The sequence below is a fragment of the Lampetra planeri genome, chromosome 37 (genome assembly GCF_965212315.1).
Source record: "Lampetra planeri chromosome 37, kcLamPlan1.2.h2, whole genome shotgun sequence".
NCBI classification, from domain to species: Eukaryota; Metazoa; Chordata; class Hyperoartia; order Petromyzontiformes; family Petromyzontidae; genus Lampetra; species Lampetra planeri.
This window is the reverse complement of record NC_136143.1, coordinates 5,129,840-5,274,018: the sequence shown is the minus strand read 5'-3', so window position 1 is coordinate 5,274,018 and position 144,179 is coordinate 5,129,840. Positions and strand designations below refer to the sequence as shown.

The following is a 144,179-nucleotide window of genomic DNA, read 5'->3' as shown; positions in this document are numbered from 1 at the left end:
CTTGTACGTTTACAATGAGAGAGGTACTCTTTGGTTCTCTCGGTAAAGTCACGTCGTTAGAAAGAACCAAAGAGTATGGATTCCTGCAGTCACGAAAGCTTCAAATCAAGAATGAGCGAGGTGTGTGTGTGTTTTTTTGTGAAGCTACGTGTGGATATCGAGGCTCTATTAGCCAGCCGATAGGCTCCGCGGAGGCTTGGTGGGTCACGGTGATGTTGCTCCCCCCCCCCACCTCGCCCACTGCGAATCGGCGGTGCCGTCTTGCGATTCACCGCGTGGCTACTGGGTGCCGCAGCAATGAGAGGTGCATTGAATGTCGGATCGGGAGAGGTGGCTCAGCGCTCAGAGCACTAAAAGCAGCTGGCACGTCCGAGCTGCTTTGTTTGAATTTAGGCAGCCGCCTGTGTAAAAGCCGTGGTCTCGAGTGCAGTGCGTTTCATGGTTTTAACCCAGCCTCTAACAACTGCACTGCACACACAAATAAACCCAATCGCATTCAAACATTTTCTCACACTTTATTTTTGGCTAACAGCTTTGAAAATTCAAATATCGCTCTTCCATGCTGGGCAGAGAGGGCAAAAACATTCTGCCCCTCGACTGCGTGTGTGGACTGGAGGTCACTCGAAAGCCATCTCAGAGGTCGCTCTGAGATGTCCGGACCACTGGACCAGCGAGCCGTTCCCAACCTTTTGGAGTGTGCGGAGCCCTAGAGGTCTCAAACGGGTTTTGATTCCTTACCCGTACCCGTACCCGGTCGCACCAGCGTCGCGAATGGGTACCCGTACCCATACCCGGCCGGGTACGGGTAGCCGTTCCCTACCCGTACCCTACCCGAAATGAGTGACAAACGGTTACTCACCAGTGACTCACGGCCTACCCGTACCCGGCCGCATCAGGGTCGCAAACGGCTACCCGTACCCAGCCGGGTACGGGTAGCCGGGTATCGGGTAGGGTACGGGTATCGGGTACCCGGTTGCGACCTCTGGCGGATCCCTTTGCAAACCTCCAAATATTTTTGCGGGCCACCACATGTCTACTCCTAGTTATTTGATATCGTTCTTCTTCAACTCAGAAGGTTGAAGGTACACGGCCATCCAGACACTTGTTTCCAGCCCCCGCTGTACGCATTCCTGCGGCTGCGATTGGTTTTCCAATTGCACACAGAACCTGTCGGATTTGAAGTTGTATCGACTGAGCTCACATGACGCAATGCAATTATCTAATAAGAGGGCGATACCATCGTAGACAGCATGTTGATGTATACTTTTTTTTATGACTGCAGCCACGCCGAGAGACGCACCTTTTCCACGGTATATAAAAAAAAATGATTCATTTTTCCACGTAAATTGACCCCCAAAAATTGCACCCAGTATCCGAGCAACGCAAAGGATGCGCTTAATCGCCAGTGCAAGTTTGACAGCATTTCCTGTCGGTGGGATTTTTCACAACGTCGATCTTCCTGCGTAACCTCCCCGCCCCCCCCGACGCCACAAAATCGGGAAGACGGAACTCACCGCAGGCATTAGCAAGAGCGTCGTAATCTGCGGCAGGAAAATCATGTTTGTGTTTTAAATGAGGTCAACTGAATTTTTTTTTTATGATTGGGGTCCGTGGCAGCCAAAGCCTGTGTGTGATCCCTTGTCATTTGCGGTCAGTTGCGTGCGATATTTGCAACTGATACGTTTGCAATGAGTCAGTTATAGCCGGGTGGAATTTTTTTTTACCGAAGCCATTCCTACGTGTCTTGCCACTGGCGCTGCCGATGAGTCGACGACGGATGTGGTGCGCATGAGGACGTTGCCCACGTGTGTTTATCCGCCCCAAGCTGTCTTGCTCCAAAGAAGTAACTTCCACAATAGATGAAATTGAGCCGAAGGGAAAGCTGCAGCCCCATTATTTACTAAATTGGGAAAAAACCAAGAGCAACATCGCCCTCCTACTTGTCTCTCTGTGTGACATCCAGCGGGCCAAGGCAGCAGAACGGAGATGTCTCATCCGCAGATCTTGGTGGTCTAGAAGTCAGCCAAACGAAATCCGTTCAGCCGTGACAATCGGCGATTTTAAGCCCGGGCCGTTTAGTTGAATTTCGTTGAATATCCTCAGTGCTATCTGTCCACGCGTCCGTCTCAGCTTTGTGCCGAGTGCGGTGCGCCATAAATGTCGTATTGATTGAGTTAGTGGCAGACTAATCCCCACTTTAAGGCCGGTGTAGTGTTCACCGTGCGCCACACAGGGACAGCTGTCACTAGAGGGTCCCCTAGGCTAAAAGAGAAAAAAACCCTCTCGGAGATGTTTAATTATGTCATGGGCACGATATGAGTGCAATCGTTGCTGTACTCTTGTCCAGCTGATAGCTTGGACAAGGCAAAGAGCATCATACATGCAACTTGGTGGTCACGTGCCATGCACGCAAGGCGCGGTGGGAGTTTTGCCTTCCTACTGTTTGTGAGTGGCACGCCTTTTTCCGTGCAGTGATTGCCGCTGGTGTCTGGCTTGCATTCATTCTCTGGCTGTGATGGTGTTTTCCACCCACCACGAATGGAAAAGTGTTTGATTGGAATTATACTTGGCGCGTGGATTGCCATGTAAAAAAATACATGTCCTTGGAAATGAACGCAAGAATCGCATTCGATCTTTTTTTTTTATATAATAAACATTTCAAATGCAACGTGGACGATGATGGGGTTTGTGTCTTCACAATACCCCGTACATATAAATACCACTCAGAGGCACGATGCATGGATCGGGTGTATGGAGTTGAACGTTAAAGCAGCGCTTATACTGGTAGGAACCCACTGGTTCCACCAGCCCACAGCGGATTATTGTGTCCGTCCGTCGTGCAGGGAGGGGCTGGGTGGGAAGGGTGGGGCTGGGTGGGCAGGGGAGGGTGGGGAGGGGCTGGGTGGGGAGGGTAGGGCTGCGTGGGGAGGGGAGGGTGGGGAGGGGCTGGGTGGGGAGGGTGGGGAGGGGCTGGGTGGGGATGGTAGCGCTGGGTGGGGGGTGGGAGGGGTGGGGCTGGGTGGGGAGGGGCTGGTCATCCCGTGGTGCCCTTATAAAACTCAACGTTTAACCTACTCAAGCCGGCTTGTGCCCGCCCTCACAGTCGGCCATATTTGCGGAATACACCACGCCGCCGTTGACCCTGGCCACTGACCGAGCAACCCAAGGTTCCTACCAGCTCCCTCCGCAGGAATGTGTTTGCACTGCGTTACGAAACCTGCAGCCCAAGTTTGATTTCACCAGCGACGGCTAAGATCAGTGGCGAGTGATATCAAACATTATTTTTCATCAGCCTGGTCAGCATGAGGAATTATGGTCATTAAACCCCCGTGGCCAACACAGCCTGGCCATAGCTTCCATACAGCAGTGGATTGACAAATTGTCGTAAATTATGATATTTAAGATGTTTTTTTTATCTTAAACAACGTTTTATTCATTAATTACAATCTGCAACGGTATGCACTGCAAAGAAAGAGCGCTACATTCACATGGACTGTAGTTGAAATGTTTTCTTTATTCAAACTTAATTTGAAATTATTAACAATTCACAAGGACTGTAGTTGAAATGTTTTCTTTATTCAAACTTAATTTGAAATTCTTTACAAAGTCTACCTACTTATTTAGATATTCGCAAAATGCCCAGTAAATAAATGTTAATTCATGACGAAGGCTGCACCAAACAGTACACGTGACTCAACAAATCTGTGGTGTCAAAGTGACAAAGGTGACATCGTGTGTCAACATTTCCAGAGGTTCCATCCCTGACGCATTTGAGTAAAAACAAAAATCTGCGTCACTCCCCCCCCCCACCTCTGCAGCTCGCTTGTTTTTTTCTTGAAACCGACACATCTCGGTTTATAAAAGGGCGGCCAGATTACGGAACCCCCAGAAGTCACAACCGACGAGACGGCGAAAACTCCGGAGGACACATGGCGAACTCGATGGCGTTGTTGGCTCTGCTCGTAGCAGCCGTGGCCGTGTGCAGATCGGCGCCCGCAGATACCGACGAGGAATTGGCAGAGGTGAGTAGTCAGCGGCGGTTGTAACGCACACGCGGATTTCATTTGAATTAAACCCCCACCCCCCCTAAATTTGCCTTTAACATGTTACGAATTATGCGCTGTTGTGTGACGTTCGTAAATGATTTCGATTTAAAGCTTTCGTGACTGCAGGGATTCATTTTCTTGGTTCTTTCGGTTATAAACATAATATTATGTTTTATAAAATGTTAAATTTTTATTTTTTTTATTATTTCCCTTTTACGTGACTTTACCGAAAGAACCAAGAAGAGAGGTTCATAAATTATGATTATCATCATGATTACAATAATGCTTACATCATCATCATTATTACAATGTTACGAATGATGCGGCGCTGTTGTGTGGCATTCCTAAATGTTGATCATCATAATTATTACATAACACCCCGATATACGTCTCCCCATGTTTACGTTGTTTCGCTCATGCGCCGTCACTTTATTATCACGGCGACCCGAGTTGCGTCGTCTCGAACCCCGCAACAGCAGCATCGTCTGGTCCTTCCTCGTTATACGTCGCCTCTCAACCTTCGCCTCCACCACCTACCACCCTGTGAATCGCTCTTTGAGATTGACGTCCTTTCGATATTCGTCGTCGCACCTTTCAGGAACGCATCCCCGACGTACACCCGGGGTACGACTGTGTCATCAGCCAGGGTCAAACCACCGTTGCTTGAAAGGTCTCCCCATGTGGTCACCACATCTCGCACGGTTCCGCGATTTAGGGATCCACCTGCGCACGAGTGGATTCCGTCGTTCCATCTCCATGGTGGTGACGTCTCCACGGATTTCTGGGTGTCTGTGAAAAATAAATTTCGGAGCTAAATCGGATTTCTCCGGGTGAAAAAAAGATTCTGATTCTGTCTCCAAATTAATTTAAATACGTATTTAGTCACCCTGTCGACGAGACCCAGAACTTCGAAATCCGGTCCAGAGTTTGCCTGCTTAAATAGATGCTGCTGGTTAAAATTGGTATGGAAAGTCGTAGCCCGGCCGATGGGCAAAAACAGATTCAAACTTTGATTTGCATAGGCGAACATGTAATCATTTTTTTGATGCCCTCTGGAAATTATTTTCAGAAAATGAGAAATATTTTGAAAATCAATGTGTTTGCCAATGGAGATTGAACTGGACAACCGGACAAGCCGTCCGGTTCAATCTAGGGGGGGGGGGGGGACATAAGAATACAAGAATACAATATTTTCCATCAATGTTCACAGCCAATGGTTTTAAGATTTATCACGTGGTGCAGTGTTTGCGTTTTTGTTTTTGGGCCGATTGCTTTTTTCTTTATTGCTGCTCTGCATAATTATTCAACTTGTTTTTTTTCCATCACGTTGATAACCCACGTCACGCTGCTAGCGAACGAAACTCATATCCCTCCCTGGGTCAGATCGAGTTGTTGCCCTGGTCGAACAAAATAACCTTGAAACTGGAACTGTTATCACAACATTATTAATTCTATACGAATATGAATTTTGTTCTCATAGCTTTTTTCCTTTTTGGAAATAAAACGGGTGTTAAGATATTTAAACACCAAACAGATACCGTTTTACAAGGAATCAAGTCTGCATTGACCACACACAGTACTTGCGGTGAACATGCAAACAAACATGATATGACACTATACGATGCATTTTCTCAGGTTTTTTCGGTAAAGTCTACCTACGTGACTTTACCGAAAAAACCTGAGAATATGAATCATTGCAGTCACGAAAGCTTCAAATCTAGAAATATACGATGCATTGTGTTTAAAACGGATTGGCCCACACCACAGCCAGCCTCCTTAAAGCAATCGTCTCACCAGTGTCAGACCCGAGAACAACGCACAGACACAATGCACGCATCAGAGCATTGATAGCTCTGGGTGAGCAACCATATCATGGGGTCCCGTGATAGATACGAAGCCACTTCAATCTGGACACATCTTGACTCCCCCGTCCCCCTAGTGGGCAATCGGGATTGGAGCTTTCAATCAACTTCGCAAACACCAGGTCACGTGATTGTCCGAGGTCGCGCGCTCTGCAGACCAAAATAATTGTTGAACTAATGTACATACTTGAGAACAAACTGTTGTCATTTGCTAGACAACTACTCCATCAATCTCCGTTGCCGCTCGACTGACTTGCTACGGTTGATCGCAGTGACACGTAGCCGGAGACAAATTGCCAGTCGACAATCGCCTTGGTGGCATCACCTTAAATCAGCAGCGGCCGCGGGTCAATCCACTGCTGGATAAAGGCCTCCCCAAAATCGCCACTGCGTCTCACGGTTCCTGCGATGCAACCAGCCCCTGTGCGTATCACGCCCGTAATGGATGAACGATGGTGACGAGGCATTTTCATTAATGTAATCTGCAAATTATTTTTTAACACTTCTGAGAATTTGCAACAATATCACGATAAATGTGCCTCCGGGCTCTGGAGACCACCTGGAGAAGATTCCAGGCCACGTGTTGACAACGATGGCGAACAAGTGGAGACTCTTTGACTTTTTTAAGCTATTAACAAACATTTGTTTTCATATTCTTGGTTCTTTCGGTAAAGTCACGTAGAAGGGAAATAATAAAATAATAAAAATGTAAACCAATAAAATTTATCACGACGTTTCGACTGCAACACAAGCAATCATCATCAGGTGTGAAATCCACAGCAAGAAAATTTGACGTCAGGAAAAACCGCCACTTTTTTCAAATTTTCTTGCCGTGGATTTCACACCTGATGATGATTGCTTGTGTTGCAGTCGAAACGTCGTGAGAATTTTTGTTTTATATTTGTATTATTTTACTATTTCCCTTCTACGTGACTTTACCGAAAGAACCAAGCATATGAATCCCTGCAGTCACGAAAGCTTTAAATCAAAATTAGTTTTCACGTTACATTGTATCATCGGCTCTCTTTGCATTAAAAATATAGTTCCATGTAAGTGTTAAAACATTTTTGAAGCACCCTGTATTTTGTTTTTTTTAGGTTTTTTTCGGTAAAGTCACGTAGGTAAAAAATTTAAATTAATAAAAGTAAAATAAAAATAAAAATCAAGACGTTTCGGAGGCAACGAAACGTCGTGATTTTTATTTTATTTTTTATTTTACTTTTATTATTTTTTTATTTTTTACCTACGTGACTTTACCGAAAAAACCTAAGAATCTGAATCCTTGCAGTCACGAAAGCTTCAAATCTAGAACTGTATTTTGTTGTTGTTTAAGTTTTAACGGCACCTCTCCGTTGCCAACGTGTGTTTCTCTCCTGCCCCGCAGACGTACCTCAATCATTTCTACCACTTCAAGTTGAACTCTCGGACCAACATGGCGGACACGCTGAAGGTCATGCAGGAGTTCCTGGGTCTCCAAGTGACGGGAAAACTGGACATGGAGACGATCGAGGTGATGAAGAAGCCGCGATGCGGAGTCCCCGACGTCGCTGAGTACAACCTCTTCCCCCAGCGCTACAAGTGGCCCAAGAACGACGTCACCTACAGGTCGGGCAATTCACCAAAACAAGAGTCGAGACTGGCTTCCAGAGCAGAAACGGGGGTACCGCTTTTGTGGGTCAAAAACTTTGCAATGAGAGTTAAATGGGTTGATAACTCACCGATGTCAAGTGGTTATCACATAACTCACTGTTATTGGTCGCAAAATCAAATTGCAGCTGGTCACAGATTAAAATGAGCATTGAGCCAATGGTGGAAAATTCACAGTTCTATGGCGGGACAACCACCGTTGTCTCCACTGCAAAGTGGAATGTATTTTATCGACCCGGGAGGGATGATGGGCTGCGTCAACTCGCAACCAGGACTTTAAATCGCATCTTTCCCCTCGCCTTCTGATTATAAGCGTGGGTGATACGGTATATAATGCTCATACGAAATATAAATCACAAAAAACCCCACAAAGACTTAAAAGTGAATTGACATGTATTTATGCAGTTGGGTATGTGCTTTTAAATTATTAATTAAAGAGAAAGTACATCAAGCTGTCGTTAATATTAGGCTTTTGATGAGACAGACGTAACTTCTGGCTCAAAGCAGCAATGCACAATTTATAGCGATCCTGGATGTTTTGAACAAAGTGTATCTCGAATTGTATTTTCGCCTTTCACGTTCATTGTACGTATGTAGAACTTCTTTCGCGCCGTATGAAACAAGTCCGACATGCATGATCACATGATGCTGATGATGGTGCACATCATCAGAAATAGCCACCATCTCTCGTGTTCTTGAGATGGAACGATCCATCGTATCCATCTAGCTCGTGCACACAACCCGATGGAGTGATTCCATCGCTCCATCTCCCACGATTGACGTTGCCGACTCTTTCAAACGCATCCACCCGCTAATCAGACTTTCAAAGTTGCGGCTTCAATCGAACTATCAAAGAAAAGGAAAAAAAATGCAACAGACAGAATTTTACGTCGCAGAAACTCCCTGCACCCCCCCGCCCGCCCACCCTTCATGCGATCGCCTGCACGTTTGTCTTTCCCCTGGCAGGATAAACAACTACACGCCGGACATGCCGGAGCACGAGGTGGACAGGGCGATCATCGGGGCCTTGAAAGTGTGGAGCGATGTGACGCCGCTCGTCTTCACCAGGCTCTACCACGGAGAAGCCGACATCATGATCAAGTTCGGCTCTCGGAGTAAGCCGTCGCTCCCCCCTACCCCCCCCCCTCATGTCGGTTCTGGCCCTAGTGGCTGGCCCCTGCCACTCACCAGGGCCCCTGCCACTTACCAGGGTCCGGGCCTCGCAGCTGGCAAGAGGTCACGGGACAGACCCAGGTGGCATGGGTGGACTGGCTGAGATGACCGGCAAGATGCACTAGCTGTGCCCCCCCCCCCCCTCTGCTGTGTTCAACTTGCTGCGTTTGAGCCGCCCGCAGGGAGAGAGCCATGCGCGGTCTGGCCACAGGGCAGCAGTCCGGGAAAGTGCTCCATGGGCCGGCCCATTCTGAGGGCCGGTGGGCCGGTCTGCGTGGGGAAATTGCAAATATGATCAAAGTAAATGTAAAAAAAAATCTAAATATGTTATTCCCTCTAATGTGTACGTTTTATTGTTTATTTACGCTCTCGGTTGGCATCAAGTCCCCGTATTCAGCAGCCCCAAAGATGATAATTGTTGTTTTACCCTTCTATCTGGCAACAAAACTGACACCTTTTTTACAAGGAGTCATGTTTGCATAGACCACAATACCTGCAGTCATAATGCAAACAAAAAACAAAACTCTGATAATGTGCACTGTCCTTGAAGTTGATTGGTCCACACCCGAGACAGCTTTCCTTAGAGCCTAGTCTCACATGGGTTGGACCAGATGACGCCAAAAGGCGCACAACTCAAAGACAATGCACCATCAGAGTATGAGAGCTATTGTGGTCTATGCAAACATGACTCCTTGTAAAAAAGGTGTCAGTTTTGTTGCCAGATAGAAGGGTAAAAAAACAATTATCATATTTTTTACTGGCAAATGAGGTTCCAATGGTGAAAAAGCCCCAAAGATGTTTCCTCACGGGCCCATTCCTCTTTTTTGGTCCCCAGCCTCAATGGGCCAATGACTTCGCACGGCAAGTTGCCCCCCCCCCTCTGTCCCCCGTGTGTTGACAAATGCCGCCCGCGGGGGTTGAGGGGGTGGCCGATGTTTTTTTTTAGTCCCAGTACGTCACTGGAGAGAAGAGAGAGGAGAGAGCTGCGACTAAGCAAAACGCGTTTCCCTTCCTCCGTCATCCCCGCAGCCCACGGTGACCTGTCGCCATTCGATGGCCCCGATGGGATCTTGGCCCACGCGTACGCGCCTCCCACCGCCGGCATCGGAGGCGACGCGCATTTCGACGAGGACGAGTTCTGGACGTCGAGCTCCAAAGGTAATTCTCTCTCTCTCTCTCTCTGTGTCTCTGTCTCGCCAACTGGCATCGCGAGCGATTGTCAGCAAAGCGAGCACAGGCACCGCGAAATGTGTGTTTGGGTTTTTGGTTTTGTTTTGCTCAGCCACGAAGTGCAGCTCAGGGAGCATGCGGGTTTCATGGGGAGGAATACATACAGATTCTGATTGGCTCACCTGCGAATTGTTGATCGGGTTGTGCAATGCGTACGCATGTGCGTTGTGGAACTTCTTTCGCACCGTACGTAGCCAACCGTGCTCATCGGGGAATGCGCGGAAGGACAACAGACGAAACGCACACAAGGGTGTCGCCACATATCATCTTGAATTGAGATACTCGTCAAACAATGTCACGTGTACAATTACCATTCTTGAAACACTCACTGAAATCTTCGCGTCTTTCGTGTCGTTTCTCAATCCGCTTGACCTGGTTGGGGGTCGTGGCTGCAGCGTGTTGAGTAGGGCGGTCCAGACCTCCCTTTCCCTGGCGACAGACTCTAGCTGTACATTACTATACACTACACTATACACTACACTATGGCACTATATACTACAGTATACATTACTACACACACTACACTATACACTACTATACACTACACTATACACTATTATACACTACTATACACTACACTATACACTACTATACACTACACTATACACTACACTATGGCACTATACACTACACTATACACTATACTATATACTACTATACACTACTATACACTAGACACTACTATACACTACACTATACACTACTATACACTACTTTACACTACACTATACACTACTATACACTACACTATACACTACTATACACTACTATACACTACACTATATACTACACTATACACTACTATACACTACACTACACACTACACTATGGCACTATACACTACAGTGTACATTACTACACACACTACACTATACACTACTATACACTACACGATAAACTACTGTACACTACACTATATACTACATTATACACTACATTATACACTACTATACAATACACTATATACTACACTATACACTACATTATACACTACATTATACACTACTATACAATACACTATATATTACACTATACACTACACTATACACTACTATATACTGCACGATACACTACACTATAGACTACTATACACTACTATATACCAATATACACTACACTATATACTACACTATACACTACTATACACTACACTATACACTACTATATACTGCACGATACACTACACTATAGACTACTATACACTACTATATACCAATATACACTACACTATATACTACTATACAGATTCTAGCTCTTCCCGGGGAACTCCCAGGCGTTCCCAGGCCAGCCGCAGCGTGTCCTGGGCCTGCCAGCCCGGGGTCCTCGAACACTCAAATGTCATCATTATTATCAGTCATTGTCAATCCACTGCTGCATTGACAATCAAGGCGAACCCCAGGCCGCCTCTCACGATGCCGCGATGTTAATAGTAACCTACCGAGCAAGCGGAGCGCTAACTGATTTCATCGCTCCATCTCCCCCACCGCCCTCCTCCCCATGGATATTATCTGGGACGCGTTCCACTACTTGGCTGCTACTCTATTACCATTTATTCTAGATTTGAAGCTTTCGTGACTGCAAGGATTCATACTCGTAAATTTTTTCGGTAAAGTCACGTAGGTAAAAACATAATAAAAATAAGAAAAATATTAATTAATAAAATAATAAGAAATGCAAATAAATCTATTAAATCACGACGTTTCGGATATTATAAATTTAGCTGTGATGGTCCCACCTGAAGACGGAGACTTGTGTTGCCTCCGAAACGTCGTGATTTAATTGATTTATTTTCATGACCATTCTTGAGCATCGGCGGTCGTCGCTTCTATTGACGTAATCGTTTCACGCTGCTGCGGTGACATTGAAGTGACGTGGCTTGTCTCTCGCACGATGTTTTAAAATTCACGCAACGCACCGAAACTTTTGATTATTTTGGTTAAGGCCCCCCGCCCCCCCCCCCCATTTGACCAGCACCACCACTTCCCCCTTCTCCCTTCCCTTCTGGTGAACACTCTTTGGTTCTTTTGGTAAAGTCACGTAGGTATCAAATAAAATAAACCACGACGTGTCGGACGCTTGTGTTGCGCCCGAAACGTCGCAATTTATTTTATTTTCTACCCACGTGACTTTACCGAAAGAACCAAAGAGTATGGATTCCTGCAGTCACGAAAGCTTCAAATCAAGATTGTAGATCTCTTACAGCGTCGAAGGACGAGGCATTCATCGTGGGTAGGCATCACGATCCCGAAACGCAAACGCGCCACCCTCGCTCGAGAGGGGGCAGCCCTCGCCGTTGGACGCATTCCCTTTGAAGGCGGCGTTTTGGATGTGACGAGCTAACGATTCTAGATTTGAAGCTTTCGTGACTGCAAGGATTCATACTCTTAGGTTTTTTCGGTAAAGTCACGTAGGTAAAAATAAAAAGAATAAAAATAAAAATATTAATAATTATAGAAATAAATATTTCTATTATTTTTATTTTGTTTATTTAGAAAATATAATAAAAAAGATATTTATATTATTATTTCCATTATTGTAATTTTATTATTTATTTTTACCTACGTGACTTTACCGAAAAAACCTACGAGTACGAGCTAACGAGCCCACGAGCCCATTGCACGGCCGCAGCATCAACGCGGCCACCCAATTGATGTGCGCGCAGCCCCCAAAGAGCCGCGCAATTCAACGTCCGCCCGAAACGTCCGTGTTCTCCTTCTGTTTGAAAGCCAAAGCCGAGCGAGCGAGCGCGCGCGCGCGCGATGCTTTGTAGTGCAGAGCGCACGGCTCAACTGAACTCGTATCGGCACAGGTTGTGTTTATCTGCGTACCTTCTTTCGCACCGTACGTAGCCAACCGCGCTAACGGAAGGACAATCAACCAAAGACGAAAAGCAGTTCTAAAGAAATACGTTTTCAATCTCGATTTAAAAGCGCATAGCTCCAGTGGCTTGCTAAAATCGGGAGTGCGTTTCAGAAGCGCATCTGAAAGAGCGCGATGCAGTGACCGTCTTTGTTCGATGGGCAGCTAAAAGCCGCTGCTGCTGCTGCGACGAGGTTCGCGTGATGGTTTATGCTCCTTGACTAAGTCAGCAAAGTATCGTGGTTCATTTGTGGCCCTGGCCTAAAAGCATTGCCACTTTTTCGATACCACTCGTTTTTTTTTCTCACACTCGCACGCATCAGCCTCTCGACTTTTGACGATTTCGGGGATGTTTATTGCACCGCCCTTAATGGTCGTGAAACTGTGTTTATTTATAGCCAGGTGGGATCCCATTGGAGACCAGAGGAGTCTCCAATTTAAAGAAATATTCTCAGAGTAGGAACGCAATCACGGTTTCAAGTGTGTACACAAAGAGCAAGACCCGTAAAAAAAAAACACAAAAATATCGATTGAATTATTTTCCCAGGCAATTGAAAAAAAACCGATCACAGTGGCATTAACAGAGAGAAAAGCACAAGCGAGTGTGCGTTCAAATATAAAAAAATTAACTTTTCTCCAACGTATGCAAATTCTAATTGCCAAAACAACGACTCTAATCGTACAAGTAAAAGAAAATGAGATTTTAATGGATGTCAATAGTGCTGTATACGCAACATTGTTAATTAATTAATTCCACTCGGGGCTGATTTTGAGCCTGGGTCTATCCAGGATTTGACGACTCGGAAGATATCTCTGCACCCGGCACACCACATCCAGTATGGCTCTCGCTACGGACGTGCCTCTTTTACTGGTCACGTGCCACCTACTCCAGTCTACCGGTGACCTAGAAAAAATTCACGGGGAAATTAATCCCTCGGTGTACTGAATTCAATTGTACCGTTGCCACTATGAAGCTGCAACACAAATAATTCATGGCGGTGACCCCAATCTCATCATCTTGCTTGGGTATATTAATAAACTGCACAAGTATATTTCTGGCGCATTCCTCCATTACCTCTGAGAATCACCTGCCTCGGAGTCCAATGAAATCAGCCAGCATTGCTTCACGGCATATAACGGAGTCCGCGAAATATTCATAAAACGTGCACAGCTAAAGGTGCTACCACATTCTGATGAGCCCCCCCCCCTCTCCTCCCCCCTCAACTTGCATTTAAGGGATTACATCCTGAATCCTTGCCTCACTTGATGCAGCAAATCTGGCTGTGACGGTCCCACCTGATGACGGAGACTTGTGTTGCCTCCGAAACGTCGTGATTTTTATTGTTTTTATTTTTATTAATTTCATTTTTTTACCTACGTGACTTTACCGAAAGAACTAAGAGTATGTGCAGCGCTGTGTTTACTTGCTGCTGCCACTTGCTGGCGGAAGATGGCCCACACGAGAGCATCTCTAGAGAGCATTTGGCCAACTCTTCCAAGCTGGATAGACGGACCCTCCCCTACTGGACAACTGTGAAAAAGAGCTTCATAGCTCATCGGATTTCTCTGGGATAAATACACATTCTGATCTTGATTCTGACACTTTGGTCGAGGTGGGAGTAACCACGCTTTAACTGATGACACGCGCCCTGCTAATCGACTAACTGTGGTGTATCTATCGATCTATCTACAGCGCTGTATCGATATATCTACAGCGCTGTGTGGACAGAGGCGGTGTGGGCTGTTTGAGAAACCTGCCACGTTGTTTAAACTGTTGTAGCAGGAGATCAAACTGGCGACGTCTGGATTGCAAGCCCAGAGTGCCGACCATTTACCCCACGGCAGCACCTCCACGTCCGCTGTAAACCTCGAGCAAATAGATTTGATCCTTTAAGCGCCGTAGTGTGGTTGGCATGGGCGCTGATTGTAGTCCCCTCGTCCAATCATTTGTAGTCCGGTGCCTGCCCATTGTGCAGTTGCACCGCCTGCACACTCGAAAAGCCACATTGACCGTCCGCTGCCCCCGTCGCAGGCTACAACCTCTTCATCGTCGCCGCTCACGAGTTTGGCCACGCGCTGGGGCTGGAGCACTCGGAGGACCCTGGCGCGCTCATGTTCCCCACCTACGCCTACGTGGACAAGTTCTGTCTCCCCAAGGACGACATCGACGGAATCCAGGCCCTCTACGGTACGGAAAACGTCCACACCAAAGTCTTAAACGTGGAAAAATTTACGGCCGTGAAATATCCTACACGCCGGCGGTTTTACAAACCTGGTGGTCCCTGGAACAGAAGGCAAATAATACAAACAGTAACAATACCCTCACCGAGGAAATGTACGATTTCAAGTAACTGCTAGTAGCGTGTGGTGGTCCGAGAAATGTTTGGAGGTTCAAAGGCGAAAAGGTTGGGAACCGCTGCTCTGGGACTTTTCCAGTGCTCTGCTCTGGAGGACCAGCGCATCACGATACAATTTGCATTTATATAGCGTCTCAATGCAACCACGTGGCCAGGTGCTTCGCAGGAGGTGTTGGCGCATTAAGGGAGTTGGGTTTAAATAGGGCAGATAGCCGCATTCATTTATGGATGACGCTGTAAATGACCGAGTTGATCATTTCGGAAACGTGTTGTGGGCTATTCACGTTGCGATGGCGGCGACGCGATTACCGCGGTACGCTGCATCGAGCGAAATATCGTCGCTGTCCAAAACCATTTCGGTTTGTGTGACCGCTGCGGTGAGCGTTCTCGTGCAACGTTTCGCAGGCTCACGGCAGGCCTTTGTTGAGAGAGACCCGCAGTTGATACGGCAAAATGAAATACAATTTCGACGTTAAAACGGGGAAATAATATCGCGATAATCGTCTCAGCTTCATATCATATCTAAGGTCCTGGTTTTCCCAGAGGCCATCCTCAATTTGAGGCGGCGGCTGCTGTCACTGTAATCGTCATTTCCACGCAGGCCCGAACCCCAATGGGAACGCCATGGACTGCAAGCCCCCAGAAAAGGCCCCGAAGCGCTGCAACTCGGAGACCACGTTCGACGGCGTCACGGAGTTCCGCACCGAGCTCATCATGTTCAGCGGCAGGCAAGAGACGCGGCGACCATCAACGAGAATGCCGGCGAGCCGATCATCCTGACGTCACCGGCATGCCACGTGGCGCCACGCGCCGGTGCCGTCAGGATGATCGACGCATCGCAGCACATCGAGGATGAGAGGAAGACGCTCCTTCTTCTTTGTTGCGTGTGTCTAGTTTGTTGTCCTTACCACCCGCCCCCGCCCGCCGCACCTCCGATTAGAACGGTTGGCTACGTACGGTGCGAAGCAGGTTCAACAACGCACATGCAACCCGATCATCAATTTGCCGAGGAGCCAATCAGAATCGTTCAGAATCTGTATTTTATTCAGCCTGGAGGAATCCGATGGTGGAAGGGCCTCCACTGGAGGGAGGTCTAGAAAGCCCCTCCAAAGAGTGGTATTTGGCCTACTCTTCGACGCCGGCCAGACGTCCTGGTAGAAGAGATGGGAGTACCCACACTTTTTACCGCCACCACGCCCAACCTGCCGATTGGCTGTGATCGATGCGTTCATATTCGTCGGGTGGACAGACAGGAGGCGGAGTTGGGGGCCGTCCATATATGACGTCACGCACATAGGGGAGGGGCGGGGTCAGACATTTGTGACGATGTGTGACGAGGGGGGGGGGGGTGTTTGAGAAATGTGACGTCACATCAAAATGCGCAACTTTAAATAAATATAGACAACACGTTCTACTTAATTAAATAGACTTTTTAATAAATGTTGTCTCCTACAACATCAGAGTGCAGCGCCACATAAAAAAACGCACTACAATGACAATAGTTTAAAGCGATTTGAAGCATGTTTTATTTTTTGGGGGGTGGAAGGGCAGAGCTTTGTGACGTCATATTTGAGGGGGGGGGGGTCTGACTTTTTGTGACACCGTGTGACGAGGGAAAGGGGTCAAAAATCGTCTAAAATCGCGTGACGTCATTTATGGACGGCCCCTTGGGGGATTTAAGAAACTTTGCACCGTCGTTTGAACAACCGCGCCGGGAGCTCGAATCGAACCGGCCCGACCTTTGCATCGCAACGACTTGTGCGGAGTAACTTTTGTTTTTACGTGGAGTTTCAAAGCGCATCGCCAACAACATTCCCCTCTATTTTGCGTTTGTTGAAATACACTCACAGATACCTGTGGCGCATCAACAACCAAAACACGCGGAACCTGGAAGCGGAAATGATCAGCACCTACTGGCCCTTCCTGCCGGACAGGGTCGACGCGGCCTACGAAGACTACGAGCGCGATGTCATCTTGGTTTTCAAAGGTAAAACGCCGGTCACCGCAATTCGCCGGCAGCAAGAGATCATCCGTGAGCATTCAAAGTTCCTTTTCGTTGTTGTGATTTTTAGATTTGAGAGAACGCCGCCGCCGCCGCCACCGTAGCGTGACGCAACGATTAGCGTCGGAATGGATTCTGAAATCCTGCAGGTCGCCGCGTCGATTTGATCTCCCGGTGTGGCAGTTAAAACTACGCAAAGCTTTCTTAAACCCCCCCCCCCCACCTTTGTTGAGCCTGCAGCATAGATGGGCTACACTGCAGTGAGTCCATTGGCAGGTCGCGTGCGGTGGCGGTGCAGTGTGGGTACACCTTGCGGTGTGAAAAAGTGGGTCAGCATCCTCTCTGAAGGAGCTCCCTTCCAGAGCGTCCGTCTCACGAACGGAGGGCCCCCATTCCGACAGCGATTGCGTTGGCTGCGTCCGCGTTGCCCGTCGTTGCTTGCGGGCGATAATTCACGGTGTGTTTACGCTTTACGACCCGGACGCAGGAAATCAATACTGGGCGATCAATGGATTCGACATGATGCCGGGGTATCCCAAAAAGCTGACCCAGCTCGGCTTCCCGTCGGACGTCAATCTGATCGATGCGGCCCTGCACATCAAGGATGAGAGGAAGACCTTCTTCTTCGTGAAAGGCAGATACTGGAGGTGGGTTTCCGCCCTTACGGACGAATCGCGAAGGGTCGTGCCCGATCTCCTCAATGTCTCAGGAGGTCAAGCGGGGGTCAGTGCTTCGATGGGGAGACTGCCGGGAGGTTGCCGGTGTGCTGTTGGCTTGGGCTGTGAGGTGGCTGGCAGATGGCAATACAGGGCAGTCCCCGACTTACATTTCTTCTCAGTCATGAGTTTAACAATGCTTCCCTTTTTTGTTGAACGGTAACACATTTCACTGACCGGATGAATATAAAAGTGTTCCGGCTTACGAACCGTCCCATGAACGCAATCCGTTCGCAAGTCGGGGACTGCCCGTGCAGCAAATTGGTTCTTGGTTTTGGTCTGTATTGGGGTCTTCGGCATCACCTACTCGTATGCGTGGTGGGGTGTCTCTGGGTACTCCGGCTTCTTCCCACACAAAGACATCTGGGAAAAGAGAGCTTCATAGCTCATCGGATTCGTCCAGTCGAAACAAACATTCTGATTATGATTATGACGACAAACACCCACGAACTCATGGAATTGGCCCCAACAACCCAACGTTTGCAGGACTGTCCTGAAAAGTCTTGAGGCTTTGTGAGTTTTTTTTCTTTCTGAATAAAGAAATGGCATCATTACTATTATGATGATGATTGATATATAGTTTTAATTATGGGATACAGGTTGGGTACACCAGATGGCAATGTAATTATCACCATTTTTGTAAGCGCTTCCAATTAGCACCGTTTGCTGCCTCGTTAAACATAGCAGCATCATAATAATTAGTTTTTGATAGAGTGCCTATTTGACTGGGGCGTCTCGATAGAGCATTTTGCACGCGATAAGCGACTTGCATCACATCTCAAAACATTTCAAAGGGCACCCCCATCGGCAGCTGTCACCTGCGGCTACGCGGTAACTCAACACCTGGCCCCCAAAGGGGAAAATGTCGACAAGTGGGGGGGGGGGGGGGGATGTAGGGGGTGATGATTGCTTTGTGTAGTCCCAATTGAGTAATAGTTCGTAGGTATTTTCTATTTATTTGGCAAATATGGCTCATGACGACAGGCAGACGATGGCCTACTCGTTGGGAATCACACCATGGGACCTTTAACGTGCACAAGTGAAGTAGATGGCGCGTAGTATTAACCAGGGTGGCTGTTGGGTTCGAACCGCGAACCTTTGCAATGAATGAAGAGTGCACTACTGCTGGGCCATGTCACTTACATACATGCAAAGACAAATATCCCCCGGATAGCCTTAACAAACTGTTGGGGCAAGTGTTGAACACACACATACACACACGCACACATGCGTTCTTACGCGACACATGCACATGCACACATATGCACAAAGACACAGATCCCCCGTATGCTGGAAACATCCACCACCACCACGCCCAGGCCACCTTCGTCTCCCGAGTGGCGATGTTTACACATCGCACCAGGTATTCATTTTAGGCTGAGTCGACCTAGCAGAGGCCCAGGACCAGTTCATTTCACCGTCGCTAACCACTGCGCCACCACTCTCCATATACTGCACACACACACACACAGACGCACACAAATGTACGTGGATCCTCACCGACGTAGACACGCACAGTCGCTGTGCCTCAAAGTAACGTTGTCCTGCTTCTAAAGAAAAGGGCATGAACCAAGTGAATGCAGCGAACATTGGCGGCAATTACAAATCTACACGTGCACATCAACGAGTCCATCGGGTCCGCGAGCAGATACCAAAAGACCTGCAGTGCTCCTCCTGGAGAGGAATGAAGCCCACGATGGCAAGCAGGGACCGGGCCGCAGACTTCTGGGAAATTTACGAAACGTCACCATGAAACTCGCTTTTATTTCGCGCGCGCGCACGCGTACGTGTATACATATCGATATATTTTTTTACAGCTACGATGAAAGCACGAGGAGGATGGACTTGGGATACCCGCGGAATGTGCGTTCAGACTGGCCGGGGATTCCTAGACGTCCCAGTGCTGCGTTCACCCACACCAGTAAGTGGGGGTTACCATCCCCCTCCCCTCCCCTCTGGCCACTACGACTGCTGCAAAAGCCAGAGCTAAAAGAAATACATTTCACGTTCACGTGCAACCTGGTTGGGGACGGTTTTAACAAGGGATTCCTTTTTTTTCTTCTTCTTCTAAATCTGCGTCTGTCGTGGATGTTGCATTGATAACACTGGTCAACACACTTTTTCTGGCATAAGGTATTCCAACGGTTTTAATGTAATTTTGGGGTGCTGATTCCAAAACTAGCATCAGTTTTTGTCTATAACATCAGGTTTTTGAGATATCCAAGATTGCATTTTCAATAAAAACTGCAGAAGAAAATATTAAATAAATGTGGATATCTCCATAAAATGATATTATAAACACACTGTCCTAGAAATACAGCACCATATTTTAACACTAACGCAGTCACTGACTCGCAACAACTTGCAATCATAAGTGACAGAGTTAATTTCGGGTAAAATCAATGAAAATGGGGTATGCCGATAGCATAAAAATGATGTGATAGAGCAAATCTGAGATCAGATTTGGAATCAGCACCCTGAAATTAGTCTAAAACAGCTGCAAAAGTCCAGGCCAGAAATTGTTGTTGTTGTTGACCAGTGTTATAATGTGAGATGGTGGCGAGATGTTCTACCTCCCTCGTCTGGTATACAGGCGGGTATGTGGTTTCGATCCCGGACCCTAACGATGCCTGCTGTATATTTGGAGTCTGCGTGATGTCTCTCTCTCTCTCTGTCTCCCCATGGTGGTCACGTGCATTGTTCTCCGGGTTCCTCCAGTTCCCCTCCTCCCCCGCCTCCTCATCCACATTCACGGTCAACACGCGTTTTGAGATGAGTTGGTCGCCAGTGTAAATGTCTAAATAACACGATGACAGCGCCGATTCGACAAGCTATCACGAGTGGCCCTCCAGGTCACTTCTGAAGAAGGATCTCGTAGCTCGGTGGGGGCTTAAACTTGGTTAAACCAAAAACAATTCAAGCAGTAAGCACTCCCTGTGCACGCGGCTGGTTCAACAACATGAAGCCCTCGCTGAGTGCTCCGTGGCACTCACATGTACTCTGTGCATCGTGTTGTCCTCGTGCCCGTAGCGCCGTGAACTCGCACATTTTTGCATCGTAAGAAAGAACCCCGATAGAAGGCACAGGCCGCAACAAGGGGCAAGGGGGGGGGTACATAAACTCAGTGGAACCTCAGTCCCGAACTCGGTACTGCTGAGTCGAGAGGTAAGGCGAGAGCCTAGATGCGCCAAGTGAAACTTACCATCAGCAAAAGTCCCACGGGGCGGTGATTACATAGCAGGGACGTGCGGTTAGGGGAGGCAGGGGACGCAGAGCCTCACCCGTCATACTCCAATGAAAATAGCTGTTACGAAAAGTAAACAAAAAAGAATAATCAAATGAAATAAATATTTAAATTGTTCCACTGATCTGTATTATAAATGTCATTTCTGTACGATTCCAATAATTTCTATAGTAAAAATCGCCAAATTTGCGGAGCTCCGCTGCAAATACAGGAAGAGACGAGAGGTGAGGCAGCGACGAGCTCAGCCTCCCCTCTGATTGCGCAACCACCTCAGTAACTGGATGGAGCGCGGGCAATAAGCGCGTGCCTGTTACTCTCTCAGTATGTCACCAATGTAATGTTTTGTAGAGTATATACAGATTTCTATTTGTTACCGGGTAAGTCCCACTGAGCTGTATAGCTCTTTTTCATAAGCGAGCTGGCCACAAAAAAACCCACGCGTTACTTTATACCACGTTGTCACCGGCGAGAGTTCACGACAGGGCCCGGTGGTTCCGTGTTGATGCGTCCTGAACCTACAGGTGTTGTCGCTGGTGTTGTGCTGACGACGCCGCCGTGTGTTTCGTCCGCAGGATACGTTTACTTCATCGACGGGAGACGCCAGATAAAGTTCGACTACGAGCGTAAGCGGACGATAGCGGTCAACTGGTCCAACGTCTGGCTGGGCTGTTAGACGACGGTCAACTCGATAGCACTGTCACCATCATCACCACCACCACCACCACCAAACACCCAGCAACCAGGGCCTGGAGTAACCCAGGAGGCTTGAATGGCTGCAGCCCAAGACCTCGGATTTGAACCCCCTCCCCTCCCCCACCGCACCCTACCCCGCCAATATATATATCGTATTCTTTGGATTATAAGATACAAACTTACGTCCCACAGTAATTTTAAGCAAACCGTTGGGAGCGCGTCTTACGATCCAGAAAATGCATTGGTCTTGGGAAGAAGACGTGTTTGTTTGATGGACAGTCGTCCGGAAGGAATCTTCCGGAAGACGGTTCTCCGGAGGGATAAATGACCGCCCAGAGGACGGGAGGCACCGCCAGCCGTTGAGAACAAGTCTTCCGGGAGACTTCTCTACCCCATTTTAAAGCAGCGTAATAACCATGATATTTTGCAAAGACGGCTCTCCACACGACTGTATCATCCCAATTGTAAACACGCCTTCATTTCCCTCCTCAATTTTGACCCCCCCCCCATGTTTCGTGGCGCGTTTTACTTTGTGCGGGCTATCTTATAATCTGGAGAACACGGTCTACATCATGTAGGATACAACGTATGAGATGGATAAGTAGCGTGTGATTATGTGTAGGGAACAACGGGGCTGTTTTACTGAGATATATTCAGCCGGAGCAGACTGCCTGGTCACATCGCGAGTTGAGGGACCCCCCCAAAATCAAAGCACCACCGCCAACCCACAAAAAACTCTAACAACAGACCCTCAGCCCCCCCAGATACAATCGTAATCCAGCCCTGCCTTCAACAAATGTGATTGTGTGCAAAATTGTGCACTTGATTTATGGGTTTTGGTGGAAAGATGATTTCACCGCCCCCCCCCCCCCCAAAAAAAATGTCAATGTTGAACATTTGCAAAATCTGGCTGTTTTCAACAGAACATATTTTGTGCTTTTGGCCAATTTTTGGAAGCAATCACCACTCTGCTGCCAATACATGGATCAGGCCCCATGTGCTCACTGCTTGACGCATGCAGCTTAATTTAGATATATATTTTTAAGGTGCATATATATTTTGTAAACCGTGCAGAATATATAATTTTTTACCAGAAAAAAAGAATAAAAAACAAAAAAAACCACCCCAAACAACCCACTGCCACCGATTTATTGTCATTAACTATAATTTAATTAAGCCGATTCGTAATACAGTTCTTTTTAACATGGTTTTCTATGGATGCTTTGTTTATACTTTGATTATCTTAAATAAAAAGCATGGCTTTGCTACATTGTCTGACTGTTTAATTGCATGACATTTATTATACAATTCCGTAAGATGACGAAATAAAAGAAATGACAGGCCTTTGTCAATCTCGTGCTGGAAGAAGACCTCCCCACGCCACGTTGGGGCATTGTGGTTGTCTGACCATACTTCACCACGCCGGTCAGTGCAAGGTGGTGAAGGAGGAGGATCTCAGGATTGGTTTCGGATATTACTCACCACTGATGTTAGCCCGAGCCAGGAATCGAACTCGGGTTGCCAAGCTCACGGTCGGATAAATATGGTGCGAAAAATGTTCAAAATACACACACACATACATACTTACCACTGTGCCACCGCTCTCCCTCTGGGTGAAAGTTTTTATATTTTCGACAATAACTCGTAGTGTTTGAAATAGTATTTAAAAAAAAAACATTTTTTAAAAGGGGGAGCGAGCGCATTTCATGTGAATTCACGCCCCAAATGTGATGTATGACGATAGTGTTTTACTGCATGAGCAGAACCCCGTTCTGGTATCTGTATATTAAAATAAATTAATCATATATTTTTAGTCCATGAGCCTTTTTGCTTTTCTCGACCAATGTTATCAAGCGGCATTTGTTGAAGCAAGCAAGCAAGCAAACTCTGTGGACCTGATTTAGACATTTTGTGTCCCATCACCATCGCCAGGATTGTTAAACAAACGCTGCTTGATTGCAAGATGTTATTGGTAAGAGCGCTACGTCTAAACTATGGGGTCCCGTTCAACGCAAAACAAATATTAAAACCGTACATGAAAGGAGAAGCAACAATAACGCAAAAGAAGGGGAAAAAACCCCTATTAGAACGCTAAAAGGTGTTCACCACCAAAGGACGCATTTATTGTTGTAATTCCCTGCACGCTGTCTACCGGCCAGCAGACGGCGCTGTGGTCGTACGCTCCAGCACGTTCCTTCGGAGTGGGCAGGTCGGAACTTGGTTGGACAGCGCATTCGTGCGATCCGTGTTGGATACCGTAGTCGCTGTCTTTCCGACAGACATGTTCTTCACCTGAGGACGGCTGCTTGCGTTGTGGCCGAAATGTCGTGAGAATTGTATTTTATTATGTTTGATTTTTATTATTTTATTATTTCCCTTCTACGTGACTTTACCGAATGAACCAAGAAGATACCGTAGTCGTGTTGGAGGTTCTGGCCAGACGTCGCCGATGGTTGCGAACATCCCCACTATCTCCACACCGCCGATGGTTGCACGACATACTGCTATAGAAATAAAGAGTTGATTGATTGACAACAATAATATGAATCGCGTCGTTGAGCGATCATTTGTGATAGCCAAGTCGTTTCTGAAAACGAGCTATACAGCTCAGTAAAATAAGTTTAGTAGCAGTTTAGAAAGAGGAGGCCAAGACTGTACCCTCTAGCTCTCTGGAGTTTCTACGAGTGGAGGTCCTTCCACCAGCATTCACGTGAGCATGCAATTGCAGAGTTGCACCTTTGCCTTTGAAGATAAAGTAGTATAATACGAAATCAGTAGCGTATCTTTGCATGGATTACGCTGTATATCTTTATCTGGCAGGCATGAGTGTTACACTGTTGAAAACAAGTAACGATTTATTATTTACGATACATTTTTTATTTTACCATGTACGGCCCACTGAGCTATGTATTTATTTTCAGAAGTGACCTGGCTATCACAAATGACAGCCCAACAAAGTAGCTTACCACGTAGAAATTTACATCAACCAAATACTCGAAACGCATGTTTCTAAAGTGGGGGGGGGGGGGGGGGAACCAGAGGACCTGGAGAAAAATCCACGCGACCACGGGGAGAGACACGCAAACTCCAAATATACAGGAATTAAGGGTTGGGATCGAACTCACGAACCTCCTGTTTACCAAGACGAGATAACTACCATCTCGCTACCGTGGCACCCACACCTAACAGTCAATGCAGCGCTGCACCTTTGCCACTATCTCTCCGTCTACCCATTTAAAAACGAAAAGCTTCACTGGACTGTATTAATCCCGCTGGAATAATACTCCTGTCCATCAGATTGCAAATGATTTGCAGCGATGCAGACACATCAACACCGGAAGGTGTAGCGGTAAACATTGAGTTATTCTGAGGGAGAAAAAAAAATATTGACCACCCGCTGCGCTTAAGCATCTGACGAGACCAAAAACTTTGAGGAGGGTGTAAATGAATTATTAATGAAACGCCACGATATCTGCTATGTTGCTGTGAAAATTTCACAAGTGTGTTAGTCACAGCGAAGCCTCTGGGTGATAATACCACCCCACTTATCCACAACGGCTCATCTTAAATCTGTACGTTGTTGCTGAAAGACATTTTACTCGAAGTTTATCTCGGGAAACAATGGGTTAAGGCATACGGTAGAAAATCCTAACTCCATTCTATCTCCACAGACAAATAAAAAAAAAAGTTTTTTCTTTAGTCCGTCAGCCTACTGGCTTTCCAGACTAATACGCAAAAGTCCATCAGTCAGACCAATACGATCAAGCAGTAAGCTGTGGACCGGTATTCATCAGCAGAGTCAGGCCTGTTAGACACATACCACTGGATTACCAAACGTTACTGGCAAGCGCACTCCATTAAAACTATTGCGGCCCATACTTCACCACGATGGGGCAGTGATGGGTACGGTGAAGGAAGGAGGCCCAGGGCCGATTGATGTATCACTTGCCACTTGCGTTAGCCGTGGCCGAGAATGGTGCCCGGGTCGCTGGATTCATTGGGCACTGTGTGCCGATTTTCCAGAATTCTTAATGGCCAGAATTCTTACTTCTGGCAAATCGCCTGATGAAGCTGGTTGTAATCACCAGCGAAACGTCGCAATCAAATTGTAAATGTTGTGGGTGTGCTCTCTAACATACCGGTGAGCTGCAGAATCCACTAATTGGCACCATTTGTTTACGGACAAACCTTACTAATTGGCCGTGGCAGGTGGTGGTGGTGGGTTAACAACACATTTATATTTAAGTGATTTAAACCCCGTAAAATCTTTACTGTGACTCATATTGGTCGCGAAAGCCTACGACGTGTTAACATGTTGGCCAAATTACAAACTATTTTGCACAAATTCTTGTCACGCTTTGACCGAGCGGGCGCGCACCAGCGTGTCTCGAAGACAGCGTGACATCTCCTGGCACCTCCAGCCCCCCCCACCCCCAACTGCATGGGAATTATCTCCCGTGAGACATCAGCAAGGGGGTACGTCACAGTCATGAAAAGGGTTCAAAAACCTAAAGTTGCAATCACACCCTGACTCCAGAATGATCGATGTTGAATTTTTTGACACTGGCCAATAAGCCTCGTGAACAATAAGCTCACAAGACGTGGGGCGGGCAGAGTGGGGGGGGGGGGGGCATTCATCCAGCAGTGGATTTCTAAAGGCGTGTACATCAACACTGACTGTAAAGTCAGGTCCACGGCATTTAATCCATGAGACGAGGCCAAATATATCACTTGTCGGCACCACCCCAAGGATGGTTACCTGCAGTTGTTTCACGTTTGCGTGGGTGACAAAAGTGGCATTGTGCGATCACCATGTGGAACGAGCGGGCTACCAATCAAGATTTCGCTCACATGAGCCAGACACGTGTACCGTTCTGCTACATTAGGGGCTGTCAATAAATGACGTCAAGCGATTTTGGACGATTTTTGACTCCCCCTCCCCTCGTCACACGGCGTCACAAAAAGTCAGACCCCCCCCTCAAATATGATGTCACAAAGCTCTGCCCCATCCCCCCCCCCAAAAAAAATAGAACATGCTTCAAATCGCTTTAAACTATTGTCATTGTAGTGCGTATTTAATGTGGCGCTGCACTCTGTGTTGTAGGAGAAAACATTTATCAAAAAGTCTATTTAATTAAGTAGAACGTGTTGTCTATATTTATTTAAAGTTGCGCATTTTGATGTGACGTCACATTTCTGAAACCGCCACCCCACCCCCACCCCCCCATCGCCCCCACCCCACCATCACCCCCACCCCACCATGCCCCCACCATCGCCCCCACCCCACCATCGCTCCCACCCCATCATCGCCCCCACCCCACCATCACCCCCACCCCACCATCGCCCCCACCCCACCATCGCCCACACCCCACCATCACCCCCACCCCACCATCGCCCCCACCCCACCATCACCCCCACCCCACCATCACCCCCACCCCACCATCGCCCCCACCCCACCATCACCCCCACCCCACCATCGCCCCCACCCCACCATCACCTCCACCCCACCATCGCCCCCACCCCACCATCGCCCCCACCCCACCATCACCCCCACCCCACCATCACCCCCACCCCACCATCACCCCCACCCCACCATCGCCCCCACCCCACCATCGCCCCCACCCCACCATCACCCCCACCCCACCATCACCCCCACCCCACCATCGCCCCCACCCCACCATCGCCCCCACCCCACCATCACCCCCACCCCACCATGCCCCCCCATCGCCCCCACCCCACCATCGCCCCCACCCCACCATCGCCCCCACCCCACCATCACCCCCACCCCACCATCACCCCCACCCCACCATCACCCCCACCCCACCATCGCCCCCACCCCACCATCGCCCCCACCCCACCATCACCCCCACCCCACCATGCCCCCCCCATCGCCCCCACCCCACCATCACCCCCACCCCATCCCCACCTACACCATCACCCCCACCCCACCATCACCCCCACCCCACCATCACCCCCACCCCCACCATCACCCCCACCCCACCATGCCCCCCTCCTCTCACCAACTGGCTGCTCTATATTTCCGCGTGACAAGAAGCCGCTTTGTTTGAGCGATCATGTGTGAGAGTCAGGTCGCGTCTGAAGAAGAAGAAGCTAATAGCCCAGTGGGCTTTACCCTTCAAGAGCAACAATGTTAAGTTAAATTTGTAGATATTTTCAAAATAATTTGTTTAGCTTTCTTCTACTTTGCACTCCTATCGTCTCATTGTATTGTCCATTGTTGTTGTTGTTGTTAGAACGTTCTGACTCGCGCCCTCGCGTGTGACAAAGAGCTTTACAGCTCATCGGATTCCTCCAGTAACAAAAAACAGATCAATATTCTCATTCTGCTCCCTGTCTTCGCTGGAGCTATCGGCGCGCGCGAGACGTGGCAATGTGACAGCACCACGACAACCACCACCACCACCACCCACAACAACATCCCTCCGTCTCTCTTCTCCTGTGGCCACACTGCTCTGTGTTTGTGTATTTTTACACGCTTTCATTTAACTCACTGTCTGTTGTTGTTGTATCCTCAAATCTCGTAACTCAATTTTAACCCACTTCCCAATGTGATATCGACTGCAAACTTGGTATACTTATGTCATACTGATGACAATACTATATTCTATCATAAAAAATATATTTTTTAAACATTCTTAAAAATGTTATATGTTATGTTTCGGCTTGGGTCTAATTGTCCACGGTCAACTGACGTTGGCTGTAATTGACCACGGTCCCCTGACGTTATGGCAAGCCTCGGGGCCACTTCATGGAGTCGTGGAGTTCTTCCATTACTAGTACATTTCATTAAAGCGTGTTTGAAAAAAAAGTTTTTTAATATTGCTTTATTTTTACGACGGCTACACTCCGGGACGGTGACGCGATAGGGAGCCGAGAGTGACCGGTGGCTCCCCACAACCCCGTGGGGCAACACGAGCTGGTGGTGGTGGGTCACTCCACTCACACCGCTGGCGAGGCACAACTTGAAGAAACGAAAACTCTTTGTCGTTTTTCCTTCGTCCAAAAGTATTTATTTTATTTTATTAACAAAACTATATCAGGCGCACAGCACAGAGGATTTGAAAGGGGGTTGACACGAGCACACACATTGCTGATTCCAGTGCATTGGAAACCTGTCTAAATCGCACGTTTTAATAAACAGTTAAACTATACAACCCTGGAGTCTTCCTAAGCGATTAGGATACTCCTGTAGGATCAGAAGAAAACAGGGGGAAAGGGGGGGGGCTAAATGTTCTAATGAATGCTCTTAAGAATCAATGCCCACTGGAGGAGAGGTATTAAAACTATTTTTGAAACACATTTTTGTATTTTACCAAGTAAGGCACACTGAGCCATCTAAATAAAAAAAAATTCAGAAGTGACCTGGCTGTCACAAATGGCAGCTCAACGAAGTTGGCTTATCATCACGTGGACATTTACAATCGGCCAAATTATCCAAGCGCGTGACGTTGATTCTGAACTTGGAGGGAAATACCGGAGGACCCGGAGAGAAATCCACGCGACCACGGGGAGAGTGAGAGAGAACGAGAGAGACACGTACACCACAAATATGCAGCAGGCGTCAGAGCTTTGGTTCAGGATCGAACCCACGACCTCCCGTGTCCCAGGCGAGGTAATTAACATCTCGCCACAGTGGCACGGGGACTGCGTGGGATCCGCCTAAGTAGAAAGTGTCAGAACTAAAGGGGTAATCAACGAGGGATTGATTAGCAGAAACAAAAGTTGCATTGGTAGGGGGAAGCTAAAAAAAACGAACTCGAGGTAGCATCGGAGCATTTGTTGTGTGCAGTCGTGAGAACAAGACGTGGCAGACTTTAAATACAAACTCTAAAAACAACCACAAACACGCACGCCGGCCAAGTGATTGACTTATCGATCAAAGGTAAGCCACGGGGGGAGGGGGAGGGGGGGGGTGTCTGACGGTGTTTTATTTAAAAAGGCATACATCTATCCGAGTGTTTGATTGTCCAATTAACTTTGCCAGAGCGATCGCGGCATCAGAAGCATAAATATTTGGCCGAAATCCATTCGCGCGAGTTACGTGCGCGCGCGGGGGAGAACGTGCGAGAGTGAAGATTAAACCAATCGTCTCTTCGATGGCAAAGGTGCTAGGCCTGATCGCAACAACGCAGGATTCGGGGGGGGGGGCCTTCATCCAGCAGCGCATTGAGCATGGCCGATGATGCTAATGATGATGATGATGAAACATTAAACCGGCTGCTTTGCGAGCGATAGTTTAACGGCGAATGAAGCTCAGCCGCGCAGTATACAGGCGTGTTCGTGGTGAAATGGGCAGGTGTGGGATGCGACTTTTCGACGTTGTGTGCTTATAGACCCTGACAGATTACGGGCTCCGTGTCCATTGTGGCAATGGGGACGATGCATCCAATAGGAGAGCCTCAGCGGGTCTCAAGACTCCCGTCCAGGAGAGCCCTGCTACATTTTTATTTTTTACCTACGTGACTTTACCGAAAAAACCTAAGAATATGAATCCTTGCAGTCACGAAAGCTTCAAATCTAGAATTAAAACCCTCTACGGGGAGGAATTCCGCCTATCTGTTAGAGTTTTTAACAGACAACGAGACAAGAAGTCACAGCTTCTCGAGACGCTGGCCTTTCTAAAGAGATGCCGAGATAACAAGCTATCGTGCTGTGACGGTTTCACCTGAAGACGGAAGCTTGTGTTGCCTCGGAAACGTCGTGATTTTTATTTTATTTTTTATTTTACTTTTATTAATTTTAATTTTTTACCTACGTGACTTTACCGAAAAAAACCTAAGAATAAGCATGGCCATGCCATGGATTCCCGTGACGAGAGTGTTGCTTTGTGTGGGAGGAAACCTGGTGGAGAGTGTCTGGAGAAACCAAGCATCGCGCTGTATCAGAAGCGGTGACACTCAAACACGCCGCGCAGTGTCCCACGCCTGCAACACCTGGCAAGCCGTGGTGGTTGTGGTGCTGTTGGTTGATGGTCACCCACTCAAAGTGATAACCAACCTTGCTTAGTGTCCGAAAGAGCCGCCGATATCGGGAACATTCCGCAACTCCGATTAGCACGGTTCGCTACGTACGGTGCGAACTCAGTTCAACACGTACAGGGTGATTCACGCAGAGGCATGTTTATGGGGTTACCATGCAAATGCCCCTCAATGTAAAAAAAAACATCCCGTAATTACCAACGAGAACCACAGTGAACCCACAATTGTTTGACGAAAAAACGTAAAAATAAGTAATGTTTAAAAAAACAAAAAAAAACACGCTTTTATGAAATGCACCGTACGAGTAATGGAAGAACTCCACGACTCCAGGAAGTGGCCCCGAAGCTTGCCGTAACGTAAGGGACCCTGGCCAATTACAGCCAACGTCAGTTGACCGTAGGCAATTAGACCCAAAGCGAAACATAACATATAAAAAAGAATGTTTACAAATATATATATTTTATTTCTTATGATAGAATATAGTATTGTCATCGGTATGACATAAGTATACCAAGTTTGCAGTCGATACCACATTGGGAAGTGGGTTAAAATTGAGTTACAAGATTTGAGGATACAACAACAACGACAACAACAACAGACAGAAGTGATCTTCTTGGTTCTTTCGGTAAAGTCACATAGAAGGGAAATAATAAAATAATACAACTAAAACATAATAAAATACAATTCTCACGACGTTTCGGCCACAACGCAAGCAGCCGTCCTCAGGTGAAGAACAGGTCTGTCGGAAAGACAGCGTGAGTTAAATGAAAGCGTGTAATGATAAAAAGCAATTAACCCGTAAAAACAAAGTTTTTCACTATAAATCCTTTATATGCGTGGCATCGGTTTTATTTTATTATTCATTTCTGTTTTTCTTGAGTAAGAGTTTCATTTTTATCACATTGGTATTTAAAATTAAATATAAGGAAAGTCGTATATAAGGATTATAAGGTTTTCAGTTTTTGTATGATTGTTTATATTGTAAATTTTTGTTGTTTTCTTGAATAATTTTCTCTGTGTTTAGGAAAAATATATGATTGCGTTAGTGAAATTATTTTTTCCTAAAAGTGGAAAATTTTGGAAACATTTTTTCACGAAAATAAATTGTCACGCACAACGAGTCTGTGTGCAAAATATCAGCTCGATTGGATCACGGGAAGTGGCTTAAAAAACGACCGACATATTTGCGCGGTCGTAAGCGTGCAAGCAAGCACGCAAGCAAGCAAGTGAACTTAATAAAAAGGATTAAAAATAACACGCCGCGAATGGATTTCAGTGCGCATGGTCACGCTCGCACGCTCAATTTACGCGGTGCTTTCGGCACGCAGCGGAGCGTTCTCTCCTGGGCACTCAGGGCACGAGCATAGGCGGAGGACGGCGATGGAAAGGAACCTGAGCCAGATTACAGGCAGGATCTGCGAATACACCATTGGAACCTCATTTGCCAATAAAAAATATGATAATTGGTTTTTTACCCTTCTATCTGGCAACAAAACTGACACCTTTTTTTTTACAAGGAGTCATGTTTGCATAGACCACAATACATGCGGTCATAATGCAAACAAAAAACATAACTCTGATAATGTGCACTGTCCTTGAAGTTGATTGGTCCACATCCGAGACAGCTTTCCTTAGAGCCTTTTGGCGTCATCTGGTCCAACACCATGTGAGACTAGGCTCTAAGGAAAACTGTCTCGGGTGTGGACCAATCAACATCAAGGACAGTGCACATTATCAGAGTTATGTTTTTTGTTTGCATTATGACCGCAGGTATTGTGGTCTATGTAAACATGACTCCTTGTAAAAAAGGTGTCAGTTTTGTTGCCAGATAGAAGGGTAAAAAACCAATTATCAGGATCTGCGAATGTTCGCCCCCCAACTTTGTCACACGTAGGGAGGAGTTCCACTGCACTCCGATTGTTTTAAAGCCACGCGAATGCTGGCTACTGACTCCGGACTAGGCCAAGGGTTCGTTGCGCTACTGAGTATGTGAATGTTCTGTCCTCAGCACAATCAGAATGTATGGTATCTTCTTGAATGGAGAACAACGCTGACTGAAAAACACGACTTTTTTTTGTCATAAATGTTGTGGGTATTTCTTGGCAATGTCGAAATACGTGGGTGCCTTCTTAGCCATATCTAAACATGTTCTGGGTATCTCTTAGCCAAGTCTAAACATTCGTTTTAGAATATCTGAGCCAAGTCTAAACATTTAGTGTGTGTCTCTTATCCATATCTAAACCTATTGTGTGGGTATCTGGACACGCCCAGCACCAACAATGGCTGCACCTCTTTTGGCTACTGAATATTAGCCGTGGCCAGGAATCGAACCGAGGTTAACTGAGTCCATAGCGCAATGCATTGCGCGAACCACCACCCCGATGAGACGAAACGGCACAGACACCGTCCACATTTATTCCGATCCTGCCACTTGCAACAGAGAAGTGGACACCTGTAAAAAAAAAAACCGAGAGCGCTTTATAGCTTATCGGATTACTCCCCGTATTGAATAAGTATTCGCATCGTTCTGATTCTGAAGTGACCGTCCGGGTCGCGAAACCCGCGCAGCACTTTGGGTTCCAAGAAGACGACCGCTGCCTTGCAGAATGAAAGGTTCAGCACTCGCCGTGAACTTACGCGCTCGTACATTTTTCATTTAGACGGAACAAACTTCCCCGCCCACGCCCCCCCTCCATCAGTTGAGTGGAACATTTCACAGACCCCCACCCCCACCCCCAAAACCACTCCTGCACCGACAGCCACACACGGCCCCGGCCATAACCCCCAGCAGAGGCGTTACTCGGCTCGGGCCGGGTGATTGAAGGCGAATCATTTCCCTTACATCGGCCGTGCAGGTGGTCTGCTCTCCCGCGGGACTCTCTCCCTACTCTCTCTTATTTGGATGGTAACACCCTGCCAGCCGGCCAGCCGGCACAGTAGGGGGTGGAGGGAGTGGAAAGTGGGGGGGGAGGGAGGGGCACGAGGAAGGTGGGGGTGGGGAGTTGTGATATTAATGGCTCAGCGCAGATGATTTCCTTTGGAGAGATGGAATATGGAATTCGGCCAATGCATCTCATTTTAGGGTCCGTCCGGCCGCACGAGCGAAACGTCGTCTTCAAATTGTAAACGTTGTGGGTTTACTCTCCAACACACCGGTGGGCTGAAGTAGTAACTAACTGGCGCGTTGTTTACGTGACAAACCTTACTGGCCGTGTCGGGTGGTGGATTGTTACGACGCATTTTATACTTACGCGATCTAACCCAAAAACCTTTATTGTGATGAGGATCGTATTTTTTTAATGCTGAGCACTAAATGGAAATACGATACTTGTAGAACTTCAGGCTGACCCCTGCCCTGCAAGTTACACCAATCAACGTGGTTAATTTTGAGGACTTTCATGAATAGCTTTTGGTTAAGCATAACCCTTACTTATACTTGTGTTCAAATTGCAGCTTTCTCGCCCTTGTAGAATGTACATCAGTTACGGCCATCCATATGTATTGGATGCATCCACATATTTTAAAATCAAGATGCCAAGCAGTTGGAAAAGGGTAACGATTCATGAATAATTAGCACCAGTTAATTACGTCATGAAATACATAACATTAATATATTAATACGAGAATGTGAGCTATGAATGGAAGACATAGAATCACATGTTACGTTTGTGGCACTTAATATCGTATCCTTTACGGTATTTTATTTAACAATACTAAAACAAATGTACAGCCCTCTGTCAAATCCACTGATGCCTTCTCCTCACTGCGGTGTCAGTCCTGTGGGTTGTTTTACCATACTTCACCATACTTCACCGTGCCGGTAATTGTGGTTGGAGAATGAAGTGGTTGAGGACCGGCTCCAGATATCACTCGCCACTGATGTATGCTGTGACCGGTAAGTGAACTTAGGTCGTCGCTGCATTCGTATGCATTAGTGTGCTAACCACTGCACCGCTAACCACCCCCCCCCCCCCCCATTGAATCAGACAATTTAAAACACGTACGTATGTTGAACTTCTTTCGTACCGTACGTAGCCAACCGTGCTAATTGGATGTGCGGGGGAAGGACAACAGACTAAACACAAAACGCTGTTCCAAAACAATGAGTTTTCCATCGAGATTTAAAATTGGCTTCCTTATATCGGAAGGAAGAGCGTTCCAGACGGCCGCAAAAGCGCACCTGAAAGCGCGCGAGGCAGTGACCTCTTTTTTCGATGGCTGGCAATCGAATAAAGACGCTGCGAAATACAGTAATGCAGTACAAGTAATGATGTGCATCAAACGCTCAACTAAATAACAAATACTTATCACCAACTGAGGTCGCTGTTTTCACAGCGCATTGCGCTAACGGCTGTACCACCGCTCCTCCGCGCCACACAAGTCGTCTTACCTCTTGGTCAATATTACGGAGTTTCCAATGTGTTGACATTGGTATTTTTGCTGCAATTTTAAGTGCCGTGTAATTGCGAACAGAAGCGGCAATGCCAAGCATGAACACTTAATAACAGGATACGCCTAGTAAAGTCTGAGAACATTTTTCTTCAATACGCAGTTTATTTGCAACATAAATCTGCGAAATATGCACTGTTGAGTGAAGTCAATTTACAGGATGTATACCAGGTTAAGGTGACCTCATAGCTGAGGGATGGGGAAGGTAACACACTGTGTGAAGCCATCAAGCGCGCAGTTCGCAATGTATACGTACATATATTACTGGTAGGAACCACCTGGTTCCACCAGCCCACAGGGGATTATTGTGTCCGTCCGTCCGTCGTGCATCCAGAAATGGGCGAGGTGGGGCTGGGTGGAGAGGGGACGGTGGGGAGGGGCTGGGTGGGGAGGGTGGGGAGGGTCTGGGTCGGGAGGGTGGGGAGGGGTTGGGTGGGGAGGGTGGGGCTGGGTGGGGGGTGGGAGGGGTGGGGCTGGGTGGGGAGGGGCTGGTCACCCCGTGGTGCCCTTATAAAACTCAACGTTTAACCTACTCACGCCGGCTTGTGCCTGCCCTCACAGTCGGGCATATTTGCGGAATACACCACGCCGCCGTTGACCCTGGCCATTGACCGAGCAACCCAACGTTCCTACCAGCTCCCTTCGCAGGAATATGTTCTCAGATACCGTTTCACGCGGGGGATGCGGTGGTTGCAGTACCCAAGTTGGGCTATGAACTCGGCGTACCTGAGTTCGAGTCCCGGCCTTGACTGACCTCACTGGCGAGGTGATACCAAGAACCGACGCCCCGGGTCCTCGCCCTTCACTAATCCGCACTGACGAGGGTGGTGAAGTATGGTCACACAACCGCGCGGGCGGAGGGAAGGCCCTTCGTCATCCAGCAGTGGATTGACAAACGGCTCTGTCGAGAGGCAGGAGGAATGCGGCAGCGGAGACGGGAAGGAGGCGGATATTTTTTGGCGGTGTGCAAGGAGATTTTGGACCTTGCATGAAGTGGCTAAGGGAGGGGGGGAAAGAGATGTTTCATGTGGTTGCTGCTCACTAAATATGACAGATGAAGTTATGGTGAGAGCGATGGCCTTGGTGACGGAGATGGTGGGGTTGAGTGGGAGATGAGATCAGTTGGAAGAGATGCATGGATAACGAGAGTATGATGTATGTACGTACTGTATGTTGAACTTATTTCGCACCGTACGTAGCCAACCGCGCTAATCGGAGGTTCTGGGGAAGGACAACAAACTAAAAGCAGTTCTTTAAAAAAATGAGTTGACAATCTAGATGATTTCAAAGTGCATAGCTCCAGTGGCTTCCTAACATCGGGAAGGAAGATGCGTTCCAAACGGCCGCAGACGCGCATTTGAAAGCGCTGCGGTGACCGCCGTCTGTGTTCGATGGCTCAGCCAAAAGCCGCTGCTGCTGCTGCGAGGTTGACTGGAAAAATGATTCTAAAATAACGACTCCAGATGATTTCTCGAACCCCCCAGTAAATGGTGAGCGCAGATCAGGAGAGATTCTGGTGCCGAGATGAGATGAGAAACGTTGGGCGTGAAATTTGAGTTCGGCTTTGGCAGAGATTCGATGATCGAAAATTTGAAATGGGAAGGGGTTGTGGGAAGTGACCAGAGGGATGTTAACTGACGGTCGATGCATAAACATGACGAGTTCCACTCTTGAATGCACGCGAGTGGAGGATGTCGCCCTTCGCGCGGCCCCACTCTGTTGAGTGAGAAATCGAGACGATTGCCATCGACCATCGATCATCGATCCCCCGGTCTCCGTGAGCAACAAATCAATGAACAGGACCGTGCCATTAATCATCTTCCAAGACGTCTGACCGGCGAAGAAGAGCAGGCCAATGTCGTGGAGGCTGTTCACGGCAGGCGTGGCATGAGCAAGTAATTGCAGGGCTGTGCCTTTGCCTTCTTAAGTTAATAATATCACCATTATCTCAACCATACCATGCACTCCACGCACACACCAAAAAAAAAATAGAAACGAATTGGAAAAAATAAAGATGTTTAATGTTTCACACAAGTTTTCTGTGTAATATATCCCATTACCTGCATATCGTTACCGAAGCAGAACCAATTTATCACGCTGCTAGACTTACCGTGACGTTTAAGGTATATTTTCGACGCTACTTACGCGGAAATTCGGTTAAGTTCGTTGGGAAAATGTTTAAGTGCCGCATATATTTTTTTTAACGAGAGGAAAAGCGTCCCCCCACCTCCCCCTCGGGACGCGTCGCGGTGGTTTGCGCTTTGCGCCGAGTTTGACGACGTTCTCCAGTTCGACGGCTGCATTATTCACTCGGAGCTGCAGTCGCAGCGACGGCGAGAGGCCGCGCGCGTGATCGTGAAATTCTTAAATTGTCCCGCGCGTACCCAAAAATATGCCTTGCGCGCGCTTCATCGCACGCACGCGCGCGCACGCGCACACGCGCAAAGAGCTGTTCGCACACATTACGAACGCCGTTTCGAAATTGCAATACCCTACGATGCGACGTGCTTACATTTTAACTCGAAACATATTGGCTCGGGGTACATCATCCCATAAACACTCCGGAGCATTTATGAGCGCCGTTCCACAATTACGCGTACACGCACCGCTGTCCGAGAGAGAGAGAGGGAGAGAGAAACAAACCAACCACCCCAAAACAAAACCAGCTTTTTGCTGGATGTAATTACGTTTGCACTGCTCGCACACGCGCGCGCGTAAATACAAGCACGCTCGACTCTCGGAGCATGACCGGACGTTATTTTTCTTAAAGTTGCCAATGGTCCGTTACAGTGCATCGGTTCAGACACCGCCTTGGGACCGAAGGTCAAGCGTTCTGTGACACCGGGCATGCAAGCCGTGCACGTAATACGAGGCGGGCGATGTGGATTTATTGCGAACGTCGAAATGCTCTGCGCAAGGAGGTTTTGGAAAACACGCGCGTCACGAGATGCCACCAGATCACCGCGACGATATATGCAGAACATCGAGTAGACACGTTACAACTATCTCGGTCAGTCAGGGGTAGAAGAGCAGAGACGGTTACCGTTATTGTGACACTTGTTTTCACTCAGGAGAAGCCTCGCTGGGTCTCAAGGCTATCTTTCAGAAGAGGGTGCTTTGCCAAGCTAGGGGGGGGCACACATTGTGCTGCGTCTAATCCCAATTGGTTTGCAGGTTTAAAAAAAGTGTCAGCGTCGGGACGGTTGGCCCACACCAGTCACTCGTTTTTGTTGAGCGAGAGTTGTTTTTTGTTCGCTGTGAGATAAACGTCTCCTAGCATGGCGCAGGGAGGTCAGGGTTTTCCCAGGACAGTCCTTCTCCTCCTCGTCGTCGTTGTTGTTGTCATTGCTGCGGTAACCGTCCTCTGAAATCTTCAAGCCTTCCCGGGGACATTGAACGTTCCGTTTCGGTTTTGTTCTTTGCCAATTTCGTAATAAAAAAAAATTGAGTATGTTTTTTTTTGTTTGCATTTTGACCACAAGTGTTGTGGTTAATGCAGACATGATTCCTTGTACAATGTTTCAGTTTGGTGTTTTAACATCTCAACACCTGTTTTGTTGCCAGAAAAAAGGGGAAAACATATTATTAAAAAAACCCAATATTTAACACGTCGTAGGCTTTCGTAACCAATATTATCCAAAATAGAATTTTTTTTTGCGGGTTAGATCGCGTAAATATAAATAAACGTGTCGTTAAATCCGCCACCACCTTACACATCCAATTAGCAAGGGGTTTGTCGCGTAAACAAAAGGTGCCAATTAGTTTCCAGTTCAGCACACCGGTGTGTTGGATAGTAAAGCCACAACATTTACATTTCGATTTGAAGCTTTCGTGACTGCAGGGATTCATCTTCTTGGTTCTTTCGGTAAAGTCACGTAGAATGGAAATAATAAAATAATAATAATAAAACATAATTAAATAATTCGCACGACGTTTCGGCCACAACGCAAGCAGCCGTCCTCAGGTGAAGAACAGACTCTGTCTTATCGACGGACCTGTTCTTCACCTGAGGACGGCTGCTTGCGTTGTGGCCGAAACGTTGTGAGAATTATTTTATTATGTTTTATTTTTATTATTTTATTATTTCCATTCTACGTGACTTTACCGAAATAACCAAGAAGACCACAACATTTACATTTACAATTCGACCCGCGTGCTGAATTCGTAACTAATTGGCATGTTTTGTTCACGTGACAAACCTTACTAATTGGTTGTGCCGGGTGGTGGCGGGTTTAACGACACATTTACATTCACGCGAAGTAACCCAACAAAACCCTCCATTATGGAAAAAAACACTAATATTATTGCAACACTCCAGACAAAGTAGTCAAATGCAGTTCGCCCTTTCGTCCGGACATAATGTAATACATTATCCTTGTAATCCATCATATACAGCACGTACGTCGCTGGTTTATTATTATTAGGAAAGCTGAGTGGAGGTTGCAACCCCGCTCTTTAACGCGAGGAAATGTAGCTGTCCTCAGGCAAGCCGGGTCACGGAGAAAGACGGCAACTCTGGAGCTGGTTATGAACACAAACAAAGGCGCTGTTGCTGCTGCTGCTTCCACGGTTGGTCCCCGTTGGCTCGCGGAGCGGGGCGTTTGCGGGGCTCGGAGTGGATAAACGCAGCGATTTGGCTGGCGGAGTGTCGGCAGTTGCCGCGATTATTAAAAACACACACGCACGCACACAGAGACGTGCATATACACACACACACACGCGCGCGCGCGCACACACACACACAGACGCGCACACGCACATATACACACAGACGCACACACACACACAGAGACGCGCACACAGACACGTACACACACACAGAGACGCGCACACGCACACAGACACGTACACACACACAGACGCGCACACGCACATATACACACAGACGCGCACACGCACACAGAGACGCGCACACGCACACACACACAGACACACATACACACAGACGCGCACACGCACATACACACGCACACACACAGGGCCCCTTCCACCGCAAAGCAAATAGTGACGTCATTTATAGCTTTCAGAATCTTCGACCAGCGTCTTAACCTCGTCGATGTCTCACGCGTGCGGCTCTCTGGTGAAGATATTTGCCAACGAGCGTTGTGGGTTGTGGATTATTTTTGGGGGTTGTTGTTGTTGGTGTTGATGCACGCGTTAGCCGAGAGCAGGGTTCGGAGTTGTGGTGGTGTACGAAACCAAAAAAATCGGAAATATGAAAAAGCGAGCACTGCAGCACTTGGCCGCGCGTGTCGGAGTTCGCACGCTCCAAGTGCGAACTCACCGCTGATGTCGGTGTCATTTGGCCACGATCAACGATATCCGATATGATGGCATTGATATGTGACGGATCACGTGACATTTTCTTGCCAGTATCAAAGTATGCAAAAATAAGGAGAGGTTTGACTCTTTCTGGCAATAAAACAGGTGTTAAGATATTATTGGGTCTTTCGGTAAAGTCGCGTGGAAGGGAAATAATAAAATAGAGAATTTGATTGTTTTATTTGTATTATTTTATTATTTCCCTTCTACGTGACTTTACCGAAAGAACCAAGAATATGAATCCCTGCAGTCACGAAAGTTTTAAATCGAAAGGTGTTAAGATGTTCAGATGGCGAATCAAGTTTGAAATAGCCACACGTGCTTACGGTACAACGTGGAAACGAACGTGCGCTGATGATAATAATAAATTGCATTGTATTCGAAACTGATTGTCCCATACCAGAGACAGCCTTCTTTAGGGCCTTGTCTCACAAGTGTCAGAAACATAGAATAACGCCAAAAGGCAGGTCAATGTCAACTTGATTCCTTCCATAATGTATCTGTTTGGTGTTCTTTCGGTAAAGTCACGTAGAAATAAAATAAAATAATAGAATACGACGTTTCGATTGCAACACAAGCAACCGTCATCAGGTAGAACTAAATTTGAGAGAGAGACATGTTAACACCTGTTTTGTTTCTAGAAAGGGTAAAACCTATTCTTATTTTTCGTACTTTGATACTGGCAAAAAAGGGTCCCGTGATATAACTGATCACCCCTCGCTAACACATTCCTGCGGAGGGAGCTGGTAGGAACGTTGGGTTGCTCGGTCAATGGCCATGGTCAACGGCGGCGTGGTGTATTCCGCAAATATGCCCGACTGTGAGGGCGGGCACAAGCCGGCGTGAGTCGGTTAAACGTTGAGTTTTATAAAGGCATCACGGGGTGACCAGCCCCTCCCCTCCCCACCCAGCCCCACCCCTCCCACTCCCCACCCAGACCCACCCTCCCCACCCAGCCCCTCCCCACCCAGCCCCTTCCCATCCTCCCCACTCAGCCCCTCCCCACCCTCCCCTCCCCACCCAGCCCCACCCTCCCCACCCAGCCCCTCCCCACCCAGCCCCTCCCTCCCCACCCAGCCCTTCCCTGCACGACGGACACAATAATCCCCTGGGGGCTGGTGTAACCAGGAGGTTCCTACCAGTAATAATGCTCTGATACATGAATTGGCTTTTTACTGTTCGCCTTTTGGCGCTCTCTGGTCTAACACTCGTGAGACTAGGCCATGAAGAAGGTTGTCTCTGGTGTAAGTCAATCAGTTTCAAACACAATGCGTATATGCTTGCTAAATGTACGTGTGGTTAATGCCGACTTGATTCCTTGCAAAAGGAATCTATTTGGTGTTTGGAAATCTTAACACCTGTTTTATTGCCAGAATGGATAAAACCTATTCTTATTTTTAAAATATATATAATGTATTGATATACGTGGGGTACAGCGGTGACACCGATGGCTAACGCGCTGCGCTGCTGTGCGATGGATCTAAAAAACACCTGAGTTCCATTCCTGGTCATATCTGAGCAGATCCTGGACACTACCCTTCATCAAACCCTTACTGACCAGCCTGGTGAAGTATGGTCAAACAGCTCCAGTGACTGGCATTGCGTGAGGAGGCCTTCATCTTGCAGTCGATTGACAAAGGATTGTGCGTTCATACTGTACATGCGCATTTACAGAATGTTGAATTCTAATGGGATCGGTTCTGCCCTCTGCTCTCCCACCACCATTTACCAATCCACACTGGCCATCTGGGTGAAGTATGGTCAATAAAGCCCCATTACCAACACGGCATGAGGAGGACTGAATATAGCTGTGGATAGTCCAAGGCTATTGATGCTATGTATGTTGAACTTCTTTCGCACCCTACGTATAGGCCAACCGTGCTAATGGGGGGTGCAGGGATGGACAACAAACTAACACACACACAAAACTGTTCTTGAAAAATTAGTTTTAAATCCAGATGATTTAAAAGTACATAGCTCCAGTGGCTTCCTAAGATCTGTGCGTTTTGACTTGAGTCACTGGACCCTATCACAGGCAGCACAACCATATCACAAGTTGGGAGCTAACTCCACGACAGCGGTGGGGGGCATGTGGGGGGCGCGGGGGGTGTGGGGGGGGGTCGGACAGTGGGAAAGATGCTGCCGCTGATAGTTAGAGAGCGGTGGCAGTGTGGTAAGCACGCTGCCCACACACACAGCACACGATGGTCGGAGCCAATTCACTGGGACTCTTCAATAAAAGGGCTTCACGGTGGTGAGATGTATTGACCTCGCCTGGTATACAGGGTGACCCAAAAAAAACGGGCCCCGTGTACACTTTATGTGATATCTCCTTTATTTATTCACCAATTGCCCTTATTTTACAGGACATGGCAGAATCAACGACCGTGAGTACACCAAGACCCCAGTGGGAGCTGGGACAAAGAATACACTGTGTTAAATTTTACTACAAGACAGGCTCGTTTAAGAAAACCCAGGACAGTTTCATGCGTCAGTTCGAATGTGAAAAGGCTCCATCCAAAAGCAGAATTCAGAACTGGGTGGCCCACTTCGAGAAGTATGGGACCGTGGAGAACCTCAACGCTGCCAGTGAGAACCGTCCAAGCCACTCGGGACGTCCCAAGAAGCGAACAGCCGAGCTGGTCGAAAGTGTGAGAGAGTCTCTCCAGCAGAGTCCGAAACGCTCTGTGCGTAAGCGAAGTCAGTCCCTCGGTATGTCCCGTGAGACTTGCAGGAGAGTGCTGGTGAACGATATCAGGGCTTACCCATACAAAATACAGACGCTGCAGACCCTTACAGCCTCAGACAAGAAGCAGAGGAGCGCTATGGCAGTCAAGATGCTCGAGAAGATCGAGGAGACACCAAGTTTCCTTAACCTCCTTTGGACCTCAGATGAAGCCCACTTCCATCTTGACGGAAAGGCGAACTCCAAGACAAATGTCTTCTGGGGGTCCTCCAGACCCAATGAAGTAGCCACCAAGCCCTTGCACTCTCCTAAGTGCACGGTGTGGGCTGCAATCTCGGCCAGAGGCATCATCGGACCAATCTTCATCGAAGAATCTGGCGCAGCAGTGACAGTCACCAAGGAGCGGTATGTGGAGGTCCTCAAAACCTTCAAGAGTGAGCTCCAGACCCTCTACCCGTCGCTCATGAGCAAGTTCTGGTTCCAGCAAGACGGAGCAAGTTCTCACACCTCAAACCTGTCCCGAGATTGGCTGAAAGAGAACTTCGGAGGCCGAGTGATCAGTCTCAAGACTGATTTTGAGTGGGCACCCCATAGCCCGGACCTAAGCCCCCCAGATTTTTTTCTTTGGGGCTATCTTAAGGACAGAGTCTACGCAGGGAAACCCAGAACCATCACGGAACTCAAGGAAACCATCAGGGAGGAGATGAGAGCCATTACCAATTCAGTCTGTAAGAACGTCATGGACAACTTCGTGCTGCGCCTCAAGAAATGCACGGAGCTAAATGGAGGCCATCTAGAGCACATGCTGTAGAACGGAGAAAAAAAGGCCAAAGACCCTAGTGTTTTGATTTGATGTTTTGAATATAATAAACTAGTTATGACCAAAGTTTCATTTCATTCGGACAAAACACTAAGAAACGGGGCCTAATTAGAGTTGGGGCCCGTTTTTTTTGGGTCACCCTGTACAATGAGGTCGTGGGTTCGATACCGACCCTGACGTCTGCTGTATATGTGGAGTTTGTATGTTCTCCCTGTGGTCGCATGGATGTTTCTCTTGGTCCTCTGGTTTTCCCCCCTCTACATTTAGAGTCAACAGAGAATCAACAGGCGTCGAAATATAGGCGTCTGTAGTGTTTGTCTGCTCTGAATGTACACGCGATAAGCCACTTCATTGGGATATCATTTGTGGCTATGTCGCATCTGAAAAAGAACCACATAGCCAAGTGGGCCTTACCTGGTAAAATAAAAAATAGTTTTAGTTTCCAAACACCTTTTTGAGATTCTAGAATCGATCTGCTCCTCACAACCCAACGAGGCAGATGGACTAATTGCCCCCCTCTTGCCAGCACCACACTCTATGCCATTCGATGCCAATGGAATATTAATATTGTTTCCACCAAGGGAAATTAATGCGTTCCATACCTCTACTAATTTGGACCCCCTGGGTTACATTTAGGGGGTTAGTGGATCGGGTTAAGAGCCACATTGGCGAGAACAAAGTTAGGGCTTAACAGATGGTAATGACAAAGTGAAACTACGCTTACAAACGAACTCGCGGTTTGTTTCGCAAATAGGTTTGGAGAGCCATGTAAAAATTAATGGCTTTTTTTTGTAATCCCTGTTATATATATAGACTTGCGTGCAAATACTAACAAACTATTCTTCGAGGGTACAAATATTCAGAAAGGCGTATAAATAATTGCGAATAATGGTTCTTAGAGAGTGCACGCATATTTTGTCCTGAAGGAGAAAACATTCCTGACAGGGAGTCAGGACACATTGGGTTATTATATTATTTTTTTACAAATCACACACAATGGTGGTTAAATTCATTTTAACAAACGCTCACATTGACTTTCCATTAACATGAATGCATGATGCATGAATTATCTTTTCAGATGAATTGAGCACTTTAAAAATAAATGTTGCAGCTGCCTTCCTGAGCGTACATAAAACACGAAGTCGTTCGCCTTGAGAACAAATTTCTGAACATTTTAAAAGGAGGAAAACACACGGACATTAATAATGACAATAGATGCCATATTAACTTAACTAATATTTTCTAATGGCAGTGTTACAATAAATTAAATAACCCAATGTGTCCTAACTTTTGTGCCACCACGCATATAACTATATATTCTCTCTGACAGCGGCTTGCCCGTGAATGACAAGTGCAGCTCTTGTGGCTCTCCGGGAGGTGCAGGGCAGAGTGTGTAGCAGGTGTCCACTGCGGGGGGACTTCAGAGGGCCGCGGGAGGTGGTGGGGCGGGCTGGGGGAGGGGGGAGAGGTTGAAATGGAAGAAAAAGAAGCATCAGGTGTCTGTTTCTCGAGACTCCTCCAGCCCGCGTTCATTTGTCACGAGTGGCTGGGTGGTCGCCGGGTCGAGTGTTGTCGTCCGGGAGTTCAAGGCTCGCCTGTGTGAAGGGGTCCCCCCCCCCCGCCCACTAACCCCCTTCACCCCGCCACACCACCCCGGCTCCCATCTTGATGTGTTGCCGCCCGCAGAATTGTAAAGTGCCCCACGTGCCTCGCTCGAAGGCATTAAATCTCGCCGCGGTCGCGTTCCGCAACACTCGGCCGACTGTGCGCCGGGGTTCCTGGCCGCGGAATCCATCACGCGGATTTACGAAAGGGGGCGACGACGTTTTCCCTGCAATAAACACGGGACGACCCTCCCGTGAACCATGTGCGGCGAGTAGCTCAACACAGAGCTTCCTCCGACGTGACGATATTAGTGGTCAGTAAATCATCTTCGTCGTCGTCGTCGTCATTATCATCACCGTCATCGTCATCATCGTCAGCCATGATCAGCGGTCGGGCAACCGGCGGCTCCGGATCCGCATCCGGCTCTTTACGGACTCCTTCGTGACGTGACGTGTTCCTTTGTGACGTAATGTGTTTCTTTGTGACGTAATAAGTTCCTTTGTGACGTCATGTGTTTTTTCGTTCGTTCATATCTCAATGCGCTTGTCCTCGTGAGGGTCCCGGCGGCAGCAACACTATACACTACACTATACACTACTACACTTTACACTACTATACATTACACTATACACTACACTTTACACTACACTATACACTACACTATACACTACTATACACTACACTATACACTACTACACTTTACACTACCATACACTACACTACCATACACTACACTATACACTACTATACACTACACAATACACTCCTATACACTACACTATACACTACTATACACTACATTATACACTACTACACTTTACACTACTATACACTACACTACTATACACCACTACACTACTACACTACACTATACATTACTATACACTATTTTACAGAGACTCTATACTCTATACTACACTGTACACTACTATATGCTACACAAAACACTACTATATACTTCTATACACTATTATACACTAAACTATACACTACTGTACACTACACTATACACTACATTATACACTACTATACAATACACTATGCACGACACTATACACTACACGAGTGACATCGTCTCGCCGTGGATGTGTGTGTGTATGTATGCACATGCATTGCGGCTCTCGAAATATTGAGTCTTGTACCGAATTCGCAATTCGAAAAAAAAAGTCTCTTCTTGTTATTTTTAGTGGCCGACCGGCCATCATCCCTTGTCTGCCCAGGCCCCGTTACTTAGCCTCACATTTTGAATTATAGCTGTAAGCAATACTTATATATATTTTTTTATGCACAAATAAACCACTCTCTGACCTTTCGGGCCACGTTGGGTGTGTATTTTAAAGCCGTTGCTCGATAACGATGCATGCCTTTGGTTGGCATTTCAAGTGACAGAGGTGAATATCAACCGGAATATGAAATTGGCAGAACATTTTTTGGGAATAAGAACAGCATTACAACTAAGAAAAAGGAAACCAAAAAATAAAAAAAATAAAACTATTAAACTTTTTTTTTTACCACGTAAGGCCCACTGAGCTCTATAACCATTTTTCAGAAGCGACTTGGCCACACAGGACAGCTCAACGAAGTGGCTTCTCGTGTGGAAATGTATAGCAGCCAAATGCTCTAAACGCGTGACGTTGATTCTAAACGTGATGGGAAAAACCCGGAGGACCCGGAGAAAACTCCACGCAACCACGGGGAGAGTGAACATGCAAATTATACAACAGGCGTCAGGGACCGGTTCGAACCCACGACCTCCTGTATACCAGGCGAGGTCGTTAACATCTCACCACCTTGGACTCGGAGTGGTTAGCACATCGCATTTCCCACCCAGTGGCCTGGGTCTGGTTCCCAGTCACAGCCAACATCAGTGGCAAGCAGTGCCGGATTATCCTAGTCGCAAAAGTAGCATATGCTCCAGTTCAGTTATTCTGCACTTGCTCTATTACTATAGTACTATACTGCCTTCAACTTTTATGAATGACTGGGTGTTTAAGGTTAGCGATTTGTCGTATTATCTGGCTGTATAGCAAATGTAAAAATAGAATTACTTTACTATGCAAGTTAAAAATGTGTGTTTTAATATTTACGTGTTTTTAAAAAATGTAGGGCCCCTTTATACAATATGCTACAGGCCCCGCACTAGCTTAATCCGGCACAGGTGGCAAGTGCTATGCGAATTGGTTCTCTGACCAACCCGCCCCCCACCCACCCTTAATACCTACCAACACACAATGATCAGAATGGTCAAGTATGGCCAAACAAACCCCATGACCGACATGGCACGGGGAAACTTTCATCGAGCAGTGGATTGAGGATGAGATTAAACTAAAAGGTAAACGATGTGCGTAACATGGGGTCGCCTGCTTGAACCTCATTTCTACGTTTTCCCAGAAAGGGCCCATGCCAGGAATTCATATTCCCCATATATTTCAGACATAAACTAGCAAAAAAAAAATGCTTATTCATTTCAAAGTGCCCATTCGTCTTCACAGCGGGGGACTTGTGTTTTTGTTCCTTCACTTTTTCTAAATTATTTTTATGGCTATAATTTTTTTTACGTGGCTAGGCATGCGTGAGTGAGCGCAGGACATTTTGCCAAATGTCTTGCCTCTTCAAAAGCATTAATCCTGACTTGCACAGCACCCATCATAGCCCCAGGCATTAATTCCTTAACTGCCTTAACGGGGCTCCTGGGTATAACACGGGGAGCTTAGATGATGTGTGTGTCTTTGTCGTGGTTAGGTCCGAGCTAACCGCACTTGCCCCAAAATCATGTTAAGGCTATAAGGGGGATCTTTGTCTGTGTAGTGGTTAGCGCGCTGTATGTTGATCCCGGAAGCCCGAGCTTGATTCCCGCTCACGGCCAACACCAGTGACGATTATCTGAACCGGTCATGGGCCTCCCCTAGGGCGACTCAGCCTCAAATGAGTACCTGGTGCGGTGTTTAAACATAGCCGCCGGGGAGATCAAGGCGGTCGGGCGTGGCGATGGCCACCCACCCCCTCGTGTACCGTGTCGGCCTTCATATGTGCTCTTTAACAGCACTTGCTTCCAAATATCTGTTAGAGGCTATATGGGAGAGGGGCTTTGTTTTTGTACAAAGTGTGTGTACGAGTATCTGGACTTCTTTGTTGAACAAAGACAAAGATCCCCCGTATAGCCTGAACAGACTGTCGGGGCAAGTGCTGCTAGCGAGCACCTATGAAGGCCAGCACGGCACACGAGGGGGTGGGTGGCCAGCAACACGCCCGGCCACTTTTGTCTCCCCAGTGGCGATGTTTACACACCGCCACCAGGTACTCATTTGAGGCTGAGTCGACCTAGGAAAAGCCCAATACCGGTTCAGGCAATCGCCACCGGTGTTGGCCGCGAGCGGGAATCGAACTCTGGTCGCCGGGTTCAGTAGCGCGGCGCGCTAACCGCTACACCACCGCCCCCTTGAACTCAAGCACACACAGACACGCACACACGGACAGAGGCTTTTTTTTACACTCAACGCATTCCTAAGAAATGCGCAAAGTTCTTCCTCCTGGCTTGACGATTAAGAGAGGAACTGACAGATGTACAAAAAAGAGGAACGGGTGTAGGAATGAGAGAAGGAACCAAAGGCACAGAGAGCTAGTTTGTTTTCAAGGCACGGCTCTGTATGAAAGCGTTTTCTGTCTCACGCCTCTGTATTATATAAAAAAAAAATCTGAGAGCTCATCGCACAGGAATCCCACTCAGCTTCGTGGCTGATGCCTTGTGTTGATGACAAGCAGAATTATAGAATTTTGTGTTCTCCCCCCTTCCCCATCCTCTCATCCTCAAGCAAAAGAATTCTTCAATGTCGTCTCGTTCGACATGTTTGAGCGCGTGCGGTGAAACAAGCAGCGTTTCTATCAATTTACGATAAAATAACAATCGACCAACGATGTAGCCATGCCGTGTCGGTCATGGGGGTTTATTTGGTTGGGACTGCGTTGTCAGTGATGCACAACCAGGAAATAAAAATAAAACTCAACACATTCGTCAATAACACTGTGGCCTTGAAAAAGGAAAAATATATAGTAGGCGACGTTTTGGGAAATGACCCTTCTTCCTAGTGCATAAAATGGGTAGATCATGTTATGTTTATTCTATTATATATCTTTGTTTGTTCACGGCCACATTATTTTTGACGGATGTGCTTTTTTACGACAAAATGTAATCAAAACATACTTAAAGAAAAAAAAGAAAAAAGATCAACTTTGTGAATTCTAGGGATGCAACAATGCACCAATTACCAAGTAATAATGCTCATTAAAGCCCACGATATATACTGAAACACGTGTGTAGGACCAAATGTGATTCAGTTTATGCATATTATTTAAACACATGAAGTTCATGTTACATTTCGGCTCATGCAGTGGACCAAATGTGACTAAACGATACGGAACAATGCAAATGAGACGGTGAATATTGGACAAAAAATTTTCGATTATTGAAACGACTCTTTAATATCCTGACCGTGAAATCGCGGACAAATAATGATTATTTATAATTCGAATTATTTATAATGGCCTTTTATTTAATTCAACTCCACTGCACAATGCAAGTGCCTTTGTATTTTAATTACACATTTGTAATAGTTGTTATGGAAATATAAACACGTATAATATATAATACCTCCGAAGAAAGGCCACGTTTGTGTTTTTTTTAAAATTTACATCATGATAAGAAGCACTGATAGTGAATGGAGCGGTGGTGTACCGGTAAGCGTGTCGCGCTTATTAACACGTCACCCTGAGCTTAATTCTCGGCCACGGCAAATATGAGTGTCGGGTGACATCCCAGCTGATCCCTGCCTTCACCCCAGCAGCCGACTGATAATGTGTTTCTAAATTCAGCATAACTTTGGACTGTTCGGGATTTATAGCTCATCCAGTTATACAGGACTCTCGTTAACTTAACTAACCCGCACTGACCGTCGTGTCGAAGTATGGTTAAGCAACCCTCCCAAGAGTGAAAGGCTTCGAGAAACCGTCATTCAGCAATGGATTGACGAACGGCTGCAATTTATTCAGACTATTAATGTATCATTTGATACTTACAGTATAGTACTTAGACGCAATCCTCCACGGACAATTGGACCTAATCGTCAAGACGCACTGCCCTTCACATCCTCTCTGCTCCTCGGCCACAGATAACCGCCCTATCGTAACAACACGACGTGAAAGAGATGCTATTGTCTTTTATTAAATCATTCAACTCGCAAGTGAGCCACGCGGGCAGTCACGGCAAACAACTCCCCAAAAATAAACGTCGAGCAATCTTTGTCACGATACATGTTTCTTATTCGTCTTCCTCCTCGTTAGCGCCTAATCAAGGAAGCACGTGGCTTTCCGGCCAAACCCCTTGAGTGGATTAGCAGGTCTTTGTGATGGAGGTCAGCATCAAGGTCACGAGACTGACCGGTGATAAGGACACGAGAGCCGTGCCGTCACCGGCTTCACACGCGGCTGCTGCCGCAAATGAAAACGCAGAAAAAAACTTCCCCGGCAATCGAGCAAAACACACACACACATCTACACACACACACATCTACACAACACTCATCTACACCACACACACACATATACACACCACACACACACACATCTACACACACCACACACACACATCTACACACACACACAGCTACACACACACATCTACACACCCACACCTACACACAACACACACCTACACCACACACACACATCTACACACACACACATCTCCACACCACACACACATCTACACACCACACACACACATATACACACCACACACACCTACACACCACACACACACACACATCTACACACACACACACACACATCTCCACACCACACACACACACATCTCCACACCACAAACACACACATCTACACACACACACATCTACACACCACACACACATCTATACACACCACACACACACACATCTACACACCACACACGCATCTCCACACCACGCACACTTCTACACACCACACACGCATCTCCACACGACACACACTTCTACACACCACACACGCATCTCCACACCACACACACTTCTACACACCACACACACATCTACACACCACACACACTTCTACACACACACATATACACCCCATACACACACATCTCCACACACACACACATCTACACACTACCTGCCGTATTATAAGACTCACCCCCCAATTTTTTTACTTACAGAGGGGAGGGGGGTCGGGGAGAAACTCCATGCCCCCGCCCCCACCTCCACCACCCATGCGGTGTTGGCAACGGGAAATGTCTCCATCATCATCATTAATCGTCTTGACCGCGCTTGGCCATGGCGGGGTTGGTGATGTGAGGCCGCTAACACCCGGCTCAGATTTCGCTCGTCACTGACCAGCGGCCCTGGCCGGGAATCGAACTGAAAACGGAGCGATGATGATGATGACGACGACGACGACGATGATTATCAGTTGGCGCGCAGGAGTGAGATGATGGATGAAACTCCCTCGTGGGGGATACGGATGAATAGAAGCAAGACAATAAACACAAACTTTAGCCGAGAAGCGTGAAGAACAGCGAGACTCGCATATTTGTAGTTCTCTATACCGGGAGATCGGTGATCGATGATCGATGTTCGGTCGCCGCGTTGCTGGAATTGGTCGTGCATTCTCACTTCACCGAGTGGGCCGGTTAAGGCTCCAATCTTCCACTCCAGTCATATATATACACGAACCCGGCGACCCGAGTTGGATTCCCGCTCATGGCTAACACCAGTGACGATTGTCTCAACCGGTCCTGTGCATCCACTAGGTCGACTCAGCCCAAAGTGAGTACCTGGTGCGGTGGGGTAAACGTCGTCACTGGGGTGACGAAACCCGCCCGGCGTGGAGCTGGCCACCCCACCCCCGGTCTTCATAGGTGTTCGCTAACAGCACTTGCCCCAAAATGTCTGCAATGTCTATACGTGGGATCTTTGTCTTTACATATATTTATATAAGTAAAAAGATGACGTCAAAAATTATTATATAAACGAAATACAAAAACAACATATGTTTCTGCTAAATTCCGCTGGAGAGCGGCCCGCGCGAATGTAAGGCATTAAGCTCCGGCGCGTTGTGGTGACGAGATGCTAAGTGAACCTCGAGGTACGCCAGGGCACTAAGACCATGTCGCCGTTTCAGACAACGGTGGCGAGCTGCTCGCCTGGTATACGGGAAATCGTGGGTTCGATCCCAACCCAGGCGCGTGTGTATGTGGAGTTTGCGTGTCTCTCTCTTCCCGTGGTCGCGTGGATTTTTTGTTGTTGTCCGGGTCTTCCGATTTTTCCCCCCCTCCACTTTTACAGACACGCGTTTTAGAGTATTTGGCTACTGCTATATAAATGTCCACGTGATAAGCCACTTCGTTGAGCTATCATTAGTGGCCAGGTCGCTTCTGAAAAAGAGCTCTATAGATAGCTCGGTGGGCCTTTCCTGGTAAAATAAATAGCATAAATTTCGATCTAAAGCTTTCGTGACTGCAGGGATTCATCTTCATGGTTCTTTCGGTAAAGTCACGTAGAAGGGAAGTAATAAAATAATAAAAATAGAACATAATAAAATAATTCTCACGACGTTTCGGCCACAACGCAAGCAGCCGTCCTCAGGTGAAGACCAGGTCTGTCGGGGAGACAGCGTCTGAATGAAACACCACCACGCTTGGAGCGTATATTTAACCTTCCAACCCAGCTTAAATATACGCTCCATGCATGGTGGTGTTTCATTCAGACGCTGTCTCCCCGACAGACCTGGTCTTCACCTGAGGACGGCTGCTTGCGTTGTGGCCGAAACGTCGTGAGAATTATTTATTATTATTTTTATTATTTTATTATTTTATTACTTCCCTTCTACGTGACTTTACCGAAAGAACCAAGAAGATAAATATCATAGTTTCATTAAACACCTTGACACGACGCACAATTGCGACTGCCACCTCGAGTGTGGGGTAGGAATGGAGGAGGGGTCGGCTCACCTGACGCGCATGTCGCCTCTTTAAGGAGCGTGCTTCGTGACGGTTATTTATTCAGGACTCACCGGTCTCGTATTTGTCACGTGCATTGGGCGAACAAAAATGCATCTTCTCGTTACTTTTGGTTGCCGACCCTCGGGAGTAGACGAACGCGGTTCAAATTGGTGTCATGCCCGCGCTGTTCAACGTGTTTCGTGTCGTTCTAAAATGTTTCGTGTCGTTTTAAAATGTTTCGAGTTTTTTTTAATGTTTCGTGTCGTTCTAAAATGTCTTGTGTCATTTTCAAATGTCTCGTGTCGTTTTAAAATGTCTCATGTCGTTTTAAAATGTCTCGTGCCGTTTTAAAATGTCTAGTGTCGCTTTAAAATGTTTCATTCGTTTTAAAATGTCTCGTGCCGTTTTAAAATGTCTAGTGTCGCTTTAAAATGTTTCGTGTCGTTCTAAAATGTTTCGTGTCGTTTTAAAATGTCTTGTGTCGTTTTTAAATGTTTGGTGTCGTTTTAAAATGTTTCATTTCGTTTTAAACTGTTTCGTGTCGTTTTAAAATGTCTCGTGTCTTTTTAAAATGTTTCGTGTCGTTTAAAAATGTTTCGTGTCGTTTAAAAATGTTTCCTCGCGATTGCGCTATCGGCACCGCATTTGTCAGGTGACGGAAGTATCTGCTCGGAAACTCTCGCGGAGCAAGCGCGGAGAACTTCGTGTGAGCGAGCGACACGCGGAAGTGGATGCCACAGAGCCACCTCTGAAAATCCTTCAAGTCATCTCTAGATCCACGCAGTGCAAGAGCAGAACCTTCCATCTCGGAGATGGAAGTTAGCCAAACTACGCAACAGAACCACATTTAACGTGATGTTATTTTTTTGTGGGGAGCTGCAGTGCAGTGGTAATGCAGCAGTTAGCACGCTGGGCATCAAGCCCGGCCACCCGAGTTCGAATCCCGCTCACGGTGAACACCAGTGACGATTATCATGAACCAGTCATGGGCCTCCCCTAGGTCGACTCAGCCTCAAATGAGTACCTGATGCAGGGTGTGTTAACATCGCCACGAGGGAGACAAAGGCGGCCGGGCGTGGTGTTGGCCAGCCACCCCCCTCGTGTGCCGTTCCGGCCTTCATAGGTGCTACTAGCTAACACCACTTGCCCCAATGGTCTGTGAAGGCTACACGGGGGATCTTTGCATTTTGTGTGCGGTCATTGGCAACCAGGCTGAAACCATCAATCAGCACGCCTGCGCGCGATTCGAACCCAAGGATCTCAGCGGCGTCGGCTCAGCGCTCTGACCCTCCGAGCCATCCATGCGGTTACCTCCCAACGGACGACGATGCCAACATTTTTTGTTCGTATTTTTTTTGTTGCTAACCCAGAGCCGTAAACTTCAACCGTCACCTGGGTACTTTGCGAGCGTTGCAAGAGACGCCCCCCCACCCCCCCCCCCCGTTGTGTTGTACGCGGAGTTTCGTTGGGGGGGGGTGGGGGGTTGGGAGCTGGGTGGAACTCTGTTGTGCTTGGCGGGCTATATCTGCGCTAAGTCGGGCCGTGTTCTAGGAGGGGAGCATGATGTCATTGCTTGTTTAAGAAAGCACAACTTCGAACTCGATATTTTCACAGCGGCGGGCCCCTGTTAAGGCTCATTTAGGTCATTCGAGCCTGGAGGAGAGATTCCCCCTACCCCCGTAGCATGGAATATGTTAGAGGTGGCGAGATGTTAACTATCTCGCCTGGTATACAGGAGGTCGTGGGTCCGATCGCGACACTGACGTCTGCTGTATGTTTGGAGTCTGCGTGTCTGCATCTCCCCGTGGTCGCGTGGATTTTTCTCCGGGTACCTGGTGTCATACATTTCCACGTGATAAGCCACTTCGTTGGGCTATCATTTGTGATAGCCAGATCGTTTCTAAACAAATAGCTACATTTAACACGTAGGCTTTCGCGACCAATATTATTCATAATCAACGTTTTTGGGTTTAATTGTAAATGTTGTGGTTTCACGCTTCAACACACCGGTGGGCTAAAGCAGTGAACTATTTGTCTTTTGTCAACGTAACACTTTTTTACTGATTGGCCGTGTCGGGTGGTGGAGGGTTACGACACATTTATAAATAACGCGATCTAAACCCAAAAACGTTTATTATGATTATAAATAGCTACATGGCTCAGTGGGCCTTACCTGGTAAAATAAAAAAAACGTTTAGTTTCACGCTCGAGGTGGCTATTGTTGTTGCGTCCTGCCTCTATCCGACCAGAGTCCTGAACGTTCGGACTGACTTGCATGGTTCCACGTGCACATGGCCAGCAGAGAGACGGGCTAACAATCAACGAATGTGTTGAGTATTGTGTCGACGATAAACTCTCCTACGTACAAACTAGCCCGTTTTCTATCAGATACTCTGCTCCCTTTCACAGGCAAGACCTCTTCGGCAGTACTCAACTCAACCCAATTAGTCTCTATGGTTAAGGACATGGTACTATCTCCTGATGACATCCTCGTCAGCTTTGATGTAGTATCTTTGTTTACCAAAGTCCCAGTACCGGACACCCTAACAATAATTGAGGACTTAGTCCAACATGGATTGAATTCTGATGCACCTGCGCTGGTTAGGCATTGCCTCACCAACACCTATTTTACCTGGAATGGCACCTTCTACAAACAGAATGAGGGTACCCCTATGGGCTCCCCTTTGTCACCAGTTATAGCCAACATGTTCATGGAAAAGTTTGAATCAGACGCCATCCAGACATCTACCCTGCGTCCTTCCCTGTGGAAGAGGTATGTGGATGACACTTTCGTCATCTGGCCACATGGCCTCCCAGCATTGAACCACTTCTTGGACCACATCAATTCTAGACACCCATCCATCAGATTCACCATGGAAGTGGAGAAAGACGGTAAACTACCATTCTTGGATATTCTGTTTGAGAGGAGGCCTGACGGATCCTTGGGACATTCTGTCTACAGGAAAGCCACCCACACAGATTCCTACTTGAAACCAGATTCCCACCACCACCCATCTCAAAAGAATTCTCTCATCAAAACGCTATACCACAGAGCCCATGGCATTTCTGACAAACACCACCTGACCGGTGAATTAAGACATGTACATCGGGCCCTCAGGATGAACGGATACTCTGACCGTACTATCCGCCAAGCTGTCTCTCCCACCACACAGAAACAGCCACTTGAAACTCCGACCAAAACCATCACGTTACCATACATAGCAGGCGTGACTAAAAAGATCTCCAAAATTCTAAACAAACATAAGATCCAAGTCCGATTCAGTACAGTACATAAAATCCGTGATCTGATTCCATCTGTGAAGGATGTCGTTCCTGACTTACAGTATCCTGGAGTCTACAAATTGAGTTGCATTTGTGGTGATTGCTACATTGGAGAAACGAAACGTCATGTTTCTGATCGTGTCCGCGAACACAAGTCAGATCTGAAACACGGCAGAACTGATTCTTCTGCCGTTGCCGATCATTGCTACAACTCGGTGGGCTCTCATGAAATTGTCTTTTCCGAGACCAAGGTTCTCTGCAAACCTCCCGGCTACCATCAAAGGTTTGTACACGAAGCCATACAAATATACAAACACAGACATAATTTCAATCGTGATGATGGGTACAAACTTAGTAATCATTGGAAAGATGTTATCAACCACGCAAAAAAGACTTAATTACACCTTTTTGGACCATCTTATCTGACAGGTACTATTTTACTTTACGTTACCGAGTGTTAACATCCCCAGTTATTTTTTGGCAGTGCTCTCTTCATTGTTCAGCCAGCATTGGTATAAACATGGGCATTTCCGTTCTTTTGTCTATCATGTGTATCAGACCTCCCCTCCCCCCTCTCTGTCCATTGTGTTGGCGTGTGCAGCGGCAGCCGCGTCCAAGCCGCCGCCCATTGTTTTTGGCCCCGCTCCCCCTCCCCCTCCCGATGCGTTGTGCTTAGCGCTCCGTGCTGTCTTTGAGCCCCGCCCCCCTCCCTCCCGATGCGTTCCATTCATTGGCTACCACATTCTGATGAGCTCCCCCCCCTCTCCTCCCCCCTTCAACTTGCTTATAAGGGATTACTTCTTGAATCATTGCCTCACTTGATGCAGCTAATTCGGCTGTGACGGTCCCACCTGATGACGGAGACTTGTGTTGCCTCCGAAACGTCGTGATTTTTGTTTTTTATTTTATTTTATTTTCATTAATTTTGATGTTTTACCTACGTGACTTTACCGAAAAAACCTAAGAATTTGAGTATTGTTTGTTGTTGTTGTTATGTTCCTCGTCAAGGGAGAATAGATTATGAACAGGAACAAAAAAACTGTTACACGGTGTTAACACGCAAACACCAGTCATCATCGTCGCAGCAACAGCGGCTTGTGGCTGGCAATTGAACACACAAGGCGATCACCGCATCACGCGGCGCTTTCAGGTGCGTTTCTGCGGCCGTCTGGAACGCTCTTCCTTCCGATATTAGGAAGCCACTGGAGCTATGCACTTTTAAATCATCTAGTTTGAAAAATCGAAAAATAGATTGAAAAAACTTTTTCTTCGGAACTGTTTTGTGTGTTTAGTTTGATGTCCATTCCCCGCACCTCCCATTAGCACGGTTGGCTACGTACGGTGCGAAAGAAGTTCAACAACATATATACGTACACGTGTGTACTTGTTCACCGCTGGCAATGCAGCAGCGTCACCACATACGCCACTGACATTCGTGAGTAATAAATATATAAAACATTTCTATTTTAACATTTCACCGAGATAACTAATCCCTTCAGATTGAAAATCTCGTTTGTCACGAGTGTTCAGGGCATCAAGTGACACATACTCACCTGACGTAATGACACGGATATATAAGCATTTTATAATCTATAACTTACACGGAATGCAATGAACATCGCACCACAGTCAAACGCATAAAGGATGCATTAATTAATGAGTCAATTACATGACTAATGTATCAATTAGTGTACACCGCCAGTTCACAAAGGATATTTCATCTAACATATGTCGTCATCGTCATCATCATACGCCTTGCTCTATCCACTGCGGGTCACGTGATGTAACAACGATCCATCTGTCTCCTCCTGCACGTGCGCCGATCTCATCGCTCCACTCCTTGAGTAGGAAGCCGTTTGCCGTGTGGCTGCAGAATGTGGCATTAAAAATAAATGTCGCGTAAAGTTGACACTGAGAAGCAGAGACCCACGCTTCCCTGCATCTTCCCGAAGCACTGAGTCACCTTTACGCATGCGCGTATGTTGAACTTCTTTCGCGCCGTACGTAGGCAACCGTGCTAATCCGTGGTGCTCATGAGATTGCCCTTTACTTTATAAATATAGATATATTTACACCCCTTTGTCCATCCACTCCTGGATGAAAACCTCCCCACGCCGTGTCGGTTTTGTTGGGGGTTGTTCGACCATACTTCACCACGCCGGTCAGTGCGTATCGGCGAAGGAGGGAAGCCCAAGAACCTGCTTCGGCTATCGCTTCGCAAAACATTCGCCGTGATCAGGAATCGAACGGGCGCTAACCACAGCGCCACCGCTCCCCACCCCCCACACACCTCCCCGCCCGCAACCATCCAAAACCACATACTCAAAAAATAACCAATAAACAACATCTGAACCGGTGCTGCACAAGTGGATTTCGATTGCCCAATTGGACACGACCGAGAAGAGAGAGAGGCGACGGGGCCACGCATTGGCCACGTCCCCCCGGCTCGGCCCCTCCTCCTCCTCCCCAACTCGTCGAGCTAGAGAGTTTGCTCTTTACCCAGCCCGTGCTCAAAAAGCGAACGGGGCTGCCCGCCCTTCTCCTCTGGCTCGCCCTTTGCATTTTCCGGAGCATGCTTCTTGACGATTGCCTCTGCAGCAGCAGCAGCAGCGGCGGCGGTGGTGGTGGTGGTGGCGGCAGCAGAGGCAGCGTCGTGGCTCGGAGGTTCCAAGGGGGGACATTTGAGCCCTCGGCATCCCGTCCACAGGTGGCTGGGCCGGAGCACCTGAGGCCGGCCCGTGGACATCCCGTTCCCGTGTGCCGTCACCTTCCGCGGCTGAGCTGAGTGGCCCACGGAGTTCTTCCCATCGCGTGGACTTCCAGAAGGGGGAGAAAAAAACCCCCCAATATCAACGGTACTCTTGGAATTTCTGTTGTTGTTGTTGTTTTTATTGTCGTGATGATGCCGTTGTTCTTATCTTCTTTCTGTAGAAGAGCAAAGGGCCACGGGTGCTGTGGTGTGAATTTTGTTTGTGTGGGTTTCCGCCATGTGTTACGTGCCACGTGCCAAAAAGCGAATCAAATTGTGACCCTGAATTTGTCACAATCGCGGGGTCGTGGGAGCGGAGATTGATTGCCCCGTGTGTACCACAGGGCGCCCTCCACGTGCACGCACATCCACACTCTGCTATTTGTCAATCCACTGCTGGATGAAGGCCCCCCCCCCCCACGATGAACTCCTCCCTCCCTCTCTCTCACCCCCCCCCACACACACACACACGTGTGGTTTTGTCGGCGTGTTCTGTATAACACGTTCAAAACAAAAGTGGGCTAATAACTGTAAAAAAGCCTCGGATTTCCTAACTTTCCACTTACACAATCGTTGATTGTAGCGCATTGAAAAGTACATTTTCTGGGAGGTTATTCCGCGCTTACATCGTTTCCGCACATGCTGTTATTGTTGTTCGCAACGGGAAACGTCTTTTTCACCAAGGCAACGTTGCCGTTTCTGATTGTTATTGTTTCGAGTTTTTTTGCTGTTGTAAAATATTAATTTAATTATCTTGTATTGACATTTCGGCGACCTTTGCGTCGATGTGTACACCGTGACCTTTTTTTTCTTCCCGGAGGGAAAGGCGAATGGGAAGGAGCGCGCTCCCCTTTTGGCTCGAGTCCCACCATTCGGGGGGGGGGGGGGTGCAGGGCCCTTTCCCAGTTTCTATTGTGCACAGCGACAGATGTCTTGGAGCGCACGGACGGGAATCTTGACTCATTTCCTGAAACCTCAACCTTCTCCCACCACGCTCTGCAGCTCCCCCCCCCCACAGCCCCTCCCCCACGCCCCCCCCCCCCGTTCTCCAACTCTTAGCTCAGACGTCTCCCCAGGAACGTGTACCATGATGTTGCTGTCAAAGTTTAACAACGACGACGACGACAAAAAACGCGCAAATGCAAAAGCAGAATTTGTATTTTATTTTTCAACCCCATGATTAATGTTAAAGATGTGGCACGCCGTGCATTAGTAACGCACATTGCAGAGACGATGTCTGCGGGTTTGACTGCCGTCCAGGCTGAGAGTTTGAGGCTTTTCGCGATCGTGCCCGAAAGCCCTTGCGACGTTTGTTTGTTTTTTGTCGGTGCTCTAGCGGCGTGTTGGTTCGGCTTCGTGTCCGACGTTTCGCTCCAGCAAACTGAATCTCGAAGAAGCTCCGAGCACGGCACGTGGAGTAGAGGGCGGGACATGGGCGCGGTGGCGAGATGTTAACTACCTCGCCTGGTATACAGGAGGTCGTTGAGTTTGATTCCGACCCTAACGCCTGCTGTATATTTGGAGTTTGCATGTCTCTCTCCCCGTGCTCGCGTGAAATATATGTTCCGGGTCCTCTGGTTTTTCCTCTCCACATTAAGAATCAATATGCGTTCAGAGTATTCGCGGTTATTGACTTAAAGCTTTCGTGACTGCAGCAATCCATACTCTTCGGATTGTTCGGTAAAGTCACGTAGATAGGTTCAAATTAATAAAAACTTAATAAACAAAAAACTACGACGTTTCGATCACAATACAAGCGATCGTCACCTCCTGATGACGACCGCTTGTGTTGTAATCTAAACGTCGTAGTTTTTTGTTTATTTTATTTTGTATAAATTTTAACCTATCTACGTGACGACCGAAAGACCCAAGGCATATTGGTTGTTCTCAATTCCCACGTGATCGTGATGAGCCGCCTTCGTTGAACTATTATTTGTGGCCAGGTCGCTTCTGAAAAAGAGCTACGTAGCTCAGGGGGCCTTAGCTGGTAAAATAAAAAAAAGTTAAGTTGTTGACGTCTCTTCCTAATCACTTAGAGATCTTATACAGATAAATGCATTTCTTATATGTATTCCACACTGCTAATACACTGCTCCTATTCAAGTCCATGGTGTTCACTTTTCCCCATCGCTTACGACGGAATGCCTCGTCTCTATGAACGACTTTCATAGTTCATTCTCATTGTTCAATCGTTTAGCGAACGATGCGTAGTCGTTATGGGACAGCATGGCGGGGAGTTTGTAACGGAGGCGAGTGACCGGGCAAACGGGGGGGGGGGGGGGGATGGGGAGGCTGGATATTGATACGGGCAGGCCGAACTCGGGGCACGGTTTCGTCTCCGGGCCAACGAAAGTTTTCGTTTCGTTTTGCCAGGTCCAATTATCCAGCAATTGCTGGATGCTGCCTGGCACCGCCGCTCGCCACTTTACTGGTTGACGTCCTCCGTCCGATGCGCCGGCAATGGCAGTCTCCCAAGAACGACGGCGGCGTCGTAAACGAAACGGGAATCCGATTACAAAATCTCAAAAAGTTAACCCGTAAAAACAAAGTTTTTCACTATGAATCCTTTATATGCGTGGCATCGGTTTTATTTTATTATTCATTTTTGTTTTTCTTGAGTAAGAGTTTCATTTTTATCACATTGGTATTTTAAATTAAATATGAATATTTTTTTTTCCTAAAAAGTGGAACATTTTGGAAAAAAAATTTCACGAAAATAAATTGTCACGCACAACGAGTCTGTGTGCAAAATGTCAGCTCGATTGGATCACGGGAAGTGGGTTAAAAAACGACCGAAAGATTTGCACGGTCGTAAGCGCGCAAGCAAGCAAGCAAGTGAACTTAATATAAAGGATTTAAAAAGTGCGTCGACCGAGCAGCCGTGACGCTCCGTGACGCTCAATTCACGAAGAGGGCTCATCTGCGGACCACGCAACTTTGAGTTTAGTCGACTTGAGTTAACCAGACGAAAACGGTAGGACGGTTGCGAGTTCAAATCCTGGTTGGGGGTTGATTCAGCCAATCATCACCCCCCCCATCCGTGGTCGATAAAATAACATTGCTTTGTGAAGAAGTCTACAGTGGTTGCTTCTATGAATGGACTCGCGACCCCCGTCATAGGAATGTGGAATTTCCACCACTGGCTCAGTGTTGTTAACAGACGGGTAGCGCCTCAATGCTCATTTTTGCAGGACATCACTTTGACCTTTTCTTTTACAACCCAAAATTTACCGCAGGATGAGTCTCACTTGCAACAATGATCTGGGTCACCAAAGATACAACCCTCCCCCCCCCCAAATATAGCAAGGAAACTATGGAAAACAAAAACTCGGAGGAGAACGACCACATTACAGGAGACATGACAACGGCAGCACAAATATAAAATATATCTCAAATATAAAAAAAAAATGCCGCTACTCAAGTTGGCTTCGTCAAGTAACTTTTCAAACATTCATAGACTTCTTCTTCGTACGGCTGACGATGATGTCGAACACCAGCTATAAATGCACAGCCACAGTAAATCTAAGTTATTGAGAACACACGATACGGAACGAAGGCAGTCATCGTACACATCGCTGGCTGCTTTTAAACTCGCACTTGTGTTATACATCCCGGATCGATTTCAAGCTCACACTCACGGTCTGTAAGATCCGCCATGGACTCACTCCTGCCTGTCTACCTCTCCCCTCCCCTCTCATCTCGCTCTACTCCCCTCCACGCAACTCTCCTACCTTCCCCTCTCATCTCACTCTACTCCCCTCCACGCAACTCTCCTACCCCTCCCCTCTCATCTCACTCTACTCCCCTCCACGCAACTCTCCTACCTTCCCCTCTCATCTCACTCTACTCCCCTCCACGCACTCTCCTACCTCTCCCCTCTCAACTCACTCTACCCCCTTCCACGCTCTCTCCTGCCTCTCCCCTCTCATCTCACTCTACTCCCTTCCACGCACTCCCCTGCATCTCCCCTCTCATCTCACTCTACTCCCCTCCACGCACACTCCTACCTCTCCCCTCTCATCTCACTCTACTCCCCTCCACGCACTCTCCTAGCTTTCCCCTCTCATCTCACTCTACTCTCCTCCACGCACTCTCCTGCCTCTCCCATCTCACTCTACTCCCCTCCACGCGCTCTCCTACCCCTCTCATCTCACTCTACTCCCTTCCACGCACTATCCTACCTCTCCCCTCTCATCTCACTCTACTCCGCTCCACGCACTCTTCTAACTATCCACTCTCATCTCACTCTACTCCCCTCCACGCACTCTCCTACCTCTCGTCTCACTCTATTCCCCTCCACGCGCTCTCCTGCCTCTCCCCTATCATCTCACTCTACTCCCTCCACACACTCTCCTACCTCTCCCCTCTCGTCTCACTCTACTCCCCTCCACGCACTATCCTACCTCTCCCATTTCATCTCACTCTACTCCCCTCCACGCGCTCTCCTACCCCTCTCATCTCACTCTACTCCCTTCCACGCACTATCCTACCTCTCCCCTCTCATCTCACTCTACTCCCCTCCACGCACTCTCCTGCCTCTCCCCTCTCTCTACCCCCCGCCACACGCTCTCTGCCCCATGCAACCGATGCTTTCTTGCGCAGCCTCTGCTCAACCTTTGCCCAGTGGAAGGTCGCTCACTCTCCCCGGCTTCGTCTGGAAGTCCCCGTCGCCCAGCCATCGGTGCTGTCGACTCCCTGCCCAAGTGCCGGCTCGACAACTTCCGTTGTCCTCTCCGCCTCTGAGCCGACCAGCGCAAATCTCTCCGCACGTCTTAGGATGCGGTCGCGTTTCCACATTATATAAATCCAAAAATCGTAGTGGATTATTGTCGGCTCGCAAGCGAAAGCATAACAATTTACAAAAAAGTTGGTTCTGGTAAGCATCAGAGCGTAGTTTAACCATCGCAGCAAGGGGGTGTCTTCAGGGTGGAATGCAACAGACCTGTTGACAATCTGTCCGTGGCAATGACATTTTTACGTGGTCAGGCTCTGAACCTGGTGTACATCACAGCCGTGACGGGATAAATGTATAAAGAGTTGCGTTCGACGTCTGAAATCTCACTCCGGACAGATTCTTTTCACGAGTCCATTTATGCAGGGTTCGTTGATAGCATTCATGATGGCAGAGTGGCCATTATTCTTATCTCCGCAATAACACAAGAAAAAAAACCTAAAGGAATGTTAAAAAAAAAGTGGTTACAATTATTATTTTGGCATATTTGTTTGAAAATGTATCTATGTATGGTCGCGAAAGAAGTTCAACATACGTACGTACGTACTTGAGAGTTCTCCGATGCGCTTCGTGGTCGTCGTCCGACGTTTCGCTCCACGTGCTGGGAGCTTCTCCTGAAGCTGTGAGACCATTCGGTAGAAGCCCTTGGCACGTGGAGCGAAACGTCAGACGTCGTGCCGCAGAACACGCCGTACGACCCGATAAACGCATCGGAGGACCGTGCAGCACAACCGTGGAAAACCTGTGCAGGGATTTCTATAAATATGCAAAATGTAATACAAAGTTAATGATGTAAAATATAATTATGTTATAGAAGGATTAGAAATCGTGTTTATCTGGTGCTCAAGTACTGGTTAAAAAAGATACCGAAAGAACCAAAGAGTAATACTGGTAGGAACCTCCTAGTTACACCAGCCCACAGGGGATTATTGTGTCCGTCCGTCGTGCAGGGAGGGGCTGGGTGGGGAGGGGAGGGTGGGGAGGGGCTGGGTGGGGAGGGTGGGGCTGGGTAGGGAGGGAACAGTGGGGAGGGGCTGGGTGGGGAGGGTGGGGAGGGGCTGGGTGGGGAGGGTGGGGCTGGGTGGGGGGTGGGAGTTGTGGGGCTGGGTGGGGAGAGGCTGGTCACCCCGTGGTGCCCTTATAAAACTCAACGTTTAACCTACTCACGCCGGCTTGTGCACGCCCTCACAGTCGGACATATTTGCGGAATACACCACGCTCCTACCAGCTCCCTCCGCAGGAATGTGTTTCCTGCAGTCACGAAAGCTCCAAATCAAGTTAAAAAAAATATCTCCCTTAACAATTATATGGATACCAATAATATTCCCTTCATCGGCAGAGTCATAGGGCAGGGTCAGCCTGAAGTACAACATTTATTTAAGTCTCATGCTCAATACTTACAAATGTACATGATCCCAATCATCAGTAGACTAAGTAATGTTTCTTAAAGTGATGTGTAACATTAAAGTTGATAGAACGTGGCTATATATGTGTACACACCCACACAAAGTATTACAGATGTTCTAGATTTGAAGTTTTCGTGACTGCAAGAATCCATACTCTTTGGTTATTTCGGTAAAGTCACGTAGGTGAAATAAAAAATAAATAAAATAAAAATTAAAATAACTAAATTTAATCACGACGTTTCGGAAGCAACACAAGCCTCCGTCATCAGGTAGGACAGCCACAGCAAGAAATAATGTATTTGCTTGTGTTGCCTCCTAAACGTCGTGATTTAATTTAGTTATTTTCATTTTATTTTTATTTTTCTTATTATTTTTATTTTCACCTACGTCACTTTACCGAAAGAACCGAAGAGTACGTATTACATGGATGATTAAAATTCCATGCAAGAATGAACGTTTTGGGAAAACTCGGGAGAGTTCAACACGATTCCCGAAAATAAACGTTGCTGTGATAAAAATGGAAAGGGATTCATTAAAAGAAAAATTCATTCAGCGATAATATACAACTAACGATAATATAATATAACTAACGTTAATATAATATAACTAAACGTAATATAATATACAACTAACGTTCCAATTATAGATGCGACATCTCTTTTTTTGCAGCGATAAGCTGCTTCATACTTTTAATCGCACAACGTTACACTGAAGTTAGAAACACGTGAACATTTACAGTCCTTTGGCAATCTACTGCTGGATGAAAGGCTCCAAACGCCGTGTCGGTCATGGGGGGGGGGGTGGTTGGTTGACCATACTTCACCACACTGGTTAGTGCGTGTTGGTAAAGTTGCAGCGATGATACCCGGGGTAACTTCACACACCACTCGCCCTTGAAGTTAGCAGCCCTGGCAGGGAATCAAACTCAGGTTTGCTAGATCGATCGCGCTGTGTGCGAACCACCGCACAGCCATTTCAATGTCGCTGGATTTATTTTATTATGATTACACGCTTTTTATGAACTCACTCTGTCTGTTGTTGTTGTCGTTGTTGTATCCTCACATCTTGTAACTCAATTGTAACCCACTTCCCAATGTGGTATCGACTGAAAACTTGGTATACTTATGTCATACTGATGACAATACTATATTCTATCATAAAAATATCTATTTTTAAACATTATTTTTTATATGTTATGTTTCGGCTTGGGTCTAATTGTTCACGCTCAACTGACGTTGGCTGTAATTGACCACGGTTCCTTACGTTATGGCAAGCCTCGGGGCCACTTCCTGGAGTCGTGGAGTTCTGCCATTACTAGTACATTTCATTAAAGCGTGTTAAAAAAAAGTTTTTTTTAATATAACTTATTTACGTACAGATTGCGAAAGTATATTTTGTTATAACTATTGCAGTGAAACATCCGGCTTCGTTCGCTTGAAAAAAAAAAGCAAAAAGTATGGAAAAACTTGTGACCTTTGCTTTTGTTAGAACCGTTTATATAAATATTAAAAAAAATCGCGGATGTTGAGCAAAGTGCTGACAGAATCCTGGAGGATTTTTTTTGTCTAAATTTATTTTAGGATTTTTCTGGCAATGAGCAGCAAGCGAACAAAAAAAAGTCCGTGCAAGTCAAAACAGCAATAGCGCAGCAACGCCAATGGGCCACAAGAGCCCCTCCCTTCCTCCTGCCTGCCCCCCCCACTTCATTGCACGAATTAAGTAAATAACCGAAACCAACAACTTGCCAAACATCCAAGTCGTCTTGCTCGAGTTTACAAACGTCAGGAAGTCTCGAGAAATGACGATTTGCCAAGACGCAGAGTTTCTTTAATCATAATCTGACAACTACCACATAATCTGAATGATGATGCCACCCGCGTCCCCCCACCCCCCAAACTGCCCCCCCCCTGCCCCCTGCCGTTCCCGTATTTTAATTCAATAGTTGGGGCTGCTTCTTGTAATAATAATACTACGGTAAGCATGTATGAATGTATGTGTGTGAATAGATTTGTATAATACTCTTAGGTTTGTTCGGTAAAGTCACGTAGGGAAAAATAAAAATAAAAAATAAAATAATAATAAATGAAAATAAATCAATTAAATCACTGTGATTTCATTGATTTATTTTCATTTATTATAATTCTTTTATTTTTATTTTTACATACGTGACTTTACCGAAAACAACCTAAGAGTATGAATCTTTGCAGTTACGAAAGCTTCAAATCTAGATTTGTATAACTTTATTGGCACCCGGGCACAACGTTTAAGGTGCGTCTTATTTTCCGAAGCGTCTTATCATTGAGAAAATGTGGTTATTATTATTATTATTGCACATTATTTTTTTTATCGAAATGAATGGGCTGTTTGAGCTTGAGTCGGAATAACCGTCCTAATCGAATTTCCAGAAAACCCAAGCCGAGGCGATTTTGCATGAGGATATGTACACAAAGACAAAAAGATCCCCCGTATAGCATCAACAGGCTTTTGGGGCAAGTGCTGCTAGCAAGCAGCACCTATGAGGGCCGGCACGGCACGGCACACGAGGGGGTGGGTGGCCAACACCACGCCCGGCCGCCTTTGTCTCCCTCGTGGCGATGTTTTACACATCGCACCAGGTACTCGTTTGAGGCTGAGTCGACCTAGAGGAGGCCCAGGACGGGTTCAGATGTAATCGTCACTGGCGTTGGCCGCGACGAAGTTGCAGCCGGGGAGATCGAATCGAACGGGCGACCTCTGGGTCGCAGGTCACGTGCGCTGCCGACCATTGACAAGCAGCGGTGGCAGCGACCTCGTTTCGCCGTCAAGATGTTGTTTTTCCTTTCTTCCTCCTTTGCAAATAAATACATGAAAGGTGCCCATCCTCGGGGGGTTCGATAGCTTGCAGCGGCTGAGACTTCACAGTGCCGGCCGGGGTGGGGGGTGGGGGGGCACCACGGCAGTCGGCATTAGCCTCCAGAAGGTCGCCGCTGCGCTTTAAGTGCTGCCCCCCCCCCCCCCACTGCTAAGACATTGCCAAATGCCTTTAAAAAAATAAAATAGAAGCGGACCCCGAGCTCTGCAGAGATTCCGAGTGAAACGTTTGGCGAGATTCCGCAAATACCCGGCTTCGGGATAACCTCAAGATGCCGTGAGGCCTCTTGCCCGCCTGCAAGCGAGCCCTGTTGCTCGCTACCGCTAGCCGCCGTCGCCGCGATCTTGACCACTTGTCCGTCGCTCGGCACGCAGTCAGCCGCCTCCTCGTCAACCTTCTATCGCTACTACCACCACGGCAACTGTTCCAGTGAACTTCCACTCGCCGATTCGCTCGCTCGTTGGTGGACAATCGCCTCATTATCACTCTTCCATTGTTGCTACCACCGCTACGGCGCTCAACGATTCGACAATGTCAAAAATGTGATATCGTATCGTGAAAGAACAACACAAAATAAACCACAGCATGAACACGATCGTCAAATTTTCAAAATTACAAACGCATGGGAGACCGATATCGCGATAATCGCCAAATTAATATCTCATCGCGAAGAATGGTATCGCGCGAAGTCCACTTCCCAAGCGTCTGCCTTGCCTTGCCGACAATGCAATCACAGGTTCCTGCGGCCCGTATGGAGGGACCCGCGGCTCTCAGGGGCCGCGCGCGTGCCTTTTGTCAGAGCCCCAACAGCAACGCGCTAGCAGGAAATTGGCCCGGGCAGATCAGCTGCGACCTCAGCGGTTAAATCATCCCGGGGATGGAGGCACATCTGGCGCGCATTCTTGCGCCGAAATGACTTTATAGTGACGCAGTCGGGCGACAGGGGAGCGAAAAGGAAGGTGAGCGGGGGAGAGATTCCAGATCGTTCTGCGTTCTTGAAGTAATTTATCGTAGCACAATCACAACGTATAGCCCGCTGGTCATTCCACTGCTGGATGAAGGCCTCCCCATGCTGCGTTTGGTCCGTGAGTGGGCTATTCGACCGTACTTCGCAGCACTGGTCAGTGCATGTTGGTGAAGTTGGCAGGAGTCCTAGTATTGGATGCGCTATCACTTCTTAACAGTACAAAGTTATACACTTATCAACCCACTTTTCGATGAAGGCCACCCTATATTGTAGTGGTCACGTGAGTTACTTGACAATAGCGCACCATACTAGTCAATGCGAATTGGTGAACTTGAACCAGCTCAGATACAACGTGCAACTGATGTTTGCCGTGACGGGGGATCAGACTCAGCTCACGGGATTCGCAGCATTGTGAGCTGACCACTGCACCGCCGTTCTACCCACTCAGTCTTCTGAAAGATAATTGGATATATTTTTTTAATATATTAAGTGACAGGCTATTGATTCAGCTGACAAAAAAAACCACACACACACACACCAGTAAATGTTATAGGGAGAGACGTGGCAAAGTTTGTCCATGATAGCACTTAAAAAAATTATCTCTATAACAATGTAGAAAAACAGATAATGCCTTTTTCTGCCCGTCTCTCCACGTACAATTTTTTTTTTAAAATCCACAACTCTTCAGCCCCACTGCCTTCTGGGAGTGCAGGATTCCAGCGGTACTGATGTCAGACAATCACAACTGCTGGGCCGGATTCCACATTTGGTGTCTCATCGTTATGAATCTGAACGTGGGCCATCTGTGCAGCACACGGGAAGTATTTATTCCATTAACAGCAACAACAACAACAAAACATCAGCAGCCAATATGTAGCTATGTATGGGACGCCGTGATAGTTTCTCTTTGATAAGTTGCACATGTTAAGCGACGTTGGAAATGGTGCCGTTTGCAAAAATTTATTTAAGTAATGCTTTTCAATTATTTTAATTCGTTGCAGAACCCACGATTTATAGCGACGTGGAAATAGAACATAACATTTTTGTTTTAATATCATCAGCGAAAGAGCAAGCGGCTCGCAGTCGGAAAGGTTGCAAGTTGAATTCCTGGTTGGGGATTGTTTCAGAACCATAATCCTTCTTGGGTCGATAAAATATGTACCATGTTGTGGGGAAGTCAACAGTGGTTGTCCTATGGAAAGACTTCCCCCCCTCCCCCCCACTAGAGGAATGCGGAATTTCCACCCCTGGCTCAGGGAAGTAAATAGTAAGATGAGATCGGCTCAATGCTCGGGTGAGCAGGACATCACTCTGGATTTGAGCTAAAGAAGAACACGAACACCTAAATGATGAGTCCGAGGAGTGCGAGCACCAGGGAGATGGAGCGATGAAATCAGTTCTTGTGCGCGCGCGTGATGGATGGTAGCTGCACTGGACCGTGAGGAATGGCAACTGCATGGAGAAGCCGTCATCCAGTAGTGGATAAACAATAGCCGCTGCTGCTGCTGCTGATGATGATGATGAAGAATCCATTGTAAATTTGAGAAATACGCTATGTCTGCGACTTGCTGTGACCATTCGTATTGATTTATTTCACTGCTCCATCAGCTTCATCATCAGTCATGATCAATCCACCGCTGGATGAAGGCCCTCCCCGACTTATCGCCATCTCTCACGTTTTGTGCAATGCAAACAAAGGGAGGGGAAAAAAAAGAATTACACCCAGCACCTAAACAGCAATGGAATTATCATCGCTCCATCTCCACGGGTCGAGCCTCCTCTCGGACGCGTTGCGTTCATGGGTTGCTTCTCCATTCCCTCTTCTTGACAATCGGTCATCGTCCCTTCTGGCGAGGTCTTCCTGGCCAGCAAGCCCCCACTGACTTGCATTCGCAGTTCAAGTTACGCGTTTACTCCCTCCACGTTGGTATGTATCGACACGATTACTGTACCGCTCTTTCCTCTCTCACCCCCCCCCCCCCGTGCGTTTCATTTGCATCGTGCGCTGTTCGGCGAAAAAAATGCCCAATGCCTTAGAACGACGAAGAAGCTCCCAGAATGTGGCGCAAAAAGAGTCGGTCGACAATCGTTGCCGAAGGAAATAACGCGGCAAAGACAAAGATCCCCCCTGACTGTTGGGGCAAGTGCTGTTAGCGAGTAGCATCCTAGAACGCCGGCACGGTGCGCACGAGGGTGGGTGGCCAGCACCACGCCCGACCGCCCATTGTCTCCCTCGCGGCGATGTTTACAGACCACACCAGGTACTCATCTGAGGCTGAGTCCACCTAGGAGAATCCCGGGACCGGTTCAGATCATCTTCACTGTATGCACGTATGTTGAACCGCCGTCGCACCGTACGTAGCCAACAATGCTAACACTGGTCAAAAACAAAAATTAGAAAATTTCTGGCCTGGACTTTTCCAGCTGTTTTAGACTAATTTCAGGGTGCTGATTCCAAATCTGATCCCATATTTTCTCTATCACATCTCATTTATATGCTATCGGCATACCCCATTTTCATCGATTTTTCCCGAAATTAACTCTGTCACTTATGATTGCAAGTTGTTGCGAGTCAGTGACTGCTTTAGTGTTAAAATATGGTGCTGTATTTTTAGGATAGTGTGTTTTATAATATAATTTTATGTAGATATCCACATTTATTTACTATTTTTCTTCTGCAATTTTTATTGAAAATGCAATATTTTATATCTCAAAAACCTGATGTGATAGGCAGAAACTGATGCCAGATTTGGAATCAGCACCCCAAAATTACATTAATACCGTTGGAATACCTTATGCCAGAAAAAGTGTGTTGACCAGTGTAATCGGAGGTGTTGGTCCTGAGCGGGAATCGAACTCGGGTGGACCAGGTTTGGTGTCAGCACTAACACTCGCACCTGGGCCAGCCGCAGCATTTGGGCGTCATACTTTCGCGAAAAAACAAGACAACAACAACAACAACAGCAACAAAAATCAATATTACGCGGGACTTGCACGGCGGCACGGGGTTACGGACGAGCTAGGTTCGCGTGTCTTGGCAAGATGCCCCTGACGACGAAAACACATCAATGGGTCCTCCTATACCTGGCCGCCGATGGAGCGAGAAATGTTGACAGAGCAAGAGGAAGGGGGGGGGGCTGTACGCCAGGCGTAGGGAGCCAGCGGTTATCTTTAACCGAGTGACAAGCGGCTGCAGATAGCGATCTGCGGTCGTAAACAAGCAGCTGATTGAGATGAACAAAACCTCCACACGTACACACAAAGACCCCCCGTGTAGCCTTAACAGGTTGTAGAGGCAAGTGCTGTTAGCGAGCACCTATAAAGGCCGGCACGGCACACGAGGGGGTTGTGTGGCCAACACCACGCCCGGCCGCCTTTGTCTCCCCAGTGGCGATGTTTACACGTCGCACCAGGTACTCATTTGAGGCTGAGTCGATCTAGGGGAGGCCCATGACCGGTTCAGATAATCGTCACCGGTGTTGGCCGTGAGCGGGGATCGAACCCGGGTAGCCAGGTTCGAAGCGCAGTTGCGCTAACCGCTACACCACCGCCCGCACTTACACGCCACCACCACCACCACCTAAGCTCACTCCACCTCGCTTTGTCCCCCCCCTCCACCCCCCCGAGTTGGGATTTTTTTTTTGCTTTTGGCCACGCAGCCGCTCGTAATCTGCTCGCAAATCAGTTGCCCACATTCAGGCTCTCAGTGCCGGCACCGCGATGCTTCAGATAATCCCCCTCTATGACTTCATCAGTTTGGCAGTCGCAGTATATCCAATAGCATCCAAAAAGCACTGCGTTTGTTATCGTTACTTGCACTGTAAAACGGTGTTGTGCAGCTGGCAAGCGACCGAGGAGGGGTTTTTTGGGCGGTGAGAGAATGAGTTTGCAAGTGAGATCGGACTCGCACTGTGGCTAAGGCGGAATGCGACGTTCTCGATCGTCCCCCCAAATCCCCACCCTCACTATTTTATCGACCAGCCCCCCCCCCGAGTGATGATTAGTCGATTCAACCACGAACCAGGTTTTTAAACTTGCAACCTTTTGCGAGCCGCTTGCTCTTCGTCATTTATTTTTTATTAACCAAGGAATTGGAAACGACAAAACGAGATGAATGTTAAAGCAAAAAAAAATAACCCCACTTTTTTTCCACGTTTAGCCATAGATCGTGGAGTTCTGCACAGAATTAAAAGGCACAAGAAAGCGTCCGACATTCCAACTCATGGATCTTTGTGCCACCAACTGCCCGCTTGAAGAAAGTGCTCCCCGGACGGCAGTTACATCTCCATCCCATTCTAAAGGGAGAAATTTAAATCGCTTCATAGTTCACTCAAAATTCTACACGTTCGCCAAAAAAAAAACCCACCGTCCCTCTCACCCAAAGGAAGCATACACGTATGTACGTTGAACTTCTTTCGCACCGTACGTCGCCAACCGTGCTAATCGAAGGTGCGGGGTAAGGACAGCAAATAACACTCTAAAAGCAGTTTCAAATAAGATTCCAGAGTCATGTAATAGGCGATGTTTTTGGCGATGATTCCTTTCCTTTTTAATGCGTTCTATGAAGAATGGATATTGCCCGAACAGTTGCCTATTGTATATTAATTCCTTTGAGGTCAAGTGGTATTCATTCATGTGTTGAGTTTGTTGTTGCTGTTGGACCACTCTTGACGCAGCAGCAGCACCACTTTATTTGTATGGACAAGGTGCCATGCTGCTGTATTGGTGGAGTCTGTGTAGGTAACGCTATGAACCATGTGCCATGCTGTATGGTGGAGCCTGTGCAGGTAACGCTATGAACCATGTGCCATGCTGTATGGTGGAGCCTGTGCAGGTAACTCTATGGACCAGGTGTCATGCTGTAGGGTGAAGCCTTTGCAGGTAACGCAATGGACCATGTGCCATGCTGTATGGTGGAGCCTGTGCAGGTAACGCTATGGACCAGGTGTCATGCTGTAGGGTGAAGCCTTTGCAGGTAACGCAATGGACCAGGTGTCATGCTGTAGGGTGAAGCCTGTGCAGGTAACGCTATGAACCAGGTGTCATGCTGTAGGGTGAAGCCTGTGCAGGTAACGCTATGAACCAGGTGTCATGCTGTAGGGTAAAGCCTGTGCAGGTAGCGCAATGGACCAGGTGTGCAAAACGCTGCTGAAAACCACCCGCATGAGGGCCCACGTCGTCGCGCGCCTGTAATCGCCGTCGCTTATTGCGTTCCCGGAATGTTAATCCCTGCCAATCTCTCACGCCGTGACAAGTGGCTGAAACCACCACACGCGCTGCTGGGAGCGGTGGGAGGAGGGGGGGGGGGAATCGAGGGGGGTAAACACATGTACGGAATATTTCACGTTCGCTCCTAAACTTTTAATTAAGAAAAATGATCCGTAGGATTACCCCGTCGTCGTCAGCTCTGACGTTGCTGCTTGCGCGATGCTTGTATTGTTGTTAATTAAATGGTTAACTCGACAGTTTGTGTAATTTTGGCAGTGTAAATTGTTTCACACTGTGACATGTATATGGGTCTTCACACCTTCGAGTGCGTTGATGATTCATCGTGTACTTAATAACACTTTCGGACAATTTGTCACTCAAAAACATTCACCTACAACCCTGCTCCCGGAGTGTTGGATTTGCTGGCGCAGTGGGTAGTGCACTGCGCGATGAACCTCGCGACCTGAGTTTGATCCCCAGCCATGGAAGTAACGAACATTAACGGGTTCCTGCCCGCACCCAGCCAGTTCTTTTGCTAACCCGCACTGACCAGGGTGGTGAAGTATGGTCAAACAACCGCCTTAACTGGAAGGCACCAGTGGGCCTTCAACCAGCAACGGGTTGACAACAAAAGCTTGCACATTATTATTATTATTATTATTTTGTACTTGTATTTGTTCCTACAGGGACGCCGCGGTGGCTAGGAGATGTTAACTACCTCGCCTGTTATACAGGAAGGTCGTTGGTTCGATCCCGACCCTGATGCCTGCTGCTGTATATTTGGAGTTTGCGTGTATCTCTCTCTCTCTCATCATCATCATCACGGTGGCTAGATGTTAACTACCTCGCCTTGGTATACAGGAGGTCGTGGGTTCGATCCCGACCCTGACGCCTGCTGCTGTATATTTGGAGTTTGCGTGTTCTCTCCCCGTGTTCGCGTGGATTTTTCTCCATGTCCTTCGGGTATTACCTCGACATTTAGCAACATGCGTTTAGAGTATTTGGATGCCATGCATTTCCACGTGATAAGCCACTTCGTTGAGCTATTATTTGTGGCCAGGTCGCTTCTGAAAAAGAGCTACATAGCTCAGGGGGCCTTAGCTGGTATAATAAAAAGTTTCGTTTTTGACGTACCTTACTAATCATTTAGAGATCTTATTCAGATAAATGTATTTCTTATCTGTATTCCACACTGCTCAGACACTGCCCCTATTCAAGTCCATGGTGTTCACTTTTCTCCATCGCTTACGACGGAATGCCTCGTCTCTATGAACGACTTTCATTGTTCATTCTCAGAGTCAGACTTATTTTAAAAAAAAATGTAAACGTTATGTAAAAAAAATCGTTCCCCTCTCCAATAGCCAATTGGTGGCCGGCTGCATCCATCAAGTGGCTACGCTTGAGAACTCTGTTCACACAATGCGCAGCTGATCGCCAGGATTACAAGCCAGGACACAAAGCGAGTACACCACCAGAGCGCTGACGGCTCAACGCACTGCTTCTCAATCCGCCACGGCGGCTTCCAAGATTCATGTTCACACGAATTTCGGTGGCGTGCGACTGCCTTTACTCCGTGACTCCTGTTGAGGGCTTCTCGGCGCTTCGTGCCTCGCCCCCACTGATGTCCCCCCCCCCCTCCCAATATGTGCAGATAATACTATATACTCTATCGTATGTAGGGTGTGGAGGCATATATACCTGCAACATAATAAAGTAAAGACAAGTTGGGGGAGGGGGAGGGAAATAATAAAATAATGATAAAACATATTGAGAATTTTATTATGTTTTATTTTTATTATTTTGTTATTTCCCTTCTACGTGAGTTTACCGAAAGAACCAAGAATATGAATCCCTGCAATCATGAAAGATTTAAATCGAAATTTAGAGGGGGAGGGAGTTATATTTTTTTGGTGGAGGGGGGAGGGTCGACAATCGTAGTAAACTCGTTGGATCAACTTTTTACCTCCAAATCTGGGGAGGGGGGGGGGGTGTCCACTTTCTATAACTTTTGATTCAGGCCTTCGGAAAGGCTCTCATAACTTAGCATACAGACAAACGTAACGCCGCGCTTTTATAACACTGGTCAGCACACTTTTTCTGGCATAAGGTATTCCAACGGTCTTAAGGTAATTTTGGGGTGATGTGATAGACAAAAGCTGATTCCAAATCTGGAATCAGTTTTTGTCTATCACATCAGGTTTTTGAGATATCAAATATTGCATTTTCAATAAATGTGGATATCTACATAAAATGATATTATAAACACACTATCCTAAAAATACAGCACCATATTTTAACACTAAAGCAGTCACTGACTCGCAACAACTTGCAATCATAAGTGACAGAGTTAATTTCGGGTAAAATCAATGAAAATGGGGTATGCCGATAGCATAAAATGATGTGATAGAGCAAATCTGAGATCAGATTTGGAATCAGCACCCTGAAATTAGTCTAAAACAGCTGCAAAAGTCCAGGCCAGAAAAAAACGTTTTTTGTTGTTGACCATAGTAATAGATAGATACATCGACGCAGATTTACGTAGGATCTGAACGCAGCCACATCTCCGTCGTGTGGATGAATGGGTATCTTTCGTAAGGTCGATCTCTCCGATGCGTGCGCATGCACTCTATGTAAGTTGAACTTCCTTCGCACCCTACGTAGCCAACTGTGCTCATCGGAGGTGCGGGGGAATGACAACAAACTAAACACAAAAAGTAGTTCGACAAAAATAAGGTTTCAATCTGGATTCAAGAGTGCACAGCTCCAGGTGGCTTCCTAATATCTGAAGGAAGAGCGTTCCAGACGGCCGCAGAGGCGCATTTGCTCAGCACGATGCCCGACGTTTCAGCCGAACTTCAGAACCCCTAAAAAAATACGTCAAGAGAGTTTTACTCTTACAACAGCGGAAACATATACGCGGTAGCCTTTGTCAAGGGGATTTTCAAAAGTCCCCGAAAGGTGTAACAAAATATCGCGCTGTCAAAACAACTCGGCGGGTCGCCGACGAGCGAGTGTACGTGTCCCGATGTCGCTCGCAGCGATGGGCCCTCACTTTCCACCAAAGGCGACGCACGGACAGCCTCTCACATCGGGGGGTGCGTGAGCGGGCAAGGCAACACCTCCCCCATACACCCACCCACCCACCCCTCCGCCGCCAGTTGTTTTTTTGCCAAGGGTAACAACAGAAGGACTGGCGAATGCTCATCGCCAGGTATATTTTGCACCCCGCTAGACGCCGGAGCCCACAGATGAAGCCCTGTGGGGGTGTATTCACACTCGCAAAGAGACGTTTAAGTGGGTTCTTGTTTTCCACACTTAACACCCGTCTTCTGCATGTCAGCATGGCGCATCGGTGCGGTCCTGCTGAGAGAGAGAGAGAGAGGGCGGGATTTGATTGTCCGTGATATGTGTGTACAGAGCTTTGTCGATCTGCTCAGTGGGTGAAGGGAGTTGTTTGACCACACTTCGCCACGCCGGGCAATGCGGGTTGGTGATGAGACGTGGACGCCCGGAATGTCACTCGCCACCAATGGGACACGGGGTCCAGGAATCAAACGCAGGCTGTTCCGGCGGTCATAGTGCGGTGCGCTAAGGGGCCGTCCATAAATGACGTCACGCGATTTTTGACGATTTTTGACCCCCCCCCCTCGTCACACGGCGTCACAAAAAGTCAGACCCCCCCCTCAAATTTGACGTCACAAAGCTCTGCCCCTCCCATCCCCCCAAAACCATATTTCCATTTTGAAAATAAAACATGCTTCAAATCGCTTTAGACTATTGTTATTGTAGTGCGTATTTAATGTGGCGCTGAACTCTGATGTTGTAGGAGTGTTGTTATAACAATTAGTGTTGTTATAACAATTCTACATTTATTTAAATTTGCGCATTTTGACGTGACGTCACATTTCTCAAACACCCCCCCCCCCCTCGTCACACATCGTCAAAAATGTCTGTGCAGTGGTTGGAGCAGTGGTTCAGGGATGCAGTGGTTAGAGCAGTGGTGCAGTGGTTAGAGCAGTGGTGCAGTGGTGCAGTGGTTAGAGCAGTGGTGCAGTGGTGCAGTGGTTAGAGCAGTGGTGCAGTGGTTAGAGCAGTGGTGCAGTGGTTCAGGGATGCAGTGGTTAGAGCAGTGGTGCAGTGGTTAGAGCAGTGGTGCAGTGGTGCAGTGGTTAGAGCAGTGGTGCAGTGGTGCAGTGGTTAGAGCAGTGGTGCAGTGGTTAGCGCAGTGGTTAGCGCAGTGGTGCAGTGGTGCAGAGGTTAGAGCAGGGGAGCAGTGGTGCAGTGGTTAGAGCAGTGGTGCAGTGGTCCAGTGGTTAGAGCAGTGGTGCAGTGGTTGGTGCAGTGGTGCAGTGGTGCAGTGGTGCAGTGGTGCAGAGGTTAGAGCAGGGGAGCAGTGGTGCAGAGGTTAGAGCAGTGGTGCAGTGATGCAGTGGTTAGAGCAGTGGTGCAGTGATGCAGTGGTTAGAGCAGTGGTGCAGTGGTTTGGGCAGTGGTGCAGTGGTGCAGTGGTTGGAGCAGTGGTGCAGTGGTGCAGTGGTTAGAGCAGTGGTGCAGTGGTGCAGTGGTTGGAGCAGTGGTGCAGTGGTGCAGTGGTTAGAGCAGTGGTGCAGTTGTGCAGTGGTTAGAGCAGGGGAGCAGTGGTGCAGTGGTTAGAGCAGTGGTGCAGTGGTTTGGGCAGTGGTGCAGTGGTGCAGTGGTTGGAGCAGTGGTGCAGTGGTGCAGTGGTTAGAGCAGTGGTGCAGTGGTGCAGTGGTTAGAGCAGTGGTGCAGTGGTTAGAGCAGTGGTGCAGTGGTGCAGTGGTTAGCGCAACCACGCCGAGAAGCTCCACGGCCAGAATTTAATTCCGGGGCCACGGCAAACTGTTGGTGATATCTGGACTGGATCGGCCCATCACGGCATCACCAGAGCGAGTTGTGATGCATAAACACTACACTGGGTATTTATTTAAGGCTGAGTCGCCCTTGCAGAGGCCCAGGGCCAGTTCAGACATCACTCGCCGCTGATGTTAGGGGCTGTCCATAAATGATGTCACGCACCTGGGGGGGGGGGGGGGGGGTCAGACATTTGTGACGATGCGTGACGAGGGGGGGGGGGGTTGGAAAAATGTGACGTCACATCAAAATGCGCAACTTTAAATAAATATGGACAACGCGTTCTACTTAATTAAATATACTTTTAATAAATGTTTTCTCCTACAACATCAGAGTGCAGCGCCACATTAAATACGCACTACAATGACAATAGTTGAAAGCGATTTGAAGCATGTTTTATTTTGGGGGCAGGGGGGGAAGAGCTTTGTGACGTCATATTTGAGGGGGGGGGTCTGACTTTTTGTGACGCCGTGTGACGAGGGGGGGGGGGGGTCAAAAATCGTCCAAAATCGCGTGACGTCATTTATGGACGGCCCCTTAACCATAGCCGAGACACAAACTAAGGTGAATATGTTCATACTGCAGTGCGCTCACCACAGCTATCACCATGTATTCCTGATATTGCAGAATTAGCAATATAAGATGCGAACGGTGCAAAAGAAGTTCAACCTACATACAGAAGCGTAGAGCAAGTCCCAAAGCGCCAATATAATTAAGAAGCACAGCTGAGCCGAAAGGCAGCAGTTGCACACGTGAAGTTAGCATCACGACAAGTTAAATGTGAGCATCCGGTGTTTGTCAAGTCTATGGGTCTCTCTGAGAGTATATGGGTCTCTGTGTGAGCCTATGGGTCTCTCTGTGAGTCATAGGTAGCAGCTTACGTAAACTTACAATCACAAAACAGTTTCCAAGACAACCAATAACATTGTATACGCTGGAATGTATAATAAACTAACACCTAAAACAAATAATGTAAAGCCACACCATTCTAGGCTCAAGATAAGCTATGCATTGTACAAGGTATGTTTAAAAAATAACGTAACCCACTGCTCTTCACAAACACACACAAGACAAAGATCCGCTTATAGCCATCAAGACTTTCGGGGGAAATGTTGTTAGCGAGCACCTATTAAGGCCGGGGATGGCTGCAACAACTAATTTAAGACTGAATCGACCTGTCGGCCAGGGCCGATTCAGATAATTGTCACTGGTATTGGCAGTGAGCGGGAATCGAACTCGGGTCGCCGGGTTCGTAACCGATGCACTACGGCTCCCCAACGCTCACAAACGCACAGACAAAAACGAAGACAAAATCCCCCCGTATAGCCTTACCAGACTGTTGGGGCAAGTGCTGTTAGCGAGCACCTATGACGGTCGGAACGGCACCCGAGGTGTTGAGTGGCCAGCACCACGCCCGGTCGTCTTTGTCTCCCCAGTGACGATGTTTACACATCGCCCCAGGTACTCATTTGAGGCTGAGCCGACCTAGGGGAAGGAGGTTCAGCACCGGCTCAGATAATCGTCACTGGTGTTGGCCGTGATGGGGAATCGAACTCGGGTCGCCGGGTTCCTAGCGCAGCGTGCTAAACGTTGTACTACCGCTCCGCCAACACTCACAAACGCACAGACACACACACAGACACACACACACACAAGGGACACACACACAGACACACACACAGACACACAAGGGACACACACAGATACACACAAGGGACACACACAGACACACAAGCACGTGCACACAGACACACAAACGCACAGACACACACACAAGAGACACACACAGACACACAAGGGACACACACAGACACACACACACAAGGGACACACACAGACACACAAGGGACACACACAGACACACACACACAAGGGACAGACACACAAGGGACACACACAGATACACACAAGGGACACACACAGACACACAAGCACGTGTACACAGACACACAAATGCACACACATACACAAGAGACACACACAGACACACACACACAAGGGACACACACAGATACACACAAGGGACACACACAGACACACAAGCACGTGTACACAGACACACAAACGCACAGACACACACACAAGGGACACACAAGGGACACATACAGACACACACACACACAAGGGACACACACAGACACACACGCACGTGCACACAGACACACAATGGACACACACACACAAGGGACACACACAGACACACAAGCACGTGCACACAGGCCCAGCACAATGTACACTCACACTTTCAGCAGTTACCGATCAACCTTGACAGGGAGGTTGGGGAGGGAGGGGGGGAGGGCTGTTATCAATGGTGACAGACGGTTTCATTAAACGCATTTGACGCAACACGTAACATCGAGAGAGAGAGGCGAGAGGGAGATCGAGAGAGAGAGAGAGGAACGGGCGAGAGATGTCTCTTTGTGCCACGTGTGTTGAACACGAGGCATTAGCGGCCAGAGGTCAAGAACGTGGTCACTGACCGGGGGTGGGAGGAGGAGGGGGCGGGGGGGGTGCATTTTTGTCAGCTGTGGTCACAAAGTGTTGTTCACGAGGCAGATAGGCGACGAGACTGACAACAACTTCTGCCTTGAGAAGCGCGCAACGAACGCTACTTACTGGGGGGGTGGGTGTTGGTGAGCCGGCTTTTAAAAAAAAACCCACACACACACGAACAAAAATAAATAACTAAAGTAAAAGCTTTTCGGTGCCTGTATGACGGCATGACATCACATCGCACGCACGCACGCGCAGCGTAATCTCTCGTCTGTCACGGAGAGGAGGCCTTCCGTGAAAACGCCGCCCCCCCCCCGCCCCACGGTACGGCCGATGTACACATTCCACGAGGGCGCCAGGCGAGTCGCCCTCGCGTCACCAAAAGGGGGGCGGGGGAGGGTGGGTGAGACAACCAAAACTTGACATTCTATATACACCGGCTGAAAGGCACCGCGCAAGAGACTCTTATGCAACTCGGATTCGCACGCGGTTGACTGCGTGCGGTGCGAAAGAAGTTCATGACACATACAGAAAGGGTAAATAATTTTTTTACATTTTACAATTTTTTTTTTACTTTGGTACTGGTAAAATAAAAAGGTATCCCATGATATTGCTGCTCAACACGAGCTATGAATGATCTGATACGTTCATTGATTTTGTACTGTTTCACATTTTGCCGCTATTCTCTGGTCTGACAGGCCATGGAGCACAAGGATATGGTGTAGGCCAATGAGTTTCAAAGACAATGCCATCCATACATTATAATCACAGAGTGTTTTGTTTGCACGTTCACCACAAGCACTGTGTGTGTGGTCAATGCAGACTTGATTCCGTGCAAAACGGTATCTGTTTGGCGTTTGAACATCTTAACAATCGTTTTGTTGCCAGAAAGAGCAACACCTTATTCTGGTTTTTCATACGTATGTATAATAGCGTTGATTCACATCAGTATTAGATTTTTTTGCCCAACGCTACCACCACCATCATCACCGCCACCGCATGCTGCTATAACTAATGATGAACCTGTACCGAAATACATCGTGTCGAAAACTCCTGATGAACAATTTATGGCACTGTCAAACGCGATTGTGCAAATGCTGTTATGATTTTCTCCCCTGGAAAGCAATATTGCAACTTTAATGTTGCGCGCAACTTTGACGTAAATCACTTGGTTCACTGATGACGTGGATCGCATATTTTAATTGTTTATTTTTACCCGCTTTTATTTAACTCACTCTGTTGTTGTTGTCGTTGTTGTTGTATCCTCAAATCTTGTAACTCAATTTTAACACACTTTCCAATGTGGTATCGACTGCAAACTTGGTATACTTATGTCATACTGATGACAATACTATATTCTGTCATCAAAATATACATTTTTAAACATTCTTCTTTATATGTTATGTTTCGGCTTGGGTCTAATTTTCCACGGTCAACGGACGTTGGCTGTAATTGGCCACGGTCCCTTACGTTATGGTAAGCTTCAGGGCCACTTCCTGGAGTCGTACATTTAATAAAAGCGTGTTTAAAAAAAGTTAAAAAAATATATATATATTATTTAAGCGTTTAACAGGAGACTTAACGGAGTTTATTATCACTTTCGCCTCAGCCTGTCCAATAACCATGCCCTTTGAGAGCAGCAAATTATTTCTGAGGGATAAGAAAAAAGCAAATCTGCAGGAAAATATATCTCTAGCCCTTCTCGAACACCACCGCGATTCACATAATTCAATCAGTGTAAAACATAAAATACATTTATATTATTGAGTCGATTTTTGTTTTAGGTTGCGCTGTGCACGGCTCTCCGAAGCGTCTTTAGGGTCGTGCCACGCGGTCGATTTTTGTTCACACGACGTCCGACGTTTCGCTCCGGAAGCTTCTTCGGGAACCTGAGCAGGGTCATGCAGTAAAAACAAAACGTCACGGCAGAACGCGACGGCAATGCTTGCAACTCAACGCAGTAATACAAATATATACCCCCCCCCCCCGTGAAGAGTTGAATTAAATAAAATGACGCGACAAAGTTGCACTGTATTACAAACGGTGAGGTTAAAAACACGCGTTTGTCGGCAATTACACTCGTCGTAAGCATCCATCACGTGGTCGGCATACACACTCAATTCTTGCCCGACAGGATGCTAACAGCAGACGAACGATTGCTCAGGACTCCCGCATTAACTCACATGCGCTAGAGGCCAGAATTCGCTCGTAATCCGAGGAGAAGGAGCCACCCCACACACGGCGAGAAGAATAGGAGAATGGCCTTGAGCCTGGACTTGAACAAGTAGGATTGCCACCTGTCCAAGTTTGATCAGGTTCGTCTTCTTTCTGTATGTGTATACATATGCATGTATACCTTCTTTCGCACCGTACGTCGCCAACCGTGTTAATCGGAGGTGCGGGGGAAGGACAACAAACTAAACACAAAAAGCAGTTGTAAAAAAAAGTTTTCAATGTAGATGTGTTAAAGGTGCACAGCGCCAGTGACACCCTAATATCGGAAGAGCGTTCCAGACGGCCACAGAGGTCGTGTCCGTCCTGGAAAATCTGTAAAATTGTTCCAGGGAAATAAAATAAAAGTTCCACGTTTTTTCAGTTGCTGCGTAACACACAACTCAAGTCGTGTTGTATTCAGGCCCCTAACTTGTCACATTTTAAAACAAATACTTACAAATTACTCAATTGGGATGACAATCATCGATCCCCCCTCCCATGCTGTCAGACTAATGCTCACTTGCAGGCCGGAACTGAGTCACCGTATGCCGCACAGGGACAGCTGCCATCCGGGGGTCCCCTAGGTGCAAACAAACAAAAACTCCCTGTACTGTGAGATGTGCCGTTATTCTACGGGGACAATATGAATGCGAGCATTATCACTCAAATTCCTCCCCTCCTACGTGATTTTTGTCCCCGCAAGTTGCAACCCTATTGAACAGGGAGTTGATGGCACATATTGTACGGGAGAGGAGGAGGAGGAGGAAGTGGTGGAGGAGGTTCTTGATCACGTGGGGTAGCGAAGCAGGAGTGAGGAGGAGGAGGGTGGAGGAGGGGATGCGACCTTCTATCGAGCAACGTTGACTTGTGGCTTCTACAGAACAGGAATGGGCGTGGAGCGAGTCGAGGCGTAACGGGCAGCACTTTGGACTTGCAACGGCGGCTCGCCGGATCGATCCGATTTTCTTAGATGGCAGTTCAAGCAATGGGGCGAGTTTCTTAAGCCCCCTATCCACCACCAACCCCCCCCGCCCCCATCCTTGACCCTCTGCCTCCGTCTACCCCGGCAGCATGAATGGGTTACATCGCATTTAGTTGCTCGGTGGGGTAAAGTGTGGGTGATTACTCCCATCTCTTCAACGACGCCTGGCCACAGTGGGAAATTCGGCAAAGTATCCCCTTCAGCCAGGGAGGTGGGACGGGTCCTTCGTGGTGGGAATCCTTTCCGTCAGAAGTGTCGTGAGCGAGCAATTTCAGGGCTGCGCTTTCATCCTTTTGCCCGTGTGAGTGTGTTTGTTTTAGCAACAGCAACAAAAACAGCCCCACCAACCCCACCAGCCCCACCACCACCAACCCCACCAGCCCCACCAGCCCCACCACCCACACCAGCCCCACCACCCCCACCAACCCCACTAGCCCCACCAATCCCACCACCCCCACCAACCCCACCACCACCAACCCCACCAACCCCACCAGCCCCACCAGCCCCACCACCCCCACCAACCCCACTAGCCCCACCACCACCAACCCCACCACCACCAACCCCACCAACCCCACCAGCCCCACCAGCCCCACCACCCCCACCAACCCCACTAGCCCCACCACCACCAACGCCACCAGCCCCACCAGCCCCACCACCCCCACCAGCCCCACCACCCCCACCAACCCCACTAGCCCCACCAGCCCCACCAGCCCCACCAGCCCCACCAACCCCACTAGCCCCACCAATCCCACCAGCCCCACCAGCCCCACCACCCCCACCAGCCCCACCACCCCCACCAGCCCCACCACCCCCACCAACCCCACTAGCCCCACCAATCCCACCAGCCCCACCAACCCCACTAGCCCCACCAATCCCACCACCACTACCCTCTGCCGTGCCCGCAGGATTTAGTGCGTTCTGGCAAATGCGGCGATGCGTTCTGACCTCGGTTGGTCGCGGTTACATTACACAACATCCAGACTCGGGAACTGCATGCTCGGAATGTTTTTGTTGTTGTTTGCTACGAGTTACAGTGTTAGGTGATGTATGCGGCGTACACGCGGTAAACAAATACAACATCTCGACTTAGTGGAGATGTTTTTTTTTCCTTTGCATTGTGGGTCAAATGCCCTCCAAGCATTTAATTTCCTCTTTTGCTCTCAGCAGACAAATGTTCTATATTTATTTCACGGTGTCCATTTATTGCATTCCCACAGCAGAGGCTTGTACCGTTGCGTCTGCATTATTAATGAGCCGTCTACATATTTACACGTGCTGATACAAACACACGCAACAAATTGACCGTAATGTATCTTTTCCAAGCTCCCCTTGGATCGCAGTGATAAACTGCGCGCTATGGAAAGATAGCCAGTGTCAAGCAAATTGCCTAATTTGCCACGCCTGCACTTAACCAGTATTAATGAGTACTAAAGCCTGCACTGCATTCAAACTCCCTCCACAGTCCTCGGCTATGGATAAAGGCGCCGCCCTGCAATTACTTGCTCGAGCCACTGCTGCTGTTGCAATGGTAGCAGTGGCTCTGGGGATCGCCCTCTGGAGGGTACATTGGCCTACTCTTCCACGCTCGACGGACATCTTGTAAGAAGTGGAGTGGGGGGGGGGTCACACATTATCCCGCCACACGTAACCTGTCCATGGACCAATTGTGGTGTTTACGCATTTACTGTACAACCTAAACGATCTATTTTACTGGTAGGAACCACCTGGTTCACCATATTTGCGGAATACACCACGCCGCCGTTGACCCTGGCCATTGACCGAGCAACCCAACGTTCCGACCAACTCCCTCCACAGGAATGTGTTTTATTTGACCAGATAAAGCCCAACTGAGCTTCATAGTTATTTTTCAAAAGCAATCTGGCCACAAATGATAATCCAACGGAGTGGCTCGTCGTGTGAAACTGTATAGAGGCCAAATACTTTAAACGCATGTTCCTAAACGTGGAAGCAAAACCCGGAGAACAATCCACGCGACCACGTGGAGAGACAGAGAGACACCACAGACTCAAAATATACAGCAGGCGTCAGAGCCGGGATCGAACCCACAAGCTCCTTAATACCAGGCGGAGGTAGTTACCATCTCGCCACCGCGGCGCCCTGTAAACATGCGGGTGGACAGAGGCGGGTGAGGGGTGGTGGACTCTAGAAACTTGTCCCCATTGTTTAAAGTTTCAACTGCCACGGCAGGTGGAGGGGGGGGACAAAATCGAAACGGCGTCCTCTCGATCGCACGTCCCCCGGTGAGTGCTGCTACCAAGCATCGCGTCGCGGCAGCGGGAACCTGTCAGAGAAATCAGACTCGTCGTGGGTTTCTTCCTTGCTGGATGAAGGCCTCCCCACCAAAGCCATCGACACTTCTCACGATCCAGCGACACAACAAGACCAGAGCAAAAAACAACAACACATTTTTCAAGTGTTCTTGATAAATGTCTTCCCTAATTTTCGATTTAAAGCGTTCGTGACTGCAGGGATTCATCTTCTTGGTTCTTTCGGTAAAGTCACGTAGAATGGAAATTATAAAAGAATAAAAATAAAACGTCGTGAGAATTATTTTATTATGTTTTATTTTTATTATTTTATTATTTCCATTCTACGTGACTTTACCGAAAGAACCAAGAAAATGTTTTCCCTTTTCTTATTTTAAAGTGGTCAGCACCAAAATGCTCAACCCCAGTCAGAGCAAATGATAGCTACAATGTGGTAATCGTCTTTTCCTCTGCGTGAAGAGCGCTTAATTTACATCCGTTTCCTGACCGCGGCGGTCACAAGGCCAAACAAATTGGGGCTTATCAAAGAGATGCGAATGTTTGCCTCTCCTCCCCCGCCACCGATGTGTTTAGAAATGAAGATTTCTCTACTGTTTGTAGAGAGAGCTCTGGAGGGTTATATATATACAGTGTGTACACATATATTTATCATCCCTTATATTCACATATACAGTGTGTATATATATAGTTTTTGTTATCACGCTTGGATTTGCTTTTGGAGTTCAAAAGTAGCTTTGGCTCAAAGGCCAAGCCGGATCGTTCGAATATAATATTCCACAACGTTGCCAGTCCTTCTCTCTCTTTCTGGTCGACGTCATGTGCAAGGCTCTGTCCCATTCTCTCCCCGTAAGCCCCCCCCCCCCCTTTGTAGATGTATGCATGTCGAACTTATTTTACACCGCACGTAGCCAACGGTGCTAATCGGAGGTGTCGGGAAGGACAAGAGCGGCGGCAGTGATCGTACGGAGCGGACATCCACTTGTGCGTTTATTGTGAAAATTCCGTCACAGTTCCTATGATCGCTGTTTCATTGCTTTCATGGCTTTATTTTGGTGATTTCGAAAAGTGTATTGGTGTAGCCATGTTTGTTTGTTGTAGTACAGAGTTAGACTGATGGCCTTAATCTAAGTTGTCTTGTGGTTGTTGTTGTTGTTGTTTGACTTGCATCCCACTGGGATTTTTGCACACAGCGTTGGTGTACGGTGCTTTTCCTGCAATATTTTGCTGTCTTTTCTTGGATTTTCTGTTTGCACTTAGTCACATATTCACTTTAAGATGTTTTTTGTTCATGTTTTTGTTTTTTGTTTGTTGCGGTTGCACCCGATTCAAGAGCCGAATGGCTCACAGGGCTATGCCTAATAAATGAACTTGAACTTGGTTGAGTGGTGGCGCTAGGCTTAAGCAACCCGCGAGAAAGCTCAGGGCCTCTCAAGCAGCTAAAGGGGCCCTTGATTCATTCAAAATTGAAATCTCATTTTTCGATTGAAACCTCGTTTTCTTTAAAACTGCTTTTGGCATTTGGTTTGTTGTCCCTCCCCCGCACCTCCGATCAGCAAGCCTCGGCTACGTACGGTGCGAAAAAAGTTCAACGTTCATTCATACAGTACATGGCAAAATGAGGCGTGGGCAAAACACAAGCTCGGATTCAGACGCTAATAAAGTTAATCGACATTAAAAAGCCGCGTAGAGTGGAAAAAATTAAAATAATAAAATAAAACATAATAAAATAATTCTCACGACGTTTCGGCCACAACGCAAGCAGCCGTCCTCAGGTGAATACCAGGTCTGTCGGGGAGACAGAGTCTGACGTCTGACGCTGTCTCCCCGACAGACCTGTTCTTCACCTGAGGACGGCTGCTTGCGTTGTGGCTGAAACGTCGTGAGAATTATTTTATTATGTTTTATTTTATTATTTTCATTGTTTCCACTCTACGTGACTTTACCGAAAGAACCAAGGAGATGAATCCCTGCAGTCACGAAAGCTTTACATCGAAAAATTAAAAAGCCGGTTGATCTCTATCTTGTCTGCATCTCTATCCTCTCATCTCACTACATCTCTGTAAAGTGTCTACATTTCCCCAATCTCACTCCATCTGCTTCTCTCGTCCACATGTCCCTTCTGTCATCTCGCTTGGATTTTTATACATTTATAAATTCCAGCCCCGCGCCCCGAACCCCCCAACACGATAACACTATTTTTGCCGAGGGCCTCCAATTGGCGGCCGCCACCACCACCACCACTACCACTGGCCGGGTTTATAACGAGAGTCGTGGAACTCACGCTGGGCAACCTCGCAGCTACTCCTCACACCACTCAGCCTGTCCCCTTTGACCGTGCCAGCCCGTGCTGCCCTGTACACCGTCTGCTCGCGGCTCAAGTGTGTATGCACCGTGTGCGTTGAACTTCTTTCGCGCCGTACGTAGCCAACCGCGCTAATCGGAGGTGCCGGGGACTCGTGCCCGTTGCTAATAGGTAAAAGTAAATACAAGCAGAGGCCTGTTCCATGTCTGCAGTATAAATATGCTTTAGTCGATCGGATTATTCTTTACTTTAACCTATACATGCATCAACATCACTTTTTAAAAATCAAAGTCAAGGCCAAAAGGTAAAGGTGCAGCATTCCAAACATTTACGCAGGCTATTGCTGGCAGAAGGGCCACTACTAGAGAGTGCTATTTGAGGGTATATTTGATTTGCTCTCCCTAACTCTCTCTCTTATTTGTCTCTTCCTGGCATCGTCGGCCGAATCGCGTGGACTCTGCCCTCCTCCTTCGAGTCTCTGTCCATTCATTCCTGGCCTGGCACCATCACCTCAACGTCCACTCCACATGGTGCCGCGGTGGCGAGATGTTAACTACCTCGCCTGGTGTGCAGGAGGTGGTGGGTTCGATTCCGACTCTGATGCATGTATATTTGGAGTTTGCGTGTTCTCTCTGTGGTCGCGTGGATTTTTCTCCGGGTCCTCCGGTTTTTCCCTCAAAATCTCGAATCAATACTCTTTGGTTCTTTCGGTAAGTCACGTAGGTAGAAATAGAACAAAATAAATCACTTAGACATTACGCATTTAGAGCATTTGGCTGCTATAAATTTTCCACTTGGTGATAAGCCGCTTCGTTCAGCTGTCATTTGTGGCCAGGTTGCTTCTGAAAAAGAACTCTAGCGCTCAGTGGGACTTACCTGGTAAAACAAATAAGTTTAGTAATAAGAGCTCCCTTAGAGGGGATTTTGGCCTCCTCTTCCACGGTGGAAGATGTGGGAGTGCCCACACTTGACCTCGCCACACACGAATTGCAGATCGACTAACTGGTGTAACCCATTCATACGGCTGGTTGGACGCAGGTGGGTGATGGGTGATTTAATAAACTTGAACTTTTGTTTCAACTGCCGCGGCGGGATGTAGAACCGATCCAGCCACTTCTGGGTTGAATATTCAGTATGCTTGCCATGAACACCAAACCTTAAACTATTTAATTTTATTTTACCAGTTAAGGCCCACTGAGCTATACAGCTCTTTTTTCAGAAGCGACCTGGCCACAAATGATAGCCCAACGAAAGTGGCTTATCACGTGGAAATATATTGCAGCCAAATCGTCTAAGCTCGTGACGTTGATTCTAAATGCGGAGGGAAAACCCGGAGGAAATTCACGTGACCACGGGAAGAGAGAGACATGCAAAATCTAAATATGCAGGCGTCATGGTTGGGATCGAACCCACGACCTCCTGTGTACCAGGCGAGGTAGTTAACATCTCCCAGCCACCGTGGCGCACAAACAACTTCTAGTTAGGCTCCCCAATGGGGCCAACCACCACCACCACCACCACAGATCTGCTTTAATTTTTCCCCAAAAAATGTGCAATGTCCTACAAATACAGCAGGTGGGGCATAGCGCACAATCTCCGAGCACAAAACACCTCGAGTATGATGACTCTTGACTTCTCATTTTTTTTTGCTGCTGCTGCTGCTGCACATCCATTGCCCGGTTCCCTTTGGAGCGTTGCCACTTCGCGACCGCCGGGAAGAAACGTGCACCAACGTCTATCCAGCGCCAATATATCACATGTCACCGTGAAGACCCTCTGATGGCTATTTTACACCATTTACGGCCGCCTTGTTTGCGTCACAAAGGACGCGTTGGTGGCGAATTCCTCTGAAGGTGTGTGGGGGGGGGATGCTTTATTTGTTTGTTCTTCCCTTCAAAAACGATACGGTAATGTGTCAGACTGCAAGAGTTAATGGTGATGTTCGTGTTCCAATAAAGCCGTGTTAGATTACTCCCGTGTAATCCCCGCGGAGTGAGAAGAGCCGCAAACCCGCAAAGCTTCGCCCTCCCAACAGCTGTCTTTACCCTTCGCTGAGACGTTGCCTAACGCCACGTGTTATGTGGCGTGTTCCCATTGACAACCACTACTCCCGGGGTTTGATTTTGACTGCAGGAAGGACCATTTTTTTTCTCGTTACCACTCCTGCCAAGAAGGGCATTTGAAGGAGCGGGCGGTATCGTGTTTTTTTGGCCTACTCTTCCACGTCGGCTGGACGTCTTGCATAGAGCTGGGAGTACCCACACTTTACCCCACCACACGACGACGAACGCTTGCCGACTGGTCGACTACTTTGGAGCACCCGTTTGTACGACCGGGTGGCCAGAGGCGCGAGGTTGAACCGGCAAACCTCTGGATTGCAGGTCAAGTGTCCTTTACCCATTACGCGACTGCAACACAACCTGCTTAAACTATACAAATAATAGCAACAGTGAAAATAATACAAAATGTCATCGTTTTTAATAGCTTTATCAATCGGGTGCTGGATTGAAGGCTTCCCAACGCTGTTGGTCACGTGGATCGTTTGACCGTGCTTCCACCACGCTGATCAGCGCAGGTTGGTGAAGTAGATTGGGAGGCTCAGACCCAGTTCAGACATCGCTCGCCACTGATGCTAGCCGGGTGGCCATAATAAATAAAACTTATCTTGCAGAGTTCATAGCACTGTTGCGCTGACCCACCGCACCAACAGTCTAAACATGCTAATCGCACCTCCGATTAGCACGGTTGGCTACGTACGGCGCGAGAGAATTCAACGCTACACACACACGCGCACGTGGAACATCTCTCTCATTGACGGTGTGGTTTTCACTCCAGGTGCTGGGGAGCTTCCTCAAGAGCAGAATGGTCTCTGAGGAAGCTCCCAGCACGCGGAGTAAGACGTTGGACGCGGCACCCAGCGACGTTCGGCCCAACCGACCGCGAAAACAAACACACGGTTGCAACCATCGTTTTTCAGCCGTTCAAAAGAAGAGCGTTTTTATTTTGGTCACCTCAACGAACCGAAACAAACAAAACAACGCGCACAGCTGGCACATGTTGTTGAGAGTGGGAGCCTCACATCCAGAAAGGTCGTAAGTTCAGATCCTGGTTGGGGGTTCGGCTCAACCCATCGATCAACTCCTAGGTGGGCTGGTAAAATAAATACCACTTTGTGGGAAGTCAAATCATCTCCTTGCTCAGATGAGCACCGGGCGGGTTTGGCACGGTCATCTCTGTTGGGGGGCCCTCGAGCCATACCATAGCCTGCCATCACTTCCTTTACGAGCGATCTTCTGACATTCTCAAACACCCACGTGGTTTCGGCGCCTCGGGATGCCACTGTGCACGTGGAGGCACGGTGTAAATAATGCAAAGGTGGCATGCGCAATGTTAGTAGACGAGCGGCGTTAAGGCCACCCAGCCACGGTGGGTGCCACCCAAGCGGTCGTGTGAACAGGGAGACACTTTCACATTTTCGTTGTTGCGTTTTTAAATCATTTATATTAAGTTAACTTGCTTGCTTGCGCGATTACGACCGTGCAAATCTTTCGATCGTTTTTGAACCCACTTCCCGTGATCCAATCGAGCCGACATTTTCCACACAGACTCGTTGTGCGTGACAATTAATTTAAGTGAAATTTTTTCCCCAAAATTTTACACTTTTAAGGAATTTGTTTTTATTATATTTAATTACCAATTGCTCAATGGTGGCAGGCAATCATCTGACCCATAGGTGGCAGCCATCTCAAGCCAGAGGACGAGAGGACTCTAGCCGCCACGCCTATAAAGGACTTATAGTGAAAAACTTTGTTTTTACGGGTTAATTTTTTGTCACTTAAAACAGCAAAGTCGAGCGATGCCACGACACTTCATTGCGTCTCGTAGTCACCGCACGAGGAAACGTGAACGTCACGCGGCGCTCGTGTCGATGGTGAAGGGAGTTTGGCCGGTGAAGGAAGTCCATTGCGTGCGTTTCCATTAGGAAGTGGGAGAAATAACTTCGAGATTATTCTCATCAAAACTTCCCCTGTTTTTAATGTTATTATTTAAACAAGTTGAACAACTTATCATTTCCCACGGTGGAATTCCGTCTCTGTAGCAGCCACTTACAGGCAATCGTCTGTTCTGATGTATGCGTTGCTTTTCACGGAAGCATTCTCATCGTAACACATTACAGCAAATTATTCATTAGGGATTCCGCATAACTGTACCGGAAATCATCGCCCCACCCTCAACAGGCAGACGAATGCCCGCTTGCAGACCCCACGTGCTCGGTCGTCTTCTTGTGCCGCACGGGGATAACGGGGGGGGGGGGGGGGGGCTCAACTACCTATTTCAATGGCGGGGGGGGGGGGGCGTTTACCCTGGTTCTGTTTATTATTTCCTGCTTTCCATACGCACGCAATGTGATCTACGGATGAAATGCGCCTCGCAAAATGTGAATTGCTACGTCGTTATCATCATAATGACCTTTTAACCGCTTGTCCAAATAACCTTTCTGTACAAGTCACATTGTTTTTTTTTTTAAACGAGCTCTATTATGAATCCCTTCCGCACCGATTCGTAGACAACGCCGCGCATCGGCAAAGGGAGAAAAAAAACCCCACCCCGTCAAAAAAACGTCCCCGTCCGTCGTTCTCTCGCGCACAGGGAATGGCATCGGTGGTGAGCTCGCTGGTCATCGTCAGCCCGTCGTCGCAGTACCTCGAGCGAAGGGCCATCAGCGGCATCAGCCTGATGCCCTCTCCCAAGCAGGCAGGGTCCTCCTGGCAGGCAGGCGACCGCAGCGACGCCAACAACAACGACGACGACGACAACAACAACAACAAGGGGACATTGGGCGCCACCTGCGACAACAATGGCGCCGACACCCAGGTGTGCCTATCCAGCGCCGGTACCAGGAACGATTTGCAAACGCGACGGTGCTGATTGTTACTGGCCGCTTTGGCAGGTTTTTGAACGTGCGTAGAACCTCTTTGGGAGCCGTGCGTGGCCAACCGCGCTATTTGGAGGTGCGGAGGAAGGAGAGAAAACTAAACACGAAAATCGGTTCTTGAAAACAATTAAATAGAGGTGGAAGCACCCACACTTTACCCCACCACTCACGATCCTGCCAATTAACTTGACCGTGATGTAGCCATCTAAACTGCTCCGTGGACAGATCAGGTGTGGGTGGTGGGGAAGGATTGAAAAAAAAGTTCCATTTGTTTTTTACCTCCGCGCCGGGAGATGGAATCGAATTGGCGACCTCTGGAGTGCAAGTCCAATGTGGATGTTGAACTTATTTCGCACCGTACGTAGCCGACCATGCTAATCGGAGGTGCGGGGTAGGACAACAAACGAAAGAAAAAAAGCATTTAAAGAGAAATGAGTTTAAAATCTAGACGATTTAAAAGCGCATAGCTCCAGTGGCTTCCTAATATCGGAATGAAGAACGTTCCAGACGGTCGCGGAAGCAACCGCAACAGTGCTGGTTGTTACTGGCCGCTTGGCCATTTACGTCTGTACGAATAGCTTCTTTCGCGCCATACGTAGTCAACCGTGCTTTTGGGGCCCCTGTTGAACCGGTGCTCGGCAACTGTGGAACAACAACAAATTTGAAATTCGTTTTTGGGGGGGGGGCCCACATTTCGGTTTGAAAAAAAGTACTCGTGAGTTTAAAGAAGAGATGTAGACGCGAGATAGAGAGATGTTTAGTGAGATGAGAGAAGAGATATCGGCGAGAGCCGCGGACGTGGTGGGATAAAGGAGATGCAGACAAAAATATAGATGCGTAAGATGATAGAAGAGAGGATGCAGACAAGATAGGGACGAGAGAGATTACAATATATACGTAAAATATTTATTAGTGTTCGATTTTGACCTGATAACTTGCGCGTGTTGTTGACTGTTTGTCAGGAATCTTTTCCTTCCTCTCGAGCTACTTGGGGGGGCCCCATGCTTCTTGGTTCTTTCAGTAAAGTCACGTAGAAGCACGGCGCGTGGCGCTGTGCCGCTACTCACGAGGCAGAGGCAGATTTACAGATGTTACAGATATAGCAACACAGACAAAACTTTAATCGAGAAGATGGATTCAGATTGAGCAATCATCGCAAGGACGTGATAAACCACGTCAAGTTTTGACTGCTGTGATTTTCACTCACCCACCCACCCGTGCTGTTTTCGTTGACTAATTAAAGCTCATGGACATGCTGATTTCTCCAGCCCCCACCCGTCCCTGCACCCCACAAACCCTGCCCCCTCTCCCCCCCCCCCCGTGAACTCCTGCAGCCACGACTCTACAAACCTCCCCCCCCCCGTCCCGTGCCTATATAAAGCCACAACAGCAGATTATTCTTTCTCACCTGATGACGGACGCTCATGTTGCGACCGAAACGTCGTGTTCTTTTATTATCTTTTCTTCTACCTACGTTACTTTCCCGAAAGAACAAGAGTATGGATTCCTGCAGTCACGAAAGCTTCAAATCAAGATTGATATTATTTTCTATTTTTACCCCCCCCAACTCTGCGTTGCTTGCCGTTTTTCAGCAGCGGCAGCAGCAGCAGCAGCAGTCGGGAACGTGTGATGGCGAGGCGTCCTCCCCAAGGCTCGACGAACAAGAACGCGTTGAGAATGTGCCGGGGAACGACGCAGGTATTGCCGCCGCGTGGAATGGTCAGCAGCTCCGGCACGTGACGTTCCGTGCATCGCGCGATCCCGCCGTGTCCATAGAGTTGCACGCCCAGCTGCAGTGGCTTTCCGGTTTTTACGAACGAATACGTCGTGAGAAGGTCGCACTCATTACACACGCCAAGTGATTGCCACAAATGAACCACAACACCTCGCTGATCTCGCCAAGGAGCCTAAACCATCACGAGAACTCCGCTCCTCCTCGCAGCAGCGGCTTTTGGCTGCTGGCCATCGAACAAAGATGGTTAACCGCATTGCCCGTGCTTTAAGATGCGCTTCTGTGGCCGTCTGGAATGCTCTTCTGTCCGATCTTAGGAAGCCGCTGGAGCAATGCACTTTAAATCTAGATTTTAAACTCATTTATTCAGAACTGGTTTTTGTGTTTCATTTTTTGTCCTTCCCCCACACCTCCAATTAGCATGGTTGGCGACATACGGTGCGAAAGAAGTTCAACATACAACATACACACTGATCTTGCAATTGAATTAAATGGCAGTTGAAACAAATGGCTAGTTTAATAGTAGGTTTTTACCCTTTTAACTGGTACAAAACTGACACCAGTTAAAAGGGTAAAAACCTACTATTATATTTTGCCACTGGTAAAAGAGATCTCATAGTGTAAATGGCTAGTTTATTCAATGCCACCCCCACCCCACCCCCCTTCCGCAAGTCGTGAGTGGTGGGGGTCGTTAGTGGTGGGGTAAAGTGTGGGTACTCCCATCCTATATTTCATTCCCTTAGAACTACTGTTTGTCTTCAGTTTCTTGTCCTTCCCCCGCACCTCTGATTAGCATGGTTGGCTGCGTGCGGTGCCGAAAGAAGTTCAACGTACACACGTACATCCCGCCAGACCCATCTGGCATGCGTTGGAAGAGTAGGCCAAAGTACCCACCAGAGCTCCCCCTGTAGTGGAGGCGAGTCGGCCGGCAGTACAGCAAAGCAAGCAATGCCGCGGTGAGCCGGGCTGCATCTCCACCCCCTCCCCGCCCGCGTGTGCTGACAGCGCGAGAAAATGTTTAAATGTAATTGGCAAATTAAATCATTGGCGAGTTTCACCGGCTTTTTTTTCCCTTCAGCGCGACTCAAATTGCCACCGACACGCGTAACGAACACAAAATAATGTTGGATGCGCGTATATATATCTTTTTACCTCTCTGCCAATTACCAGTTGGCGATGTCTCGCGATTTAATAACAACCTTTCCCGCATCTATGCTTTTTCCCCATCGCTCTGTGAAACACTGATGTTTCACCACAATAACTTGTGGCTTGCTATAAGCTATATTTACCCAGGGCATTGACAATACTCGTACAGTAATAGTAATGCCAATTAATTTGCAGAGGAAAGTTTCATTGAGACTTTTTTTATTTGTTCAGGAGGGCCCTGCTACATTGGGATGTTTGGCCAATTCTACTAACGGGTGTTTATTTTTTGTCTGATTAGTTTGTCCCGCACCTCCGATTAGCACGGTCGGCGACATACGGGGCGAAATAAGTTCAACATGCAATACATATACGAATACCCAAGGGGATGATGCTCAACACTGCCATCTGCTGTTTACCTCGACAGTCAAAGCCTCACAACACCTGGAAAGCCCTGGTGTTTGCCCATCCAAGTAATAACCAGCCTCAAGCCTGCTCAGCTTCCGAGATCCGACGAGTTCGGATGCATTCATGGCACTTTGCGAGTAAACAAACGTCAATGAACCGATCACAGCTAAAGAGACAATCCCCATGGGTATACTGCATTGACACTCCTGTCATGAAAATCAAACTGGAATGCAAACAATGTATATTTATAGTATTAACACGTAGGCTTTCGCGACCAATATCATCCAAAATGGAGGTTTTGATGGGTTAGATCGCGTAAATCTATAAATGTGTCGTAAAACCCGCCACCACCCGACAGCCAACTAGTAAGGGTTGTCACGTAAACAGAACATGCTAATTCGTCACTAGTACAGCACTAGTGTGTAGTGTATAGTGTAGTGTATAGTGTAGTGTACTAGTACAGCACACCGGTGTGTTGGAAAGCCAAGCCACGACATTTACAATCTGAGTACGACGCTTTGCCAGTAATGATAACCAGCTTCATCAGGCGACAGTCAGATTACTAGTTGGCTGTTTCGGGTGGTGGCGGGTTTAATGACGCATTTATATATATTTACGTGATCTAACCCAACAAACCTCTTCATGTATTTTATGGTACTTTGAATGCGGGATGCTGCCGTGTGTGTCGTCGTCAGTACACTGGACTTGCGATCTAGATGGCGGCTCTGGTCGTTTGCCTGGCGCGGCCGGTGAAACGCTGGCGCAAGTTTCTATAACTCCCCCCACCTTCCCCTTCAACCTCAGTTCTGTCCACCCAGGTCACATCTGATGTTTGGTGGGGTTAAATTGTGGGCACTCTCCCACCTCTTCCGAAATATCTGCCCACCGGGGGTGGGGGGGAGGGGGAAGAGTAGGCCAAACATCCGAGGAGGCCCCCCACCCGCCCTTGCCGGCAGTCGCGCGGACCAGCGATTGCAGGGCCGCGCTTATCCACCCCCTCGAACCGTCGATCTCGCGCGGCTTTGATTGGCGAACGGGGGCGGCTAAGCAATGCGCGGCAAGCTTAGCAGGGGGGGCCCTTTCAGGGCTCCGCAGATTGCTCGCAGACTTTCCTCCCCCATCACGCCACGTGAGACTCCGCGTTGCGTTGCCTTTCGCCGTGAGGTTTTACTTGCTGGGGGAGAGGCTGTTTTTCCGAGAAAAAATATTTATATCGCCCAAGCCGGGCCCTCGGGGGGACTCATCAGAAGTCGTCTGTCACCACCTCCCACTGGAAAGTTCGAATACTTGCGAGCTCGCCACTGAGCGATTGCGTCGGCCGTCGCCACTGTGTTAGCTGCGCCTCGCACGTAACTCCGGCGGGCGGGACATCCTTCCGCACTACTTTGCTGACTGTGCATGGACCCGTTGTCGGAATCGTTATTTAGACTGGAGGAATCCGATGAGCTAAAAAGCTTTTTTCCACAGATGTCCATTATGCGTTGCCGTGGAGCAATATGGGTAATAGCATATGTGTGCCTCCACGTGATAATTAAAAAAATATTTTTAGTCTTTCAGCCTTTTGGCCTTTCCAATGGATGACGTACAATTTTTATAAATGTGTTCCTCTCTAAACTCCGTCACCTATGACCCCTCTCTCTGCAACAGATGGACACAACGAGACACAGGCAAAGCCGGTGGCGGCAGTGGCATCAGCATCAGTGGCAGCACCGTCGACAGCGGCGGCACCAGCGGCACCGACGGCCGCGAGCTCCGACCTCCAAGCTCCATCGCCTCTATCTCCCGGCACCAGCTACACGGTGCAGAAGAAGATCACTCTACGTTCCGCGCACGGCACGCCGCGGGTCCAGCCCGGCGCGCGCTGCAGCTCCGAGTCCGTGACGCTCTTCCTGCGCAGCGGCAGCGGCGCCGGCACGAGCGTCGCCGGAGCCGCCGCCGTCGCCGCCGTCGTCACCGGGACGCCTCAGGCAGCGCGTCGCGACGTGGAGCCGCTCCCCGCCAGCGCCGCGTCGCGCAGCCGGAGCGGAGGCCGGAGAGACGGTGAGCGGCACGGCGGCGTCGCGGGCAAGAAAGACGACGGCGGTAGTGGTGGTGACGACGACGACGACGATGACGCCGCCGGGCGACGGGAAGAGGATGGACACACGGCGGTGGCAGCTGCGGCGCGGTGCAACGCCGCCGCAAGAGACGGCGGCGGTCGCATGCAGGCAAGAGGAGTCGCGGTCGGGCAGGGAGATCGCGTGGGCCACGCGGAGACCGCCCCGGCGCGCGTGTGGGAGGGTGACGGGCGGTCGGCCGATGGCGCAGAGGCAGCCGCCGGCTCGCTGCCGGGCCACGCGGGCGACACCGCGGGTACACCGGGTGACGGTGTTGCCGCGTGCGCGAGGGCAACAGTCGGGACTGGCGACGAGAGCGACGCCGCCGGTGTGCCAGAGCGCGACGTGGCAAAAAGCGCCGCCTGTTGTGCGGAAGCTGCAAGAGAAGCCACTGTTTTCGCGAAATCGGACACGTTTAACGACAACCGCAACAACAACAACAGCAGCGGTAGCAGCAGCAGCATCTATTTTTCATCAGAAATATCTCACATCGGGCACCAATATCATCCTCCAATGCCTTTTTCGGGGACGGCTCTATCAAGGGACAACAAAACGGACCACGTTCCAAGCCTTAATCATTCCAGATCCGCTGCCAGGATAACACTAAGTTCCTGTCATGCCACCAGCGCCGTTACCACGATGTTCGGAGCGCAAACCGTCAGCACCTGCGCGCACAATTTCCAGACCCCCCAGGAACGAGACTGCCGAGATTTCGTTGCCCAATTTGAGCGTCTCTGCAGGAGTCTTGAGGGGCAGCCAACGGCAGAGGAGTGGTCAACCGAGAGCGCCGGCAGACCCGCTCTCACCGCGGTGCAAAACTCCTCCGAGACGCGGCCTGCTGCGCTTTCCCCGGACGGAAAATATGCAATCGGTGGAATGCTTCCTCCCGATTCGCCATCTGCGCGCATTCCCAATGACGCTGGGCTGGCCCACGGTGCCATCACGTGGCCTTTGGCCAGCAGCGAAAGTCGCTGTCACGAAGTCGCGGCGAACGGCGAAGAGCGACGGGCGCCGAGCGACGGCCACGACGCGGGTCCGCCGTCGCCGACGCACCGCGACGATTTCCAACATTCAAAGCCGGCGGAGCCGGCGAATGATGCCGAGCCCTCGGAGGGCGAGGAGGCGCGCACGCGTACGCCTTCTGGCGAGCGTACAATCACCGTCGGAGAAAGCCAAGGGGGCAAATGCACGCTGACAGACACGGCTACGCCTAATGAATTCCCTCTTACAAAAGGTCACGAAAGGTCACCGCCGGCGGAGCATCTCCTCTCCCCGTTGCCAGATCCCACCGCCCCAGAAGCGAAACGGCAACGCGCGGACAGAACGGAGCTCGCTCAGGCAAGCTCCGTGGACGTTGGCGAGCCACCCTTGTGCGGCCCGCAGTACCGGGGCGAGGAGAGGGACGACGAGGAAGCATCCCCGGGTCGACGGCAATCCGAGCTGACGGCGCCATCTACGGCGACGAGGGGTCGCGACGAGGTGCTCGCGAGCGCGACCCCTCCGGCTGGCGGGCGGCCGTCTCGTGAGACAGTCGAGGAAGGTCTCGAAAGTCTGCCTGCGGAGAAGGACCGGTTGAGTGGTGGACGCGGGGCGGGGGAGCTGGCAGAACGGCTCGGGGTTGCCTTTGCGGAGAAGGAACGGTTGAAAGGTGGACGTAATGCCGAGGAGACGGAGGAAAGGATCAAAATTCCCTTCACAGAGAAGCAATGGGGGAGAGTTGAACACGAGGCTGAGGAGTCGGAGGAAAAGCTCCAATTTCGCGTTGCACAGGAGGATTGGTTCAAGGGTGGACACAGCTCTGAGGAGCGAGAGAAAAGGACGGAGAAGGACGCGTTGACTGGTGGACATTGGACCGTGGTGGAGTCACATCATGAAAGCAGCAGCAGCAGCCACAGCAGCAGGAGCATAACCGTCGAGGCTGAACGATCGGCTCGACTGGACGTGTGGGGGAATGACGCAGAGCCCCAGGGAGATGGCGGAGACAAGCGCAGAGACAAGGAGGCGCTCTGGGACCTGGTGGGTAGCAAAGCCGGCAGAGGAATGTTCTCACGTGATCCGTGCGTGTGTGTTTGCCGTTCACTGGAACAGAGATTTAACATACTGTGGCTCTTTAAAAAATTAAAAAAGGTCTATTTTTGTAAATTGTCCACAATTTTATCTCCGAATGTGCTATCGGCATCTTGTCACGAAGGGTCGATTTTGGTCTCTTGCAGAGCAGCGCGACCCTTCGTGTTAGACAATGATCCGTGGAAGTGAATATCACAGAGCTACCTCTGAGGTCCCTTCAGGTTGACCTCTGGATCTACACAGTAGAGGGTTGCACTTTCCCACCCGCTATGCATTATGAGAGTAATGTCCGTCGCATTGCCGCCTCACCCAATATTGCAATTCTCAGAGCTCGGATTTAGCCAAAGAAAGTTGCGGAGACGCAGGCTACCGACCCCTGATCCAACGTACATCGATTTGTTCGCCGCTAATGATACAGTACGAGTCACGCTGCTTCGCCACTCGCGACGTTTATTCTCTCCGCGCTCTACCGCCCCCGCCACCGCCCCGACGCAGCTCCATCGAACCGGCGACGTGAACGAGCGCAGGAGGATCCGTGCCGCCATGCGGGACGTGGGCCGGGAATCGCGAGGTGAGTTTACCGAACGCCAGGGCCACGCTGAGGAGGGTCACGGAAGAGTGTGCGTGCTTATTTTGTTGGTAAAGCTATGGTGGTGAGATGTTAATTACCTTGCCTGGTATGCAAGAGGTTGTGGGTTCCATCCCGACCCTTACGCCTGTAGATTTGGGCGCTGCACATCTCTCTCCTTCTCTTTCCCCGTGGTTGCGTGGATTTTTTCTCCGGGTCCTCCGTTTTTTCCCCTCCAAATTTACAATCACCGTGCGTTGGGAGTATTTTGCTGATGTAAATTTCGACATAAGCCACTTCGTTGAGCTATCATTTGTGGCAAGGTCATTTCTGAAAAAGAGCTACGTAGTTCAGTGGTCCTTACCTGGTAACATAAAAAAAATGTTCCCAAGCAAGGCTGTGAATTATTTAAAAGTGAATCTGAAAACAAGGTCTACAAAAAGGCTTTCGTGACTGTTGATTAATGTTTTATTCATTGTTCCGTACAATTATTCAGGACCTTGCGCTGACAAATCCAATTCCGAAATTAAAGCGTTTAAATTGGGAGGAGAAATAACAAAGCTCCCCATTATTACATTTCCGCTGCAGACTATTATTTTTATCCCCGGTTCAATCAGTGAAGCGTACCAACTCTTTATCTATTACACAGTCAATATTTCTTACAACCTTGCTCAATTCAAGGGACGCGTTAACTCCGATCAGCGACTGCGTTGATAGTGCTGATTGCCGCTGGCTTCTTGCCGTTTTGCTACCGTACATGGGGCCTGTGCTCAGCGATGTGAATAATAATAATAAAATAAAATCTTCACTTTTGACGCTGATGACATTTCATGAAAATGCCACGCAACTCGCGCCATTTTGAGGCGACAAACCACGCTTAATTTCAGGCTTATTATTGCCGCATGGACCGCTGTTAATGGACTTTTTTTTAGTCATCGCCTTCGTCTAATTAAGGAAAACCTTTGAAAATGTATATTCTCAGGTTTTTTCGGTAAAGTCATGTAGGTAAAAACATTAAAATTAATGAAAGTAAAATAAAACAAAACAAAAATAAAAAAAATAGTGAATTTTATTTTTATTATTATTTTTATTTTTATTATTATTTTTATTATTTTTGTTTTGTTTTTTATTTTATTTTACTTTCATTAATTTTAATGTTTTTACCTACGTGACTTTACCGAAAAAACCTGAGAATATGAATCATTGCAGTCACGAAAGCTTCAAATCTAGAATTTGAAAATGTAAACGAGACTCAGGCCTTGGATCCATTCGGTCGTTATCTCAGCCGACGACGGCAGTCAAACATTCAGTCCGGTATTCGTTATTAAATGTTGGCGTGAGGGGCGTGAAATTCTGCGCGCCCTTTATTTTTCACGTCGCCCAAATATAGCTGAACACCAACATTTTTTTTTTGACATCTTCCTTGGTGCACTGCTGTCTCTCATAAATTAAGTAAATTATCTTAGTTTGCATCTTTAGTCACACTTATTCATAGCGTATCGTCATTGTCGGTCACGTTGTCGTCGTTCGTGGGCAGTCATCGTGTTAAATAATTTCATCCACTCACAATCGTTGATTCAAATACAAGAAAACTCGTCACTGGTTTCCCTCACGAAATCAAACAACCGGGTGCCAAGAAATGTTAAGACGTCGTCGTGTTGTCCCATCAGCCACGCGGTCCCCAGCGACCGACAAGCGAGCAACGGAAGAGCGACGTGACCGAGGAGACAAGCTCTCGCTTGCCCACTTGGCAAGCTCCTTGGGCACCCCTCTCTCTGGACTGGCGCGTTCGGCCAGCGCACTGGCCTGGCGCGGCGGTGTCGGCGCTCACCTGGGGAGTCCGATGGCCGACATCGGCCCCCTCCATCGCCGTCCCTGCCTTAGCGCCGTGCACGAAACGCCCCGAAGCCTTGGGCAGGCCCGGACAAGAAGCCTAAGAGGTAGCAGCAGTGTTGGGGTGACCGCGCACGGCATATTGGGGAACGACATGGTCACCTCCATCAAGGAAATCTAAACAGGTGGTTCTCAACCCTCGGGGTCTTCCAGGCGGGCGCAGGCTGTGGCGTGGGTACCGTGCAGAATACATTTTGAATGAGCACAAACCCACTTGACAATCACCTCTACGGGAAGGACCCGGCATCGCTGAAACCGTGGCTGTCACTCGGCAAACATAAACTATGCTCCTTTCGTTTGGAGATTTAAAAGGGCAACAAAGATATTGCTAAATGCGCACCCCTCGGGACTTGGCCTACACGGCGCACCACAGAGGCGTGCCTTCGCTGGCGCCGTGTGTTTGTAACGTGGTTTTCACGCCGAGACTGACAAGATGTCAATACCCGAACTGATTAACTTCAGTCTCATCGGTTTGAGTAGAGCTCTTAAGAGGGTCTTCAAACAAAAGGTGCCAGAACCGCTGAGATGCTCGGTTTGAATTGTGGCGAGATGTTAACTACCTCAGCTGGTATGCAGGAGGTCGTGGGTTCGATCCCAACCATGACGCCTGTATATTTAGATTTTGCATGTCTCTCTCTTCCCGTGGTCGCGTGAATTTTCTCCGGATTCTCCGGTGTTTTCCTATAATTTGGCTGCTATAGATTTCCACATGATAAGCCACTTCGTGTGAGCTATCGTTTGTGGGCAGGTCGCTTCTGAAAAAGAGCTACATAGTTCAGTGGGCCTTACCTGGTAAAATAAAAAGTTTAGAGTTGATTTTATGGAATTCAGCATCATTTTTCAAATTGGCAGAAACCAATGCACTATGAAGCTCTTTTTCACCGATGTTCAGTTTGGGCGGATCTCAGGCGCCTGTGATTAAACCGGCTTCTCAAGCGTAGCCAGTTGATGTTGTTGGCTTGCTCATCAATGACTTTACAAAGCGTCGTGGTAAATTGGTTCATCGCTCAATGTGGCTACATTTAAGTAGAAAGACATGAATTAGATTTGAGTGTCACGTGACAAAACATTTCTGTCTGCGACAGTGTGCGCGGGAAAGTGGGCTACCTAGCGTGTCAATAGAAAAGGGACATCGGAAGGTTTTTGAGATGTAGTTCTGTGATGTCTCCTTCATCGCGCCTTTCTCTAGCACAAGATGACGCACTGCTCTGCGAGTCTTCCACATGGATACTTCATCTCATGCCATGACACTGATCGAGCAGAATCATTATAAATTCATGATAACACACAAAAACCAATTAAAATAGTCATTTCAAATAGCCTATAAACACCATCCAATAGCAAACAAGGCAAAGCGATTTTCAGCTCAAATGAGCACTGAGGCTGCGCTCATCTGCAATTAAAAGCCCTGAGCCAGAGCAGGACATTCCACATTGCTATGATGGGTGCAAGTATAACCCTATGGGACAACCGCCATTGACTTTTGCACAAAGGAGGCGCTCGTTTTATCGATGCCGAGTGTGTGAGCCGACTCTTCCCGACCCGGATGTGAACCCGCAACGTTTCGAATTGCGAGCCGCTCGGCTCCAGCGCTGACCCGCTCGGGGCTGTAAAGCTGGAAGGCGACAGAAAAACATGTTTAACGCTGCCGTGACCTTTGTTCATTTTTACAGGCGAGTCGCCAAGTGGAAGCCACACGAAGCAGTCTGCGACTGTTGACGGGTAAGAACCCGGCGATGCTGAGGAACGCGCCGCGTACATTTGTTCGTGAGTCGCCGCGCCGCTCACGTTTGTTTTCACGCCGAGTCAATATTCTCGCGGACTTTTGTTTTTCCCAAAGTGCTTCGCGCGGTTGGGACTCATGGCGTCATCAGCGTGGCGACCAAACGACGAAGCCGGAGCAATCGTCCTGCGGCGGCACGAACGCGAGTCCTCTCGGCTGCCGGGCGCAGGGCCCTCCTGGAAGGAAGGATGGCAGGTGCGGTTGCGATGGCTGCCCTTGCTAAGGGTTCCCACTTGTTTGGGTCTCATCGGCAGCATTGGGCCTGTTTAAAAATAAACTTAAACAAATTAACATGCTGCATGTCATTTGACTAAATTCAGGCTCTGAAAATTGAAATTTTGTTTTGTGCCTTGGTAAAAATTGGTTTTGTTAAGGTCAATGCCTCTGTTCACAGGAGTTTTCCTTCCTTTCAATTGCATTTTTTCACACGTTCCGTGGCCCCTGTGCGAAGATGCAAGAATAAAAAGAAGCCCTGTGGATAGGGGCATGTAACCAGGGTTTAATGTCAATCAGATCCATCCATGTCAGCGACCACCATTGTCCAGTATTATCTCTGTCTTGGCTATGGCTGTTGGCTAAGTCACGTTGCATCTACTCGAATTTATCAGCAACTCTGAAAATATGTATGTGCCCGGCACACCACGTCCAGTATTATCTCTTGCTATGGCTATGGCTGTGCCTACGAGTCACGTGCCACCTACTGCAGTCTACCAGCGACCCCCCCAGAAACAAATATATATGTTCAATGAGAATCTAAGCCCTGGGATGCTTCCAAAGGTTTGGATTTCATTTATATCCGTGTATATTTTAGTGCCTATACTTGGTGTGAAATTCACAAGGATTGATTGGACTTCGCAAAAATTACCTGGCACTGGGAGTCAGTACCGGGCCTGGTGGGACGTTAGAGGCCAAATTTGGTACTGACCTCTCCACCACCACCACCACCACTCAAGTGTCCCATGCCGTCATTGCAAGCGGGCTCATTAGTTGCCACCACCTCAGCTATTCAACAGGGCTTACGAAATAAGAGTGATTTGCCTTTTTTTGGAAACGGCCCTGGATAATTCAAATTAAACACTTTCTGCACACGTTGAGAAAACCCGTCACAGCTGAAGCATGCGTGCAACTCTGGACACAAATAGAAATAAGGGGCCGTCCATAAATGACGTCACGCACCTAGGGGGGGGGGGGGGTGGTCAGATTTTTGTGACGATGTGTGACGAGGGGGGGGGGGTCAAAAATCGTCCAAAATTGCGTGACGTCATTTACGGACGGCCCCTAATTCACGCAGAGGTGCAACTACTCGCATCCGTATGTCTCGCGTGCGTGTCATGTGACCACCACATTGCCACATGCATTGCTTTCAGCCTTGTTTAGACCACCAGCTCCGATGAGCCGAAGGTGTGGCTGTGTTATTATTTAGAGAGCATTGCACGTGCATTGGGGTCACGTGACACAGACGCAAGACATTATGGGGGATCGTGGATTTGTCGTGTTTTTGTTTATATTCGCTGAGCACAGGCCAAAAACGTCACATGGCCAGTAACATAGAGCACGATAAAAACATGCAATAGATAAAGAGTTGACACGTTTCTTGAATTGAGCGAGGTTATTTGTTATGTTAAGCCTTTCCCGTTTCGAGATGACTGCAAGTTGCAGGGTGGGTCCCATTCACTGCCGAATCTCGGAATGCACAAGCAGCTCAGTGTTAACTTTATTTAGAAGGGCATAGCGCTGTTGTTTTTAAAAAATAATGTGCTCACCGCAGAGAACTGTAGAGACACGACCATACTCTACGATAGCTGGCATCAAACTGTGCCACACACCCTCCCGCATGGCCCTGATAAAGTTATTTTATTTGATTAAGTTATTTTATAAAGTTATTTTATTTGAGTTTTCCTTCAGCACTCGGAAGAAAAACTGATGACGTACACGTATACGTATGTCTGTAGATTGTGAACACACCTGTTGTGTGTCTTTGTTACTTAAACGGCGCCGTACCTCGCTCGGTAACTCGTGCCACCGTCATCGTCGCTGTGACGTCGTTGTGACGTCGTTGTGACGTCGTTGTGACGTCGACGCACTTCGCCGCAGACTCGGGCCCGGCGGCCAGGGAACACCGCTCCAGCGCTCGGCCAGCGTGATGTCTCCCGGCAACGTGATGCAGCTGACGCTCGAGTGGTGCAAGACGCGCACGGAGAACTATGCGGTGGGTAGCCCATAGCTCTGTTCCACGCTGGTGTCCGTCTCTCTCTCTCTCTGCGCCAGCCTCGATGCGTTACCCGGCCAATAGCGTCACGAGTGTGGGGACCGGGGGGTGCCTTTGCAAACCCCCCTTATGGCCAAAGCTATGAGTTGGGATCTCCTTGACAACCACCACGAGATTTAAATTTCGATTTAAAGCTTTCGTGACTGCAGGGATTCATATTCTTGGATCTTTCGGTAAAGTCACGTAGAAGGGAAATAATAAAAACAAAACATAATACAATTCTCACGACGTTTCGGCCACAACACAAGCAGCCGTCAGGTGAAGAACAATAGGACGCTGTCTTTCCGACAGCTCTGTTCTTCACCTGAGGACGGCTGCTTGTGTTTTGGCCGAAACGTTGTGAGAATTTCATAATGTTTTGTTTTTATTATTTTATTATTTCCCTTCTACGTGACTTTACTGAAAGATCCAAGAATATAACCACCACGAGATATGTTTGTAACAACAGTGTAAACGAACTAAAACTTATTGAAACCGTGGTTTAAATGTAGATTTCACCAAAATGCTTTCATTTAGTTCCACGTTGAATTTTAACTTAATAAGAGCAGTCACGTAACATTGCAAAGAGGTAATATGGAGCTGTAGTGGCTGAATTTTGCGAAGACGGAGAATCCTAACGGCATTAAATGTTCGCGACCCTGAGTGTCACGATGTGATTAAGAGGAGGCCGTGACATGTTATAGCCTAAGTGCGACCGTGCGAGACAAATCAAATATTGGGGCCCCACCTGACCAATTGCCGCACCCCCTGAGCTGACGATGCAGTTACTGCGCCACTGGTAGTCCCGCGTTCAGCCTCGGTTGTTATTGCGTCAAAAAGCCACTGCAAACTGATGATTGGTTTTTTACCCTTCTATCTGGCAACAAAACTGACACCTTTTTTACAAGGAGTCATGTTTGCATAGACCACAATACCTGCAGCCATAATGCAAACAAAAAACATAACTCTGATAATATATGCACTGTCCTTGAAGTTGATTGGTCCACACCTGAGACAGCTTTCCTTAGAGCCTAGTCTCACATGGGTTGGACCAGATGACGCCAAAAGGCGCACAACTCAAAGACAATGCACCATCAGAGTGGACCAATCAACTTCAAGGACAGTGCATATATTATCAGAGTTATGTTTTTTGTTTGCATTATGGCTGCAGGTATTGTGGTCTATGCAAACATGACTCCTTGTAAAAAAAGGTGTCAGTTTTGTTGCCAGATAGAAGGGTAAAAAAACAATTATCATATTTTTAACTGGCAAATGAGGTTCCAATGATGCCAACGCAAACTGTCGCCGTCGTCCACAGAACGTGAGCGTCAGGAACTTCTCGTCCAGCTGGTGTGACGGCATGGCGTTCTGCGCCCTCGTGCACAGCTACTTCCCGGAGGCGTTCGACTTCTCCGAGCTGAGTCCGCAGAACCCGCGGCACAACTTCCAGCTCGCCTTCACCTGCGCCGAGTGAGTGCCGCGCTCCTCCTAGCAATTGACTCGCGAACAAGGATGTAACTGCGCCGCGGTGGCGAGACGGTTAACTACCTCGCCCGGTATACAGGAGGTCGTGGGGTTCTTGAAGCTGTACTTTCCCTCGAACGTCCCCTCCCATTGTGCTCTGCCCTTTTCTAACTTTCCAGTCCCCCTTTCTCGAATGTTCCCTCACTGTATTTCCCTTAGCCAATCCCTATCCTTCCCCTCGAACGGATCCCAACCGTCACCTCTGGGCTCCACTCTGTTTCCCGCCTATTCTCATTCGAAACCTTTTCCTCCAATCACTTCAAAAGCCTGCCTGCCGACCAATCCCTGCGGAGGCCTCTTTCAGCCAATCGGAGACCTTCGTCTATCTTTGAATAACCGTTAGGCTGCACGTTGTCTTGGGGATATTTTCGGTCATTACACATACACCTAATCGTTTACGTGAGAAGAAATTATATTCGAGAAGAGTTAATTGAACCCTTGCAGCCATTGCGGGGTGATACAATGCATCGCATGAACAACATTGTTGAATGCAATTCCAACTCCACATTGTGACAATTCATCGAATAGCAAGGGGGAGTGAATCGTTTAGGCCAGGGGTCTGCAACCTTTAAGACATAAAGAGCCACTTGGACCCGTTTCCGAAGGAAAAAATAAACTGGGAGCCGCAAAACCATTGCAACATTTAAAACAAATATAACACTGCATATATTGTTTCTTACCTTATTGCTATATACAGGATCGTGCAGTCAGCTGTCAATCTGAATAAAAAAAGGACTTTTTCACTTAACAATGTAAAATATATTTTTGCAAATTAATAGCTAAATTACCTGGTTAATGGGATTTTTGCTCCTGAACCTCAGTGCACAGTGTCTGCACATCAGGGCTGTAAGACGTCACCTTCATTTTCACACAGGCTTGCAAGCTGTCATCTGTGAGGCGTGATCGATGTTTGTTTTTAATATAGTTCATGTTGGAGAAGACCTGCTCACATACATATGTGGAGCCGAAGATCGACAGGACTCCAAATGCATACTTTTTCATGTTTATATAAGTGTTGGGGATGGCATTCCATGTTTCGAATACAAGTTTGTCCTGTTTGGGAAGGTTTTCAATATCACTCCATTTATGATTCTGAGCCAGAATGGCCTTCTGACGGGCAACATCCTCAAGAGTAGCGGTCAAGCATTTGAACTTGGACACCCATATATCTTTGTCGGCTATATCGACCAGTTCCATCTCAAGATCAGGTTGACTTACACCTGCAAATGCAGTCATATTCAATAGGGATGGATCGATCGCCAGGGGAGTGACAGGGAAGGATAATGTCGTTTTTTCCTCTCTGAACTCACAGAATCGTTTCCCAAACGAACTTTGCATTGTGGTGATTGCAGACTTGAAATATTCCAAATTTATCGTATCATGACTTTGTTTGAACTCTCTCAAAGAGGGAAAGTGAGACAGTGTACCTCTCTGTAAATCTTTGACAAACACTGTCAACTTGCGCTCGAATGCCAAAACCTCCTCCAGCATGTGCAGGGCTGTGCCACCTTTCCCCTGAAGGGTTGTATTTAGCGTGTTTAGATGTGTTGTCATGTCTACCATAAAATGTAATTTTTCCAGCCACTCTGGCTGTTCCAGCTCAGCAAAGGTGAGCTCTTTGCTGCCCGGGAAGGTTTTTACTTCTTCCAAACATGTGACAAAGCAACGGCAACGTTATTGCCTGTCACCGGGCGGGCAGTGTGGAGCTGAGCGGCGACCTGTCAGCAGCGGCAACGCCAGAGCAGGTGTCACAGTGCGCCTCCTCCCCTCGCTAGCATCCGCCCCGGAGCCGCGGTCAAGGTTCAAAAGAGCCGCATGCGGCTCCGGAGCCGCAGGTTGCCGACCCCTGGTTTAGGCCAACTTACGACAATTCACACGACTCACCCGTTCATTCAGTAAGTCACAGACGTCTGTAAGTATTCAGACTGCGTTCTTTTTGTTACTATTCTTTTAGCCCCCCCCTCTCGATACGTTCCATTCATTGGCTACCACATTCTGATAAGCTCCCCCCCTCTCCTCCCCCTTAACTTGTATTTAAGAACTTGAATCTTGGAATCCCTGCCTCACTTGATACAGCAAATCTGGCTGTGACGGTCCCACCTGATGACGGAGACTTGTGTTGCCTCCGAAACGTGGTGGTTTTTTATTATTTTATTTTCATTAATTTTAATTTCATTTTTTTATCTACGTGACTTTACCGAAAAAACTAAGAGTATGAATCCTTGCAGTCACGAAAGCTTCAAATCAGGAATTAATATTCTTGAATGGTAGTTTGTCAGCTGTTCCAAACTGTTGAAAGTTGCATTTTATTGTGGTTAGGAGGATTTCTGGGCACCAGCGGCCAAAGTGAAAATTAAAATATATTTTTTACAAACTCTACCTGGGGGTATTGTAAAAATTACAGCAACAGGTGGCAACGCACTGACATTCGGAGTAAATTGGAAGAAAAAAAAGTGTAAATTAACCGTGAAAGATTAAACAGGGGGAAAGAAATGCTTAATTAAAAAAGAACTATAATTGCCAAACTATATTATTTTTTTATTCTTCGGGTCTTTCGGTAAAGCCACGTAGATAAAACAAATAATAAAAATAATAACAAATATCACACTATTTGTTATTATTTTATAATAATAAAAATAATAACAATATCACACTATTTGTTATTATTTTAATTCTTTTTTATTATTTGTTCTATCTACGTGGCTTTACCGACAGACCCAAAGAAGATGAATTCCTGCAGTCACGGAAGCTTTATGTCAAGATTTATATTAATTCTTGCAACGTAATTGAACAAGGAAGAAAAAGCATGCACACACACACGCGTATGGGTTACATGCGTTCGTCTGTAGAAATATGACATTCACCACATCACCATCGAAATCATCATCGACGTGACACAAACCGAGTGTAGGTCACGATGAGACCATGGGCCTCGGATATCGGCCTTGCCAAGGAGGGTGCACCTCAGCCGGTAGAGCCAGCACACCGAGGGGGTGTCTAACTAGTGCCGGTTTGTGTTTCCCATTGATCAAGTTGGCTTCTTTTCAATAGGGCAACTTCCAAAAACAACAATTAACTTACGGCCACAACTTGATTTGAATGATATATATATTGTCAACTGTATCGAAGTTTTTGTTTTTATGTTTAATGATGGTATGGAGCGTTGGGTAGCAGATGTGCCCAAAAAAGATTTACTGGACTATAGCAACACAACATTGTACTAATTTGAGGTCATACTTCATTCTTTTTTTTTACCAGAGTTATCATGCATCCCTTGCCCCATTACAGACAGACAGCTATGCATAACCACTTTAAACTTCAGTCGGATGGCATTAAAAAAAAGACATTACATTGATTTACTAAATTATTATTTTACAAAGTGAATCTTTAAAAAAACCCGTTATAATTAAGGATAATTTAATGTACCGGCCTTGGCTTTAGACCTCTGATTACCCCTGTTGTGGAGCCCTGTCCAATTAAATCATTTGTTTGGTGTCACAACCTCTGCATTCAATAATCTATAAATGTTCAGCATTCTTAATTCTGTATTGATCGCGGGGGGGGGGGTCAAGCACAACCTAGAGCCTTAGACGAATGAGCATCGCACAACCATCCATTATGATCTCAAACTACAACGTGCTGTTGTTTTTCAACAAACTTCCCCCACGACCACAGTAAAAGATGAAGGCGCAGCCCTGCAATTTCTTGCTGACGCCACTGCTGCCGGAAGGGCCTCCACGAGAGCGAGCTTGGGAGCCCTAGAGATGCCCCTCTGGGTGGTGGGGGGAGGGACATTTTGGCCTACTCTTCCACACTACCCACTCCTTACCAAACAAATACAAAGATCCCCCGTATAGCATTAGCAGGCTGTTGGGGCAAGTGCTGTTAGTTAGCACCTATGAAGGCGGGCACGGCACACGAGGGGGTGGGTGGCCAGCACCACGCCCGGCCGCCTTTGTCTCCCACTCCTTATGACATTGCTGGTCTGCTGGATCGACAGTAGCGGGGGGGGGGGGGAGGGATTAAGAAACAGCCATCGTTTCAACTGCCACGCTGAGAGATCGAACCGTCAGCCTCTCGATTGAAAGTCCAGGGTACTAACCACGACACGGCTGTGGCAGCTTCCCATAGATACAGAACTGTAGTAGCAATGATAACAACAATTATACTCAGGCCAATTATCAAACAACGCCTGAGCCAGTCGCGACACTTTATTTCCGGGAGGTTTCCTGCATTTTTGACGTTTGGGCAATACCATGAACCGAGATGGCTTAGCTACGCGTGGGGAAGAAGTCGAGTCACCCCCCCAGAGAAACCCACGGCTCGTGTGAGGGGGGCTAACACACTCAACCGTGGGTGGCCCGTCCGTTACGGCACACACATCAGCGGCGCCCCCGGCAGCACGGCCCACCCTTCAGCGTCGGGCGTCCGATATTTGCACCGCTGTAATTTTGTTTTTAACCAGCGGTCACATTCCCCTTCGCTTTGTCGGGTTTTCAAAGGCCACGGACAGGGAATACCGAAGCAGCAGAAACACACGTTGTTGTGTTCTTAGGGGCCCGATTTTGATGACTCTCGCTCGCTCGCTCCCACATGGCAGAGGTTGCAAATGGGTTTTGATTCCTTACCCGTACCCATACCCGGCCGCACCAGGGTCACAAACGGGTACCCGTACCGGCCGGGTACGGGTACCCGTATGCTACCCGTACCCTACCCGAAATGAGTGACAAACGGTTACTCACCAGTGACTCACGGCCTACCGGTACCAGTACCCGGCCGCACCAGGGTCGTAAACGGGTACCCGTACCCGGCCGGGTACGGGTAGCCGGGTATCGCGTAGGGTACGGGTATCGGGTACCCGGTTGCGACCTCTGCCACATGACTAAATCACGTTCCCGGGGTTCGACCAAAGTAACCTAAAAAAACGACGGAGACGAGACGACTACCCCTACCACAGACAGAAGCATGGCCATGACAACAGCAAGACGTAGACTGAGATCATTTAGTCGTGTTGTGAGAGACTTCAGCGCCAAACATGGCAACTGCCTATATACATGTGTGTGTGTGTACTCTCGATATCCTGATAGTGGCGTTGTCTTTGTGCTGTTTGCCTTTTGGCGTCCTCTGGTCTAACACCGTTTGAGACTAGGCTCTAAAGAAAGCTGTCTCTGGTGTGGACCAATCAGTTTCAAAGACAATGCATCATCATATACTACCAGAGCACGTTCACCACAAGGATACGTGGTCTATGCAGACATGCTTCCTTGAAAAATGTTTCTGTTTGGTAGTTTAACATCTTAACACAACTGTTTAATTTCCAGAAAGGGTAACACCCATTCTTATATTTTGATACTGGCAAGGGAGGTCCAATTATGTTGTGGTTTCACTCTTCAACACACCGGTGGGCTAAAGTAGTGAACTATTTGTCCTTTGTCAACGTGACACTTTTTGGCTGATTGGCCGTGTCGGGTGGTGGAGGGTTACGACACATTTATAAATAACGCGAACTAACCCAAAAACGTTTATTATGAATAATATTGGTCGCGAAAGCCTACGTGTTAACCAGGTCCCATTATGTGTGTACTGTACGCATAGCCAGTGCTGTATAAATGATTACTCGAGTTCGCCGATTGGCCCACTCGCCCCAGCGTGTAATAACGAAGGGTGCCCTAAATGTTTGACTGCTTTCGCCAAGCAGACGCAGGGACAAAGTAAATGGGATCTAATTCTAATCTAATTCTAATCTAATTCTAATCTCATTTATATTTATAGAGGCGCCTTCACTCAAGGCGCTCTATAATCCAGAAACTTACGCCTTGGCTAAGGATGATTTAGGGTTTATTGATTTCAGCGGGAAGGGTCAAATAATAACAACAACTTTCGACAAATTTTGCCTCAAATGGCATCGTTATTACGGTAGTTATATCGATATATATTTTAAACACATATTTGCTAAACACAGACCCAAAAGGCCACATGAAACCTCCACACAGAGACTTCCCAAGCAATCTAAAACTAAACTAAACGAATGTATTTTACCAGGTAAGGTCCACTGAGCTATGTAGCTCTTTTTCAGAAGCGACCTGGCCACAAATGATAGCGCAACGAAGTGGCTTATCACGTGGAAATGTATAGCAGCCAAACGCCCTAAACGCGGGATGTTGATTCTAAACATGGAGGGAAAAACAGGAGGACCCGGAGAAACATCCACGCGACCACAGGCAGAGAGAGAGAGAGAAAGACATGCAAACTCCAAATATACAACAGGCATCAGGGTCGGGATCAAACCCACGACCTCCTGTATACCAGGCGAGGGAGTTAACATCTCCTAGCCACCGCGGGTTAGTGCCGTCTGAAATCCCCGACTAAATTAACGGTACCGGTCATCGCTCACACGTCACACTCCCCCCTCCCTCCCTTCTCCTCCTCCTGATTGTCCTTGCAGGCGTTTGGCCCACTGTGACCCTCTACTGGACGTGGAAGACATGATCATTATGGGCAATCGGCCCGACTCCAAGTGCGTCTTCACGTACGTGCAATCCCTCTTCAACCGCCTCCGCAGGCTGGAGCTACTAACGAGGTCCGTCAATCAGGGGAATTAGGGGCTTCGACGACCCGCGCCGTCAAGCGGCGACGTAATTGGGAATCTTTACGGCAAAGCGCGGCTTGCCGACGAACGATGTTGCGTTGCTCCGGTAACGGTGATGCGGGTGCGGGGTTGTGGTGACTTTTGCGGTTGTGGCCGTGTAGCTCTCTCCGGTGTGTTATTCGGGTCACAGCAGAGCGTCTTGTTGTTTTGGTTGTTGTTGTTGTTGTTGTCGTTGTGGTTGTTGCTGCTGCTCGGTGTGACGTCCCGACGCTCCGCTCCACGTGCTGGAAGGAGCTCCTTCAGTTCGGCGAAACGTCGGACATCATGCCGTGCAACACGCGGTGCGAGCCCCCGAAAACACGACAGGAAGGCGGTGACGTTGGTGTGTTGATTTTTTGTTTTACGGGCAATACGACTCATCGCGCATGGGCCAGGTGTGGCACAATCAACACCCCCCCACCCCACCGTATCTAAGCGTAAGTGTCCTGCTATTCTACAGACTTTTCAATTGGGAGGTGGCTAAAACGGAAATAATTCACCCACACACCCCCCCACCAAAAAATAAAAATCAGGAGAAACCTGGTATATGGACTATTCAGTTCTCCCGGCATGTGGAGCAAAACGTCGGACATCGTGCCAAGCAACAGCAAGCGGCACAACCCGAAAACACAGTGGAGCTGGCCCACTCGTTAACGACTGTCAAATTATCCCATTTCCTAAACGTATATAAGTGGTGTATGTTTGTGTATTATATAGGCTATATGAAATGAACGTGAATACATAATATATGTATAAAATAATGATAAAAATTACAAAGCAATGTTTTCTGTTTGTGATTTGCAAAAACTTTATATGGTAATATTTCTTCACTAAACTTTTTTTGTAATAAATGTCGCGGTTGCAATTATTATACAGTCGGTGTGTTTTTGGTTTTTTCGCGATGTCTCATTTGCCATATCACAAATATGTATACACGTAAAAGAAGATTACCCATTCATCCTCATTTTATTTCTCTCTGTGGCTTGTGTTTATCGAAACTGTTATGAACGTTTGAATCATAAATCCGACCAAAACACTGTATGCCAAATTAGCACTCCAAACTTTTGCAGAGTGAATATAATAGCGGGCTATTATGTTATCGTTTCAATATTATGATTGTTTTGTAATTGTTTTCTTAGAATACGTACTACTTTTTTTTTACCCGTGACACACCACTGGATGGGGAGTAGAGTCAGCAGTTCAACAGGGCAGCAGTGACATGTTAACTACCTCGCCTGGTATCAAGGAGGTCGTGGACTCTGACGCTTGTTGTATCTATGGAGTGGTCACACGGAAGTCACGTGAGTTGCAGTAATCGAGAGCTGATTTAGAAGGAGAGATTTGTGTGGTTTACGAATTCAAGAATCCTTTCGGAAATCGCGCACTGCAGTGCGTCTCATGTGTTAGAGAACAGCTGTGAAAGAGAGATAAATTACAGAGCTTCTCCCCAACAAAAATCCTTCAAGTCACCTTTGTATCACTTACACCACAAGGGGCACACGCTACCACACACTGATAGAACGTCGCTCGTTACGTGGCAGAAACATTCTCAAGAGCTGGAATTGAGCCAAATCAATGTTTGTTGAATAATCAAATGTAATTTGATGTACTCAGTTTTTTCGGTAAAGTCACATAGGTAGAAAAAATAACAGATCACGACGTTTCGATCGCCACACAAGCAATCGTCTCTCCCACCTGAAGTCTTCCCACCTGAAGACGATCGCTTGTGTGGCGATCGAAACGTCGTGATCTTTTATTTTTTTTACCTACGTGACTTTACCGAAAGAACCAAAAAGAGTATGGATTCCTGCAGTCACGAAAGTTTCAAATCAAGATTGTAATTTGATGTGTTTGTGTGTGTGTGTGCATTGGCCACCTATCAGTGAGCATGAAATTCGTTTTAGGCAGTTTCAAACGAAAAGTCGCGAGCGTATCTCTACTCGCTGAATCTGGTCACGAAAATTCTTCTTTAGCATGCCGGTGAGCTGACACGTTCCTTCGGAGTGGGCAGGTAGGAACTTGGTTGGATAGCGCATTCGTGCACGACAGACAGACAAATAATCCCTGGTGGGCAGTGTGGAACCTGTTGTTCCTACCTGTATGTATAAAAGATAACTTGACTTTAGGTAGCCAGGCAGACAGCCCCCTTAACTATCGCCCCCCCCTCCCTTAGGCCCCTCCCCTGACCCTCCTCCCTTAGGCACCTCCCCTCTCCGTACAGGGCAGTAGGTCTCCACCAATCAAAGAGCTGTTTATGTTATATATTTATTTATGCACGACAGACAGACAGTCAGACAAAAAATCCCTGGTGGGCAGTGTGGAACATGTTCCTACCTGTATAAAACGCCCGTACGCCCGCGTGATAATTCAGTTTGCTTGGCCCGTTAGGTGGCGGAGGGTTTTGACGACACAGTTTGGCCGTCAGCTCCGAAGCAGACTTTCTATTTATACTGGAGGAAGCCGATCAGCTATGAAGCTCTTTATCACGGATGTCCAGTCGGTGCGGGTAAGGACGTTACAGCAACAAACACGAAACATAAACACGATAGGAGTGCAAAGAACAAGAAGGGTAAACACGTTTAACACGCAGTAGGCTTTCGCGACCAATATCATCCATAATAGAGGTTTTTGGGTTCGATCGCGTAAATATAAAAATGTGTCGTTAAAACCCGCCACTGGCGAAGCGTCGTACTCAGATTGTAAATGTTGTGGCTTGGCTCTCCAACACACCGGTGTGCTGTACTAGTATACTACACTATACACTCCACTATACACTACACTATACACTCCACTGTACACTACACTGCTTTACACTACACTACACACTAGTTGTGTACTAGTGACGAATTGGCACGTTCTGTTTACGTGACAACCCTTACTAGTTGGCTGTGTCGGGTGGTGGCGGGTTTTAACTACACATTTATATATTTACGCGATCTAACCCAAACAAGCTCTATTATGAAGGGCAAACAATCACCCAAACACATACAAATATAACACTAAACCATCCCCATCTTACCAGACAAAGACCACGGAGGTATTAACTTATTGTTTAAAAGCGACCTGGCCACAAATGATAGCTGAACAAAGTGGCTTATCATTTGGACATTTATAGCGGCAAAATAATCGGAATAGCCTGAACGCATTACATAGTGGCCTTACGCAAATATCAATTATACGATTCATGACATTGGCTGCAAAAAAAACCTTACACGACGTGTAACGTTAACCCGGTTTAACCGGCCAGATTCGAACCACGGGATATCTTGGCGATGCTGGTCCGATGCAACTGCGCTCCGAGCCAGCTGGCCACCAAGACAGCTCTACAATCTGTATTTACGACCAGTTCAAAGTGCCGGAGAGCTCGGCCGCTGTGACCTCCAGCGTGACCCCGGCCACCCCCAACGCATACGTCAGGAGAAGGTCGCCGCGTGTGCACAAGTCACGGGGCACGCGGCGTGACGTTCATTGGAAGTTTGTAAACTCGTGGAGCGCGTTCCACGCAGGAAAGTTGACCGCGGGGGGGAGGGGGGGAAGTTCCTTCCAAGATCGTTCAGCCTTGACAGTGACGACTGACTCCCCCATGATGTGTTGAATATTTATAACGCTGCGTGAAGCATATCCTCCAAATATTGCTCCGGACAAAATTACATTTTGAAACAAGTTTGTGGAGTGTCTCCAACATTTTTGAACCTGGAAAGTGATTACAGTCTAGGGATGAAGACAAAGATCCCCCGTATAGCCTAACAGACTGTTTGGGGCAAGTGCTGTTAGCGAGCACCTATGCAGGCCGGCACGTCACACAAAGGGGATGGGTGATCAGCACCACGCCTGGCCGCCTTTGTCTTCCTAGTGCTAATGTTTACACACTGCACCAGGTACTCATTTAAGGCTGAATCGGCCTAGGGGAGGCCCAGAACCGGTTCAGATAATCGTCGCTGGGTGTTGGCCGTGAGCGGCAATCGAACTCGGGTCGCCGGGTTCGTAGCGGAGTGCGCTAACCGTTGCACTACCGCTCCCCATGGCATGAAGACGCACAGACAAACACACACAAACACTCCCGCCTGGTCTGTTTACACATGCAAGGCCAACCATCTGCAGTAAATAACTGAAGTCACTGCACGATGGGGAAACGATGCACAGCGCTGTTCGTAAACGTTTACGAACGTTAGCGCGCTTCATCATTTACGCGCCGCAAACAACAACGACGACGACGGCTACAGCGATGACGCGTGGCGAGGACAAAGGAAGCGACGAGAGTTCACGTCACCGTTACGGTGCAGAGACGATTCAAGAAACTTTCCCCATTAGGTCGGCGAGGCCCCAGACCAGATCTCTCGCTCGCCGGCGTCACGGCGAGGTGGCGCCGATTTAGCGGGGGTTCCCGGTTCCATTGCGTGGCACGACAGCGGTGAAGCACGTGCTAGCGGGGTGAAATGAGTGGGAAATATCACGTCATTCACGCCACGTTCGCCAAATGGATCGATGGGTATACCTTAGGCCAGGGGTCTGCAACCTTTAAGACATAAAGAGCCACTTGGACCCGTTTCCGAAGGAAAAAATAAACTGGGAGCCGCAAAACCATTGCAACATTTAAAACAAATATAACACTGCATATATTGTTTCTTACCTTATTGCTATATACAGGATCGTGCAGTCAGCTGTCAATCTGAATAAAAAAAGGACTTTTTCACTTAACAATGTAAAATATATTTTTGCAAATTAATAGCTAAATTACCTGGTTAATGGGATTTTTGCTCCTGAACCTCAGTGCACAGTGTCTGCATATCAGGGCTGTAAGACGTCACCTTCATTTTCACACAGGCTTGCAAGCTGTCATCTGTGAGGCGTGATCGATGTTTGTTTTTAATATAGTTCATGTTGGAGAAGACCTGCTCACATACATATGTGGAGCTGAAGATCGACAGGACTCCAAATGCATACTTTTTCATGTTTATATAAGTGTTGGGGATGGCATTCCATGTTTCGAATACAAGTTTGTCCTGTTTGGGAAGGTTTTCAATATCACTCCATTTATGATTCTGAGCCAGAATGGCCTTCTGACGGGCAACATCCTCAAGAGTAGCGGTCAAGCATTTGAACTTGGACACCCATATATCTTTGTCGGCTATATCGGCCAGTTCCATCTCAAGATCAGGTTGACTTACACCTGCAAATGCAGTCATATTCAATAGGGATGGATCGATCGCCAGGGGAGTGACAGGGAAGGGTAATGTCGTTTTTTCCTCTCTGAACTCACAGAATCGTTTCCCAAACGAACTTTGCATTGTGGTGATTGCAGACTTGAAATATTCCAAATTTATCGTATCATGACTTTGTTTGAACTCTCTCAAAGAGGGAAAGTGAGACAGTGTACCTCTCTGTAAATCTTTGACAAACACTGTCAACTTGCGCTCGAATGCCAAAACCTCCTCCAGCATGTGCAGGGCTGTGCCTCCTTTCCCCTGAAGGGTTGTATTTAGCGTGTTTAGATGTGCTGTCATGTCTACCATAAAATGTAATTTTTCCAGCCACTCTGGCTGTTCCAGCTCAGCAAAGGTGAGCTCTTTGCTGCCCAGGAAGGTTTTTACTTCTTCCAAACATGTGACAAAGCAACGGCAACGTTATTGCCTGTCACCGGGCGGGCAGTGTGGAGCGGAGCGGCGACCTGTCAGCAGCGGCAACGCCAGAGCAGGTGTCACAGTGCGCCTCCTCCCCTCGCTAGCATCCGCCCCGGAGCCGCGGTCAAGGTTCAAAAGAGCCGCATGCGGCTCCGGAGCCGCAGGTTGCCGACCCCTGCCTTAGGCGGTGAATATATTAAGATCTGGCTCACTGACTAAATTGATTCTTTGCACTCTAATGGTGTCTTTGTATCGTTTGTTCTTGTAACGGTCTGACCACGTGCCCCTTACTGGACATCTGTGAAAAAAAGAGCTTTATAGCTCCACGGATTCATCCAGTATAAGGAAAAGTTCCGTACGTCCGCGCGGGGAGATGGAATCGACCCGGTAGAGTATTGCACCCAGATGTCGCAAACAGGTTTTGATTCCTTACCCGTACCCGTACCCGGCCGGGTACGGGTAGCCGGGTATCGGGTAGGGTAACGGGTATCGGGTTGGGTACGGGTATCAGGCACCTGATTGCGACCTCTGATTGCACCGCGGTAACATCGATCCGTCCGCTTTGAACAAAAGGCCAAACACAATTTACTATAAAGTGCTTTTGGTGAAACGCGTAAAAAATGTTGAGTCAAGCCCCCCACCCCGAAAGATGCTGCCGAGCGAACAACAGCCCCATATAGAACAACGAGCACACGCTCGTTTTCCATAACAGAGTGACGCTGACGAATAACTGTTTGGTGAAGAGAGGACACGGAGCGTAAAACTTGGCCTGTGTTTGGGTAACGCGGAGCGAGCACACTCGTTTTTGCTCTCTTGCCATCTAAGGAAATTCTGCCAATGGAAAGACGATCGGCCACCTTGAACGGAACGCAGCCGCGACGCTTGTAACAGGGAGGGCGCGGGGTTCGATGCCCAGCCTGACGCCTGCTGTGTATTTGGAGTTTGCGTGTCTTTCTCGCTTTTCTCCCCGTGGTCGCGTGGATTTGTCTCCGCGTCCCTCCTGGTTTTGTCCGCTGTACATTGAGAAACAACGCGCTGTTTGGAGCATTTGGCTGCTATGCATTCGCACACGACGATACGCCACTGGATCGGGCTGTCGTTTGTGATAGCCCGGTCGCTTCTGAAGAAGAGCTACATAGCTCAGTGGGGCCTTACCTGGTAAAAGAAAACACAGTTTAATTGAACAGTTTAGCCAATTTCGATTTAAAGCTGCAGGGATTCATCTTCTTGGTTCTTTCGGCAAAGTCACGTAGAAGGGAAGTAATAAAATAATAAAAATAAAACATAATAAATTATTGTTTTATTTTTATTAAAATTATTATGTTTTATTTGTATTATTTTATTACTTCCCTTCTACGTGACTTTGCCGAAAGAACCAAGAAGAAGTTTAGCAAATTCTCGTGCGCAGTGGTGGCACCAGGCATGGACAGAACAAAGGGAAAAAGGTTCGGGCCCCAAGAAGCTCAAGGGTGCCCCTTCACGGCAATCTCATCTACTTGTACGTTTGTAGAGCGCCTTCACTAAAGGCATTTGACATCGTTGACAACACGGTGAGCGAATATCATTATTTAGATGGCAGGAGCGTTGAAGGATTGAGGAATGAGTGGCAGCGATAGAGGGGTTACTTAGGGATCACAAAAGGGTTGGGGAGGGACAGAAAAGAGTGGAGGGGTGGCGGTGGGGGATGGAAGGGGAAGAGAATGGGCGATGGAGGAGAGGTGAGGCTTTAAAAGAGGAATGGAAGGAGGTTGAGGAGGGGGCCTGCTTAATGGAGAGGTGCAGTGTTCGTCTATGGGCAGTGCTGAGTCTATGGGCAGTGTTGAGTCTATGGGCACTGTTGAGTCTATCGGCAGTGTTGAGTCTATGGGCAGTGCTGAGTCTATGGTCTGTGTTAGTCTATGGGCAGTGCTGCTTAATGTACAGGAGAAGTTTATTCCAGTGGAGGGGTGCAAGGAGGTAGAAGGGCCGAACACGGGATTGGGTACAGGGAGATGGAAGAACAGACTTTGAATTTTAAACACCTTTTATTGTCGCCAGCAGAAAAACACTGGAGGCGATATCGATATGAAATACACAAAGTCACCAGCAAACAAATGAATTCACCTTCTGAAGCGCTCGCTCGTCACCGTGGCATGCGCGATGACCACCACAACCACGTGACTTTTCTTTCGCGGTGCTTTTAGCGCCATAGCGCGTGGATTTGTAGCGATGGAGGAACAGAGAGAGAGAGACATAGGAGATTGGGAACGAAGAGGAGAAGGGAGGGACAAGGAAGGAGATGAGAGAGGCGAGATTATCCACGTGGGTAACCATCTAACATCAGCTCAAATCGTCATAAATACGACAATCGAATTAATACGAAGGAAACCAATTCACCTCTCTGCCATCTTCTTGGTTCTTTCGGTAAAGTTACGTAGAAGGGAAGTAATAAAATAATAAAAATAAAACATAATAAAATAATTCTCACGACAGAGTCTGTCGGCTCGACGGACCTGGTTTTCACCTGAGGACGGCTGCTTGCGTTGTGGCCGAAACGTCGTGAGAATTATTTTATTATGTTTTATTTTTATTATTTTATTACTTCCCTTCTACGTGACTTTACCGAAAGAACCAAGAAGATGAATCCCTGCAGTCACGAAAGCTTTAAATCGAAATCTCTGCCATCTCTTTATCTTATTGGCATTTCTCTTCTCTCGCCTCAACAAAAGGGGTGGGTTTGCGAGCCCACGAATTGCCACTCGTCAGGGTCATCGTGTTTTGAGAATACATTTGTTGTTCTCTCTTTGCATTGTCATGAATGTGTAATGACGACAGGGACGGTTGAGCTTGAGGCAACTTACGTAGATACAGCGTATAACTGAAGAGGTAGCGGCCTCTTCACCCGTTTATTAACAGTAAGCACTCCCAGGCTAGCTGCCACCCGTCCTCTCAAGGAGACTACCTGATCTGGCCCTGGCAAGGCACAGATCCCGACTACCAGCCACACGAAGTCGGCCCTCAGAAGGACGTCGACCTTGGCGGCTCTGGCTAGTCACACCGCTGGCTTGCTCTGGCCGGCCCTTAGAAGGACAGCGACCAGAGGAGTTCCAGGGACTAGCTGGCTGGCCTTCGATCTTCACTGGCTCTTCACCTTGACCCGTTCCCAACGTCTGCCTCGAGCTCTCTGGCTCTCCGCCTTTTATACCAACTTGCCACCGAGGGGCGGGGCTGTGTGGGATCACAGCATCCCCCCACAGCCCCCCAGGGTGGTAACCGTTTGCGGACGTGGATGTGGACACCGTCCGTTTTCCTCCCGTAACATCCCTACAAATGGAACGGCCGCGAGCGACCGGCTGACGTCACAATTAAATGCCACGTGTATATTATCCAGTCAAAAGAGCACCACGAAAAACCCCACCGCAGATGCTTTTTTTGTTTGTTTACACTTGTTTTTACATGATGAGTGTACTACTGCTGGCTCGAAAAATAGCATTAATTGCATAGTTACACGCATAATTGTGAACGTGGGCAAAAAAAATGAACTCAGTGGGTTTGTTCGACGCTTAATGGGTGTCCACATACCAACTGGGGGGGTAAGCAAACAAAAAAACACACCCCATGTCACTTTCATTATTTTCGACAATATATTTAAATACACATTTTCTATATTCGATATCCGCACAGCCATGAACAATCACTACAGTAAATGTACACGACGTGTGCCAACAGCATAACAACCCCGCCCCCCCTCCCCCCGGCGGCTACGTGCTCGCGGCAAGCGGCTCACAAACCCGTGCCGCGATACAATCACCATGAGACGTATCCAACAAATAGCGAATTCCTGAGCGCGTATGCAAGGAGGTCCACCTTTGCCAAGCAATAAAAAACACACAACTACCTCTAAACAAGGCCAGATCAGTCCGGGGAGACTTTTTGTTGGTTACCCCCCCCACCCGCCGTCCCCATCCCCCCCCAAGTAAAAAAGGAGAAATAGCACCGATAAATGTTGGGGGAAGGGGCAAAACCGTAGGAAGGCCTTTCGTTACCCTGGTCTCGTCCGTATGTCGCCGCGGGCTCGAGTTCGATTCCCGCTCGCGCCCAACACCCAGTGACGATTATCTGAGCCGGTTTTGGGCCTCCCCCTGGGTGGGGAGACAAAGGCGGCCGAGCGTGGTGTTGGCCACCCACCCCCTCGTGTGAAGTGCCGGCCTTCATAGGTGCTCACTAACAGAACTTGCCCCTAGAGTCTGTTAAGGCGATGCATGTTTGTAAGTTGAACTTCTTTTGCACCTACACAGGGGATCTTTGTCTTTGTAAGGGTGACGTTGCTGCTATGAGCTCGGTGAGCAGAGTTCGATTCCCGCTCACAGCCACCAACAACAGCGACGAATCATCCGAAACGGTCCCGGGCATCGCTTGCGTCGACTCGAACCTTAAATGAGTACATTGGTGCGGTTGTGTTCAAACGTCATGCACTCGGTGAGACAAAGGCGGCCGGGCGTGGCGCTGGCAACCCCCATAGAGGAAGCCCGAAGTCACCAGGGAGACGTAAACACGGGGCTTGGCAACGCGGCGAGGAAGCGTGCCGGGTGAAGCGTGCCGGCGGGAAAGAGGCCCCAGTGAGCGAGTTCCCCCGCGCGGTGCGGCGTTCTTCGTGGAGGATTCAACGAAGCGTTTGGGGCTTTGGTCAAATTCTGAGTGGTCACATTGCACGCTGGCAGCAGTAGCGTCACAAGCGTGGAGGCAGGGGGGTGCCTTGCCCCACCCCCCCCGCAAACCACCGTGAGATTTGTTTTCAACAACAGTGTCAAAGAACAACAACGAGAGCACCCCTACAGCGTTAAATGTTCGAGACCGTGAGCGTAACGAATCATGCGATTCGGCAAGAGGAGCAGGCGATATGCAATCGCCTAGGTGCGACCGTGCGAGACAAACACAATATTGGGGGGCCTCACCGTACCGATTGCCGCGCCCCCTGAGCTGTTCATGTCGTGACTACGCCACTGGATGGTAAGCAACATGTTCAGGAGCGAAATACCACCGATGTCGAGGCCTGCTGACCACGGCGTGAAGGAATCGCGAGAGAGAGAGTCTGCGTGGTGTCGCTCCGTTCCTCCTCCTTTGCACGAGCGCAGGCCTACGTCGGTCGACCACAACGGTGCAAAGTTTGGGTTGCACGGGCACATTCGATAGTGCTGTAACAGACGCTCTTGAAAATCATACATTGAGAAGTTAGAGGCATAATAAAAAAAAAAATTAATGGGCTTGGGCAGGACGCGCGTCGCTAGATAGGGTTGATGGCACGACGGTTGGTGGGAAATAGTGACGGAGATGCAGCCGAGGAATGGAACACATTCGAGAGAAACGACGTCCGTCGAGGAGATGGAGCAATAGCATTAGCTGGTTGTGCAGGTGCTATGGTGGATCGTTACGTGGTAGAACCGTGAGAAATGTTGACAGCTTGGGGAGGCATCTACACCATGGGCAGTGACGATGTCTGGGAGGTGATCATTGATATCGCCACTCACCGCATTCCGTTTAATCAATGGATAGCATCGCACTCATGAACATTATTAACATTAAATTTCGATTTAAAGCTTTCGTGACTGCAGGGATTCATCTTCTTGGTTATTTCGGTAAAGTCACGTAGAAGAGAAATAATAAAATAATAAAAATTAAACATAATAAAGAATTGTGAGAATTGTATTTTATAACGTTGCATTTTTATTATTTTATCATTTCCCTTCTACGTGACTTTACCGAAAGAACCAATAAGATTATTAACATTGCTATTCATTGGGACTCACACAGGCTTGCCGGGGATTTTGTAGTATGACTTAACTCCGTGACCTTTGGCCCACAACGGGCCCACAGTCTCAAATCGCTGCTTACGATGCCAGCTCCTCAAATTCTCCCCCCCACCCCTCTAAAAAAAAAAGAGTGACATTGTTTCAACCTCTCAGAGTTCGTCGTGTGTGGCACTTAGGATGGCGAATAAATACCCAACAGGCTCAAAGACACGTGGGACATTGAGCAGATATGACCTCTATCTCATACGACCGACCGCAGAAAAGCAAAACATTTTTTTTCCACGGATTAACAAAAAGATGCAGATAGGATCGTATCTGACAAACGCACGGCTTGGACACGGTATACAAGGACTATCACTTTAAACAGTCATTTCCCTTGCCAGTATGTGTTTGTTTGGTCGTCAGGGAGGGAGCTGAGTGACACAGCACAACAGCTGTATGATCTGTCTTCTCATTAGGGCGGGGGGGGGAGATCAGCTTTCTCTTCGGTTTGTCAGCTTAAAGAAACACGAGACACTGTGTTTGTGCCCTGCGCGGCAAGCTTTTAGCACCGTCAGCTGACAAGGGCGTCGCGAGTGAAATCCCCACTCGATCCGCGGCGGCTCGGAGCGGGAACGGTCCCGAACTCCCAAAAGCGAAACGCGGCCGGGCCGCCTCTGCTGAACCCAGCGGTGGCTTTGCCTGGTAGGATGGAGATGGTTCAGTTGAATTTGTGCGTGTGTGTGTGTGTTGTTTTCATACTCTTTGGATCTTTCGGTAAAGTCACGTAGGTCTGAAATAAATCACGACGTTTCGGGCGCAACTCAAGCGCCCGAAACGTCGTGATTTATTTTATTTTCTACCTCCGAGTATGGATTCCTGCAGTCACGAAAGCTTCAAATCAGAATATTGTCTTTTCGTTTGCCCCTTTCCTGCACTTTAACACTGCCATCGTGTTTGTGCATTGGTAGCGAGTCCAACTGAGTCGGAGGCGTTGTCTTGGGAGCAACACGTGTTATTACACTCTCAGCGCAACATACTCCAGGCTATTAACACAACATACTCTTGGGTGGTGACCACCCAACTAACCACGCTACGGCGGAACTAGACACAGTTCCGATATCCCGGTCTGGACCACCCCAACATGAAACATGCTTCAAATCGCTTTAAACTATTGTCATTGTAGTGCGTATTTAATGTGGCGCTGCACTCTGATGTTGTAGGAGAAAATATTTCTTAAAAAGTCTATTTAATTAAGCAGAACGTGTTGTCTATATTTATTTAAAGTTGCGCATTTTGATGTGACGTCACATTTCTCAAACCCCCCCCCCATCGTCACACAGTCACAAATGTGTAACCCCCCCCCTAGGTGCGTGACGTCATTTATGGACGACCCCTTAACCAGCGCGCTCACCCGAGCCCCCACTAGGGCTGGTACTATACCCCGGGTGTACCCACAACAGCAGACATCCCGCCGTGGCCTCGCAAGCCCGGCACCACACAGGGTCATTCCCAGTCACTACACTTCGTTTTTCTTGGATATTTCAGTTTTTCCTGGATTGTTTTGTTGCTTAACTGCTGCCACTCTCATATAACCATCGCCGTGCCCGTTGTTGCGAGCAACGGTGGACAGAGGCCGGGGGGGTTAAGAAACTATCATCGCCGTTGCAACCGTCGCGGCGGGAGACCGAACTGACTAGAGGGCGTTCAGCGCACTGACCTTTGACACCAAGGCAGTGTCCATGCCCACCTAACCAAACTATATATGTTTTTATTTGGCCATGTAAGGCCCTACTGAGCTATGCAGCTCTTTTTCAGAATCGACTTGGCCACAAAATGATAGCTCACCGAAGTGGCTTATCGTGAGGAAATTTGCAGCGGCCAATTGCTCTAAACGCGCGTTGATTCTAAATGTGGAGGGAAGAAAATGGACCACGGGGAGAACACGCAAAGTCCAAATATACAGCAGCAGGCATCAGGGTCGAGATCGAACCCACGACCTCTTGCATACCGGGCTAGGGAGATAACATCTCGTCGCCACGGTGCCCTGCGGTGGCTCAGAGTTCGCCATGGAAACATTTGCGAGGAAGACTTTTAGACTTTGCGTAAACTTACAAAAAAATTTACTTGAAATAAAACGGACATTTAAAAACAAAAAACTTTCCTTCACGTTTTGTTGTTGTTGTTGAGTGGGTGGGGTGGGCTGGAGGAGTAAATGATGTACGGTTGGAGGTGACAGTTAAGAGTGGAAAGTTGTCTATATTTAAGCACGTTCAATAAATTACGTAAAAAAAATGATCCTGACATACACAACAACAACGATCCACGGCCCAGGCAGTCGCTTGTCGTTTTAAATTGCCCGTATATATATATATTTTTTTGCCGCAATGTTACAATCCCAATTACGTTGCCATTTATGAACTTGCTATTTTAATTGGCGGCGGCACGGACCGCCGATGGTTTGCTGTGCCAAAGGGTGACAGAGTAACGTCGGTGACAGCAGAGTGCAAGAGAGAGTGTGTGTGGATAAAACTCAAGCACTCGTGCAAATACAGACACTTAACTCCAGCAAAGCCTCTGTCGGTTTAACGAGCATAGCTCAGTAAATTCTGCACTTAGCATTTTTCACCATTGGAATCTCCTTTGCCAGTAGCAAAATATGACAATTGTTTTTTTACCCTTTTATCTGGCAACAAAACTGGCACTTTTTTTTTACAAGGAGTCATGTTTGCATTGACCACAATACCTGCGGTCGGAATGCAAACAAAAAACACAACTCTGATAATGTATGCTCTGTCCTTGAAATTGATTAGTCCTCACCCGAGACAGCTTTTCTTAGAGCCTAGTCTCACATGGTATTGGACCAGATGACGCCAAAAGGACAGTGCATACATGATCAGAGTTGTGTTTTTTGTTTGCATTCCGACCGCAGGTATTGTGGTCAATGCAAACATGACTCCTTGTAAAAAGAAAGGTGTCAGTTTTGTTGCCAGATAAAAGGGTAAAAAAACAATTATCATATTTGCATTTTTTTAAGGAAAACGCATCACACGTTTCTTGCACACAAAACTCATATCTACTTACATCTACATCAGCTCGAGCCACCGGTAAATCACGTGACTCATGTGCAGACACCCCCCCCCCCAATCTGAATCCCTCCCCTCTCATCGTACCTATTCATATCTGTCTGTCTTTGACTAAATCAGCAAATGCCTCCGGTAAATCACGTGACTTTTGTGCTACAGACCTCCCACTCTAAATCCCTGCCCTCCCCCCGCCTCCTGTGAAAATTGCATCGAGTCCCTCATGTAGCCACATCCGTCTCCCAATCATCATCCTCCCTGGCCATTTGCTCTCGTTTTGCCATTCATTTTCCATCCTTTTCCTCTTATTTCCCATAATAGTGTGTTCTCTATTTCCTCTCCCATCCCTTTATCCTCATCCATAAATTATATCCGTGACTCTACTCCCCTTCCTGTGGCGTGCCGCAGGTAAAAAGTTGCCGGTTCCAATGGTTTTCCAAACTTTAATATGGATTTCTGTGTGTTTTTTAATTATTACTACGGGGGATCAAAAAAGAGTTTGTGTTTACAGTCAAGCAGGTTTTTTTTTCAGGCTGCAAAACATTTAATATGTGTAATAACTAATAACAATCAACAGAGTTCTTGAATATTAAACAAATGCATCCTTACTCTTAGGTTTTTTCGGTAAAGTCACGTAGGTAAAAAATAAAATAATAATGAAATGCGTCCTTGACATGGCTGGCTGTAGAGCCGCAAGAGTTTACACCAAAGGTGCCGATTGAGCGGATTTATAAGCAGGTCAAAAATGCACCGAATCCAGCAATAATCAGCACAGTGTCAGTAATTTAAGTAGTCAACTGCCACGCAAACTTGTGTCAATTAGCAAAGTCACAAAATAAAATCCTGCTTTTGGTCATCAAATTGCGGAGAAATTGCCGAAGAGAAATATCAACAGGATAAAAGCACCCGAATTCCGTTGCATCTCAGAAGCTAAGCAGCCGTTGAGCCTGGCCAGTACTTGGATGGGTGACCACCGCCACCAGGGCTTGGCAGGATGTTGAACTTCTTTCGCACCGTACGTAGCCAACCGTGCTAATCGGAGGTGCGGGGGAAGGACAGAGCTTTCAATGGAGGTGATTTAAAAGTGCATTGCTCCAGCGGCTTCCTAATATCGGAAGAGGCGTTCCAGACGGCCGCAGAAGCGCATCTGAAAGCGCGCGATGCGGTGACCCATCCACGCAGGTCTACTGTATGCGAACCAACAACACAAAAATCACATTCCTAATAAGCTTACCCGATATGGAAAATTGGCTACAAATCTTCGTCGCGAATTATGGCTACATTTTCAATAGGGAAGCAAAAACTCGAGGCGCATTTTTGTGGCTTGTAGTGCTTGAATGCCGTCGTCCGCGAACGTAGCAATATGCACCAATTCAGTTAAACGTGATGCAACAGTGGAAGTCTGCAATATGTCATTTCCATAGAGTCAATACTCGTGTGTTTGTGCAATTCTTGTGGTTGCGAGCCTAACTCGAAACACGTGGACGGCGAGCGGAGTCAGCAACTGCAAGAGGCAGGACCACATTAAGCTACATCTACAACGACATCTGCCCTACGTTGATCGCCGCAAGCATTTTCATCATAATCATCATCAACCGTTATCTATCCGCTGCTGGATGAATGGCTCTGCAAGCGAGCGTAGCGAGGACACCTGGAAGAGAGCCAAGGCCGAAGAGGGTTCATCTCAATCTGCCACCGCATCTCGATGAGACCGATCTTCGCAAGCGCGTCGGTTGACACCGCACCATCACGATGGTTCATCGTCACCGCAGTCACTGTCAACAAGTATGATCGATCTACTGCTCTGTACGAGCCTTCGCCCTCTATCTCTCTCTCTCGCCGCCTGGCGATGTGACAAGCAATCTGGGCTCAACAAGGGGTGACCCAGACGATTCCATCATTCCCCCGCACCATTCGATCAGCACCGTTGGCTAGAAGTTTCAACGCACATACACAAAAAAACGCGGCACGAACATCTGACCGCAAAGCTGCCCCCCGCGCCCTCCCCCCCACCTCTCGAAATGTTCCTCACTCTACGCGGGTTTGGTTCGTGCGATTTGGCGCTGCGCACGCGGCTAGCCTATTTCTACCCACAATTCGCTATACGCTGTTTAATTTCGCTCCACATGCGGCTATGCGGTCGGACGTGGGACAACACTGTGTGTGTACTGTGTGTGTGTGCTGTGAGTGCGGTGTGTACTGTGTGTGTATTGTGTGTGTGTGCTGTGTGCACTGTGTGTGTGTGTACTGTGTGCACTACTTGGCAGGCAGCTGTACCCCCTTGTGCGGTTTCGCTTTGTGCGCCCTATTTTTGGAACGCATCTACTACCACCGCCGCACGAAGCGAGGGAGACTTGCAGTGCTTTTGCACGTACGTATGCATGTTGACCTTCTTTTGCACCGTACGTAGCCAAACCGTGCTACAAAAAAAGCCCTGGAGAAACCCGGAATGTCGACTATTCCGACGCACGTGACACAACACACGGCCAATCGATCCCCCGCACCCCCCCCCCACTACCGCCTTCCTCCCTCCCCCAACAACAGCGCCGGGAGGCGGCCAAGGACGAGTTCCAGGAGCCGGTGCCAACATTCCGAATTTGGTCGCAGTCATGTGATGCAGGGCCCTTACGACCGGTGGCTACGCAGCGTCTACTGGGGGGCAGGGGGGGGGGGGCGGGGGGGGGGGTTAGCCCCCACCCACCCCTCCCTTGTCCCTTTAAAAAAAATCTGTCATTATGGCCAAGGGCGTTGGTGCCACGGACCAAGATTATGATGACAAAACTGCGATATCATGGGACCTCCTTTGCCAGTACCAAAATATACTAATAGGGTTTTTCCCCCATCAGAGTATTGTTTTTTGTTTGCATTTGACTGCAAGTATTGTGGTTAATGTAAGCATGATTCCTTGCAAAAGGTGTCAGTTTTGTTGCCAGAAAAAAGGGGAAAAATCCTATTAGTAAAACTGCGATAGTTTTAGTCGACTGAAGAGTCGGCAGAGACCGTTCTTCAGCGGGAGGGGAGGGGCTGGTGAGCGCGTTTGTCGTCGTGACGTCTTTACCCGCCCCCTGCCGGAAAAAAAGAGCTTGATAGCTCATCGGATTCCTCCTGGCAGTATAAATGCATATTATGATTCTGAGCTGGCGCAGAATGCGCGATAGACACAATCACACCGTGCCGTTTGTTAACGTTTGCGTGAAGTCTGTTAAACAGTCAAAGTGTCGTGGCTCCCCCCACCACCCTGATTAAAATGTGTATGACCCCCCCCGTCCCTGCCCGCCCTCCCCCATACCAGCTGCCCCCCCCCGTTTTTAAACCAAATCGCTCGAAACGAGAGTGTCTTCACCGTGTTCCTGATAAAGCCACGCTCGTCATGTGGATGTGCGTGCGAAGATAACTCCCCGCGTCACATCCCCGAGTGCGCTTTCGCAGCCGGCAGATGGGCAGGTGGGCAGGTGGGCAGGAGGGCAGGAGGGCAGGAGGGCAGGTGGGCAGGCGGGCAGGCGGGCAGGTGGGCAGGTGGGCAGGAGGGCAGGAATGCAGGTGGGCAGGCGGGCAGGCGGGCAGGTGGGCAGGAGGGCAGGTGGGCAGGCGGGCAGGCGGGCAGGAGGGCAGGAGGGCAGGTGGGCAGGTGGGCAGGTGGGCAGGTGGGCAGGAGGGCAGGCGGGTTCCCCCGTGGCTGCTCGTTCGCTCATCGCGCGCATGGTCAGCGAAGGAGCCGTCTCGCCGAACGTGCGACCTCTCTCGCGACGGCGTTCCCACAACCTCCTCTTGGCTACCAGACACGTGCGTCTCGAGTGATTTTGTTGATACACGGATTACGGGGGCTGGGTCGCAGTCCTCACTTCGACCGTCGACCGCCATCTGAACCTCGGGATTGTCCGCAGGAGTTTGCGAATCGAGGTCGAGGCTGGGTCGACGGTGTCGCCACGGATCTGCCGCCGCAGCCGTTCTCCTCCCTCGCACTCGGCCACTCAGGCCCCAGGAGGACCGCTCTCGCGCGGACGCAACGGCGACACGTTTTGTGACGAAGTCGAACCACATCGGTTGCCAAGAAGGCGTCTTTGTCATAGCGCGTGGAATAAAGAGGACTGCGGCCGATCCAAATCAGCCAGCAGCAATGTCTACAATCTTGATTTGAAGCTTTCGTGACTGCAGGAATCTATACTCTCTGGTTCTATCGGTAATGTCACGTAGGTATAAAAATAATAAAATCAAATAAAACACGACGTTTCGGTCGCAACACAAGCGTCCGTCTTCACGTGTTGCTTTATATAGGCACGGTAGGGGGGGGGAGTTTGGTTGTAGGATCATATTTTTTTCTCACCTGAAGACGGACGCTTGTGTTGCGACCGAAACGTCGTGTTTTATTTTATTTTATTATTTTTTCTATTTTTACCGAAAGAACAAGAGAGAATGCCTACGATGGTCCACGCCTCCGCACCGTCCAGCAAACCTGCGGCCGTGGAAACTCGCATTGCACGCGAGCTGGCCGGCGAGGTTTTTATTTTACTTTACAGCCTCATTCCAATTCATACTCTTAGTTTTTTCGGTAAAGTCACGTAGGTAAAAAATGAAATTAAAATTAATAAAAATAAAATAATAATAAAAATTTCACTTGATTTTTTATTCATTAAATAATTTATTATTTTCTTTTCATTAATTTTTATTTAATTTTTTACCTACGTATGAATCCTTGCAGTCACGAAAGCTTCAAATCTAGCCATCATTCAAATTGCCCGGCGTCATCCTCGCTCTTGCTAATGTCTCTATGAAACGGGGCATTTACAGTTGTGCGCACTTCAATGTAAAAAACCGCGCAGAGAGTGTTGTAAGATGTCGTACACGCGACGCCGGGGAGGAATGGTTTAGGGCGCTTGACTTGCAATCCCGAAGGTTGCTGGAGCGATTCCATCGCCCACAGTTGAAACAGAGGGAGCAAGTTTCTTAAATGTATAAATGATCCTTATGGCGGTACTCCGGGGTACCAAATAATACTAAATGGCCGAGGCAATGAAATATGTTATTTCTGGGACACTATTTTTTCCAGGGGTGTACTTAACTCCGCGACTGGGGTACCAATCAATCCGCAATCGGTGCCACTCCGCGATGTCGAAACGCAGCGAGGACGATTGCGCCGGAACCATGAACGCTCGCACGTGGCACCGTGGTGGTGCATCGTGTACAGCTCGTCGAGATGAGACGATTGCCGCGTCGCCAACCATCAACAGACTAAAAATGACTGTAGCACGGACAATATGCGAGAGCCGGGGTACTATGGTACTCCATAAGGTTCATATGTTGAACTTCTTTCGCACCATACATTGCTAACCACGCTAATCGGAGGTGCCGGGGGATGGACAACAAACTAAACAGATAAACGCAGTTCGAAGTGAATGAGTTTTCAATCTAGATTTACATCGCCCACCCCCCACCTCTGTCCACCCAGCAGTGCTACAACGACTACTATGTGTACGAGCTAGTTTATTTTACCAGGTAAGGCTCACTGAGCTATCTAGCTTTTTTCATAAGCCACCTGGTCACAAATGATAGCTCAACGAAGTGGCTTATCGTGTGGAAATTATTCTAAATGGGGAGGGAAAAGCCGGAGGACCCGGACAAAAATCCACGCGACCACGGGGAGAGTGACACGCAGACTTCAAATATACAGCAGCAGGCGTCAGGATCGGGATCGAACCCACGACCTCCTGTATATCAAGCGAGGTAGTTAACATCTCCTAGCCACCGTGATGATGATGAGAGAGAGAGACACACACAGACTCCAAATATACAGCAGCAGGCGTCAAGGTCGGGATCGAACCCACGAACTCCTGTATACCAGGCGAGATAGTTAACATCTCCTAGCCACCGTGATGATGAGAGAGAGACACACACACAGACTCCAAATATACAGCAGCAGGCGTCAAGGTCGGGATCGAACCCACGACCTCCTGTATATCAAGCGAGGTAGTTAACATCTCCTAGCCACCGTGATGATGAGAGAGAGACACACACACAGACTCCAAATATACAGCAGCAGGAGTCAAGGTCGGGATCGAACCCAAGACCTCCTGTATACCTGGCGAGGTAGTTAACATCTCCTAGCCACCGTGCAGCCAGAGACGTTAGTGCCCCGTGCCGTGTCGGTCGATGGGCAAGTCGCGTGTGGTGGGGCAAAGTGTGGGCACTCTCCGCTTGTTGCAATATGTTCGGCCAGCGTGGAAGAGTAGGCCAATGACACCCTCTGGAGGGGGTTCTCTTGGGCTCCGTCGAGTTGACGCCGTTCCTCCAGCAGTGAGACATTGCAGGGCTGTACCGTTACCACCGTTACACCTATATGTAAACGTTCAACTAACTGCAATTTGCAAACCAAAGCTGAGCTATTTGTTTTACGGGTGTAATGAATATGCCGTCACCAGACACCGTTAATTGTGAAAATGCTTGGTTAAAGAAAAACAAAATCACACGTATACAGTACTTATTCACGGAGACAAATATTCCTTGTATAGCCTTCAACGGAGTGTTAGGGAACGTGCTGTTAGTGAGCACCTATTAAGGTAGGCACGACACGCAAGGGTGTGGTGTGGCCAGCTGATGTTTACACGACACACGGAGTACATATTTTGCCCGAGTTGACCGAAGAGAGGCCGGCAAGAGTTCTGATGTCACCTTTCACTGATCGTGGCCACAGCAACCCCCGCATGTACACACAAAAGGCACAGGCAAAGATCCCCCGTATAGCCTTAACAGACTGTAGGGGCAAGTGCTGTTAGCGAGCACCTATAAAGGCCGGCACGGCACACGAGGGGTTGGGTGGCCAAACACCACGCCCGGCCGCCTTTGTCTCCATAGTGGCGATGTTTACACATCGCACGAGATACTCACTTGAGGCTGAGTCGACCTAGGGGAGGCTCAGGACCGGTTCAGAGAATCGTCACTGATGTTGGCCGTGAGCGGGAATCGAACCCGGGTCGCCAGGTTTGTAACGCAGCGCGCTAACCGCTACACTACCGCTCCCCACTCAACTCATGTACACACGCACACACTCACGCACATGCGAGGCCACGTGAAGTGTCGAAGGCTCTCTCTGCTGTAAAGAGGTCACGGGACAGACCCACCTCGCTGCACTTTAGCCTCATGGCGCTCCGTTTGTTGTTGTGAGCGTCGCTCCTCTACCCTTCGTTGTTGCTAGGGGGGTCGATCTTGACACCGCTGGCAAGCACATACACACAGACATGCACATACGCGCATGCACACCCCCAAGTGTACACACACACACCACTAATGCACAAAAGAGAAAGTGCTGTTGGCAAGCACGTATAAAGATAGACGTGGGGATGGGTGGTTAGTCCCACGCGTGACCGCCTTTGTCTCCCCAGTGGCGATGTTTATACACCGCACCAGGTATTCATTTCAGGCTAAGTCGACCTAGGGGAGGCCCAGCACCGGTTCAGATAATCGTCACTTGGTGTTGGCCGTGAGCGGGAATCGAACCAGGATCGCCGGGTTCATAGCGCAGCGCGCTAATCGCTACACTACCGCTCCACTTACCACTGACACACACACAACATACACACACACACGCATACTCACACCCACACAATTGCTCCCATGCACAGAGGAGTAACGTTACATATCCCCACGCAGCAGAGGCGCGCCGGCCGGGCGATTTCACGATTAAAACCGTGCTGGTGCTCGACTATCTGATTCTATTGCGACCAAGTCAGGTGGTCGGTTACCTTGGGAACTTGCGTGTCTGGGGCGAAAACGCGAAAGCTCTAAGCGGTGATGAGAACTTTTGCCGTGCGAGCGCGCGCGCGCGCGCCGGCGCGGACCCATGGCCAAATTTGGACATTTCGGCTGACATGGAATGGTGCCCCCGTGCAGTTGACGGGCCTTCAGGGACACACGGCAGTGAAAACTCACAATGTCGGTGGTTTGGTGGAGTCCAAAATGAGTACCTGGTGCGGTGTGCAAACAACCGCCACTGGGGAGACAAAGGCGGCCGTGCGTGGTGTTGCCCACCAACCTCCCCCCTCCTCGTGTGCCGCGCCGGCCTTCATAGGTGCTCGCTAACAGCACTTGCCCCCAACGGTCTGTTCAGGCTGTACGGGGGATCTTTGTCTTTGTAGGGGTGGCGCTGCCTCTATGAAAACCGCCGGCCAGAGTTAGATTCCCGCTCAGGGCAACCAACAGCAGTGACGAATCATCTGAACCGGTCCTGGTCCTTGCCTAGGTCGACTCAGCCTCAAATGAGTACCCGGTGCAATGTGTAAAGCATCGCCACTGGGCAGACAAAGGCGGCTGGGCGTGGTACTGACCACACCGCTCCATCGTGTAGCGGGCTGGCCTTCGTCATAGGCGATACTCGCTGACAGCAGCACTTGCCCCATCAGTCTGTAGAGGCTGTACGGGAGACCTTTGTCTTTTGGTGCTGGGGGTGGTGCTGGCGGCGGTATAGCGGGCTTCGTGTTTGTTATTACTGCAGTGACTTGACGTGTCGGACAAACTTTCCGATGACTTTGTTTTAAACTGGATACGCCGAAATTCTGCGGCAGTGCGTCAGCCGTAAACACACGTTTTGTGTTTTCGCTCCGTGTGCCCTAGATTTATTCTCCCGCTTTTTTCACTAAATATAGTCATGGTGGTGGGGGGGGGGTCTCAGCCAATTGCCGTTGACGAGAGGTTTACAATGCGCGAGTTTTCTTTCAAGCTGGGACACAACCGGCCTTTGCCAATTCTATCCCGTTCGTGCGTGTGATTGCAGCGTGGTTGAGCAGCTAACTGCCCAGTGTCGAGGTCTGCTGGCCACGAAGAGAGGGCTTCATGGGAAGAGAGATTTCGTGTCGTGTTCCTCTTCGGGTGAAGGAACGCAGACCACAATGCATTGTGGGAATTGTTGCGTGGCCCCACAATCGCACTGTGGCTTGTCTTTAATGTACCGCAACTCTCTATAGGCCTATGTAGCTCTATGTGTCTATCGGTCTCTATGAGTCTCTCTGGAACTGTATGGGTCTCAGTGTACCCTTTGCGTCCGTGTGTATCTCTATGAGTCGCCATGCATCTATATTGGGCTGTTATACGGGCCATAGTTTGGGTTGCCCTGTGGCGTGTGTCTTAATTTTTTAATGTTTTCTAAGGGGATGTACGCATCGGGCCGGTGATGTTCTGATGCGGATGATGTTTCCACCACCAGTGTCTTCGAGGAGGAGGAGTGTCAAGGCCAGGAGGTGCGATAATGTTTGGGGTCTTGAATGAGGTGTTTCTCTGCTTCGTATATAGGGGGTGCCTTACCTGGCTAACAAGCGCCATGACCTCGTCAACTTTGCCTGTGCTCAGGCGAAGATGGCGGTGTACAGAACGAGGAAAAATATGCTGGAAGGTGACATTGACGGCTGCTCTGTGCTGCTTCCAGTGTTCAGGGGCCCGCTTAAGGCGCGGCTTCGGCTGGAGCACGCCATGTACCACACACATGTCGCTGATGTGCACGTCTTCTTCGAACGCTGGGGAGCCGGAAAAGCCCTCTGTACCAGTGTGAACGGCAACCTCGTGGTGTTCACCTTCTGAAGCGCTCGCTCGTCACCGTGGCGTGCACGATGAACACCACCACCACCACGTGACTTTTCTTTCGTGTTGTGCGCGGTGCATTTAGCGCCACAGCGCGTGGATTTATGGCGTTTGTTTATTTGTGTTGCTGGTGACTTTGTTATTCGTATCGGAATCGCCTCCAGTGCTGTTGCTGCTGGCGGCAATAAAAGTTGTTTAAAAGTCAGAAGTGTCTGCAATAGCATGGTGCAGTTGGGACGTTGATTGCGTATTTTTAATTACTATAAAAATGCAATTGGTTTTCATTGCGTGATTATATATTTTCTATAAAATTGGTGGTGGAGTGGTGGACGGTGGTTGGCATGCTCCGTCGTGCTCGGTGCGATTGCCAGCCACGGCCAACATCAGCGGCGAGTGACAACACGCACGGACCTGAGCGGTGAAGTATGGTCAAACAACACACAAGTCTGACACGCTGTACGACGACCTTCGCCCAGCAGCGGATTGACGAAGGGCGAGACGGTATTCTGTATTTGATCATTGTGATCTTATTTTTTATTATTATTCAAGAATACATAAACCACTGCATTTCAAGCGCATTTCCATTAACTGACAAACAGCCTCCAAAAAATGGGCTATGGGATATCAGTTAGCTTTGTTATTAATACAAAAGTTGCGCGAGAGATAAAAAGAAATAATCTGGAAGGGCTTTTTTTTCATGGCTTCCCAAAAAAGACAATTTCTTTCGAACAATGCCAAAGGAATCAACGGGCGCTCGCCAACCGATAGCGAGCACGAATCATTCATTCGATTCGTGCGGTTTGGTCTTTTTTTTCTGTCGTTAAAGGAACGCACAGTGACTTCATAACATTACAGCGTCATGTTAGACAGCTAAAGTTGCATTATTTTGTACGTGTATATATTTTTTTACCGCTTCTCTTTGGACCACGTGAATCACATTTTCATCGCTGGCTCTAAACTTGCCAAAATCGTTGGCACGGCAGTTTAGATTAAACAAAAAAAAATTCACAAAGCTGCTCGGAACTTTTTTTTGGTATTTTTCTTAATGCCCCGGGTCGGACAGCTAAAGGTAATTGCAGTTAATGAGCCCCTTGCAAATGACCGGCACGGTCAAAATGAGTGGTGGTGAGGTCAGCTCCGAAAGCTCAAACACCACTGTTCCCACCAGCACTTGCGTATAAACATTATCACGTTTAATGGCTCCACATGTGCGGTTCACACCAATATAATGGCACTAAAATCCACGGCTCGGACATTAAGTTACAAAAAAACTCTACGCTTAGGAGACACATGCCCGGGGGTGGGGGGGGGAGGCTTAATTTGTTTTGAACCGTAATATTTTCTGGCTTTCACTCTACACAGATTGGAAACAGGCGACATGTGAACTCGTAACCACCGCGAAAATAAGCGAGCGAGGGGGTATACTGGACGTGGTGTTCCGGCTGTGATAAGAAAAGGATACAAAAAAAATCCATGAACAGACCTCATTGCGAATTAAGTCGTCCATATGCTGCAATCTCAAACTTCCATTGGACTGCTCCACGCGCAGAAAACACAAACAGACCAAGGGTCTTCCTTTTCCCCGCCCATAGCCTATGCTGTCTGTTGGGACAGTCAGTGAGCACCTATGGATGCTGACGAAACATTACAAAAACATCACGCGCCCACAAAGATAAAGTTGTCCCCTCCTCCCCCCCGTAGCCTTAACAGACTTTTGGGACAAGTGCCGTTGGCGAGCGTCTATGAAGGCCGGCACGATACACGAGGGTGTGTGTGGTCACCACCAGGCTCGATCACCTTTGTCTCCCCAGTGGTGATGTTTGCACACCGCTCCAGGCATTCATTTGAGGCTCAGTCGACCTCGAGGAGGCCCATGACCGGTTCAGAGAATCGTCACCGGTGTTGGTCGTGAGCGGGAATCGAACTCGGCTCGACGGGTTCGTAGCGCAGCGCGCTAACCGCTACTCTACTGCTTCCCACCCACCCACACACAGACACACACACACAGACACACACACACACAGACACACAGACATACACACACACACAGACAGACTGACAGACACACGGTAAGGGCAGAACGACTCGGGCAAGTTCAGATTCCATCACAGCTCGAATGAGACGACCGGCAAACCGCAATGATTAAAACGCACGGCTAACATAGACCTAATTGTACTTTTGTTTACAAACGTTCCTACCCCCATTTGATTTTAATAAAAATGTGGAACTTGGTGAAAAGTTTGCCGTTCGTGTAACGTGGGCGCAGCGTTAAGAGTTTTGAGGCCAGAACACAAAGAAAAATCACCACCCCCCCCTCCCTTCGGAGTTCAAGACGCGTTTTTGCGGTGTACACGTGACTTCGATCCCCCGGACAATTGGCACATGTGTTGCACACATGTGTTGCATACATGTGTTGCACACGTGAAGCTCGTGTCCGAACGCGGTGGGTTGAATGGCTCAGCCATCACACGACATCGCTAAAATATTCCACGATCCAGCCATTTCCCAAATGCGAAACCACCAGCCTCCCCAGCACCGCCATGAAATATTCAGCGCCCCTCCACCCCCATCCCCGCAGCGTGGGTTTTCGTTGAAGAATTGGCTTCATTTGTAATTCAATCAATTTATCTGCATACCCTCTTGAGATGTAACATCACATCTTGTAACGGTGTGTGTGTGTGTGTCCACCTTGTCAGAAAACGCACGAGGGCTACAATTATGTATTTTGTTTAAAATCCGCAGTATACAAACACACACACGATACAAGATACAACGATTACGGGAACGTTGAATACATTCGTACAGTGTTCGAGAACAGGAAATGTATTTGGTCGGGCTGCTTAGAAGAAGAGGAATTCAAAAAAATATCCTAACACACCCCCACGCAACCCCCACCACCTCATCCCCCTCCTCCTGCACAATCGTGCCTATTAAAGCAATCAACGTCGTCTTGCGGACGCTTCGCCGTTGTTGATTACGACCAAGTCGCTCAGCGGCCTCTGCCCTTCGAAGCATCAACGGCGACCGGGCAAGTCAACAAGCATCGCTGCCTTGCAGCGGTGCGCCTA

The 144,179-nt window shown here is 48.3% G+C and overlaps 2 protein-coding genes across 2 annotated transcripts; both read left to right on the top strand.

The window, feature by feature from the left end:
* The first annotated feature begins 3,876 nt into the window (after window positions 1-3,876).
* LOC144730958 (collagenase 3-like) lies at window positions 3,877-23,095 on the top strand. The gene is made up of 10 exons (XM_078611847.1): window positions 3,877-4,022; window positions 7,293-7,513; window positions 8,522-8,670; window positions 9,758-9,886; window positions 14,850-15,005; window positions 15,776-15,902; window positions 17,025-17,161; window positions 17,664-17,823; window positions 19,710-19,813; window positions 21,709-23,095. The coding sequence occupies exons 1-10, from the start codon at window positions 3,930-3,932 to the stop codon at window positions 21,807-21,809; spliced, it is 1,377 nt and encodes a 458-aa protein (XP_078467973.1). The 5' UTR covers window positions 3,877-3,929; the 3' UTR covers window positions 21,810-23,095.
* A 36,342-nt stretch (window positions 23,096-59,437) lies between these two features.
* Window positions 59,438-117,946, top strand: LOC144730826 (uncharacterized). The gene is made up of 11 exons (XM_078611601.1): window positions 59,438-59,840; window positions 94,700-94,924; window positions 96,578-96,683; window positions 99,916-102,380; window positions 102,927-103,002; window positions 104,670-104,939; window positions 106,566-106,614; window positions 106,733-106,870; window positions 108,770-108,884; window positions 110,242-110,393; window positions 116,893-117,946. Exons 2-11 carry the CDS (start codon window positions 94,703-94,705, stop codon window positions 117,047-117,049), a joined length of 3,750 nt encoding a protein of 1,249 aa, XP_078467727.1. The 5' UTR covers window positions 59,438-59,840; window positions 94,700-94,702; the 3' UTR covers window positions 117,050-117,946.
* The last annotated feature ends 26,233 nt before the right edge of the window (window positions 117,947-144,179 follow it).

What these genes read in the sequence shown, in the direction of transcription:
- LOC144730958 (XM_078611847.1), top strand. Translation starts at nt 3,930, where the DNA reads ATGGCGAACTCGATGGCGTTGTTGGCTCTGCTCGTAGCAGCCGTGGCC. An exon ending in CTGGACGTCGAGCTCCAAAG is followed by an intron (nt 9,887 to 14,849) that starts GTAATTCTCTCT and finishes CCCCCGTCGCAG; the next exon opens with GCTACAACCTCTTCATCGTC. An exon ending in TGTCATCTTGGTTTTCAAAG is followed by an intron (nt 17,162 to 17,663) that starts GTAAAACGCCGG and finishes ACCCGGACGCAG; the next exon opens with GAAATCAATACTGGGCGATC.
- LOC144730826 (XM_078611601.1), top strand. Translation starts at nt 94,703, where the DNA reads ATGGCATCGGTGGTGAGCTCGCTGGTCATCGTCAGCCCGTCGTCGCAG. An exon ending in TGTGCCGGGGAACGACGCAG is followed by an intron (nt 96,684 to 99,915) that starts GTATTGCCGCCG and finishes TCTCTGCAACAG; the next exon opens with ATGGACACAACGAGACACAG. An exon ending in CGTGGGCCGGGAATCGCGAG is followed by an intron (nt 103,003 to 104,669) that starts GTGAGTTTACCG and finishes TTGTCCCATCAG; the next exon opens with CCACGCGGTCCCCAGCGACC.